Below are 144,179 nucleotides of genomic sequence, written 5' to 3' on the forward strand. Positions count from 1 at the left end.
ATATATATATATATATATATATATATATCCACAGAAATGGCTCCAACACTCGCAGTCGTGATCAAGCAACAGTGGGTTGCGAAACGCGTTGGTGTTGTGCGATGTATGCTGCTATCTTGCAATAAATCGTGAACTTTGGGAAAACTACACCCTTGTTGAGTGCTGACTTTCGCTATCGGCTGATAGCTTTGGATGAATATATATATATATATATATATTCACTGAAAAAACCATAGGTTTCACACCAGTTATAGTTAGCAGGAAGTTTTACTCGCATAAGACCATTGAAATTCCCACGTTATAGTTAGTTGGACTCACTATAACTTTCGCGTGCAATGCACTGCTGATGACGTCACATATTACATCACTCATGACATGGTCAGTGACATCACTCCTGCTAACTATAACTAGTGTGAAACCTATGGTTTTTTCAGTGAATTTAATAAGTTTTTTAAATGCTAATTCCTAACTATAACTGGTGTGAAACCTATGGTTTTTTCAGTGAATTTCATATGTTTTTTAAATGCTAATTCCTAACTATAACTGATGTGAAACCTATGGTTTTTTCAGTGAATTTCAAAGGTTTTTTATTAGCAAATTTCTATACCTATGTAATGTAATATTTTTAAAATGAGTCCTATAATATATATTTATGTAATACTCTTTTTTTATGTATATATATATATTTTTTCTTTTTGCCCTGGAGTGCTCCCGGTGCGCCTACCAGTGAGCGCACCAGAGAGCGCAGTATTCCGGCGCGCCCCGGTGCGCGTACCGGAGTGGGTCCCGTTAGCGCACCAAAAAAAAAATTATGAAGAAGTGAGCATAAAGGAAGGGGACAGAAAGAGTGGTGTAAAGAGAAAGAGAGCTAGAGGGAGGAACACAAAGGGACTGTGTAATAGATAGTAAGACAGAGAAAAGGTGTTAGAGGAAGTAACTGAGAAAAGGAAAGACATGTTGAGTGACAGAGAGAAAGGACAGAGAGAGAAAAGAAAGGAGTGACAGAAAGGGACTGAGTGAACCAGAAAAGAAAGGAAAGTGAGGGAGTGTTGGTGAGCAGGAGGACTGAAAGAAGTTGAATGTGGTAGGAAAGTAAGGAAAAGAGAAGTAAACATGGAGGATAAGAATAAGTGAGGGATGCAGAATAAGGAAATAGGGGTGAGGTGGGGTGAGAGAAAAGTAGTGATGTTAAAGCAAAGGATGATGAAAAACTACATTTTTTTGTCATACTTACCATATAAATAATGTCAACTTAATTACATATTTTGTGTACACTATGTTTCTGTCAAAGAGAGAAGAAAAAAAATTATAATTAGTAAAATATATATATTAAAATAAAAGAGACAGGTGAAGAGGTTATAAATCATAAAAGTCTACTAAGAAATAAAGCAAGAGTGAAGGATACAGAAAGGGAAATAAAGTAATGTAGAAGGACAAAAAGAGGGAAAAAGAAATAGAAGAAGAGCAAATTACTAAGAGTAAGTCAGATAAATTCAGTGACAGAGAGGAAGACAAGATGAGAGAAATGAAGTGAAGATAAGTAAGAGACTAAAAGAATGTGAGTTAGCAAAACTAAATCAAGAAAGAAGAGTAAGTAAAAGGGGAACGAGTGAGAGGGAAAGGAGTCTGATTGAGGATTCATTTACAGGAAAGAGGAATGGAAGATGACTGAGAGTGAGTGAAGGGGAGTCACAGAAGGAAGGGATGAAGGGAGTGACGATAATATAGAAGGATTGATAGAAAAGGAGTGAGGAAGTAAGTACACAGAGGGACTAAGGGAAGGAGTGAGTCAAGTGGAATGCAATGAGTAAGGAAAGGAAAATGAGTAAGGGAGCAAAACAAGGAAAGAGAGGGGAAGAGGACTAAATCAATGGTACTGAGAGAATGGGATTCGGTAATGAAACTAAAGAGAAGGATACGGAAAGATAGGAACTGCGGGGTAGTAACGGAACCGGAGTAAAAGAACTGGGGTGAAGAATGATGAGAGAGGAACAGTGAAGTTGTTGTAAGAGAAAAGATAGAAGGTAGATAAACACAAATGAGCATAACACAAGGAGAGTAAGAGACTGAGGACATAGAGGTAGTAAACGAAAAAAGATGATAAAAGTAAAAAGCAAAGAAAGATAAGTGAGAGAGAATGGGTAAGTTATAGTGACAGAGTACGAAAAAAGAGATGAGTGAGTAAAGAGGAATTAGTAAAAGAGCAAATGAAGAAAAGACGGAAAAGGGAAGTAAAGCAGAGAGACTGAAAGCTGAAAAGTGGTGCAAAGGACAGAGGGGATGCAGACTGTTGAAATAGGATTGAGGGGTTGTGAAAGAAGTGGAGTAAAGGAACGGTATGAAACAGAGTGAGAGAAAGGCAGTGTGAGTGAGTAAAGAGAGCTGAAAAAGGGTGGAAAAAGGAAAGTGAGTGTGAGACAATGGGAATACAATATAAATTACATAAAACAAACTATAAAATACCTTCTACAACATGTTACATAGTTTATTTTTGCTGTTCTCAGAATATATTGAATTTCACTAAAAACAGTGAGTTCAAACTATTCATCATATGACAGCAGGGAAAAAAACACAATCTAAAAGATTGTGTTTAAAAAAAAACATATAAATTTACAAATCACATATTTACACTAATCTTTGATTCACTTACTTTTCCTTGAGGCCAAATAGCAGCTCGTGAAGGTCCTTTTCGTAGGAAAATACTCTGCTGTTCTCTAAAACTTCCATTTCATCGACTTTCTATAAAAACATCTGAAATATGTCTCCATTTTTTCATTTCCTCCTTGTGTTAACTTATGACTCTTTGCTCATTCCAACACTATTCCTTACGGCCAAATAGTGTCAGATTTATCAGTCTATTTTCAAACTCTGAAATTACCCTTTACCCAATGTTTTCAAAGAAAAGCTCATACAACATTTTCACAATGTTTAACTATTCATATTCCCATCTCTGGATCACTCATGTTCAACATTTCCTATAATACTGATATCACTTACTATGAGATCCACTAACAGTACCTATATGAGAACTAGATTTTTTATATTATGTTCATCACTTTTACTCACAATATATTCTAAATAGCAGAGTAACTTTTATTAACTGCTCCCGTCTTCATAGGCCAATTACCTTTAGTTAAATTTTGGTTATAAAAACACTAGGTAAGAATTTTTCAAGTCAAAAGGCAAACGTTGTTTGAAAGTCAAATGAGTATCATTACAGAAAGACCAACCTTTTCGACATTTTAAATAAGCTGTATAATGTCCTGATGTTTGTAAGGACCGTCATGATAAATAATAGCTACAGTTACAAAGGTTCTTCCTGAAATTGATAACTGAGAAGCCACAAAATTTTTAATAGAAGTTGTCAATTTTGTTCCATCAGGTCTACATCGTTGAAACATTAAAATGACATACTGTCCATAAGTGTGTATAAAGAATGTGGACAGCATTGGACACTTACATTGGGTACACACCATATTATGATCAGCTTTCTCTAGATTATTAAAAGACACTGATTTGCAGTCTGGTAAAGTCAAATATATAAATCTTTCAGTGTCTATTCTAGTACTACTTGATAAACTACAATTGTCGCAGTCATGCTGCCTTTGATAAGAAAGGCTAAAAAGATTTTCTACATCTACACCTTCATCTTTCAATACACCAAACATATACATTAAAAATACCTGACAATCCTGCTGAATATTTTGTGAACATTTTTTTTTACCTGAACATATGTCTAAAAGATTTCTCATTTCTGAAACACTTTCTGTTTTTGCTCTATCACTGCTACATTTCTGAAACACAGAATTCAATAAACCGCAGAATCTTTGATCTCGATTTTCAACAATCTGTTCTTGTAAAGTTTTGAGAAAAAAAACAACATTAACCACTACATTAGCATAGCAGTTGACACCAGAACTGTTTTCAAACTGAAATCCAACAACATCTTCAACAGAATCCTTTTTCTTTCTGCGTACAATTACAGTTTCATCTACTTTTTGTCTTTTTGCTACTACCTCACAGCAATTATTCTCATTTCTTCTTTTTCGGCCTACCACACGTTTTTCAAACAGAGGATATTGAGGCAAATGTGGAGCATGCTCTCTTCTTACCCTATTGTATTCTTTAACACAATCTAAATCTGCACAAATCTTTGTTTCATCACACTCAATCAAGTACAATCCTGATAAAGTTCTGACTTGTGATAATGCTATATATGCCATACCCTCTTTAAACACAGAACTTCCAATGTTCACCAAAGCACTATCTACACTTAAACCTTGAGATTTATGAATTGTCACCGCATATGCCAAACAAACAGGAAACTGTTTTCGGCGAACATGTAAGTCTTTTACAAGCAAAAATCTAGCAGAACAACAACTGATTTGTTGTACTTGCTCAATGCCATCAAATTTAATTTTTACAAATTCAAATCCATCTCTATTTCTGCAATTCACAAAATCAACAACATGACCCATAGCTCCATTTACCAGACCTCTTTCAACATTTAAATTTCTTCTCAAAATGATACGACAATTTAAACACACATTCAGAGTCTTTTCAAAACCAGCTGTTTTAGATATACTCTTCTCTAATGAATCCAATTTTGTTTTTAAATTTTCTTACAAAATAATTGTTGCTCCCATATGCTCTATTTTATCTATTGCTTCCAGTTTCACAATCTCTTCATTTTCTAACTTTAACATTTTGTTGTTGAAGATGTAACATTCTTGTAGAGTTGGCATCAAACATATCCCAGATTTCTTCTCAGTAATTTTCTTAAAAATATTCTCTGGTAGAATGTTTTCATTTGGATACAAATTTGAAATTAATCGAGCATGTAAAGCTCCTTTCCCATGCTCACTTACTATTCTGATTCTTACATCTTGTAGAATATTTTTATAATCGTCATCCTTTGCCTGTCGCATATTTTTAAGCAGTTCTGCATATTTGAAATTTAACCATATATTACCGTTTCCAATGCTTCCAAGGGACTTCCTGGTATCTTCATGCGTGAGCATTTTAAACATTGGTTGTCCTTTTGCTGGAGTCAACTGCAGTAGATCTCCAAAAACAATAATGTGTTTTCCTCCAAATAACACATCATACTCTGTTCTAAGAATTTCTTGCATTCTCAAATGCACAAAAGCAAGCATTAGATTTGAGACCATGCTTACTTCATCAGTAATAAGAAGTTTCATTTTCTTCAGGATTCTGGAAACTTCAGAACACGCATCTCCAGATAGCTTGTTATAATGCAATTTATTATCATGCTCAACTGGCAGCATCAGTAAACGATGTAGAGTAATCCCTTTAATGTTATGTGCTGCCAGTCCAGTTGGAGCGGTTACAACACAAGACAGCGGTGATTCAGTCCTTTTCTGCAGATAAGTTGAAATGGCTTTAATCAGAAAACGTTTTCCTGTTCCCGCTTCTCCACTTACGTACAGTTGGACAGGCTTAAATGATGTACATGAGCACTCTTTTTTCTCATGTCTGAATCCATGTTCAATCTGTTCTGTGACTTCGTCATATATCTTTTTCTGCTCAACGTTTAGTTGCTTTACCAAATCTTTTAAGTTAACTACATCCTCTTGAGTTTGTTCCATAGCTCTTTCCACCTCATCCATGGCAGTGGCAGCTTCATTTTGGATAATTGGTCCTCCTAGTGGATCCTGACTCAATGAAGTAGAACTCTGACTGTCTTGAGAACTGTCTCTTGCAATCTCTTCAGCAATTGTGGCTTCTTGCTCTATTTCTTCGTTCAACATTTGCAGATAATTTGGAAAAACAGGACATTCTATGGTATCCTTGGTTGCATTAAAAGGGTCTTCGTAACAGAGAAAATCTCCAAGTAGTTCCTCTTCTGTACGCCATGGCTTAAAGAGTTGCAAAAGAGCTAAATAGTAAAATTCTCTTTTGTCTGGAGATTCGCCACTCAATTTTTTTTTTTCAATTTTTTGAAAACCTTTATTGTCAAAAAGGGCAAAACAAATACGGGCCTACAACCTTCCGGCCGGCCTCGAGAACATTTAATGCAATTTTGCAGATAGACGGATCCCAGCAATATCACAGTACAAGGTAGCAAACAGTTCAAGGTACTCTGTACCCAAGGGGACTGCCGGGAAACAGGAGGTATGAAGGTTTATTTTAAAAGGTTTTTTCTATGAAGAATAGTGCCTAAGGAGGATCAGGGACCAGATGACCATCAAGAAACAGGAGCGGGCAACGCTATCAGCAGTAATAAGCAGGCAAAAACATAGGCAATATAGCGGCACGAAACAATCCAAAAGTACAAGCAACCAGTAAACATGCCACGTGCCGATTGTCACCCCCCCCCTCCACCTCGCCACCCCACCGATCCAAAGAAAAAGGAAAGTAAAAGCAAGAACATAGGAGAAGATGAAAAATAAGGCCCATAGAACCAAGATCAGCAAAAGCTCCCCCCCATCCCCCCACCCAACACACATGCAGAGGCTACGGCCTACCCCCCCCCCCCTTGCAGTGTGTCTGTCGCCCACAAAAGAGTACCCGAAATGCAGCTAGAAAGAAAGGTGGAAAAGAAAAAGAAATTCACGAAAGAACTGAGAGGAGGGCCAGTTCTAAATGCTCCCGGTCCGCCCAACCACCCATACATCCCCACCACAACTATCACCAGCAAAGCAGCAAATAGCAATTACAAGTACAGATGGGGAGAATCAAGTCTCGTTGTGCGTGTGGTTCATACAGTCCATATACGTAGCAGTCCCAACCCAATCCCCGCCAGTCAAGAAATCAGTACCACAGAGAAAACCGCCTAACCCTGGCCCGATCTCGGATGCCCCTCTGAACACACCCCTCGATGAATGCCAACCCCCTCTGAAACAAAGAGACAAGATGGACACCAAAAAGGAGGGGGAGACTCATAGAAACAAAATGGACGGTGCCAAATACCCAAAAGTTCGTTGATCTCAGCAAAAGGAGCCTCCGAGTTGTTCTGGTAGTACAAGCTCAACAGAGGAAAAAACGGAGGCCTCAATGAAAGAGCCTTCAAGGGGGCCAGAAGTCGCTTAGCCGGCAGTCTTGTCGTTGATAGTGGTAGCAAGTACAAAGAAGCAGTCCCCGGATGGGGAAACAAAGTATCACAGGCAGAGCTGGTAAACGGCCGTCTACAGGCGCCAATCCAATCGTCATCGGTCTTACCACCGCTGGAAGCACTTGGAAACACAGTAGCAAACTCAGGCACCAACAAGGGAGTGTGCAAGTGTTGCTGGGAACAGTCCCTCCGCTCCCGCCCCAAATCGAAAGCTATATCATCGAGCTTCTCGCCTAGCCTGCGGGAGCCATGATACAGCGCCGATCGCAGATCACAAAGGGCAGTCAGGATATCACCACAGGACAGGGCAGGCTGCGGTCCCCCTGTATCTGGATCACAAGAGGGTATATTCAATGCGGTCCCCAGCCTGGATATGGTGCCGCAGTCCCAGGGCGAGGGTGGGCGATCTTCTCCATTCCGCGATTCAGCGGGTATATCCATTATGCCGATAATCCGACGGCAAAAGCATGGGCGGGTGCGGCATGAATCAGCAACTGCCCTATCCTCCGTTGCCGCCAGCTGCAGTCCAGCGTCGTCAGCGAGGAGCCTCCATCGGCTAAGACAGGTAGTCAGGGCGAATGGGCGATCCACCGATTCCGGGCAAGCCCCGCAATGGAGTCCAAACAGCACTCACCCAGCACTGAACAAAGGAGCCGTTCGTGCAGTGCGATCTACCCTCCAAGCGCGAGGTAGTTTCGGTACGCGGCAATCCACGGCAACCAGTGCACTACGGTCCATGATCCAGAAAGAAAGCAACTCTTCCCAGGCTCCAGGTGTCATGCAGGCAGGCCGGCCATCACCGCTCCGGCGAGGTCCGGCAGCGAGCGGCGGTTTACACTGGGGTCCAAAGTATCGGGACGGTTACCAGGCTATCTCCGAGCTCCGGACGAGCAGAGATTCCGGAGGAACATGGTCCAAGTCAGCACACATTCCCGGTCTGACAGCCGAGAAAATAGAGCAGGATTCCAGGCAGGATAGCAATGCGGGGCTCAAGGGCTGGCGGAGCCGGGAGCTGGGAGCCTACATGTCCGCTCCGGTCGCCATCTTGGCTCCTCCCCCCCGCAACTCAATTTTTGATGATTAATCAAATGGCCTTTTCTCTGCTTCACTAGACATCCTTCATACCCAATGAAAGCATATTTTCCATTATTGATATCTTTTGTGATGTTCCTCTTATAACTATAGTTTTGCAGAACTTCATACAAACAAGTGTTCTCAAGGTGAAAACTTCTATTTGGATAGTATGTATCCAACATGTTTGTCTTCAAAATATCTGTACTGTTTGGTTCTTTCTACGCCAAATACTCAATTTCTTGTACAGATTTCAATACTCGGTTTTGTGTTGCAGCAAGACCTAGACTCACCCAAATGATTGATCTAGATTTGGCATAGAGATTTGCTGATGATAACCGATCTGAACATTCATATGCTCCAATTTCTCGATGCAACAACATCTTCAGACTGAAATTGTATAATTTTTTACTTATACTCTTTTCATGTGAAATGTCCTCCCACATTTCCTTCAGTTCTGTCTTTTCTTTTTTTGTGATGTAAGACGTCACATATTGAGCCACAGCAATAGAGTTGTCAGCAACGAAATGAATATCCATGTTAGCATTCCACATGGACAAAATTACTGGGTTGTAGTCGTTAATATACTTGGACTCTTCGTTTCTTTTTAAATTGTATGTATTTTTGGGTGATTTCCTCGCCACAGTATGTCGCAGAGAAGACATCAAATTATTTACTCTTCTTTTAGAAATCACTGGTCATGGAAACACAAAACGACATTTTGTGTAGAACTTATCCTTGTTTCTAAATTTTCGACGACAGTACTTTCCACAACGATGGGATTGAAAGTGTAAAACTTGTTGCCTTAAACTAGTTTCTTCAGTAGTTTTCGGAAGAGCACATGTTGAATACTCTTCAATGAAACTCATCACTGTGTCATCCGAATCAGTTCTAAATTTGGGTGCATCTTTAATCCATAACAACATCTGTATGTGAGGAACACCTCTCGCTCGATACTCCTTCCTCCAAAAGAAATCCAAAACCTCTCCAAGGGGAGGATTTTTTTGTTGGTAATAAAAGACATCATAGCTTCAAATCTATGATTAAAATATCTGCATACATTCACTGGATCCAAAGAACACAGTTCTCCAGGTGTTTTGAATTCTATATTTTCTATGTTTCCATTTGCCTCTCGTAGAAATTGAAGTAAGTCATCCCATGCATACTCAGCACAGCTAAGAGTGAGGAACCATGTAGAAGTTTCTAGGTTTCTTAGCATACATTTCAATTCCCCATGACGACGGAACAAATACTCGTTTGTTCCACGCTGACATGCCATGAGATTGATTAGCTGAGATTCCAAAATACTGTCTTTCAGATTGACTTTCTCCATAAAGTCCCTCGCCGAAACATTTTGCAGATTAGCTCCACTTTTCAGTATATGATAAACTGCATAAGAAAGCACAGACAAGTCACTTTCATACAGTAGATGAAACAAATACGGAATGCATTGACGAAACCTTTGATCTTCAGAATATAATCTTAAAGTCCGGTATTCAGCTGCAGGAATTTGAACTGGTCGATCGTCATATCTTCCACCTCGACCTGTTGGAAATAACTGTGAAAAACAACGAGCTTCCAAACTTTCTTCCCATACACTAATAGGACTTCCTTTTGCTGCTTTCATTTTAAACAAGTCAATTGTATTCCCCATTACTTCTTTGGAATGCAAAGGATGAACAGTATAATGTTCATATATTTCTTCACTTCTAGACACATCAAATTTTTCAATTTGGCCGGCTGAACAATCACTGTCTTCTTCTGTAGCTGTTTCCTCTACTCCAACACATACATGTTTGTAGTACTCATTGTTTTTGACCAAATACAACATTGCGTTTTTGACTTTCCTAACATCCACTAAATTTTGCCAGATTTTCTTACTCTTTGTCAGAACCCCATTAACTAGAATAACCAGAGGTTCCTCTTCTACTCTTTCTACCCCAATTGTATCAATATTTTCTTGACATCTAGAGGCAAATAAACAACTCTTCCCTTTAATCCTCTCTGTAAATCTGTAGGAGGCAATTTCCCTATCTTAGGCTCCATGCGAACAATAGCCTGAAAAGGATGGACACATTGAATCAAAATAGATTCATAAGTATTTAAATCCATCAATTCAGAAGGAATATCTATCAACTGAAGATTATTATGAACAGCTCTAGCAGGCATTCTGTTTTCATTTAATTTTTTTAAACAATAATTACAAATACGCTGATCAAAACTCAAATCAAAAGAATTCTCCACCAACAAATAAGTTACAAAATCCTTCCATTCACTATTGTTTTCCATTTCACTTTTGCATATAAATCAACTAACCTAGTCTGAATCTTATAATGAGTCCGTCGACAACAAACACAAGTTAAATTAGGCCTTTCACTTGATTTCACCGTAAACTTGGTAATTTCCTCGTCAAACTTTTCTATACTTGAAATCTGTACATTGTCTTCCAAATTACCATCTATTACTATATTCATTTCTACACTGTCCTCTTTGTCCCCAAAATAACAAAACTCAATTTCTTCACAAATCCTCTTCACATCTAATTCAGATCCATGCAAAAGAGCAATGTTTAACTGTTTAAGCTTAAGTGCTGGACTTTTTGCATAATACAACCTTCTCACTAATTTCCCCACTTTATTATGATGCACTGCTAACATCCTAAAATGATGAAAAACACTCTGACATACTTTTCTAGAAAGACAAGCCAGTGAATGCCCATGCAAACCTGTGTTTTCTCTCACTCTGCAAGGATCTAACTCCTGCAAAATCTTCATTTTCTGCTTTACACTTTTCTAACTATATGTACGTAAGAAATTACTAAGCAAATCGATTGAATCCTGTCGCACACTACAAATACTACTACACTTCCATGTGTATACTGCACCCTTAGTACGTCTCCCTAAAACTTCATCAGCTTACACCTCTTCTACATCTCTAGACACAAGTTTCTCTTTTTCCATCGGACAACCGTCTTTCACCTCATATGCTCGACCACTGGTGTCAACTGCATGCACCAAATCATTTTCCTGGAAGTAACTCTCCTCATTAAAAAATGGCTCAGAACTTGAACTATGCATCCATTCTCCAGAAAATACTTCACAAAAATTAGTTCGATTAATTATTCTTTTCCATCTACTGTTCGATTTGAAAACATCAATTGCCTTGTTAAGTATCCTAATTCTATTGATTACTAAAATAAATAATTTTTTCTTAACTTCAAAAGCCTGATCAACAATCTTCTCTACACGTTTCTTTTTTTTGTAAAAAGCAGCTCTCTGTTTACCTTTCTTAACATTTTTTAACAAATTTAAAACCACCCTATTGCGAAATATTCGTCTACGAATGTCCCAAAATTGATTTAGCCTTCTATTGCTATCCATACTCTTCTCTCCTGCTCCAGTACTAAAATTTTTGAGGGGCCTCTCCTTCCTTTTCAAATTTGCTCTTTCCTTCGGTATATTTACATTCTCTTTAACATTTTTTTCCTCTACATATGTTCTGAAAAAAAGACTTAGTTGTCTTACCAGGAGCTTTTTTTGAGTTTTTTGAAGTACTTGTTGTAGGTGAGTCCTTTAATTCCGTTGCAGTTTTTGTTTTTTTACGTATAGCAGCTTTCCTTCTCCTTTGCCTTGACGGCATATTTGCTTACTTTTGAAATGTTGATTTGAATCTGTGGGAAAGAAAAAAATAACACATTATAGACCACTATTAGCAAACAACAAAGGAATGACAATAGGCAAACGATATAAACACTAATTTACAACATATCTAAGTTTATTCCACAGCAACTATATAACTAGGAGTAAGACAGAGAAAAACAGCTAGAAGGAGTAACACAAAGACACAGAGAGACTCAGACAAAGAACCAGGTAGATGAAGTAAAACATAGAGAAGGACTAAGACAGAGAGAGTGCATAATATGTTGTAAGACAGAAAAAGGATGTAATAGGGAGAGGGAGTGAGTCAAAAAAAGGGAGTAAGTCCGAAAAAGGATGTAACAGGGTGTAAAACAGAGAGAGGATGAAAGAGGATGTAAGACATAGAGAGGGTGTTAGAAGGGAAAAGGTTGTAAAACAGACTAAAACAGAGAGAGCTTGTAAAAGGAGAGACAGGGAGTAAGTTTGAGAGAGGGTGTAAGAGGAACTAAATCAGAGAGAGGATGTTACAAGAAGTAGGTCACACAGAGGGTGTAACAGGAAGAGAGAAAAAAGTCAGAAAGAGGGAGAGAAGGTGTAAAACAAACAAGAGGTGTAATAGGGAGTAACTCAAAAAGAGAATATTACAAAGAAAAAGGTTGATTAGATAGCATCTGCATGATTCAAAAAATATAGCACATTTCACAATCATGTCACCTGTGTTTCCTCAGATTAGTAAACAGAATGAGCAGATGAGGTGAGACCTATCCAGGGGTGCAAAGGAGGTGAGGCCTGTGTCCAATAGTGCAATAGACAAGACTCACCTCCACTGACCCTTGGGCAAGCATAACCTCCTATGTGCCCCCTTTGACAGACCTCAATGTATTGGGTATAATTAATGGTGACAGGGTGCAGATGTGGTGAGAAGGAATTATTAGTGTTTGCCTCATGTAATAAAATGTATTTGAAACTATTACAATGATGTCACCTGTATTACCTCAGATTAGGATGCAGATTGAGCTTCTTTCTTGTTGGTTTGTGCCATGTTTTTGTTTTTGTTATTGTTTTATTAAAAGTGAGGTTTCAGTTGTGCAATGAAATGCTTCTAGATATGACCTGTGCTCTCTTTTTAAAATGTTATGTAAAAAATGTTTTACAGCACATGAATTGGTTTTACATTATTCACAAGGTTTAAATACTGTGTACATGAATGCACGTTTCACCTGTGTTTCCTCAGATTAGGAAGCAGATTGTGCACGTGAGGTGAGGCCTGTCCAAAAGCACAAATGAGGTGAGGCCTGTCCAGGGGAGCAGAGGTGGTGAGGCCTGTGTCTAAGAATGCAGTGGACTGGACTTCATGAAGCCTCTCCCCCACTGCATTCTTAGACTCTGACCTCACCTCCTTTGCACCTCTAGACACACTTCTCTCCCAATACACTTTTGAACACAGGCCTCACCTCCTCTGCACCCCTGTACAAGCCTCACCTCATCTACAACCCTGAACAGGCTTTACCTCTCTGCACCCCTGAACAGGCCTCACCTCATCTACACCCCTGGACAGGCCTCACCTCATCTACACTATTTATTCCTTCTCAAAAAAGTAAAAACAATTCATTTGCCCCAAAATCATTTTTCGCATCACATTTAAGAAACACAGCACAGGTCCTATGTACAAGCATACAATTTCACTCCTGAAACCTCACTATTTCACAAAAGACAATTCCTCTATCTTGCATATGTTGATATCAAGCATTATCCAAAAACATGACACAAACCAACCAGAAAGAAGCTCAGTCTGCATCCTAATCTGAGGTAATGCAGGTGACATCATTGTAAAAGGTTCAAATATATTTATTGAATGAGTCAAACACTAATAATTCCTTCTCAAAAATATAAAAGGCATTCATTTTCCCCAAAATCGTTTTTTAAATAACGTTTTAGAAACACAGCACAGGTCCTATGTACAAGCATTCCATTTCACTAGGGAAACTTCTCAATTTTACATAATGCAATTTCCCCTATGCTGCCAAACCTATTTACCAAGCATTATCCAAAAACATGACACAAACCAACCAGAAAGAAGCTCAATCTGCATCCTAATCTGGGGTAATGCAGGTGACATCATTGTAAATGGTTCAAATATATTTATTTAATGAGGCACACACTAGCAATTCCTTCTAAAAAATATAAAAGGCATTCATTTACCCAAAAATCGTTTTTTGAATAACATTTTAGAAACACAGCACAGGTCCTATGTACAAGCATTCCATGTCAGTAGAGAAACTTCTCAATTTTACATAATGCAACTCCCCTATACTGCAAAACCTATTTACCAAGCATTATCCAAAAACATAACACAAACCAAACAGAAAGAAGCTCAATCTGCATCCTAATCTGAGGTAATGCAGGTGACATCATTGTAAAAGGTTCAAATAAATGTATTTAATGAGGCAGACACTAATAATTCCTTCTCAAAATTATAAAAGGCATTCATTTACCCCAACATCGTTTTTCAAATAACATTTTGGAAACACAGCACAGGTCCTATGTACACGCATTCCATGTCACTAGAGAAACTTCTCAATTTTACATAATGCAACTCCCCTATACTGCAAAACCTATTTACCAAGCATTATCCAAAAACATAGCACAAACCAACCAGAAAGAAGCTCAATCTGCATCCTAATCTGAGGTAATGCAGGTGAAATCATTGTAAAAGGTTCAAATATATTTATTTAATGAGGCAAACACTAATAATTCCTTCTCAGAAATATAAAAGGCATTCATTTACCCCAAAATCGTTTTTTAAATAACATTTTAGGAACACAGCACAGGTCCTATGTACAAGCATTCCATGTCACTAGAGAAACTTCTCAATTTTACATAATGCAATTCCTCTATGCTGCAAACCATATTTACCAAGCATTATCCAAAAACATGACACAAACCTACCAGAAAGAAACTCAATCTGCATCCTAATCTGAGGTAATGCAGGTGACATCATTTTAAAAGGTTCAAATATATTTATTTAACCTCATCCTTGCTATAGTACATTCCCGTGCTGTGCTGCAATTTTAAAAAATCCCTTGTTATGTGACAAGGTCAACTCGTCATAAGCACAGCGCAGGTAACACCCATGACGAGTTGACCTTGTCACATGCATCGAAGGGGTTAATGAGGCAAACACTAATAATTCCTTCTCAAAAATTTAAAACCCATTCATTTACCCCAAAATCGTTTTTTTAAGAAACACTTTAGAAACACAAAACAGGTCCTATGTACAAGCATTCAATTTAACAACTGAAACTTCACTATTTCACAAAATACAATTCATCTATGCAGTAAAATGTTTTAACCAAGCATCATCTAAAAACGTGACACAAAACAACATTTAAAAAAAACTATCTGCTTCCAAATCTTCTCCAAAGAGCATACAAGTCTCTATCTAAATTAAATGAATCATTTCTTACCTTTACAAATGCTTTGGGAGATAGAGAACAATGTCAGATACACACACCAATTTTTCTTTAGCAGAGCAAAAGGTATGCACTCCACACACTGCAACCATGACTGGCACAGAAAACTTCTAATTCTACACAGATATGCCTCATTTCAACCAATCAAAACTCTTCCCTCACTACTTTCAAACCAACACCCTTCCCCCCTCAGCCCTTTCTATCTGTTACCATAGCAACTCCCTCCTTACTGAACTCTCAGGTTCAAAAGTTTATTCTACAATGTTGCAAATGAACTAAGCAAGGATGTTTGACCTCTCAATACACCAGCTTATCTGATGAAATGTTTCTTTAATTGACTTTTTCTGAACCATCCAAATTGCTTCTTTCACAAAACACAACCATGCACCCTAAGATTTAGTTTTCAACTATCTGAATCAACCAATCATTGCTTGTGATTCAAGAGCAGTGAAACTCCACAATTATTTTTTTCTAAACTCCTACTGTTCCAACTGCCATTTCATTCCCACATTTCATCTGACTGCACCAGAACCTTCTCTCACCATGAATTCAGTCTGGATTATTGGACATAGCTGCATCCACTGGGCTCACAGGTATGCAGCTAGCAGAAATTTTCACAACCTTTATTTACCAAATGTGGACATCAAATGGATTGGCCAGAGAGGATTGAGATGTCACCAATTGATACCATTGGTGAAAACCTTTTTGCATCTGCCAAACCCTGACCTCTTATTAGTGCACTGTGGAGGAAATGACTTGGGCATTTTGACTGGGGGAGGTCTGGAAATGCTTTTAAAGGACACCTTTGATCAATTGATGGCACTTTTTCCACAAACTGCCTTGGTATATTCCAATATATGTCAAAGACAGAAATAGAACTGGTCCAACCAATTTTGTCCACAATTTGATAAAGCACGGAAACATGTGAATAAATCTGTTTCTGCTTACATGAGAGACTTTGGAATGGGTTCAATATACAACAATAACTTGCGTTTCAACATGCAAGATATCTACAGAGGAGATGGTGTGCACTTCTCAGATGAGGGGAATAGAATATTCCTCCTGAATGTAAGACTGTGCATTGGAACCTACTTTAGGTACCTAAATCAGCCACAGAACCCAAAAGCTCTTTTCAGAGCTACCCTACCTCTGATCACTCAAAATGTTTATCTTTCTCTAACTTTTTTCACTATTTTTCACAAAAGTACGCTCCCCAGTACGCTCCCCAGTGCGCGTACCGGGCTCTACCCCGCGAAATTAAAAAAATTATATATTTTTTGGGCCTATATGGGCCTCCTAAACTCCCCTCAGAAAACCTAGAGGGTCAGGGGCTGTCTACCGTGCCCCCTTCTACCCATTCCCAATGTTGTTTGTCCTCCATCTTGTGTTTCAATTGTACCGAAAAACAAGATGGCGGATTCCCGTAGCGCTCCCGGTGCGCGTACCGGAGCGCGCACAGGTAAGCGCTCCCCGAAAAAATGTGGGAAGTTAATTTACATAAAAACCACTGGAGACACTTACACCAAATATAGAATAGGCCCTACTACATAGCAGTCCCTACCATTTTCCCAAATTTGGTGGTATTCCATTGAGCCATTAAGGCTGTAGCCCTGTCTAAATATCCTGAGGTAAATTACATGACAAAAACACATATGAAGTGTTACAATTTACAACCAATTAAAATGTTACTTTAATTTTCTACTTTTTTTCCTGACATTTGCTTGGTTATGTACATGAATATAAATGAAAAATGAGACGTAAACACGGCCATTTTGACTACAACTACCTGAGATACATCTTTAAAGGATTTTCTCATTTATCTTCATCACCTTTCTATAAGGTAAGTTATAAATTTGTAAGGGACACTTTAAGTTCATTTGTAAAAACGTTTTCTGACAGTTATTTACTGTCCCTCTAGTTATAGTTACAGATTGAGATAGGCTTCTCTGTTATAATTATGGATTGACTTAGGCTTCTCTGGTATAATTATGAATTTTCTTAGGCTTCTTCACATACACTTTTTTATATTTCTACTTCCTGCCTCATACCATACACTGCCCAAAGATAACTTCACTGTTAAAAACTCACAAGTACCTGTCTGAACTTAAACCCCAGTGCCCTATCTCTACTGATATCTTTATTTTTTATGCAATTTACAGCAAGAAAATGGACGGAGAACAAAACAAATGTAATATTTCATTCGAAATTGATCTGGAGAACAATCCTAAGCAAGAGATTGATGATTTAGACTTTTTGGATCAGTCTCTGGACCAAGAATTACTTAATTGTGTGGAAGAAATGGAATCATCGAATCCAAATGAGGACATACCTGACGATATAATGTTGGAAATTCTTTCAAATTTTGAAAAATCACAGAAATACATTTTTATTTAATAACTAAAAATTGTTCGAGACATTATTCTTTTTTATATGTAAATCATGAAATAGTACCAAAATGAATATAATATAAAGTGAGACTTATATTATACTGTGCAACTTTTTTGTGCTACATAGTAATTTTGCTCATAGTTACTTCCTTTCTCCCACTATATTATCTCCAATGTGTTTTTTACATCTCTTTTTCATCTCCTGCCTCCATGTTGTTTGTGCTTTCCTGACAGACTATAGTATAGATTCCATATACCACAATAACTTCTGTAACAACATGCAAATTATCTATAGAGGAGACAGTCTACATTGAATTAAAGACTCTGCATTGGTACCTACATGCTGGTACTTATATCACCCACACAACACAACAACTCTATTCAGAGCTACCCTACCTCTAAACACTTTAAATTATTATTTTACTATTTCCCTGGGTTTTCCCCTAGTACGCTCCCCGGTACGCTCCCCGGTGCACGTACCGGGCGCTCCCTCCGCGCAAATCGAAAGGGGAGGTCTACTCTGCCCCCTTATGGTCATTTCCCCCTTTGTTATAGCCAGTAGGTATATATAGTTAGGACCTAGCTACCATAGGAAATCCGCAACATTCTATTGGGAATAACTTTGGCGCCGGTTGAGGAATTTGCGTGTAATTTTCCAAAATTTAGGCCATCCGATCCCCTCCTTCCCTGGAAGTTTTGGGGGGATTCGTCAAGCGGGGGCTGAGGAAAAAGGGGGTCCGAAAGCGTGTTTTCCCCATGTTAATTTCTATAAGACGAATAGACAAGGCTACAGCCCGAACCGCTGAACGGAATTGCACCAAACTTTGCAGAATTGTAGGGACTGGTACACAGAAGTGCCTTTTCTATATTTCGTGAAAATTGATCCAGTGGTTTTTACGAAAAATTAGGTTAAAAAACACATATATCTATATGCGCGCTTCCAGCACTTACCGGTATGCGTACCAGGGAGCGCACCCGGCGCGACACGGAAGTGCGCGAGCGGAAAGCTGATTGGCTCTCGGGTGTCTGTGAACATTCCAAATGGTCCGGAGAGTCCGCCATCTTGTGTCTCGGTAGAGCCGAGACACAAGAGGTGAAAAACAAAAGGGGAAAACTATAAAAGGGGGCAGGGTAGAGACCCCCTGACCCCCTAGGTTTTATCAGGGGGGCCTAGGAGGACTCCGAATGTCAAAAAAGTATATTTTTTTTAAATTTCTCTGAGTACGCGCTGGGTGCGATGCCATGTACGCGTACCCTGGGTGTACCATGGGGAAAAACCAAAAGAAAATATTTTTGGGCCCCCTGAGCAGGCCTAGGGGGTCAGGGTGCTTCTACCCTGCCCCCTTTGCGTGTTTTGCAACTTTGTTTTACTGCTTTTTTGTGCCATGGTTCTACCGAGGCACAAGGTGGCTGCCAACACTTCCTGGTTTGGAGTGTTGACAGACAGTGGCAGCCAATCAGCATGCCTTTCAACACTTCTAACCAGGAAGTGTTGGCATTCATCTTGTGCTTGGTAGACCGAGGCACAAAAGAATCAGAAAAACAAACATGTAGAATGCAAAAAGGGGGCAGGGTAGAAACAACCTGACCCCCTAGGGCTGCTCAGGTGGTTCCACAAGGATATTAACATATTTAAACATTATCCGCTAATAGAATTAGCATTTTTAAAAAACTTGCGAATTCACGAAAAAAAACATAGGTTTCAGGCCCTATATAGTTAGGAAAAAGCATTAAAAAAACCTTGCAAATTCATTGAAAAAACCATAGGTTTCAGGCCTTATATAGTTAGGAATTAGCATTTAAAAAACCTTTGAAATTCACTGAAAAAACCATAGGTTTCAGGCCTTATATAGTTAGTAATTAGCTTTTAAAAAACTTTTGAAATTCACTCAACAAACTATAAGCTTTAGGGGTGTTATAGTTAGCTGGGCATTTCACTCATACAAAACCATTGAAATTGCTCCTATATAGTTAGTTGTACTAACTATATTTCGCGCACCCGCAATGCACTGCTGATGATGCCACATATTAGATCATTCATGACATGGTCAGTGACATCACTGATTTATTATTTTTTTTTTTTAACATCATTTTTATTGCATCACCAATATAAATGTACAGACAATACAATTATCAGTTATAATACAGCATGTACAGACTCAGTACGACCCAATCGATCTCCATCCGGGGGGTCACCTCAGCTGTGGTGCGGGTGACCTCATCCCCGCTCATTTCTCATAGCTCCTTACAGTGTCCGATCGCTTTCTTAGGCAAATAACCCTGGGTTGCTTTTGTGGTTTTCACCCCTCCCCCTCCCCAAATTTCGGTACCCCAACATCCCTCCAAAACAGCCTCCTACCCACCCTCCCCCGTGGTCGCTCTGCGCTGGACTAACAGTGTAAAAGTGTCCGGTGTGATGCAGGAGGAAGTAATCTTTCACTAAGGTGTGTTCTCCTGTGTAGTGACGGGGTCCGCCCCGCCCAGTTCGCTCTCGCCATCCTGCCCCTCATCGTCCACATCCCGGAACGCCTGCACCATCACTTCCCATGCAGTCGCCCTTTCCAGAGCTTTCTCGTCATTCAACCTCCAGGCCATCTGGTACCGTAAGGTACTTTCACACGCGGCCCATCTCAGGCATTCCCCATACCATCTTTTATACGTGGGCCCCACTTTGGACTTCCAGTTCCTTGTGATCTCCCGCTTGGCCAGAATGAGCCCCAAGTCTATAAATGTACTAGTCATCTTGTTCCTAGGCGTGTGCGGGAACCAATGAAGAACACCAACCGCTTTGGTAAACTGGATATCCCTATCCGTCGCGACGTTAAGGGCCCGCCCAACTTCCTGCCAATAGTCTCCCAGAGAGGGGCAATCCCACAGCATATGGCACAAATCCGCCCCAATTGCATTACATCTGGGGCAAGCAGCGTCGGTCGCCCCAAAATACTGTTGGATTTTCCCGGGGTGAGGTACGCCCTGTGGACGATATAGAAATGAATCAATTGAAACCTGGCGTTTCTCGAGCTCTTCCGTGCCCGCCTTAGCAACTGGCCCCAGGTCGTGTCTGGAATCTCCACCTGAAGGTCCATCTCCCACTTGGCCTTCAGGGCTGCCAAAGGCTGCAAGGCCTCCCGCTGCATCCTAGCGTACAGGCACGTGACAGCCTTAAAGGTTCCCGCCGCCATCATGGTGTACTGGCAGGCCATCGAGGTGCCCGGTTCCTGCAGCCCTTCCCCCCAGTGAGCTTGCATGGCGCCTGTGACTGCTGCGTGCAGCAAGTAGTCGCCCCTCGGAAGGTCAAATCGCTCCTGCAGGCCCTGGAACGGCAGCAACACCCCATCTTCGTAAAGGTCACCCAGCATTTGTATTCCCGCCTCCTCCCATCCTATTAAGCGCGACCAGTCGCCTCCATGTGGAAGGGCAGTGACCATCCCCAGCGGAATTTCGGGGGCATACATAAAGCGGACCCCCGCCCGCTTACGGGCCCGGTCCCAGCAAAGCCGGAACGTCTGCTCCTCGACCGTCAGGTCTCCCACCCGGAGCCTCTGGTGCAGCGTAATATACGCCAGAACATGTCGCGGGGTACCTTCCACTCTCGCGTCTTCGGGGCCTCTATACACCCTCGCCACCTCCTGAGTAAAGGTTTGCAGTTGTGCGGCTAAGTAGTATCCTTCAAAATCCGGCACCGCCATCCCTCCATCATCTTTGGGGCGCAACAGGGTGTCGAGCGCTATGCGCCTCCTTCCCGTGCCCCACAAAAAGGCTATGACCAATGACCTTAGGCGTCTGAAAACAGAGCTCGGGACCCATACCGGGAGCGTCCTAAAATAGTACAACAGCCTGGGCAGGGCTATCATCTTAAGCAGGGAGATTCTACCCGCCAGGGACAACGGCAGAGTTGCCCAGAAGTCCATGGACCCCCGCAGAGCGTTGATGCAGCGAGTAATATTGCCATCCAGTAGGTCGGACGGGGTGTGGTATACATAGACCCCTAAATAATGCAGGCAGCGCGGTTCCCACCGGAGTTCCTGAGCAGTGAGTGGGCACGGTTCACCCGGCCTCAGGGGGAACAGACAGGACTTAGGCCAGTTGACCCTCAGGCCTGACAACCGGCCGAACTGCCCCAGTAGCTGCCGCGCTCCCTGAAGTTCGGGGCCCGCATCGGCCAAAAACATCAGCAGGTCATCCGCGTACAGGGATATGAATTGCGGTCTCCCCCTAAAAGATAAGCCTGCGTAGTGGCGGCCCAGTCTGGCTTCCGCCGCGAAGGGTTCCATCGCCAACGCGAATAGGAGCGGGGATAGGGAACAACCCTGTCTAGTGCCACGTTTAATCGGGTATTGTCCCGAGATCAGTGCGCCCACCCGAACCCTCGCTACCGCCTCGGTGTACAGGACCTTGGTCCATTTTATATATCCGTCCCCCAGCCCGAAGCGACGCATCACCTCAAACAAGTATCCCCATTCAAGGCTGTCAAATGCCTTCTCAATATCAATGGAGAGGACAAATGGGGAGACGGCGTCAGGCCAGTCCGCTCCCATCAGTCTCGTGAGCCTACGAATGTTATGGGTGGTGTTGCGTGTCGGTATGAAACCACACTGGTCACCGTGAACCAGGCTTGTCATGTGTACCAGCAGTCTGTTGGCCAGAATTTTACTGAGGATCTTGTAGTCCGTCGTCAACATAGACAACGGACGATACGAGGACAGAGCCGCACTCTCTCTGCCCGGTTTCAGGAGCGGGATCATGAGGGCCTCGCACATGGAGCCCGGGAGTCGGCCCTTCGCCTGTGCCTCGTTGTATACCTCGCGCAGCCGTGGGGCAAGGTGCTCTAGGTATTTACCATAAAATTCAATAGGCAGTCCGTCGAGTCCCGGGGTCTTATTTCTAGCCATCTGCTTTACAGCACAACCTATTTCCCCAAGAGAGATGGGCCGACCTAGCTCTTCCGCCTCCGAGTCCTCCACTCGCGGCAACTGTAACCCGTCCAGGAACTCCTCAAGCTCGTCCGCCCCTCCCGTTCCACCACTCTCATAGAGCCCCTCATAATAAGCACGAAACTTATTCAGGATCCCGGGTTGAGTGTGGCAGTGCTCCTCCCCTGGCTCCTGGATCCCCATGATCGGCACACCCCTCCGGATGGGGTTAGCAAGCCAAGCCAGCATCGACCCCGCCTTATCACCTTCCGCATGCGCCCTTGCCATGTACTCCTTATGATCAAAGCTGCGCAGCCGCTCTAGTTCTACCGCCAGCCCCTCCCGTGCCCCGCTAAGCCCCTCCTGCAGCTCAGGGTGATTCGGGCGCCTCTTCTCTAAGTCCCTCAGCCGCGTCTCAGCCTTATCTAAGTCATCCAGCAGTGTTTTCCGAGCCCCTGCCGTGTGGCCAATGCAGTGTCCCCGCACTACCACCTTAAACGCATCCCATTCGACCGCCCTAGTGGAGGCCGAGCCACTGTTCTCCTCAAAATATCTCTCAAAGCGCTCACCCAGGGCCTCCCTGAACAACAAGTCATCCAGGGTGTCAGGTTGCAGGTGCCATGTTGGCACGCAGTTAACAGTCACCATCCATTCCAGAGACATCAACAAAGGGTTGTGGTCCGATAGCGTCCTGGCCAAGTATTCCGCCCCTCCCACCGCGGGGAGCACACACGCCGAACAAAGAAACGCATCCAGCCTCACATGCAGGTCATGTAGGTGCGAGTGAAAGGAATAGTCCCTAGTGGTGGGGTGCAACGCCCTCCATGCATCCGTGAGGGCCCAGCTTTCCTGCCATTCCAACCTACGCTTAGCGACCCTATGCACTGGGGACGCGCGCAGCGGGTGATGGGACCTATCTAGTAACACATCCTCAACCGAGTTGAAGTCCCCCCCCAAGAGGACCGGCCCTGCCAAATAACCCGCCAATTTGCCCGAGATAGTAGACAAGAAGGCGGGGAGGTCTACATTAGGAGCATACACATTACAGAGAGATATCACCCTGCCTCTCAGCCTCCCCTCCACCGCCACATATCTGCCCTCCGGGTCCACCACTGACTTCGAGACCTGGAAGGGGACCCCCGCCCGTATCCAAATCAGTGCCCCCCTTGCAAAAGCTGAAAATGTCGTGTAGAATAACTGCCCCCTCCAGCGCCTCTGCAGAGCAGCCCCCTCCTGCTTGTTAAGATGCGTCTCCTGCAGGAACGCTATATGAACCCCCCTACGCTTGAGGTACGCCTGGACTTTATGTCTGCGCGTCATGGACTGCATACCCCTCACATTCCAGGTCACACATTTCAGCGCCCCGGTACTAGCCATCCCCCCCTACACAACCGGACCAAAGAGCAAAGAACATTGTCCGCAAAAGTCCCGCGACCACGGGTCCACCCACCCACCCACTCCAAACAGGAAGCCGAACCCCTCCAACAACAACTACCCCCCGAGCAACCCCAACTGCTCGCTTCTCCCACCCCCCCAGGACAGGACCCCCCGCAACTGGAAGTACCCCCATCCAAACCAACACTCCCAACCACCCCTCAAGGAAAGGCGGTAACAGTCGCAGTCCCCACTGCGGTGACCTTAGGGGCCAGTAAGGCGTGGCTCAATGCAATGTAACCTCAAAACAAGTCAGCCCCGTGCACTCCATCCCACAATCCCCACCTTACAGCTCCCCAAAACCTCAATCAATAACGTTCCATTGCTGCGGGCCCAGTGCCCCGGTGTCCAAACAACGAGTTCACTCCACCAGTTCAGTTCAACACGCCTCCAATATCTCCCCCGAAGTCTGCGGCGTCACGATAGGTCCCCGGGCTCCACCAAATTCCGACTGTCCCGTCTCTGAGCCCGTGCCCGGGTCCTCCGATTCCGTGCCCTTCCCGGACCGACTCCTGGCGGTCCTAGATAAGTCCACTACCGCCTGCAGTGCCGCCTGCCTCTCCGCCTCCGTCTGCGACACCGATGGTTTTCCAGTCCTCTTGCGGTTCCTCCTGATCCGTTCGGGATTGCCTGATCGGTTGCGCCACCTTAGCCTCCTCCTCCCTGGCCTTAGCACCATCCGTGCCCGCTTTATAAGTGTCCCACCAGTCCCAAGCGTCTGCGGAGGTCGTGAAGAATAATGTTTTCTCATCCACCACCACTCTTAGCTTGGCAGGGAACAACAGGGAGTACTTGATGCCTTCCTGGCGGAGCTCCCGTTTGAGGGACAGAAAGTTTGCCCGGAGTCGCTGCGTCTCAAATGTATAGTCCGGGAACATGGTGACTCTATTGTTATCCACTTGAAATGGCCCCGCTTCTCTCGCCCTCTGTAGGAGCCAGTCTCTGTCCCGGTAGTGGAGCAACTTAAACACCACTGGGCGAGGAGGAAGGCCCAAGGCTGGCGGGCGCGCTGGAACTCTATGTGCCCGCTCCAGGGAGAAGAAGGGGGACAATCCTTCCGGTGCCACCTCCGTCCGCAACCAATTATCAAGGTAGCCCACCATGTCGTCGCCTTCGATTTTTTCCGGCAGGCCCACTAGGCGAACGTTGTTGCGCCTGTTTCGGTTTTCCGCATCTTCGGCCCTCCTTTCTAACACCTTCAGACGGTCCATCACGTCCGCCATCTGGGCCTTCATTGTGGCTTGGCCCGGGGCTAATTCTTTAACCGTGGTCTCCACGGACTTCACCCTGTCCTTAAGCTTGTCATGGTCGGCCTTCAGGAGGCCCAAACCCGTCGCCACCTGAGCTATATCCTGCTGCAGGGCGTCCTTTGTGGTGGCGATGGCCTCCAGGATACGATCCTGCATCCGCTGCAATGTCGCTTGGTCTCGCTCCGCTCCCTCCGCGGCCTCAGTATCGGTCGCGCCATCTCCCTTCCCTTTCGTCTTCCCCATCTGGGCCGGCTCGTTCGGTGGCCTCCGGGTACTTTCCTGGCCGTCCTCCGTGTGCCGTTGGGTATCGCCCTCCGGCAGGGCTCCCGGGCCCGAAGTTATCTCCAAAAAGCAGGAAACACTGAATGACCGCAGCCCGGCCGGCGCCAGTCGTGCCAGGGGCCCAGGGTTCTCGTTGCTGGGTCACTATCGCACTGTCGTCGCCCCTACCAGGGGGGGTCCCCAGTCTCCGCCCGATGGCGCGCCCAAGGTCCACTCGGCACCTGGGGGGAGAGGCGCGATGCAGCCGTCAACACCCCGTGTCGCCAGGGAGCAGTCCTTTTCAGGTCTCCAGGCAGATGTCTCCGTCGCTTCATGCCCTCGCCGCCATTTTGGGGATCCGCGACTTCTCGCCTGGGTCCAACTTTCAAAGCCGAAATATCGCTGCTGAATGGCTCGGTGTCGTCTTCCGTGGGCCCCGGGCCCTCCGCAGTGCCTTCCTGTACCGGATGATACTGGTTACACCGGGGTCCGATCAGATATTCAGGATATTTTCCGGGATCGGGCACGGAGCTCCGAGCTCACGCTGCCTACCTCCTCGGCATCCAAGCCACGCCGTCAGTGACATCACTGATGACATCTCAAATGACATCACTGATGACATCACTGATGACATCATCCACGTGACAATCACATACACCTTTTCATACACTAGTAAAATCTTTCATCACTCTTTGTAAAATACAGAGTATCATATTTCAATCCATTGTCACAGGAATACAAGTATCTAAAAACCTACTCAGTGATTCATAGATGTATACACACATCTAATCACTTACCTGTAGATTCACTCATACATGCTGTCAATGAACAATAGAACACTATCAAAAATACTTATACACCTATATCGACATTAAACAACAGCACACATCCTATTCACATATGAAGTCATCCTACTCACTTATGCAAACAATGGATCATACTTACATATTTACTTAACTACACACTTATACAAACTTCACTTCATTTATTCATTTAGATAGTAAGTCATACTTAGAGAATTATAAAATCATTATTACAAGTATATAGTTATCCATACAGTCACTCACACAATCATTGAGTCTTATGTATACTTATTTATATACAACAACTGACACATATGCTGCCTTTTATTTTTCTAGTTTGTTGGACATGTACCATTGAGAAATATATTTGCTCATCACCACACCCATAAAGAGATTTACTCACCCAAACTGTTAGAACATGTACTTTTAACTTCATATATCTACTGAATCAACTATTCACACATCTTTGGACAGTCTCACACCCCCCACCGAACCACACACACTTTCACTCTCCCATACAAATACTCAGTTATATAATCAATAACTAATATAGACTTTCAATAGCTAGTAACCAACTGTAGAACCAGTTTCCACAACAACTGACAAAGTGATACAGATATTCACACAGTTTAGTCCCTATCCACTATATTTAGTAAGACACTATAAATTGGTCAAGTAAACAGTCAATTACACTGCTACTAAATCCTCCATCCAAATATTTATATATATATTTCCACTCATTCTTCAATGCAAATTGCTATATATATAATGCATATTTAAATAACGAAGCAAACCACATTCACTGGATGATGTCATCCATGATGTCATCAGTGATGTCATTTGAGATGTTATTAGTGATGTCACTGACCATGTCATGAATGATCTAATATGTGACATCATCAGCAGTGCATTGCGGGTGCGCAAAATATAGTTAGTACAACTAACTATATAGGAGCAATTTCAATGGTTTTGTATGAGTGAAATGTCTAGCTAACTATAACACCCCTAAACCTTATAGTTTTTTCAGTGAATATATATAATATATATATATAATATATATATATCTATATATATATATATATATATATATATATATATATATATATATATATATATATATATGTGTGTGTGTGTGTATATATGTGCATATATGTAAAAAAATAAATATATATATATATATATTATATATATATATATATATATATATATATATATATATATATATATATATATATATATATATATATATACTTACACGATCTTCAAACCTCCACACGCAGCGGCGAAAGAAGAGGCAGACCCCACGTTATCCGGGCAAGATGTTATTTATTTCAAAATGCCTTTCAAAAATGCAACGTTTCGAGTACTGACGTACTCTTGTTCACACACCACATTTGAGTTCGGAAACTTCTTTTATCTTTGCAGTTCTGACCCACCCTATAGGGCCACACCTACCACACGTGAGTCACATGGTTCTGCCTGCTGCTAGGTTCAAGCAATTTAAAGTTACAGTACATATATTAGCTATGTCTTTGATCTGTTATTGCATCAAAAATACCAAACAAATTGTTAAGAAATGCTTAATGTCGATTTTGTCACAATCACTAACAATCCATGTCAATTACTGTATAAATACTCAAAAAATGCGTGTGAATGTCATATAACTGCATGAATGCAATGATGTTGCTGTGCATTAACACATGGCTAGAGTAATATGCATGAATGCATAATAACAACTCTAAATTAATTGAAAAAACAGCACTGGACTGTTCATACCAACAAATGTTTTGATATTACAAATAATAGCAGTACCGTTGTAAATTGCTACACAACTTGGCAGGACCTTATGAAAAGACAAAAATATATCACCCAAAAAAAAGCACCTCTGTGTACAAACCACTGTTTCGAGCTACAGTCCTGTATACTTATTTAAAATTTATACATTGAAAATTTTATATGACATAAATATTGAGGACTATTTACAAAAAAGGTTATATATATCAAAAAAAGTGCTTAAGTAAATTCACAGTGCAACAAATCCACCTAAAGAAATTATTTCCCAATAATTATTTAAAAGACTGCACTGCCCAGAAACCTGAACAGATGGCTTAGATTCAGAAATAGGACTACAGAATCCATAAAACAGGTGCTTAGATGTGAAATTCATATGTGTACAAGACATGTGTGATTCATCATTTTAGCTTAGATAGTCTAATGACAGAACCAAAATTGTAGTGTGTATATACTGAATACAGAATGTGTAAACTGGATCAAAATTCCTACAGAAAATTGTGCATGTCCTCTGTTGCGTTTAACCCATTGGGTTGTTTGCTGTTGAGCTTAATGATATACTGCGTTTCTAATCGGCGTAATAGTTTGTCACGGTCACCGCCACGCCTTAACGGAGCAACAGCATCGATGACATAGTAAGTAAGACACGACAGATCCCTGTTGTGCCAGCTGTTGAAATGGCATGCCACCGGGTACGCCCCGTCATGATTAACAATGGCACGAAGGTGCTGCAGTATTCTAACATGCACCTGTGCCCCGGTGCTGCCCACATAGCGTAGACCGCAGGTGCATGTTAGGATGTAAACCGCGAACTCCGTGCGGCAGTTGTAGTTGCCGCGAATCGGATATTCAGCTGCAGAAAACGGAGTGCGTTAATGGGTGGTGTTCAGTCCAAATTTGCATGCTCGACACGAGGAGCATTTGTGAAAGCTTTTACCTCCAAAACATTGAGTGACTATGGGTAATTCAGGGCTAGATTTTACTAGCTTACTGCGCATACTGAATGCACGCCTGAATGTGATCACGGGTCTGTCGGGAGTCATATCTCGTAAGACACCATCAATTTTTAAGACTGCCCAGTGTTTGTTGATTATGGATTTGATCTTGCGGTGCTGTCTACTGTACGTAGTTATTAGCCTGGTAGTGTCCGACATGGCCTCATTGTCAGGGGGTTTAGGTGACAATAAAGAGTCTCTAGATCTTTCTTTACTCTTTTGCAGTGCGTTGGCTAGACAGGTTTTGCTGTATCCTCTTGCCTGTAATCTGTCCAGCATTGCACTTGCCCCCTCGTCAAACTTCTCCTGAGTGTTGCAGATTCTCTTTAAGCGCAACAATTCGCCAAGCGGAATACTCATGATGACGTGTTTGGGATGGCCACTGCTGGCATGTAATATACTATTGCCAGCAGTGGATTTCCTGTGTAGGGAAGTAACAATTTTAATACCGTTTATATTGATGGAAACATCAAGAAACTCAGCCAATGTGGTACTAATGTTGGAAGTAAAAAATAAATTGAACTGGTTCGTGTTGAGTGTGTTTACAAAGGTTTGAGCACTCATAACATCCCCCTCCCACACACAGAAAATATCGTCAATAAAACGCATCCAGTACTTGATGCGTTCAAAACCAGAAATGCCTGGCAAATCCTGCTCCTCCCACAGCCCGACGTGCAAGCACGCGTAGCTGGGGGAGAAGCAGGATCCCATGGCTATATATATATTACTATTATAAAGAGAGAACTGTGTCCTTTGAGCCAGGTAAACTCGAAAAGTACACCACCAATCGCAACACCCAATAGAGCGTTGGAAAGGGGAGGTCCAGTAGATGGACATAGGCTATATAAAAAATATATATATACGGTATTTAAAAAATGTACAATAAAAAACAAGTAGTCCCTTCGAAGTAGCGCCGGGCGTGTGCACTAACCACATACGTGCTGGCATCATCATCGGAGGACGGGAGCGCGAGGAGGAGCGGCGGACAGGACCGCGGGGAGGAGCGACGGACAACAGCGCGTGGAGGAGCGGAGAACTTAGCCACACTGGAGCGGCCTGAGGTGCGTGAACCGCAGGGAGGAGCGGTGAGGTAGGGAGGACTGGACTGCAGCGGCGGCGGACAACAGCGCGGGGAGGAGCGGAGAACTTAGCCACACTGGAGCGGCCTGAGGTACGTGAAACGCAGGAAGGAGCGGTGAAGTAAGGCGGACTGGAGCGGGATGACAGGTAAACTTTAGCGCTGCAGCGGGGCGTGTATACATGCTTTGTTCATTTGCAGCGTCGGATGCGTGGCCACAGTGTTAGGGAGCAGGGCGTGTGCGGATGATTGGGGGCACTGAATGTGGCGGTGCACTTGGGCTGAGAAGGTGGTTGGGGGCCTGGGTTTCGGCAACTGGGAGCAAGCCTGATTGCCCCCGGACAACGTGGAAATGGAAGTGAGCCTGGGGTTAAGCAGAGTTAAGAATGGAAAGGGGCGACCACTCGGTCCCCCCGCACGTATGGCAGAGTACCACGATCCCCCCGGGAAGCCATTTTGGGGCGGGAGGCGTGTCTCGGCTGGTATGCCCGAAGCGGCGTAGCCGGGGCGCGCTTTTTCCCGCCCGAGAGTGGGCTGGCCTAGACACTGACGCGGCTGGCCACGCCCTCGGGGCAGGCAGGGGCGGGTTTACGCCCACCCTGAAGACGGATAAAAGGGGACGCAAGACCGGAAGACATCCTCTTGTTCCTGTGCTCTGAAGCTGCACCTCCTCGCTGCACGTGAGCTCGAGACGGAACGAAGAGCCAATTTTGAGCGTTGTAATCTTTCTTTTGTCTTACAGATACTCTGTCGGAGAAATGCCCAAGAAAGGCGGGAAGAGAATGACGACCGAACAGATGGTTCGGGTCCTCATGAAGGAGATGACCGAGCTGAAGAAGCGGGTGGCGGAGAGAGACGGGGAAGGGGGGCCGGAGCGTCCGTCGGCTGGAGCAGCTCCAGGAGGGAGAGCCAAGAGGCCAAGGAGGGGACCAGCTGGGGGAGACGTCCCGGTTCCCTGTACCCCGCTCGAAGCGCCAACCCCAGTACCGGCGGAGGGGAATCCGATTCCCGTGGTGGTCACCCCGGTGTCCAATGAAGATATGCCGCCCGAGCTGGCAGCACAACTTGCAGCTTGGTTGGGCGAAAGTAGTGAGGGCGCCACGGCTGCCGAGGCGCAGGCGCTGATGAAGCAATTGCGCGAAAAACGGGAAGCAGCCAAGGTGTCCGCGCCGGTTGCAGTAGTTGACAAGCCGCAAGGGACGATTGCGACCGCAGAGGCAGCGTCCGGTGCAGCTAAGCGGCCATTGCCGATTGCGAGGGATGAGTCAGCACCCTCTCGTAGAGAAAGGTTGGGTCAACATGTGCCTTTGGCAATTAAGGAGAAGATTTGGGCGGGGGAATATGTGAACATCTTCTCGTTACTTGTTGATCATTATGAAGTGGAGCATGTTAAGGGTCAGAAAGATCTCATGCATCCGAGTGTTTGGCGCGCAAAAATGGCCGCCTTTAAAGTGAATGAAAATATTGGCAATTGGGGCAATGCATGGGGAATCTTTACGTCGATATTGGGGGAACGTAGGCCCGAGTTGCTTTCCGAGTTGCCGACCTATCAGTCGCGAATCATGGGGTACTCGACATCATACCAGGGTAACCATTGGTTCTGCTACGATAATCTTTTTAGAAAGGCTAAAGAGCATAATAAAAGCTTAACCTGGGATTGTTATGATTCTTTGACATGGGATAAAATGAAGGAGACAGGTATGTTGAAAATGCCATTGGTAGGAAGTAATGTTGGCGAATCCTCCCGCCAATATGGGGGGACGCCCTTTCGTTCAGGTACGGGTACCGACGATCACTCGAGACCTGCCGGCAATACAGGAAAAAGGGGGTTGTGCTTTAATTTCAACAGAGGTAAATGTACTAGGCCCCAGGGATCGTGTAAATTTAAACATGAATGTAGTGGGTGCGGGTCGCCCCATCCTGAGTCCACGTGCAGAGCCAAAACGGGTGATAACGGGGGGAAGAGGAGGCGCCAAACAGGTCTAACATAGTCCGAGGGGCGCCTTTACCTACCCCGATTGATACCTTGGCGATGATTCCCTGGCTCAGTGAATACCCGGATCGTACTTCTGCTGGGGTGCTGCGGAACGGATTTTCGTATGGTTTCCGCATCCCGGTAGGGGACTTTCAGGGTGTGGAGAAGTGTAAAAATCAACTTTCGGTCCTGCAGCATACGACCGTGGTACAGGATAAGATCCGAAAAGAGGTTACTCGAGGTCGGGTCGCCGGCCCGTTTAGTGTACCCCCGGTGCAGGATTTTGTTTGTTCTCCTTTAGGGGTGGTCCCCAAGAAGGACCCGGGTGAGTTCCGATTGATTCATAATTTATCAGCTCCACGTGGTCTTTCTGTTAACGATGCAATAGATCCGGAAGTATGTTCGGTGCGGTACGCATCCTTCGATGAGGCCGTAGCCATTTTGAATCGCCTGGGGCCCGGGGCGCTGATGGCGAAGTCAGATATCGAGTCAGCGTTCCGTTTGCTCCCGGTACACCCAGACGACCAGCGTCTCCTGGGATTCATGTTTCAGGGTTGTTATTACATGGATAAGTGTATGCCGATGGGGTGCTCTATATCTTGTGCCTATTTCGAGAAATTCAGTAGTTTTCTACAATGGGTCTTCACAAAGAAGACGGGTTTCCACCATGTAATGCATTACCTTGATGATTTTCTGTTCCTTGGGGCAGCCGGGGATCTCGAATGTGGCCGGGCCTTGGCCGAATTTTGTATGTTAATGAAGCAGTTTGGTGTGCCATTGGCACCAGGTAAGACGGTGGGTCCTGCGACTTGCTTCGAGTTTCTGGGGATCGAGTTAGACTCCAGTGAGGGTTGTTTTCGTTTGCCAGCTGACAAAGTGTTGAAGTTCAGGGCAGCCCTGCGAGTGTGTATAAATGGATCTAAAGTTACGCTGCATCAATTACAGCAGTTGGTGGGACAGTTGAATTTTGCCCTGAGGGTTATACCAATGGCCCGCCCCTTCTCCCGTTCAATTGCCCAAGCTATGGTCGGCCTAAAGGAGGGCCATCATCGCACGAGACTATCGGCTGAGGTCCGCCAGGACATGCGCATTTGGTTAGCATTCCTGGCGGACTTTAATGGTCGAGTCGTCTGGAACAAACCAGCCGTGTCCTCGGAAGAGCTGGGGCTATGGACAGATTCAGCAGGTAGCATAGGTTTTGGTGCCATCTTCGGCACAAAATGGTCGGCACAAAGGTGGCCGACATGGTGGCATGACAATGGTCTGACAAGTAATATTGCTTTCCTTGAACTTTTCCCCATTTTGGTGGCCCTGAGAACCTGGCCCGAAGGGTTCAAAGATCACTCTGTGATATTTTGGTCTGACAATATGACCGTGGTCGAGTGCATCAATAGCCAGGCTGCACGATGTAAACTGATTTTAAGACTGCTCAAAGAAATTGTTTTACTGTGTATGCAACTGAATGTGCTATTCAGAGCAAAACATGTCCCGGGGGTAATGAATCAGGCGGCTGATGCACTGTCTCGTTTTCATATGTAGGCTTTCTCGGGTTTCCTTCCCACAGCGGACCCAGAGCCGGCACCCTTTCCCGAAGCTCTCTGGTCTCTCGGTGCCCCGAACTTCGTCACCTCGTGGGAGAGAGTCTAGCACCAAGGACGAGGAAGGCATATGAAGGGGCGTTTCGGTCCTATTTAGCCTTTTTGGGGCCCGATAGAGAGGGGCTTTGGGGCCACGAGGAATGGGTAGTGAATTTTCTGATGTCCTTACGTAGGGCTGGGAAATCGGTGGCTACGGCCCAGAGGCATCGTGCTGCCATTTCCTTTGTTGCCAGGGCTCATAGTATCCAGGACCCGACAGCGTCTTTCGTTGTACAGAAAGCGCTGCGTGGGTGGCAACGCCTTGAAGGTCGCAGAGTAGATGAGAGGCGCCCGATAGGTTTGGATAGGCTGGCCCAGTTGTTGGCCACACTCCCTTCCACATGTTCATCTCAGTTTGAGACAGTGTTGTTCCGAGCCGCTTTTACGCTGGCATTTCATGGGGCGATGCGGGTAAGCGAACTGGTGGCAAGGAACAAACAGGATGTGACAGGGGGTTTGTGCCAAGAACACGTTCAGATCAGAGGAGAGGCAATGACTGTCTCCTTTGTCAGGTCCAAGACCGATCAAGGTGGGATGGGTGACTGCATAATCATACGCAGGATTCCCGGGTCCTCCATGTGTCCAGTAAAGTGTTTAGAAGACTACCTAGCACGAAGGGTGGCATCATGGGGGGGGACCTTGTTGAGACACGCGGACACCACCCCACTGACGAAATTTCAGTTTCAGCGGGTGCTTGCGATGTCAATTGCCGCTGCGGGCTTGAACCCGGGCGAGTTTGGGACCCATTCCTTTCGGATAGGGGCTGCTACAGAAGCTACAGCTAGGGGTCTTAATGTTGAACAAGTGAAACGAGTGGGGCGTTGGTCCTCCAATTGTTATAAGAGGTATGTGCGGTTGCACATGTTGTGAAGTTGTAATGATGTACTCACGCCTCTTGTTTTTGTTTGGTTTTCAGTTGCGCAAGCCTACGAGGCGGGGCGGACTATGCAGGCGACCCAACACCAGGCCAGCGGTCAGGCATCACCGGCTGTGAAAAAGGAGGTGTGGGTCGTGGGCCACTCACACGTGAGGCGTGCCGCGGACGTATTCAAAGCAGGTGACATGATTCACGTAGCTGGGGAATACGGGTACAGGGTGTCCTTCTACGGAAGAGGCGGTCTCTGTATTGACCAGTTTCAAACATTTTTTGAGGGTTTGTTAGGGCGGACGAGGTCACCGCCGTCTATATTCATAGTACATCTAGGGGGCAATGATTTAGTCACCACCGGTAGACGACTTCTCCTGGAGGCAATGCTTTCCACTGTAAGTTGGTTGGCGAGGAGAGTTCCGGGGTGCGTAATTGCGTGGTCCCATATGATCCCACGAAAGGTGTGGCGAGGGGCTATTTCTATTCCTGCTTTGAATCATTCTGTTAGAAAGCTTAATAACAAAGTGAGTAGGTTGTTCCGTTCCAGGACATTGCATTCTATTTCGCATGGCTGTATTAATGATGACAATATGTATTTGGGGGATGGTGTGCATTTGTCTCGGGTGGGGAATGAGTTACTCATAGGAGACTTCTTAGCATGGTTAAAAACGTTAAAACATGACCTTTAGGTAGGAGCTTTGTGGGGGGTCCGGATAGCCGGTCAACTATCCGGCCTGTGGCGGTAAGGTCATGATCGGTGAGCACTAATTGGAAGATCCCTATGAGTGGGCGTCACCCAACACGGATGGGAGCGCTCGGGAGAGGTGGCCATTGGCCCCTTAACGGGGAGGCGGTCCCTTCTAAGGATGGGTCGCCGAAAGAAAAGGAAAGGCGGTCAAGGCCCCTTCCTGTGTAGGAGGGGTTACAGCCCCCTCCTGGGGAATTTCCCGGGGCCAGTGACGTCTGCGACGGCAGATGTGGTAAGTTGTGTGGGGTTTGGGGGGAGGTCTACGCTACCTTCTAGATACCTCACACGAGTCCTCGAACGACCTTTAAATGGCGTCGAGTTTATTGGTGCCCCCGTCAAGTCAAGGGAAATTGGTAGTTGCACTTGAGGTACGCCTCAGTCCTGTCGCCCCTCCCAAGTGGGGGGGGTATTTCTGGTTAGGGATCTTGACACCGGTTGCGACCTTGCCGTTGGCCCTTAAACGTTAGGATGTACAATTTCAAAATTTCAAGTCAATGTTTTGTAGGATGTTAGTTCGGCTAGGAGAACCTCTGTATTAGAGAATCTGTTAAGGTTAGCCAAACATCGCAATGTGGTAATGAAATTGTACATTAATATAATGTTTTAATTTTTGTTTTAATAAATACGGCCGGGAGGGTCACTCCCTCCCTCTTCCAAAAAACTTCAAGAACTGTTTCCGGTTTCCCTCCTTTGGGGATTGTGTTGAGAGGGGGTGGCGGGTATCTCAGCCATATGGAAAGGGGCGACCACTCGGTCCCCCCGCACGTATGGCAGAGTACCACGATCCCCTCGGGAAGCCATTTTGGGGCGGGAGGCGTGTCTCGGCTGGTATGCCCGAAGCGGCGTAGCCGGGGCGCGCTTTTTCCCGCCCGAGAGTGGGCTGGCCTAGACACTGACGCGGCTGGCCACGCCCTCGGGGCAGGCAGGGGCGGGTTTACGCCCACCCTGAAGACGGATAAAAGGGGACGCAAGACCGGAAGACATCCTCTTGTTCCTGTGCTCTGAAGCTGCACCTCCTCGCTGCACGTGAGCTCGAGACGGAACGAAGAGCCAATTTTGACCCACCCACCAGCCCCTGACGACAGCAAGTGGTTTTAATAATGTCTGAATAAAAGTTTGATGGATAACTCTGATTTTCGTTACAGGTTATGGTGACTATCGTGATGACTTTGAGTATGCAATAAAGTCTGGTCAATGTGTGTTATGTTTTGCAAATAAAGTATTTCTGCTTTAGTGTTTATCAGTAAGCATGCTTTTAATAAAGTGGTTGTTGCTACTGTCTTTTCATAGTTAGTCATTTCGTAATTTAGTTAGCATTGTCGTATTTATTTTGGTCGGGCGGTAAGGTCATGATCGGTGAGCACTAATTGGAAGATCCCTATGAGTGGGCGTCACCCAACACGGATGGGAGCGCTCGGGAGAGGTGGCCATTGGCCCCTCAACGGGGAGGCGGTCCCTTCTAAGGATGGGTCGCCGAAAGAAAAGGAAAGGCGGTCAAGGCCCCTTCCTGTGTAGGAGGGGTTACAGCCCCCTCCTGGGGAATTTCCCGGGGCCAGTGACGTCTGCGACGGCAGATGTGGTAAGTTGTGTGGGGTTTGGGGGGAGGTCTACGCTACCTTCTAGATACCTCACACGAGTCCTCGAACGACCTTTAAATGGCGTCGAGTTTATTGGTGCCCCCGTCAAGTCAAGGGAAATTGGTAGTTGCACTTGAGGTACGCCTCAGTCCTGTCGCCCCTCCCAAGTGGGGGGGGTATTTCTGGTTAGGGATCTTGACACCGGTTGCGACCTTGCCGTTGGCCCTTAAACGTTAGGATGTACAATTTCAAAATTTCAAGTCAATGTTTTGTAGGATGTTAGTTCGGCTAGGAGAACCTCTGTATTAGAGAATCTGTTAAGGTTAGCCAAACATCGCAATGTGGTAATGAAATTGTACATTAATATAATGTTTTAATTTTTGTTTTAATAAATACGGCCGGGAGGGTCACTCCCTCCCTCTTCCAAAAAACTTCAAGAACTGTTTCCGGTTTCCCTCCTTTGGGGATTGTGTTGAGAGGGGGTGGCGGGTATCTCAGCCATATAAGTACCAGTGCCCAAAACTCTGCTTAAAAATACGGGACCAAGTGCAATTACATGTCGGCGGGTGGAATACCAGCAAGCTTGATTGCCCCCGGACAACGTCTGGCGGGCTGCTAGTATATATACATATATATATATATATATATATATATATATATATATATATATACAAAAGGCGGCGTGTTACTGCCACTTTCTTCGGCGGGCTCTCGACTGGGTCGCCGACCCACAAGTATTCAGTCACCTCCTGGATATATTTTTCTTCATAGAAAACCAGAGTTGAAGCCCCAATAGTGCGCAAAAAAGGGTTTATTAGGCACAAGGAAAATTACCCTACGCGTTTCGAAGTCAGCCAACTTCTTGCTCACAAGAAGTCGGCTGACTTCGAAACGCGTAGGGTAATTTTCCTTGTGCCTAACAAACCCTTTTTTGCGCACTATTGGGGCTTCGACTCTGGTTTTCTATGAAGAGAAATATATCCAGGAGGTGACTGAATATATGTAAATATATATATATATATATATTGGACCAGGGTTCAATTCCCCGCCTCGGCGGGTCTTGGGCTCAAAAAATTCCACGGACTCGATAATTCTCGCTCCGGTGCCTTCTCAACTCACGGGTTCACACTCTGCGACTCTGGGCAATAGCTTGCTTAATCTCCACAACGGCCCCTCGCGGCGGGATGCCTGGCTTTCACCTTGTGGATACCCTGCTGGGGTTATCTAACAGGGGAATACCAGGACGGGTTCCCTAAGCAAGCGCCGGGAAACCCTTGGTGGGTAGCTGTGCGCTATATAAGCTCAAATACATTTACATATATATATATGTATATGTATATATATATATATATATATATATATATATATATATATATATATATATATATATATATATATATCCTCAAAATGTTCTCCCAGCTGGGAAAAACGGGTCGCACAGCCAACTTTGGATTTTAAACAGCAATCCTTTTTATTTTGCTCATTTCCTCCGGATTCTTAAAAATTCACCGTAAGGGATGCTGTTTAGTAATGACTTTTGGTGGAAACTGGTAGCTTCTAACGTTCATTATTAATCTGAGGACCCTGCACCCCAATGGGTTGAATCAGTCGGGGGAGTTGTATGTGCACCTTTGAACAGACAATAATCAAATGTGCAAAGACATGTCTTAAAAACAAGTATGAGTCAGCCTATTGGAAGGCAAATCAAACATTGATAATCAAAGCCTATTGGAAGGCACATGACGTAATGCATTTAATTTTGTTTAGTTATAATTAATTTATAATTTGGATGCACTGGTTGTATAGATTGGTTTTGTCAAAAATTCGTAAAAACTACAAGGACCACAATCCCTAGCACACCATGTGACAGGAAACACAGTTTTTTGAAAAAATGAAAAAAATTGTTGTGGTTAAATGTTTGTGGGTGGGGCACACCCAGTGATCGTGAGCAAGGTGGAGTGACACCGAAAAGCGTAGATCTCTGTGCCTGTTGCCCTTGGAAATGAGCAAAATAAAAAGGATTGCTGTTTAAAATCCAAAATTGGCTGTGCGACCCGTTTTTCCCAGCTGGGAGAAAATTTTGAGGATAATAGCGGCTTGGTTCTGCCGCAGGATACCGCACATGCGTGAGCGCTGCATAATCTCCCGCAAAGGAACTGCTTTGGAGTTATATATATATATATATATATATATATATATATATATATATATATATATTCACAATATTGTGGATAGTTGATATTTTGGCAAACATTTTTGTAGCACAATATTTTCTTTTTTCATGTTCTGATATACAACTCATCAAGACATTAGGACTCCCCCCACCCCAACTGACCCATCCCACTTAATGAATCCTCAAATGTGCCATGAAAGTATTGAATACTGGTGTGAGAGCAGGATGCCTTCTAGCAGCTCTTTATGTTGCTTTTGTTGTGAGCATAGAGTACATTCCACCGTTATTGGTTCCTGTCTCCTGCTAATACTGTTATAAGTGTCTATAAAGGTTAGTAACAATATTTCAGCATGCAAGAAGCATGCAGGCATGCCAATCTGGTGCAGGTCTCCCTCGTCTATGTAAAGGGATATGTTGATCTTCAAGGTCTGGCCCACGGTAAATACAATAAAATGCAAAATACATCCTGCTGCATATTGAATAGTTCGTTTAAACTTGCTGACACCAGTATATAAATTGTGGCATAATTAATAATAACCAATTGCCTGAACTCTAAATTTGCTTAAGGATCCATGAGAAGTGCATAAACTCAATGCTTGCTCAAATTATGCTGTATATTGTTTAGGATGTGTCCTTTCTCAGGCAAGGAGCTGAGGTAATTTCTCGGTATTCCACCACTTGCATTGCACAAATATTTTGCAGGCTCCCTTTACTGTTCAAATCAGATAAATGTCTAAAATGTTTTTGCAGTATAGATTGTATCTCGCTTGCTCTAGAGACAGCACATATATCTAGATAATTCAGATCAGATTGCACAAACCACATAGATGTTTAGATAATGTCACTCGCAACTTGAGATTCACAGATGTGTATGCTGAGGTTAAATGTACATATTATAGATATGGATATGTAATACATAGGGCAATGGATCCGTTAGTTTTATTTAGAGTTTGGTTTTAGGTCAGCCATTAGCCAAGATTTTTTTTATTTTACTTAATTTATAGGTATAATATACTTTCTCAAATGGGCTTTCAGCCATCTCTCTTTGTCCATGGGTCTGTTGTGTTATTTACATTTTTCGTCAGCCCACTTCAGCATACAGCTTGAGGCAGTGGTTGAGCCCACTTCAGCTACTGGCTAACTTTTACTTTGAGTGACTGCATGTTGCACTTTCAAAAGCAGCACATACACACCCAAGATGATTCTCTTCAGTGACAGTGTTTTTGTTTAAAATGTATTATTAATTTAGTGTTGTAGTTGTGTTTAGAGCCTGGCGTGAGAGCAGGATGCCTTCTAGCAGCTCTTTATCTATCTATCTATCTATCTATCTATCTATCTATCTATCTATCTATCTATCTATCTATCTATCTATCTATCTATATTCATGTATGCATCTTTCTCTTTCTAGTTATCTAAGTATGCACCCATCTCATTCTATACAGCTTGCAATCCCTATGCATGCTATAGTCTACCTAGATATCTAGCTATCTTCATATCTTGCTATACAACACTGTCTATCAAAACAAGCCTCTCTATCTGTCTTTGCAAGCCACTATATTTTATTTCAATTTGTAATATTGATTTGCAAAAAAATTACAAAAACGCATTAGCAAAAGCAAGAGGCTGACAACCAATGGCAGACCACTTACTTTTATTGGCCTGGTGTTATCCAAGATGTTATTATTTCATTAAAAGTATATGTATAGCGTAGTTTCTTACAGAGGTTTCAACCATACTTCATCTATTAGTTTATTGTTGTGTCATTCATGTCTGTTTCAAACCACTTTTACATGCATTTTGGGGGAGTACATCAGCCTACTTCAGCCAATGGTTGACTTTACTGTGAGATAAAGAATGCTGCCCTTTCGCAAAGGAGCAGCGCAACAGGGTTTGATAATGTACAAGAGACGCTAAGACGTATAAAGGGTCTAAGGGAATGTTTTAAGACCTGACATGGATATACTCCCCTGTCACCAGCTAGATACAAAACACGGTATCCACGGGTCTATTCATAAAGACATGCTAAATTCCTATGTGTTAAAGCCACATGAGACCTAAAGAAACTGTAACCTCTAACCTATTCACCTCTTGCAGGCTACAAAGAGAAATCCTTAAAAAGACGGATTCCCATCACTCACCATTGTTGACATGCTTCATCATCTGGGTCTCCTCCTAGTGACACACTAGTGTTACAAAGGGCTACAACCCTTTCAGAAGGAAAGGGGAGCTCGCGGATGCTTTTATGCTATTCAGATGGTAGCGATAAAACACGCTATGAATCGACCCGTGGATACCGTGTTTTGGTCCAGTACAGCCTGTCAGTGGGGAGGGATCAATCTGAAAACACAATAATACTCAAAGCCCCCACTTGTCTAGTAATCAACATTCAAATGAATCTCATGTTCTTAAGTATTTATCTCAAATGCTTTTCACACTTATTTGTCATTTTCTTCATATCAATCAAGTCTATCTGGTACAATCAGAATATAAAAAATCAAGTAACATAATCAATACAGGTCACAACACAAACTGACATAAAGCCATAGGAATTCAAAGAAGACTTTTGCGCTGAACACCAGTGAGTTGTTGCCGGTACGCCCAAAATAACTCACTCTAACAAATTGTCCTACCCCTTAAATAGAAATGGGGTTATATATCTAATTATGTGTTCCCACGCTCAATGGCATCCAAAAAGTGAAACTTTTTTTGGTTCTTTTTCAAATTGAAAGATTCTTTTCAGAATATAGCCAGTAGTTGTATGATTGAGGTGGTACTAATGATGGTCCCGCATTAGAACATGCCCACGTGTTTCGACCTCATGTAGTGCAGGGGTATGTAACAACTCTTGTTTGGAGGCCATCATCAGGGCTAAAGAGAAAACTGATTCACTCAGAGCTAAACGGTATAGGACCATACATTGAGAAACCGGCCATCTCATAGTCGTCTCGACCTCCACATTAGACCGGGGAAAGTGTTTATTTGCCCTCTAAAGTGTGTAGGAAGTGGACCCAAACCTGCTTTCGTCAAAGGCACTCCGTAGCTCTATGAATGAACAAGTTTTCCTTTAGCCCTGATGATGACCTCCTAAAAAGAGTTATTTCAGAATGAGTCAGCCCCAGTTCCCTACACGGTCAGGAAGGGAGCGCACACTTTCACGCTGTATTTAGAGTGAGAAAGTGTCCAGAGTCCAGAGATCACACAAGAGAATCAGCGAAATCTAGGGAAACTCCATCTCATGTGTTCCTATCTGGAGGGCACCTAACCTGGCAGTTTGGGATGACCGTTCTTCCAAGAAAAACATTCATTAACATGTGGCGATTCTCCTAGAGAGACACAGTAGACAAAATGTGACTGATATGAATTCAAGCATTTCACCAATCATCTTTTTGTTTTCCTTCTTGGCAATTTAGTATGATGAAACTTTGCCATTTTTCCACACTGCTAAAATGCCTGCTTTGGCAAAATGTAGCGGCTACTCCATTGCCGTGGCTGGCCCCTCCCAGCAACGGGAACCGTTCCCCACTGCCAGAAAGAGGTGCTGATGTTGCAACTCTCTTCTTAGCAAAACTATGAGAAATTCACTTTACAACGCTTTCAGAGTTTAGAAATGTTCTGTCACTTAGGGATGCAGGTTTTAGAAGGTTTGGTGGTGGTAAAATCTTCCCTAATCAATTACACTACATTTGAGGAAAATGAGAGAAAATGATGTACAGGTTCATAGAAAGTTTTATCTCAGTATCTTTCATGACTGCAGGATACTGTTTCAAGCTGAAAATGTCTCTCATATAGGTTCAAACAATTAAATCAGTTAAATTGTCACTTTGTGTTAAATGGCGCTAATTTCAAATATTTTCCACAATATAGAAGTCGGAAATAATGCCATCTTACAAATATGCAAAAAAACTATGCCCTGTATAAATCCCAAATGTTCCAGCACATACAACAGCGGTCCTAGGATACTGGTCTTTCTCCATTTCTGGAACTTGCAACAGATATTAACCACTGAAATAGTTAGGGGCATATTTACAATGACTGGTGCATCTCTGCAAATCAGCAGGGATGTGCCAGAAGAGATGCGATACGCAATTTCTCCCTTGCGCCACTACCGATGCGTCGCATTTACAATGCGGCGCACTATGGGGCAAGGATGGGCAGATGCGTGACGCATTTTGTGGCGTAAGGGCGGTGCATTGCTAGATTCGCGACGCAACTCCAGTAATGCACAGGGGCCGTCCATACTTTATGTGGTGCGTCACTTCTTACGCCTGCTTCAAGCAGGCTTAAGGGTTTGATGCAGTGGCGTCGTAAAACTGACTCAGGGAAATCTTGTAGGTTTCAGTGCGTCAGTTTTACAGGGCTTTCCTGCGATGGCACGCGCACCCTTGCGATGGAACGCCCACATGAAACCTGATGCAGGTTTCATGTGGTGCAGTGCTTTACAACGTGATGCATCTGCCTAGATGCATCACATTGTAAATAAGTCACAATGTGGTGCATGATTTACACCGCCGCTGCTTCAGAAAAGTGACGCAACGGCGGCGCAAATGTGTCGCAAGGGGCTTGTAAATCTGCCCCTCTAATTTCTGTACGACAGTCATACCAATTTTTTTGATGCTGTGTCATTTCTCAATAAACTGAAGCAAATATGTGCTAATGAGTCAATCAACCCATACACATATCTACTAAGTTCCATGTAAAAACTCAAATTTGCAAAACTTATTTTGCAAAAGTTACTTTCCAAAATTATATTTTACAAGAACTTCCTTTTTCACGAAGCATTTTATTTTGACCGAAACTTCCTAGCAAAAATGTCTACCTTCCTTTAATGTCTTTTCAGTTTGTTATAAAATCAGTTTCTACCAGCATATATTTCTCTTTGTGCACACACACACATACACACATACACATGCCCACTCTCTTACACACACACACCCAGCCATCCACCATCTGTCTTTCTGTGTTTCTGCCTACGTCTCAATTTAGCTATTTCCTGCTTAATACGACCATAGTTATCACACACTGCCAGGTTTTTCCAGCAAAATGAAGTGTCAGCCAATTTTAGCTGAATGAATGAATGAATTAGCGATGTGTGTGAGCGCAACTTAACCCGGAGGCATCAAGGCGCAGAAGATGGAAAAAACAACTGAGTGGTCGGAGGCATCAGAAGGAGGCAGCACTTAAGGATATGATTGAGCGAATAGCCAGGTTTTGAGATTTTTCCGGAAAAGGGCAAGTGATGGCTGAGTTTTAAGGTTGTTTGGAAGCGAGTTCCATAGCTTGGGGGGGAGGGAGAAAAAAGTTCTCCCGCCCCATCTGGCCTTGGCGATCCGGGGGGTCGCAAGAAGATTTTTGTGAGCAGATCTCAGGGCTCTGCCCGGGGTATAGAAGGACACGAGACACCCAATGTCCTCGGCACCCAAGCCATGAAGGGCCTGATAGGTCAGAACCAGAACCTTAAAGTTAATCCTTGCCTGAACAGGTAGCCAGTGGAGTTTTTTTTCTGATTTCTGTGAAAAAAACACGTCTTGGGGCATTCACCACAACCCTGGCTGCAGCATTCTGAATAGTCTGTAGGCGGTGGATGAGTTTTTTGCAGATACCAAGATAGAGGGCGTTGCAATAGTCCAGGAGGGGTGAGATAAGTGCAATAACCACCTGTTTCCGGGCATCAGGGGAGAGATAGTGTACTAGCTTTCTGAGGATCCTCAGGACCCCACAACAAGTTGACACGGTTTTGCTGACTTGTTTATCAAATGCCAGTGTGGTGTCAAAGGTGACCCCCAGGCTTCTGGCAGCTAATGACAGCAGGGGGCAGGTTCCAAGGGAAGGTGGCCACCAATCTGCGGACCAGAGATCTTGTTTGCCACCAAAGATGAGGATTTGGGTTTTTTCATCGTTTAGCTTAAGGAAGTTCGTGGACATCCAGCCTGCCACGGCTTCCATGCAGTTCTTAAAGTTGAGGGCCGTGGACTCCACAGAATGGGATAGGGAGACCATTATCTGGGTGTCGTCGGCGTACGATAAGACTTCCAGTCCGAAAGATCAAACAAGCTTTGCAAGAGGAGCCACATATATGTTGAACAACGTAGGGCTCAAAGATGAGCCCTGCGGAACCCCACAGTGCAAAGGCTTGGCAGAGGAGAGGAAGTCACCCAGTTTGACTCTTTGGGAACGATGATTAAGGAAAGAAGTCAGAAGACTAAGGGCAGGTCCTTCCACTCCCATTTCACTGAGCCGCCTAGACAAGATGGTTGGAGACAGGGTGTCAAAGGCGGCTGTAAGGTCGGGCAGGATCAGGATGGTAGGATGACCTCTGTCGACCTTAGCGCGGATGTTGTTGACTACCACTGTAAGGGCTGACTCTGTGCTGTGCACCTTTCGAAAGCCATGCTGTGAAGAGTCAAGCAGGCTAGCTTTGTCCAGAAAGGCGCTGAGATGGTGGTTGAGTTGTGCCTCAAGCATTTTGGCAAGGGCAGGCAAAAGGGAAATGGGACAAAAGTTTTTAAGAGTGCCAGGGTCTAAAGTAGGCTTCTTCAATAAGGGCTTTACGATAGCCAGCTTCCAAGATTCAGGGAAGCTTATCTAGAAGAGTATTTAAGCCTTCATGGGAGAGGGGAGGAAAGTTGGACAGGCGTTCTGGAGATGCTAGAGGCAAAGTGGGGTTAGGCATAGGGTCTGGGGGTGGGACGTGAACTTGAGTGGAATTAAGGGATTCTAGAGCGAGAGTGAATATCAACTATTTTGTTGCGAAAAAAACTTGGAAATCTGGTCACAGAGTTCTTGTGTCAGGACAGAGGGATCCGGTGACGGGGTGAGAGAGAGGGAGTCCACAATTTTGAAAAGATGTCTAGGAGAACTGAGGGATGTGGTCAGATCGGTGAATTAAGATTGTTTGGCCGCTAGAATTGCGGCCTTATAACTTATGATGAGATTTTTATGTTTGGTCTTTTCCTCAGGCTCAAGATGAGTTCTCCAGAGTCTTTCCTGTCTCCTGCATTCCTGCCTACGTAATCTGAGGGAGTCAGAGAACCAGGGGGCCGAAGGGCGTTTCCTGGCGCAGTAGTGGGGTTTCATGGGGGCTAAAGTATTGACTGCTTCAGAGATGGTGTTAGTTAGCTCCAGAGCGGCTGCATCAGTGTCGGGTTTGGAGGAGGAGATGAAATTAGCGATGAAGGGGGTGAAGGCTACTTTATTGATGCCTCTAAAATTCCTTTTAAGACTCCAGACACTATTTTCCTTGAGAGGCGGATCCCGTGGACCGGGGTCAAAGTCAAAGGGAACTGCCTTATGGTCGGACCACCAGAGGGAGATGGGAGGGCCCACTTCCAATCTGGTGTCATGGGAAAAGATCCCATCTAAAATGTGGCCTGCAGAGTGGGTGGGGCAGTTTACCTTTTGTAAAAGGCCACAGGAGGCCAGGGAATCGACAAGCGAACCGGTGTCAGATGAGTTGGGGTTTTCCAGATGGAAATTGAAGTCTCCAAGGATGGTGAAATTGGGGACATCAATGAAAGGTTCAAGGATTTTCAAGAGGCTGGTGGGGAAGCCCGACCTTGGACCAGGGGGTCTGTAGATTAGAACGCCCGTGAATGATAAAGTAGGGGAGGGGTTGAGAGTAAAATGGGCGGCCTGGAAGGGGTTTTGGAGGGAGGGAAGTCAATCAATGCGAGATGAAGTTTTATGCAGTATGCCTATACCACCGCCTTTCCGGACGACTCTGTCCTGTCTTACGAGGGCGTAGCCTTCAGGAATGGCATCAACCAAATCAGGACCAGCAGAGTCTGAGCCCCATGTTTCTGTGATAAAAACCCAAGAGGGTTTCCTGTCAGAAACAAAATCATTAAAAGCAAAATTATTTTTCACTAGAGAGCGGGAATTGATAAGAAAGCCAGTCTCGTTGGATTGGAGAGAGGGGGTATGTGTCTCGGTGATAGTGGTCGCGGGTAAGTGAGGGGGAATTTGCTGCTGGTCATTATTAAAACACAGACAGTTACATCGTTTCAGTAGTTCCTCTTGCCGGAGTTTATGGTGACATGGTAACTAAGCATGAGCGAATTTTGCGAATCTGGTGTTCGCGAATTTTGCGAATTTGCGAACTCGCAATCCGCAAAATCCGCGAATTCTCGCGAATTTGCAGATTTTTTTTGTGTTCGCAAGGATTTCTGCCAGTTCGCGAGGGTTTTGTACCAGTTCGCAATTGCAAACTTACATGTCGGCTCGCAACGGTCGCGATTATGTTCTTTCTACGTCTGGTTCATCATCACAGGTTCCCAGCACCCTCTGTTTCACCCCTGCCACCCTCTGTTTCACCCATGCCACCCTCTGGTACATCAATGCCACCCTCTGGTTCATCATCACTGTAGATTATGGGGGGGGAAAAGCAAGCACACCTGCCCTGCTTCAACTGACATGAATTAATTTGGGGTTGATTTATTAATGTGTCACTGTTTTAAAATTCCAGTCTGGCACCTGCTTCCTTATCTGTAATTTGCTTTCTGCTGCAGTGCAATTTATTTTTCCAGGACCGTTGTGGCCTACTTGTAGCTATTCTATGAGCCTGCTGTGAGGGTCAGAGCAGGGTCATACAATTGTTGCAACTAGCAACTAAACTCTGGAGGGGCCACAGTCAGGAAGCACTACAGGGAATGGTTACTAATGATGAGTTTTAACTTTTAAACCTGCTGAATGCTTTCACTTTTGCAAAACTCGTTTTTCTGCAGAACAGCATTACAGCAACTGTAATGCCCCAAACAAGCTTACTTGTGAAACTTGATTTCTAATCCAAAAGTGATCCAAAGAAAGTCAAAAGGCCTCAAATCCAAAAAAGTGCAGGCAAATGTCAACCTGAGGAGTTATTCTGATAAAAATCATCATTTTCAGAAGGTCTATGCTGCTTGCTAGTGGATTTCTTGTGCAGAATTGCAATTTTTGTAATTTCGCGAGTGCGAGATTGTTGCTGCCCGCCGCACCTACATGTTCGCAATTGCGAACTTACACCGCACGCCGCAAAATTGTATCACCAAGAAAAAAAAATCCGCTGAGTGCGAATGTGCGGATTTTCGGTAAATTCGCGAGCGTTCGCGGATTGCAAATTTACCGAAAATCCGCAAAATTCGCGAGCGGAACGGATTGTCCGCCCATGCTTAATGGTAACCTAGTTGGTTGGAGAGCTTTCATGGTGCTGAAGGAGTATGCGGTGTGTGGAATGGGAGAGGGAGTGATGGCAACAGCATGACTGGCCCCTGGCGCTTCCTTGGCGCGGACGGCGCAGACGGGCAGGACTCTGGCATGACTCCGGCACGAGTCCGGCACTGCCGCTGCTCGCGTCCGCTGCGCGGAGTCATGACTGTCCCCTTTTAAAGTAAACTAGAGCGCGTCACAGCGCTAATACTATTCCAAGATGGCCGCTAGATTCACAACGCCCTGCCGAGAGCGATCAGCCTGTTAATCGGCTGAGGCGTGGGTCGGGCAGCGAGGCGAGGGGGAAAGGTAAGGTCAGGTTACAGCTTTGTAATCAAGCTAGTGACAAGAAATACATTTTAAAAACGAGCAATAAGTAAATTTTTAAAATCCGCAAAGTGCAGAACAGACCTCCCGGCTTCCGCCTTAGGAGGGTAACGAGCACACAGTGAGACACGCGCTGCGTGCAAAGGGACCCCTCTTAAAGTAAACTAGAGCGCGTCACAGCGCTAATACTATCCCAAGATGGCCGCTAGATTCACAACGCCCTGCCGAGAGCGATCAGCCTGTTAATCAGCTGAGGCGTTGGTCGGGCAGGGAGGCGAGGCGAGGGGGAAAGGTAAGGTCAGGTTACAGCTTTGTAATCAAGCTAGTGACAAGAAATACATTTTAAAAACGAGCAATAAGTAAATTTTTAAAATCCGCAAAGTGCAGAACAGACCTCCCGGCTTCCGCCTTAGGAGGGTAACGAGCACACAGTGAGACACGCGCTGCGTGCAAAGGGACCCCTCTTAAAGTAAACTAGAGCGCGTCACAGCGCTAATACTATCCCAAGATGGCCGCTAGATTCACAACGCCCTGCCGAGAGCGATCAGCCTGTTAATCAGCTGAGGCGTTGGTCGGGCAGGGAGGCGAGGCGAGGGGGAAAGGTAAGGTCAGGTTACAGCTTTGTAATCAAGCTAGTGACAAGAAATACATTTTAAAAACGAGCAATAAGTAAATTTTTAAAATCAGCAAGTGCAGAACAGACCTCCCGGCTTCCGCCTCAGGAGGGTAACGAGCACACAGTGAGAATAGCTGAGGTTGGTGAGCCCTTTCCCCACCTTGAGAAAATATAAGTTCACATGCAAAGAAGTGGTTTACAAGCTTTTGACACCAGTACAGAATTGCTCACCAACTAGGGCAATGGACTTTCCTTTGCAGATGATGCCGACATATGAGCGAATTGTTCTTTGACCTGCTAGCAGTTATTTGCATAGTAGTCCATTGCCTAATGCTATTGGCCAATCATCATTACAAGTTCAGTTCGGGGAAAAAACACATAAAGCCACCCTCTGTCCCCTATGAAAATTCTTTAGTGATCACCCCACTCTGCTTCCCATTCAAAATATACAGCCCACCTCATTTAAAAAAGATCTTAAACTGTGAATGCAAATTTTCTAATGTGTGTAACTTTTACCTTGTAGTGATAAATAGTGACCTATACATATTTCAAGAGAAGCCTGGTCTGGTGGATTAGTGGACTAATGTGTCCACTGTAGGGCCCTGTGTTTAATCTCATGGGGCCAGATGTATCAAGGCTTTTGCGACTCGCAAGCGGCCTTTTAGCATGATTTGCTATGTATCAAATAATCGCAATTTAAGGAATCGCAAAAAATTGCGATTCCTTAAATGATTTGTATGTAACTTTTTGGAATTGCGAATTTGTGTTAAGAAATCGCAAATTACCACCAACTTGTAGTTGGTGGTACTTTGCAATTTCTTTAAAAAATGCCCTTTTTGGCATTTGTGAGGGTGGCATGTGACACACATACATGCCCATAGGGCATGTATGTGTGCCACATGCACACACATGTACATTTCAGGGGTGCAGCAGGGTGTCTTTGAGACACCCCTGCACCCTTAAAATAATTCTCAAATTGCGATTAACAAATTGCGAATTCGCAATTTGAGAATTATTGCACTATCATTCCTATGGTCCTCCTGGCCCATAGGAATGCATTGGAAATTATTCTTTATTTGCGAATTTGAAAAATGCGAATTCGCAAATAAAGAATAATAAGGAATCGCTAAAAAATAGAGATTTTGTGCATACATTCCATTTGCGAATTCTAAATAGCGATTCGCAAAAAATCGCTATTTAGAATTCGCAAATCGGAATCTTGATACATCTGCCCCATGGTCACAGGTTCAAATTTCGGTTGGGGCCACTCAGCGTTTCATCTTTCTGAGTACCATTGAGTTGGGTAACAATAAACATCTTTTATTCAGAGCCAAGATACCTTTCTGGGTGGAAATGCGCTTTATAAATACTTATGTTATCAAGAGTTTATGAAGGAACATCTTCTAAAAGGTAGATGTTTCTGTTTCAGAATTTCTGAGGTCCTGCATCCTACACCCAAACTCCTGCTTCTTTCTGCATTTCATACAGGTCATCTGGAAGGAATCCACACAACTTTAAATAAAGGTGCACCTGGATGGTTGAACTGGAATCCCTGCACATAAGCAGAAAAAAAGGGTTTCTCAGACCTCACTTTGAGGAGGAAAACATGATCACAGCCAGATCAACTAACACGCCTGAAAGAACGCAGTTACACCTAATTGGACTTTGAGCTTCTTCTAACTGTCAACTTAGTTAATATAAGTTTGGACTTCACTGCAGCTTAGTAGCCTTGCCTTGACTTGCAAGGACTCCTTAATGCAAAATGGTGTCCAGAGTGTGTAGCTGATGTGCTGCTAATCAGCTGATTTGTGAGATTGAGCCAAGGCCATGCTCAATCTCTGCTTGCTTGTTCAATTACTACTGCTGCCCCTACCCAGCACTGAAGATCGCAGCCAACCCAAGGAGTCTACATCTTCAGAGAGCCTGCTAATAGCCAGACCCTGTTGTACACGTCACTGCTAGACAGGGGCAGGTAGGCCAGAATTCAGTCTATCAGACATTGAATTTTGTGAATATTTGCTGAGTTCCTTGTATCCCGCAGCAATGACAGAGACAGGCTTCCTGAGAAATCGACCTTGAGGTGTTTCCCCTAAATATCGATTCAAAATATCATTTGACAATAACAATGTGGTCAAAAGTTATTAACTGCTGAACTATTGTGGACAAACATTTTGAAGCCAATTATATCATATTTTAGTTTCCACCAATAAGATCATAATATCGTTTAATATAATATGGCTTTTAAGTGTTCCCTGTCAGCCAAATTGCAGATGCCAGCAGGGAAAAGCCTCATGTGGACCATGCCAAAAGTTGACAGAGGGCTTACCATTGTCACGCTCATTTGCTTACTTCTTTTAGAGGCTTTTCTTTTTATTCTTCCAAATATCCCTCTTCTGGAGCATAGCTTCCTTATGATCCTTTTCATTCGATCACCTGTATCCATCCACTGCTCACATTGAGAGATCTACTTTCTCTCTTTCACATTCTACAATCCATGAGTGTATATGTTTTTTCTAGATACCCCCTGTGCTACTTCCCCCTTCTAACCCTTCCTGTGCTCTCAGTGCTGCTTCCCACCCGTCAGCCTGCCTGTAAAAGCACAGAATAAGTTTAATTTTGAGAGTGCATCACTAAAGAGCAGGATTTAAGGGTTGTTTTTGTTTTATCTCCTGCATTTCATATATAAGATAAATACAAAGGCCTTGGCACAAAGGCTTTTAGGGCGTTGGGGGAAGAACTGATTGCTGCACTCACTCAGCTAGTGTTTGAGGCAGAAGGTGTACACATCATGACATATAATTAAGTTGTCCCTTCTCCTGGAGGCCATGAATCTGTTCCAAGACTACCATATGTTTCAGTTCTAGGTTATGTGAAAAGTAAATTAGGCAATAGCAAGTGCTTGCTTTAGATTCTGGCTCTTGTTTTTGAGTAAATTATGATCAGAGTTTCCGGATTGCAAGTATTTGAAAAATAGCAAGCTATTTAGAAAGATTGAAATGATAGAGTTTAAAGGAAATACCTCTAGATTTGTTTCCACTTTTCCTACAGTATTAAAAATTTTTTTTTTTACTTTTTTAAACAATACTTTATACAGAAGCACTGCCAAAGCGAATAGGTTGGCATTCTCCTTAAAAAGGTAAGACCTACTCGGTTCCTCAATGCTTGTTTATTGTGTTTTTTTATTTCATTGTGCTATGTTGGTATTTCATTATTTATGTCGTGAAATTCATTTTTATTTTTTGGGGATAAAATTCTGGCGATGTATATTTTTTCTGTTTGTTGGGATGATTGGCTGTGTTTATTGAGTGGGTAGTGTTTATTAATTAAATAGTAGTTCATTTTGATTGCTTGAGTCAATAATAATTGTTGCATATTTGTGTACAAAATGTTGAATTGTTTATTACATTTTAATGTTGGGATGTGGGTTTCTTGGTGGCTTGCTTGGGTAAGGATTGTATATATTTTGTTAATTAATGATCATTTATTTTATTTAAGTAGTTATTTATTTTGTTAAATGATTAAAACAGTTTAAAATTACTCAATAACTCTTGATTTCAGTTTGTGGAGTCTTAGAGGAAATGGGTGGTGGGTATTTAAGTAAAATGTGTTAACATTGAAAATTAACTAATATACTAATATGAACATTTTTTAAATGTGTGAATATCTGTTTTGTAAACTGTTATTTTGTGCATTTATTTTTTTGTAGAAATAAGATGGTAGTCAATCAGTAAGTCAATCCGTAGATTTACAGAGTGCTTCTTCTCACCCATGAGGCTATCCAGGCACTGGTAGGTTCCATTTAATTAGCCGAATAGCCAAGTTTTCAGGGACGTTCGGACCTCTGGATGAGATGGGGAGGTCCATAGATAAAAATGTAGCTTGTTCCATGTCTTTGCTTCTAGGAGAAGGAGCAACCTCTGCCTCTGCTTCTGTCAGATGGGGGGGTGAGGGTTAGAGAAAGGGAAGTGGAGCAAAGATGTCTGTTGGGCTGATGGAAGTTCAGACGGTGGTTTAAGTGGGTGGGTCCGCAGTTGTGTAGGGCTCTGTATGCATATGTCAGGACCTTGAACTGGCATCTTTTCTCTACAGGGAGCCAGTGGAATACCCTGAGGTAGGGGATGATGTGGGTTATCTAGGAAAATATAGGACAAGTCTGACTGCAGTGTTCTGTATGGTCTGTAGTAGTCGGAGGAGGTGAGCTCCGATCTCTGCAGAGACAACGCCACTGTAGCTCAGTTGGCTGGAGATGAGGGCCTGGGTAATGGTGCGTCTTGAACTTTGAGGCTACCATTTGAATATCTTTTGAAGGATGCGGAGGATGAAGAAGAGAGAGGAGGAGGAGATGGAGTTTACCTGAGTCATCATGGTTAGCTTGTTTTCTAGAATGATGCCTAGATTCCTAGCATGATTATTGGGGGAAGGACTAGTTCTGAGTTCTGAGGGCCACCAGGATATGTCTCATGGGGAGATTTTGTTTCTGAAAACCAGTACCTCTGTTTTATCCATGTTTAGCTTCAGGCACTTGTCTTTCATCCAGTTGGCTATGTCTGTCATGCAGTTGTGGAAGTTGGCTTTCTTGTTGGTGGTGTTGTCGGAGAGGGAGAGGATGAGTTGTGTGTCATCGGCATAGGATATGATTTTGAGTCTGTGGGTTTTAATGATGCTGGCCAGAGATGTCATAAAAGTGTTGAAGAGGGTTGGACTGAGTGAGGATCCTTGGAGTACTCCACAGATGATCTCTTTGGGTTCGGAGATAAAGTGGGAAAGGCAGACATTTTTCATTCTTCCTGTAAGGAAAGAGGCAATCCATCTGAGAGCAGCTCCTTGGATGCCTATATTGTGCAGTTTTGTGATGAGTGTGCGGTGAGACACCCTATCAAAGGCTGCCAAGAGTCTAGGAAGATTAGAGCAGCAATCTCACCTTGGTTGAGTAGGGCTCAGGTGTTGTTGGTAGCCACGATTAGGGCTGTCTCTTGCTGTGGTTTCTGCAGAATCTGGATTGGGAGGAGTTGAATAGGAAGTTCCATTCCAAATGTGAGGAGAGTTGTCGGTTGAGGGCTTTTTCTAATACATTGACCAACTAACAAGGAGCAGGGAGATTAGTCTGTATTTGTTGAGTTCTCTGGGGGTCTGCCAATGGTTTCTTTAGCAGGGCATTGACTTCTGTGTGTTTCCAGTTCTCAGGGAAGGTGGCCATGGCAATTGAGGTGTTGAATAAAGTGGTGAATATGTGGCTGATTCTGGCTTCACCTAGGTTAAATATGTGATGAGGGCATAGTTTGGTTGTGGCCTCTGAGTGGACCGAGTTCATGATAGATGCAGTATCCTATGGGGAGAGCTGGCTCCATTCGGTGATTCAGATGTCTATGGTGGTACAGGGGGCGTTGTGTTGCTTGAAGAAGCCGGTGACCTTGGGCTGGGGTTTGAATTTTCTGTAAATGTTGGCGATCTTGCCATGAAAGAAGTTTGTATGGTTGTCGCAGAGTTCCTTGTGTGGAAGTAATGATGTTTGTTGCAGCTGAAGGGTTGGAGAATTCTTTGAGAAAGCTGAAGAGTTCTTTGCTGTTATTGGAGCTTGCCTGGTGCCTGCCACCTTGTGAATGCCAATGAAGGGGGGTACCAGAGGTCCCCCTAAGTGCAGCCCCCCACTCCCATGGGGGCCCATAACGGGACCCCAAAGCATTTTCCACCTGCCTTTGGAAAGTCCTTCTCAATAGTACATGATAGGCACCACTACCATATTATCTGCCATTTCCGTCACAGGGACATTTGACGGGCGGATCGCCACCACCGGCCCTACGGTGGCGATCCGCCAGAGATCATAATAGGCCCCTTTGCTTGGGAAGAATATTACTTGTGCCGGAGTAATTGCGGTAATTTTGCTTTACTCTTGTGAAGCAAAATGACCAAAAATAATGCGTTTATACCTGCTCACATAATTTAGAATAATTTGGAGAGAAAGTGCCTACCACAAGAGCACAGAAACAGCACGAGCAGAAGCTGGCTGCAGCTGTTCATGTTCTGTTGCATTTAGCACAAATTTCTTAATACAAATTGCACCCTCTGGGCCATTTTGCGCCAAGAAATAACAATAATGTTGTGTTATGTTGTTCGTGTAATTTTGCACAATCATGCATAAACCTGCTGTAATTTTGTATAATTACATTATAACAAATTACGCATCTTACGCCCACCCTCATTGAGAAACTCATGCTAGTTCAACAAAATGATATGGTTCAGTCTTGCAAATTTTGAATGAGGGTCAGAATAATGGTCCTTCCACATATGCCGGACAAAGTCAATATGTCAGAATTGCTGCCTAGAGTTGTTAAGCCTTTCACAACATACTCCTTTGGGTCAGTTAGGTGTCTTCAATGACACCAGAGATCTTCAGCACATTAGCTAGCAATGTGAAATTAGATGCTCTGAAATCTTTCTTCTGGCTGCCTGTCTGTACTTTGCTTCTTTGTACAATGCACATATGCCTTAGCTATATTTTTTCCAAAACTTCCAGAGAAAGCAACAATATGCCTCTCATTGAAATGCAAATTTTAAGTGAACGGTTCTAGCCATGTAATAACCTTAGCATCTCCAACTCACTGTTCTAACCAATTATAGTTTCAAAATATACTTAAAGTGTACAAGGTTTAAATTTCCATCACTATTACTAGTTTTGTGGTATGCTGTAGGAGTCGATAACACTTGCACTGCCACACTATACAAATACCAGTGGCTTAGGAGTGTCCCCCACTGCCTGGCTCATAGCCAGCAGGTGAAAAATAAAACGATGTTCTAGCATCATTTTATTTTTCATTTCAAGGCTCTAAGCCAGCTTGTGCAAGGAAGGGTGGGCCCAATGCATTAGAGGGGGGAGGAGTGCTATGTGCTCTTTTAAGTGCTCATGTGTGTTTGTCCGGCCCTCTCTGGACGGCCAAACACACATGCACACTTAGTTTTCTCCAACCAATCCAGGCTAGAGAAACCACACAGACTCCTTGTCCGGAGAGAAGCGTCTTTTTAGCCTGCTCAGGCCAATCCCAGTGATGCTGTCATAGCATGAGAGCAGCACGGGGATTGCACAGGGAATCTGTCCCAGGGGCTGCTGGGACCAGGAAGCGCACAGGAGGCATGATGCAATGCGAGAGACAGCCAGCAGCTTATGGCGGGTTCTTTAAAAAAAATATTATTATGAACACCCCCATGCTCCCCCGTGCTCCTCCTGCGTTCCCTCCACCCGCCTCACCACCCTTTGTTTGTGGCAGCCACCACTGACAAATACCCAAATCAATTAATGAGCAAGTCACTTACAGGTACATGCATCAAAATCGGCATTTGCGATTCCTTAATTGCGATTTTTAAGGAATCGCAATTATGGAATTGCAAATGCCTATGCATCAAGAAATCGCTAAATAAATTGCGATTTCTTAGAATTCCTTAATTGCGATTAGCATTTTGCGAATCGCAATTAAGGAATCCCTTCCCATTCATTCCTATGGGCCTAGAGGCCCATAGGAATGAATGGGAAGACAATCTCAATTTGCGATTCGCAATTAGCTAATCGCAAATTGAGATTGCGATGTCAAGGGTGCAGGGGTGTCCAATGGACACCCTGTTGCACCCCTGAAATCAAACAATGCACATATGTTGTGTACACACATGCCCTAAGGGCATGTGTGTGCACAACATGAAAGTTAAAAAAATGCAAACAATTGCATTTTTCTAACATTTCGCAAAATTACCATGAGGTCCAACCTCATGGTAATTTTTTCTCTCTAATTGCGAATTCGCAATTTTTTTTAGTTTCATGCATTTCTTTTGAGGAATCGCAAATTTGCGATTCCTTAAAAGCAATCGCACTTGAAAAAATCGCTAAAATAGCGATTTATTCACTTTTAAGTTGATGCATCCCAAATAGTGATTTGGGAATCGCAAACGGCCGAATTTTGCGATTCGCACCGTTTGCGATTCCCAAATCGCTTGATGCATGTGCCTGTTAATTTATCTCTATTATTTCCCATGTCAGAATTATAGCAATATCCTTTTACTTTTTGCAAGATAGGTGATACAATATGATTTCCAGTAGACAGTTTGCGTGCTTTGTTTGTAAAGTCACACTTTGGTTTGAAGTTGGTAGCTTCTCTTTGTTAAGTGCCACTTTTATGTACAGTGACAGTTGTTGTTTACAGCTCTTTGCACACTAAGGAGCTTATTTCAATGTCGACCGGAATTCCTACTGCCCGACACCAACTCGGTCGTGGGACCAACCGGCACCCCATCGCCGGTCCCGGTCTGCCTATTATAATGCGATCAAACACTGTTCAGTCGCATTCAACTTTTCGCAATGGGAACTCGCATTACAGCTGTAAACTGCCCATGACACAAGTTCCCATTGAGAAAAGCAAGGTGCAGTTTATCCCTGCATCCTATGGCAGGCACCTCAAGGTGCCTTCCACAAGATGCAGCGATCAACAGGGAGGCATCATATGAGCTCTCTCTGCCTCCAATCTGAGGCCATGCACCATAGGGGGCCCTGCTAGGGGACCCCAAACACGCTTTCTGACATGGTTTCCATGTCGGACAGGCCGGCATGGAAACAATGTTAATAACTGTGATAGTAATCTCAAGGGCGGAAAGGACCGCCCTTGAGAAAACTTTCCGGTTTATGATTGGCAGACTAGCTCTCCCAGCCTTTTTGAAGGCAGCCTGGAATAACCAGCTGGTTTCCTTTCAAACCGCATCCATCATAATGAGGCGGTTGGAAAGGAAACCGAGCGGCCCATTACGATGTGGCCCTTAAGGCTCCAACCACAGGTCGGAGACTTTATGGGCCTTATCGTAATCGGCCCGTAACTGAATCAATAAGAACAGAACATTCATTGTTTCTAATATTAGATGTAAGTGCTCTTTATTAGACACAATGGACAAAGTGCTTTGTGATTGTCCACATGCCAGTTGAAGACCATAGTACAACCTTACTAATGTTATTTCACTTTTTTTTTCAGATTTGCTTGCTTGTGGCTGGCACCCACAGCATTTAAATACCATACAGTGCTAGTTGAGATATACAGGGGTGTAGCATGCTGAAGGCATATTACTGAAATACACAGCGATAAGACAGAGAAACTGTAAAGGCGGAGGCAGAGAAGTACAGGGAAAAGTAGAGGAATCTGTCACACAAAGGGAAGTAAATAAGAGGAAATAAGGAGGCATAAAAAATGAAGAATAATGAAAGAATAGCGTTGAAAATGGATGAAGATAAATAAAGAAAACAAAAAATGGAAATAGAATAAAGAAATGTAATGTGGCGTAGGTGCAATAAAAAGGTAACTGAGAGGAAAAAAGCAAGAAACAGTACAGTAGAAAGACTGAATGAACTAGAACAAAAAGTGAAATAATATGTAAGCAAACAAAACAACTATCAACTGTGATAGAATAATTGCAGCACAGGTAGAACTGAATGTTTTTAGAGAAAGGCATAGGCGGGGACTTGAGGCTAGGGAGAAAGACACCCTTCAAATCAGTTTGATGCCCTACAGATGATGGATGGAAGAAACATGTCCATGTCAACAGATATTTTCATACTGACCAAAACTGCTGACTTACAGCTTCACCTCGTTAAGAAAATGCAACCCTCCCTTCCTCCTCAAGATTTCAGGATTGCTGTTCAAGCCCTGGTGCTTTCACACCTCAATGGCAAAATTGCCTTGCTGAAAGGCCTCCCTAAGGCCCATTCCTGATTGTTCAAAGAGAGGACATGTTACCCCTATTCCCAAAAAACTAATACTGGCTCGTCTGACTTCAACAACTAGAGCCCTATTACCAACACTGACTCTAGAAAAGCTTTTAGAGAAATAGGTACACATGCAACTTTGCAACCACATTGAATCAATTCTTTGATAATCTTCAATATGGCTTCAGAATGGGTCATAGCACTGAAACTGCTCTAACACACATTGTACATGATGTGCTGAGAATGCGAGACCAAAATGAGCCCTGTCTAATTGATCTCTCCTTGGCTTTCAATACAGTCAAACATGATAGTAGGGTTGACCTTCTTGCAAATATGATGGGGCTATCTGGTCCCGTCCTAAAATGGTTTGCCTTGTTCCTTCATAACAGGACATAGAGAATCAATGTCAATCAAACCCTATCTAACACTTCTCCAGTCACAAATATAGTTCCTTAAGGATTCACATTCTAACCCAACTTATTCAATCTGTTCATGGAACCTCTTATTGATCTTTTGAATCTCTCTTACATTAAACTATCACATGTACGCTGACGAAACACAACTGTATTTGAAAATGTCCTCCCTTGATGAACATCAAAGTGCTCAAGTAGACCCTACAGAAAACCCAACAATGATTGACCCGCAATCACCTCATGCTCAACACCCTCCAAACCCTGCTGATCACACCTCACAATCACTCTTCCCCTATAGAAAAATGGTTCAAGCAACTCACTGCTCTCAACTACTTCCAACACTTAATAGATGTCGCTAGATCACTAGGTATAACATTGGGCAAACACCTGAATATGCAAGATCATATTAGTCCCACTACGAGGGAAGTTACCTATCATCTTAATATACTAGGAAAAATCAATCCTTTCTTGCTAACTTTCCGTTAGCAGTCCAATCCCTTGTTATTTCCCATCTGGATTATAGGAGCACTAGTCTTGCTGGTTTATCCAAAGCACAGCTGGCCCCACTAACATTTACATTGAATTCCGCTGACAGGCTCATCACTGAAGATGCTAACATGTATTTATTTTTTATTTATTTATTTTGTGTTTTATAGAGCGCGAACTTGATCCGATAGGGTATCAGACCGCTTTACATAGTCATAGAGTTGTACAAAAGGCATGGAATCACGAGAGTATACCATTGATTGGGAGTGTGGGGGGGTGCTGAGTACAAGGGGGAAGGAAAGACACAAAGTACAGTTAACATTACAGTTGCTAAGGACTCAAGAGGGATGGAAGGATACAAGGTGCAGTTAACATTACAGTTGCTGAAGACAGGCCCCAGGTTCCTTGGTGGGGCGAAAGGTCGACAGAAGGAGGCAATAGTCTCTGTGGAGGTGGAGGACAGGGTTTTAGACGAGGAATTTACTCATAAGGAAGGATTTGGCCTCCTTTTTGAAACGTGCAATAGAGGGGATTTTTCTGATGGCGGGTGGGAGGGAGTTGCATATTCTTGGCTGAAACCCTTCCTAGACGCTCCCGACCTAAAAATGGCAGTCCAAGCATTAGTCATTTCTAATAAGCTTCCTGAGCACTCTCAGTTTATAAAGTTCAGTATCCAAAATAGTAAAGTTCCACTGGATTCATCCAAAGCAGTCCCAGGTGGGTAATCCAAAATAATATATCAACAAGGTATTTCAAATCATGGATTTTTCTTTTCTTTTCTTCAAATTCAAATCCTCCACAATCCACATACAGAAGTCATTGGATTATTCAGCCAACACGTGTTTCGTCTTGTAAATTATATACACAGCGACTTCATCAGGGCTGAAATCATAATACAAAATAAACATCACTATAATTCATTTGAGCTAACATATAATTGTGACAGTTTTCCAGACTCCCGTGATGAGCAGAGAAGAACCCGGCGAGAAAAATACCAAAAGAACATACACCTGATATGTGCACGTCTCTAGCAAGCCACCACCAAGTCATATACATCAATTTCAAGCATACATTTAAAGAAATGTATATAACATAAAATCCTCCTACTTATAGTGAGAAACGCATATGTCAATTAAAATAATGCCCCACTGGGGATCAATTATCTAATATATCTATATCATAGATGATCGGCCCCATCTCGGGTAATATCCCTAGTCAAAAATTACTAAATCACACGTTCTACAGTTTAAATTTTATAGAGTATTTATAAGCTCTTCGTCACTCCCCAAAGCAAAAGTCAATTGCGGTGACTAAACACTATTTACAAAAATTATTAAAAATTATTGAAAAGGGTTCTTTACCGTAATCCAAATATTTTGAAAAGTTTTCAGTTGAAATAATCAATCTCTTCGTCACTTCAAATTATGAAGTAAAAGACCCTGTAATTTAAACAACCCCAAGGATTTAATTAGAAAATATCTTCCGTTATTTGTGGAACAACCTATATTATAGGTGAATCCATAGTACACTTACCCTACTTCTTTAAATCTTATTCTGCGGTCAGGAGTCTTTACATATCTTCAAAAGTAATCAGTAATTCACGATCTGTAATAATGATCAAGTATAAGATCAAATTGTTCTTTTATAATTACAACTTAGAAACTAGTTATTTCTAACTTACACATTATTGACCCTTCAAGACGCTATTCATACATACCTCAATCTCATTACGTGTTCGTCTATCCACGAACGCGTTTTCCTATCTGGCTTTCTGCACCAGCACCATATTGGAGTTCCTATTTATATCCTCCCAAAACCATGCGCCATCTTGTAGTGGCTCAATGGTTTAGTACGCAAACCGGATTTCTAATAGGCGTCCTATTCGGGCGTCCTATTGAACTCCTAAAGTTCACTCATTTCTGAAGCACCTCCATATAATGGATTCATTTTCATGTTATGACAATCATTATTAAGCATACACTATAGAGTTTATCTTGTAGTTACTAAGTGGGTTATTACGTAAACTTTTATTTCTACTAGGTGTCCTATTCGGGCGCCATATTGGACTCCTGAGAGTTCACTTTTTTGAAACGCTTTCATAAAGTAGGTTATTTCTCACGTTAGATTAATTAAATACTAAGTATTTAAGTCAATCTACGGCAATAATTAAGGTTCTCATCTTGGGTTTGTATTAGTTACACAGTCTCATTCGTTCCACAGTATAGTAGTAGATGGAAATGAGAAAATCGGAGTTTAGGTGAAAACAATAATAGCATCCTCAAGTTTTCACTTCTCTTAATTCATATGAAAAAGTTCATACATTAGTCTTAACCGTAAACAAAGACCTTCATACATTATTCAAATACAAGTAGATTCACGAGATGGAAATTTCTACAATTCAACAAATTGTACATCTAGTCAATTCACATCATGCAATATTCATGATTCATAGTAATTCACCATTTGTAACAGCCTAATTCAGTTAGTAATAATACCATGACAGTTAACGTCTCAGTCATCTCCCAAGTAATACTGGAGCTCATGGTCATTATTTAAACCTAGTTCCACAGCCTTAAGTCTCATCAACCACATAACCTCAGTCCTTCTCAATTTTAGTTGCCTATTTCCTCCTCTTGGGTGTCGGCTAATGTGTTCAATCCCATGATAGCTGAAATTATGTCCTTCCCTGTCATCACAATTTTGAACTGCATGTGCTGCAATGGGATATCGAGTATCACCATTTTTCCACGCCCTTATGTGTTCCATTATCCTGTCTCGTAGCCTCCGGATTGTGCTGCCCACATAGATCTTTCCACATGAGCAGACTATCACATACACTACATACGTAGTGTCACAGTTTATAAAACTCACAATATCATATTTGCCAGAGCCATTGTAATTGAAATTTAGTACCTTCTTCTGTGCCCACCTGCAAGAGCTGCAACGTCCACATTTGTGGAAACCTTTTGTCTTGTTAGTTAACCAATCATCTGGTCTCATATTAGGATAACTCGGACTGACTGAATTGGCCAGGTTTTTTCCCTTTCTGTAGGTGATGCTCGGTCTCTCTCCTATATAGGGCAATAAATCTTTGTCTGTCTTCAGCAAATGCCAATATCGATTAAATATGGCAAACAGTTTGTGACTCTCCATATTGTAATTTGTGATCATTCTTACTTGCTCATTAGGTCCCATACCCTTGACTTTAGGTAGCAGTGTTCCCTTTCTATCCAAGTTTTTGGCTCTCCTTCTCGCTTTCTCTACTTTATCATGCTCATAGCCTCTTGCTTTAAACCTGTTCGAGATATCGATCAGATTTTCTTCAAAATCACTTTCCTCTGAACAGTTTCTCCTTGCTCGTACCATTTCACCGAAAGGTATCTTTGCTATCTGACTCCTGGGGTGACAGCTGCCCGCATGCAAAACTGCATTACAACTGGTTTCCTTCCTGTACAACCGGCTACAGAGTTTATTTTCTTTTATGTACAATTCTATGTCTAGAAATGCCATATTCTCTTGACTATATTGTGTAGTAAAACTCAAATTAACATCATTACTGTTCAGATATTCAAAAAATTCTTTGAGTTTCACTTCAGTTCCAATCCAAATCATTAAACAGTCGTCTATGAAACGACCCCAGTAGTGGATATACAGTATCCATTCTTTCCCTCGATGTCCCCAGATCCACTCCGCCTCGAACCACCCCATGAAGAGGTTGGCAAAAGACGGAGCAAATCTGGAGCCCATCGCGGTACCAAGACGTTGTCTGTACCATTTATTGTCAAACAGAAAAACATTATTTTCTAATACCAATTCTGTCATCTTAAGAATCATAGAAGTATGATCAAAGAGCTCAGCAGACCTCTTATTCAGAAATGACTCTATTGCACGTAACCCAAGTTGGTGATGAATATTTGAATATAAAAATACCACGTCTAGGGTTACCAGGTACATATCTGGTTCCCAAACCAAGTCACTCATGATATTCAACACATGCTTAGTATCTTGGATAAACGATGGCAGGTTGTGTACATATGGCCTCAAAAATGTATCTATAAATTCAGACAGCCTCTCAGTTGGGCCCCCAATCCCGCAAAATAATAGGTCTTCCAGGTGGTCTATCCCTGTTCTTATGTACTTTTGGAAGCGTGTATAAACACGGTGAGCGAGGAGTTCTGAGTACCAGATAGTTATTCTCATCAAAGTCTAGTAAAGTCTGATCATACCACACTTTCAAATATCCATTGATCTTAGTCATCACATCTGTAAGGGGATTTTTACTCAAACATTCATAATATATGTTGTTATTTAATTGTGAGAAAACTTCATCATTGTAAGATTTCGTATCCTGAATAACAACATTTCCTCCTTTGTCCGCCATACGAATAATCACGCTTTTATCATTCATTAGTAACTTGAGTGCCTGTCTTTCCCCCATAGATAAATTATCATTTTTGATATATGGTTTGATCATTTTACTCTTATCAATCAATTTGTCTATTTCTAGATTGCATGATTTATGAAATACATCCAAAACATTTCCTGATGTCAATTGAGGCATTCATTTGGACTTCAACTTTAGACCCGAGCTCTCACTCATATACCTATTGACCTCAAGATCATCCAAAAGTCTGCCCACAGTTATTGGGTCCTCTTCATTTTCAGTAATAGATAATAACAATCTGGTAGCATTGACCCCTTCAATTGTCAAATCACTCAGTATTTTATTTTCACCCAGACATCCAGTCTTATCCGGTACATTAGCAAAGAATTTTTTCAACTTCAGCAGTCTCACAAATTTATACAGATCCACCTTAGTCATGTACCAATCTGGTACCATAGTCGGACAAAAACCCAAGCCCTTTTTCAATAATGACAGCATATCATTAGTTAACTCCATTGATGATAGGTTGATAATTTCAATTTCATTATTCAACACATCTATATTTACGAACACGTAATGAGATTGAGGTATGTATGAATAGCGTCTTGAAGGGTCAATAATGTGTAAGTTAGAAATAACTCGTTTCTAAGTTGTAATTATAAAAGAACAATTTGATCTTATACTTGATCATTATTATAGATCGTGAATTACTGATTACTTTTGAAGATATGTAAAGACTCCTGACCGCAGAATAAGATTTAAAGAAGTAGGGTAAGTGTACTATGGATTCACCTATAATATAGGTTGTTCCACAAATAACGGAAGATATTTTCTAATTAAATCCTTGGGGTTGTTTAAATTACAGGGTCTTTTACTTCATAATTTGAAGTGACGAAGAGATTGATTATTTCAACTGAAAACTTTTCAAAATATTTGGATTACGGTAAAGAACCCTTTTCAATAATTTTTAATAATTTTTGTAAATAGTGTTCAGTCACCGCAATTGACTTTTGCTTTGGGGAGTGACGAAGAGCTTATAAATACTCTATAAAATTTAAATTGTAGAACGTGTGATTTAGTAATTTTTGACTAGGGATATTACCCGAGATGGGGCTGATCATCTATGATATAGATATATTAGATAATTGATCCCCAGTGGGGCATTATTTTAATTGACATATGCGTTTCTCACTATAAGTAGGAGGATTCTATGTTATATACATTTCTTTAAATGTATGCTTGAAATTGATGTATATGACTTGGTGGTGGCTTGCTAGAGACGTGCACATATCGGGTGTATGTTCTTTTGGTATTTTTCTCGCCGGGTTCTTCTCTGCTCATCACGGGAGTCTGGAAAACTGTCACAATTATATGTTAGCTCAAATGAATTATAGTGATGTTTATTTTGTATTATGATTTCAGCCCTGATGAAAGTCGCTGTGTATATAATTTACAAGACGAAACACGTGTTGGCTGAATAATCCAATGACTTCTGTATGTGGATTGTGGAGGATTTGAATTTGAAGAAAAGAAAATAAAAATCCATGATTTGAAGGACCTTGTTGATGTATTATTTTGGATTACCCACCTGGGACTGCTTTGGATGAATCCAGTGGAACTTTACTATTTTGGATACTGAACTTTATAAACTGAGAGTGCTCAGGAAGCTAATTAAAAATGACTAATGCTTGGACTGCCATTTTTAGGTCCGGAGTGTCTAGGAAGGGTTTCAGTTTCCATAGGTAGCTCAGGTGGAATCTGGCAGATTTGGCTATTGAGCTGATGTGGTCTTGCATGTTCAAGTTGCCATCCAAGGTTATTCCCAGTGATTTGGCCGAGTCCACAATGGTCGGTAGATAATGTAAGGCTGTGATGGCCTTCATCCATATCTGAATCTCAGGGTCGGTTTTTGGAGGGAAATTAGAAGAAATTCTGTTTTCTTTGCGTTGAGTTTGAGTTGATTGGAGGAGAGCGATTGGACGGTCTGCTTCAGGGCCTCATTCAGGAAGAGAACCTCCTCGAGAGATGAGATTTTGATGTAGATCTGAGTGTCGTCAGCGTACATATGGTAGGAGACATTTGCGGTGCGCAGAACTTCGGCAAGCGGTTCTAAATAAACGTTGAAGAGGGTGGGGGACAGCGTTGAACCTTGAGGGACTCCAACCATGACCGAAGAGTGAGCGGACAGGTTGCCTTTGATTAGGAATCCCTGAGATAGGTTTTGGAGGAAGGATCTAAATCATTCAGTGTCGGGGCCATCTAGACCCATCCTGAGTCTGAGACGTTTGATTAGCTTCCCATGGTTGACAGTGTTGAAGGCTGAGGATAGATCTAGGAGGATTAGGAGACAGGTTTTGCCTTGCTCAAGGGCTTGGAGGGCATCATCGACATTGTGGAGCATGGTGGTTTCGGTGCTGTGTCCCGGTCTGAATCCAGATTGGAAGTCATCGAGTAGGTGGAAGTTGTTGATGTGACGACTTAGCAGCAGTTGCATACACTTCTCCAATACTGTAGCTAAGAGAGGGATATTGGAAATGGGTCTGAAATTGTCAGGAGAGGCTGGATCCAGAAACAGCTTTTTCAGAATGGGGAGGACTTGGCCCACTTTCAGAGAGTCAGGAATTGATCCCTGCCGGAGGGAGGCGTTAATTATTGCAGTCCAGCTAGGAATAATGGATTGGGCGACTGTAGCTTGGCAGTTAGAGGGGAGCGGGTCATTTAAATGGTTGTTCGGGTTCAAGGTAGATAGGATTTTGGAAACAGAGTCTTCGTCGAAGAGTGTGAAGTCGGTCCAGTGAGCTTGCTTCTTAGGTGAAGCCTGTTGGGGCGGCGTGGTTGGAGGAGGCAGGTCAGCGAGGGTGCTCGACCTCGGACCTGAGAATCTGGGTTCGAGTCTCGGTAACGACGCCAAACATCCTATGATCCTGGGCAAATCACCCGTGCCTAACAAAAATGAATGTGTGTCCTCATGTAACATAACTGGTGCTATGTAAAGCACTCTGATACCCGATTCAGGTCAAGTTCGCGCTATATAAAACTCTGCAAAGAAAAAAAAAATGAGGCGGAACTAAGTTCGTTACCTAAGGTTTTAATTTTGTCTGCAAAAAACAAGGAGAATTCCTCGGATGAAATTAGAGACTTGGGGTTTTCTTTCAATGTTTTGGCCAGTTTCATCATCATCGAAAATGGCTCCACTTTGAAGCAAGAATCCAGTGGAAGATCACTTGCATGACATGCTAGGTCCTTCACCATAATACACCTGTCTACCTGGCCAAAAAACGTTAACATTCCAGAGGTAAGGCCTCCTCAAGGAGCTCTAACTCCCTATTGTGAAGCAACAGAAATTCAAAAAGAAAAAGACGTACAACAGCTACTTCTCTGGTCTGGATCCTAGAATATGGAACTCACTACCACCTGAAATCAGGACAAAACTCTCTTTACCTTCTTCAAAAACTAAGTAAAAATGATTGTGATTAATAGATTCCTTAACTAATCATCCTCAGTAATTCAGCCTCACCTTTTACTTGTAAACTCCTATGGATCATAGATATTCCAAGCTGTTTTTGATATATTGTATCTGTATTTATTTGTGTTTTTTGCTCCCTGCTCTGTCCCTCCTGCATTTTGTCTTTTATATGTGATTTGACTGCCACATGTACAGCACTGTGACACCCTGTAAGGTAATATTTGCGCTATGTAAAGCTTTGCAAATAAAATATACTTGTACAGTGGAGAAATGGTGGGTAACCTTGTAGTGTAGTTCCTATGTCACTGATAGGCTCTGCGCATTGGAATAATATACACTATAGTCTTGACATAGGACGGGGGTCAGTATGTCTCTATCAAGTACTTTCAACTTAATTACTTGTATGTGCCAGCTAACACAGAGGTCACTAGAAACTTCTTGAATGAACAAGAAGGGATTCGTTTCTGACAACCACATAAACATGACAACTTTGTTTCCCTTTAGAATCTGAACAATCTCAGAATTGTGGAAACAATAGATAACAGTTTCACGTAGTCAATCGTGAATGCTTTGTTTCCACAGAGTTGAACAGAAATAGAGAGATGGGCGTTTCAATAAAAGGGTTTATTGAACAGTCTTATTTCTCATGCAAGAGATATGAACTGCTACAATCGTAGGACAGAATGCGAAGTATAATACTTACAGCGTTAGCAGTAAGATAAAATAATTCTGCAATAGCATGGTCTGTAGCTATGACATATATAAAAATACATACAAAAATAACACAGGCTACTCAACTGGCGCTTCAATAATCCTACCCCAGTGTACCTAACCTAAGTGTAGTACAAGGGAAGAAGTAGGTGCTGTTTTAGTCATAGTCTAGTTTAGTTTAAGTTTAGTTTTGCCAAGACTTGATAAAAGTTTCTCTAGGTTCTAGTATGCTCCATGCCTTAGAATGAGAGAGGTTGGAATCTCTTTTCCGGGATGCGACCTCTAACACCCCGCAAGGGGAGTCAGAAACACTGGAGCTGGATTCTCGGCGAGGAGGATGACAGCGTCTGGTCAGTGCGTCAGTTGGGGACTTGACTTCCTTTCAAACTTGCTGTGGCGAGCCGTGTCGTGCAAGTAGGTAGCCGAACCGCACCATGGTTTGCCATGGCAAGTGAAGTTATATTTATACCTTGAAGGTGTTTAGGAATGCCAGTGTTGATGTACAAGTCGGGCATATGAACATCATGAATAAACCCCTAAGGAATAGATGTCAATGCATAATAAATGAGTTCTTGGAGAAATCAATATCCAGGCAAGTCCTAAAGGCTTAAGAGTCTGGTTGTCCAAGAACTCGTTGTGACAAAGATGAACAGATGTAGTTGACCATGCCTGTATTTGGTTAGCATGATCAATGCCGAAATAAGGGCTGGATTTCTATGCCTAAATAAGGGCAATGCGAATTGTACCTATATAACGGCATGAATCGATAAATCTCTATACGTATCTAAATCGACACACAACAACCTCATACAGCCATGACCATGTGCTTCCATGATGCCCTCTGAATCAATGTTGAGTAGGCTTTTCATCACTGTCTGAAGATAATCTGTCTCATCATTGACCCACCTAACATATTTAGTTAGTAAATAGAGACAATTAGAAACAAGAAAATAAAAATAGGAGCCTGTGTCCACCAAGTCACCCATTACAAGATGCTACCAATACTACAGCCATTAGTATTTCTGGGGTTTGAGGTAGGACATGCTGGAGGTAGTGTTTTCATGCAGATTCCAGGTTGTTTTCCAAGAATGACATTTAATTTGCTTTCACTGGGTAAAGTGTTGTGGTGAAATTATGGACCCACAGCATTGAGGTGAAACTTGCATACTGATCGGACCAAAATGCCCATTACCATCCCCAAAGGGATTAGTGGGGTGCAAAAAATGACTTACATAGCTTCCTGCTAGAAGGGAAATGCTGTCAGTGTGTATTGACAAGACACCTACTTCTAGTCAGGTCCTGTTCTATTTGTGAATATCAACGAGGCACTTATTAACTCATGTGTACAGAGGTGAAAAAGAACTATGAAATTGTAACAAACCCTAATTTTACCAACAGCACAGTGGTGCTGTCATGTACTTGATCGAAAAAACTGGTAATGTTGCAATCTTAAAGGTTCCTCTTTATAAAAATCAATTTTGATTAAATTCTTGCATGTTGGACTTAAGTGGTTTTCTGTTATGGAGTACTTCTTTCCTCAGCTTCTTCCATTATATGAGAGAAGGGCAGGCACCTAATCAGCCGTTATAAGGCTACGTAACTAGTATTTCCATTTTACTGTGGGGAAAATTCTTGGCAATCTGAGAGGCTTGGTCATCTGCAGCACACAAAATGGTGAACCCCTGTGGGGCATCTGCTCTAGTAGTGTGAAAAATGTGCTTTATTGTAATAATACAAAATTTCATAACATTTACATGAAATTATGTGAAAAAGCTAAATCACAATTTAATGTCATACATTAGAATTAAATGAATCCCTGCATCCATGATGGTTAAGAGGACACATTGGCTTCAGTTCCCGCTGCAGCACAGAGACAGCTAACCTGTCACATCATAGGAAATGCTCTCCTGACCACAGATAAAGATTACCCCTGCCTTCTGCTGTTGCTGGACCTCTCAACTCCATTCAACACAGTTGTTGAGCCAGCCTCATAGACACTCTGGAGTCTGAAATGGGATTCACTGTCAATCTCCTTCACTGGTTCTCCTCCTACCTTTCCACTGTTCAAGGTCACCTCCAGGTTTCAAAAGATCCTTATTACCTGTGGAGTCCCCCTCGGTTCCATACTGTGCCTAGTCATTTTTAACCTCTAAATGGAGCCCCACAGCCAACAGCATCAAAATTCACCTATATACCAATGACACAGAACTCAGAAAGTTTCCATCTCCTCAAACACTGCCAGGACAACATTCAGACTTAGATATCCAGTTCAACCTAATGAAGAAACAACTCCAGTTACATGCCAAGTACAATAAGCAATAAACAGCAGAAACCTGGCTCACTGACATGAAACTTGAGGGCTACAAACCCCAACTTTCACTGACTTCCAAGATTCACCGTGGACGCAAATCCCATACTTAAGGACGAAATTGCCAAAATAACGCAAAGACGTCCTGGTACCAGCTTTCCCTTCTAACTAAAGTGAAACTCTTTCTTCCAGAAAGTGACTTTAGAGCTGCTGTTCAAGTCATCGTATTCTTCAGTCTGAAAAGTGGTAATGCCCTACTTGATAGCCTCTAATGCTCCATACCTACACTCCTAAAGGGTGTTCAATACTCCACAGCACATCTCATCCAGTGCCTGAAGAAATATGATCACATCACCCCTATCCTGATAGAACTCCATTGGCTTCACTATTATCAATCCAGCAGCATCATTTACAAAGCCATTGCGACTGGCACCCTCACCTATCTTGTAGACATGCTCGCCATCTTGTGTGGTGCATTTGCAGTCATGAGATCATCAGACAGCAGACTATGAAGTGTTACAATGGTTTTAAAAACATAAGGCAGCAGGCCGTTTCCCTGTATGTGCCCAGGATCGGGAACAACAACCCAATATCCATGAGGAGCACCCCAACACTGCTCCAGTTTAGAAAAGAAATGAAGGCACAGCCCTTTGAAGAAGACTACTTCACAACACTTTAACAGTCAAAAAACCAGCTACATCTCCGATCATTCATTGACATTATGCTTGTCAATGACCATCTATAGAACTCTGTTGCCTTTTTTCTGCAGAAATGCCACATACATATATAGATATACAGAAGGTATTTAACATCTTGCTCTCTCTTGTCAGGGTTAAATCAACAGGTAATCAGGGATTGCCAGATCAGTCAATATATGTCACTTCTGAACAGAGCATTTTATGTAAATGTGACACTAAATATAAATAAAGTATTTATTTATTTATTTATTTATTCAGCTTATAAAGTGCACTATCACCTTGCAGGCATCCTGGGACTAGGCGGCTCAAAAAGGCAGGAGGATGTGTCAAGGACATGGTCAGGCATCTAGGTCTTAGGGAACAGCCAGGTTTTTACACTTTTTCTGAATGGAAGGAGCTCCCTAATTTGTCTGATCTCCCAGGGGAGTCTGTTCCACAGTTTGGCCGCTGCCACCTCAAAAGATCTACCCCCTGACCTAGCTTTCCTAAACCTTGGTACCTTCACCAGTCTCGCCGATGAGGAGTGGAGCAATCTTGTTAGGGCGTACCAGTCAAATTTGTTCCGCATCAGCACAGGCCCTATCCCATGAAGGGTTTTAAAAACAAGGCAGAGAGATTTGAATTGCACTCTCTGTCTCAAAGGAAGCCAGTGAAGTTCTGCCAGAGCCGCAGACGCAGAGGATCTTCTGGGCAGCCCTAAGACTAACTTGGCTGCTGCTGACTGAATCCTTTGTAGTCTGTCCAGCAGGAAATTAGGAGAGTCAAGCAGAAGGGCGTTACAGTAGTCAAGCCTACTGAGAATCGTACACCTTGCCACTTGTGCACGCGCCTGAGAAGGTAATAACGGAATTTTTTTTTTAAGAGACCTAATGATCGCAAAACAGCATACTGTCATTTTTGTGATCTGAGCTTCCATGGTAAGCTTGTTGTCAAGCATAATGCCCAGATTACGAACAGTTTTTAATGGCCGAATTGTGGTCGAAATTCCTGGGGGCCAGAAATTGCAGGGAAGGGGATGAGGGATCCTATTCGCTGCACAGAAGAACACCTCTGTCTTTCCTGCATTAAATTGTAGGGAGTTGTTCTGCAACCATCGGGCCGTGTCCCACAAACAGTTATGAAACACCTCCACTGATGTCGAATCCTCTCCCTCAAAGGAGTGGATCAGCTATGTGTCATCCGCATAATTTATGATGTTGATATTGTGTGTTTTGATGACCGCAATCAGAGGTTTTAAGTAAACCTTGAATAAAATAGGGCTAATTGCCGAGCCCTGAGGAACACCATGCAACAAGCTGGAGAAGGCAGATTGGAAGGGGGGAGGGACACCGCCTGCTGTCTATCCTGCAGAAAAGATTGAAACCATCGTAAGGCACAGCCTTTCACCCCAGCCTCACTCAATCTTCTCAGCAGGATTTCATGATTGACCATATCAAAGGCGGCAGACAGGTCTAGCAGGATCAGTGCTGCTGCCTGGGCCCTGTCTGCCCGCCTCTGAAGCTCATCCATAATGGTCACCAGGGCCATCTCGGTCCCCTGAGCCAACCGAAATCCAAACTGTACCTCCTCCAACGAATTATGTGGTTCCAGGTGCGTAGAAAGAGTGATGCTAACCACACATTCCACAATTTTAGCTGGGAACGGCAGCAAGGAAATAGGCCTATAGTTTTTTGAACACTCAGGATCAAGGGATGGCTTTTTCAACTGGGGCATGGCCTGTAATTAAAAGTAACTTTTAAGTCATTGCAGTTAAATTCCCAGAAACCTTTGTACCTTACACTGGACTTTTCATTCATAGATTTGGCCTCAAAAGTGACACTTACAAAGGTTTCTTGAGGTCAAACATTTAATAGAGGTTTCAAGGGAAAATTATGTAGCATTGCTATGCAGGGGAAATGTAAACAACCGCTGCCTCTATTGTAGGCAATATCAAGCACTTGCAAAGCTTTTAGCCTGGCCTTGATTGTCTGACTTACAAAAGGGGGTGGTGGTGATGAACAGAGTGTCTGAATTGAGCAGACCACGCTTACCCAGTCCAAAGATCAGGGCTTGATCCATCACCGTTATTTATCTCACTGCCCCAACCCAGCTCAGAACCTGGCTATATGCAAATCAGTCTGTCCCTGGCCCAGTGCATCATGGGAACAGGGCAGACTAAACTACCAAGCCAATTCTTTACCAGAAAGGAGACAAGCTACCGGGGACCGGTTTCTGGCATTTCAGCCTCTTCGGCCCGGCTTGCTTGAATCCTGATGGAGCAGTGAGAAAGGGACTCATGTCTGAGTATACCCTGCCACACCTATAGTGGCCAAAATCGATTTACAAAAGGGGGTGGTGGTGATGAACAGAGTGTCTGAATTGAGCAGACCACTCTTACCCAGTCCAAAGATCAGGGCTTGATCCATCACCGTTATTTATCTCACTGCCCCAACCCAGCTCAGAACCTGGCTATATGCAAATCAGTCTGTCCCTGGCCCAGTGCATCATGGGAACAGGGCAGACTAAACTACCAAGCCAATTCTTTACCAGAAAGGAGACAAGCTACCGGGGACCGGTTTCTGGCATTTCAGCCTCTTCGGCCCGGCTTGCTTGAATCCTGATGGAGCAGTGAGAAAGGGACTCATGTCTGAGTATACCCTGCCACACCTATAGTGGCCAAAATCGATTTACAAAAGGGGGTGGTGGTGATGAACAGAGTGTCTGAATTGAGCAGACCACTCTTACCCAGTCCAAAGATCAGGGCTTGATCCATCACCGTTATTTATCTCACTGCCCCAACCCAGCTCAGAACCTGGCTATATGCAAATCAGTCTGTCCCTGGCCCAGTGCATCATGGGAACAGGGCAGACTAAACTACCAAGCCAATTCTTTACCAGAAAGGAGACAAGCTACCGGGGACCGGTTTCTGGCATTTCAGCCTCTTCGGCCCGGCTTGCTTGAATCCTGATGGAGCAGTGAGAAAGGGACTCATGTCTGAGTATACCCTGCCACACCTATAGTGGCCAAAATCGATTTACAAAAGGGGGTGGTGGTGATGAACAGAGTGTCTGAATTGAGCAGACCACTCTTACCCAGTCCAAAGATCAGGGCTTGATCCATCACCGTTATTTATCTCACTGCCCCAACCCAGCTCAGAACCTGGCTATATGCAAATCAGTCTGTCCCTGGCCCAGTGCATCATGGGAACAGGGCAGACTAAACTACCAAGCCAATTCTTTACCAGAAAGGAGACAAGCTACCGGGGACCGGTTTCTGGCATTTCAGCCTCTTCGGCCCGGCTTGCTTGAATCCTGATGGAGCAGTGAGAAAGGGACTCATGTCTGAGTATACCCTGCCACACCTATAGTGGCCAAAATCGATTTACAAAAGGGGGTGGTGGTGATGAACAGAGTGTCTGAATTGAGCAGACCACTCTTACCCAGTCCAAAGATCAGGGCTTGATCCATCACCGTTATTTATCTCACTGCCCCAACCCAGCTCAGAACCTGGCTATATGCAAATCAGTCTGTCCCTGGCCCAGTGCATCATGGGAACAGGGCAGACTAAACTACCAAGCCAATTCTTTACCAGAAAGGAGACAAGCTACCGGGGACCGGTTTCTGGCATTTCAGCCTCTTCGGCCCGGCTTGCTTGAATCCTGATGGAGCAGTGAGAAAGGGACTCATGTCTGAGTATACCCTGCCACACCTATAGTGGCCAAAATCGATTTACAAAAGGGGGTGGTGGTGATGAACAGAGTGTCTGAATTGAGCAGACCACTCTTACCCAGTCCAAAAATCAGGGCTTGATCCATCACCGTTATTTATCTCACTGCCCCAACCCAGCTCAGAACCTGGCTATATGCAAATCAGTCTGTCCCTGGCCCAGTGCATCATGGGAACAGGGCAGACTAAACTACCAAGCCAATTCTTTACCAGAAAGGAGACAAGCTACCGGGGACCGGTTTCTGGCATTTCAGCCTCTTCGGCCCGGCTTGCTTGAATCCTGATGGAGCAGTGAGAAAGGGACTCATGTCTGAGTATACCCTGCCACACCTATAGTGGCCAAAATCGATTTACAAAAGGGGGTGGTGGTGATGAACAGAGTGTCTGAATTGAGCAGACCACTCTTACCCAGTCCAAAGATCAGGGCTTGATCCATCACCGTTATTTATCTCACTGCCCCAACCCAGCTCAGAACCTGGCTATATGCAAATCAGTCTGTCCCTGGCCCAGTGCATCATGGGAACAGGGCAGACTAAACTACCAAGCCAATTCTTTACCAGAAAGGAGACAAGCTACCGGGGACCGGTTTCTGGCATTTCAGCCTCTTCGGCCCGGCTTGCTTGAATCCTGATGGAGCAGTGAGAAAGGGACTCATGTCTGAGTATACCCTGCCACACCTATAGTGGCCAAAATCGATTTACAAAAGGGGGTGGTGGTGATGAACAGAGGGTCTGAATTGAGCAGACCACTCTTACCCAGTCCAAAGATCAGGGCTTGATCCATCACCGTTATTTATCTCACTGCCCCAACCCAGCTCAGAACCTGGCTATATGCAAATCAGTCTGTCCCTGGCCCAGTGCATCATGGGAACAGGGCAGACTAAACTACCAAGCCAATTCTTTACCAGAAAGGAGACAAGCTACCGGGGACCGGTTTCTGGCATTTCAGCCTCTTCGGCCCGGCTTGCTTGAATCCTGATGGAGCAGTGAGAAAGGGACTCATGTCTGAGTATACCCTGCCACACCTATAGTGGCCAAAATCGATTTACAAAAGGGGGTGGTGGTGATGAACAGAGTGTCTGAATTGAGCAGACCACTCTTACCCAGTCCAAAGATCAGGGCTTGATCCATCACCGTTATTTATCTCACTGCCCCAACCCAGCTCAGAACCTGGCTATATGCAAATCAGTCTGTCCCTGGCCCAGTGCATCATGGGAACAGGGCAGACTAAACTACCAAGCCAATTCTTTACCAGAAAGGAGACAAGCTACCGGGGACCGGTTTCTGGCATTTCAGCCTCTTCGGCCCGGCTTGCTTGAATCCTGATGGAGCAGTGAGAAAGGGACTCATGTCTGAGTATACCCTGCCACACCTATAGTGGCCAAAATCGATTTACAAAAGGGGGTGGTGGTGATGAACAGAGTGTCTGAATTGAGCAGACCACTCTTACCCAGTCCAAAGATCAGGGCTTGATCCATCACCGTTATTTATCTCACTGCCCCAACCCAGCTCAGAACCTGGCTATATGCAAATCAGTCTGTCCCTGGCCCAGGGCATCATGGGAACAGGGCAGACTAAACTACCAAGCCAATTCTTTACCAGAAAGGAGACAAGCTACCGGGGACCGGTTTCTGGCATTTCAGCCTCTTCGGCCCGGCTTGCTTGAATCCTGATGGAGCAGTGAGAAAGGGACTCATGTCTGAGTATACCCTGCCACACCTATAGTGGCCAAAATCGATTTACAAAAGGGGGTGGTGGTGATGAACAGAGTGTCTGAATTGAGCAGACCACTCTTACCCAGTCCAAAGATCAGGGCTTGATCCATCACCGTTATTTATCTCACTGCCCCAACCCAGCTCAGAACCTGGCTATATGCAAATCAGTCTGTCCCTGGCCCAGTGCATCATGGGAACAGGGCAGACTAAACTACCAAGCCAATTCTTTACCAGAAAGGAGACAAGCTACCGGGGACCGGTTTCTGGCATTTCAGCCTCTTCGGCCCAGCTTGCTTGAATCCTGATGGAGCAGTGAGAAAGGGACTCATGTCTGAGTATACCCTGCCACACCTATAGTGGCCAAAATCGATTTACAAAAGGGGGTGGTGGTGATGAACAGAGTGTCTGAATTGAGCAGACCACTCTTACCCAGTCCAAAGATCAGGGCTTGATCCATCACCGTTATTTATCTCACTGCCCCAACCCAGCTCAGAACCTGGCTATATGCAAATCAGTCTGTCCCTGGCCCAGTGCATCATGGGAACAGGGCAGACTAAACTACCAAGCCAATTCTTTACCAGAAAGGAGACAAGCTACCGGGGACCGGTTTCTGGCATTTCAGCCTCTTCGGCCCGGCTTGCTTGAATCCTGATCCTTGATTGTCTGACAGCCTTTTGACTTTGTCAGTACTAGTTTTGTCATGGTTTTTATTAGACTTTTTTGTTGGTGAAGGTGTTGTGCCCTTGCAGGTATAAAAGAAGAAAAGAAATAGCAAAAAACAAAATGTGCTTTGGTCTCAAAATGCACACATTTCTATAGTAGTTCCTCGCACTGAATGGAGATATTTGTGTGTGGGTGTGCTCTTTATGAAAGAGCAAAATGCCATTCCTCACAGTGCAGTTAACCAATGATTGAAGTGGGCTGACCACTTGTCCCATGCTGTGCCCTGCAGCAGGTGATTAAAAAACGGAATGACACAAACAGCAGACCAATGGATGATGAGGGCTAGCTGAGAGCAACTATATGTAAGTAGATAATATATTTAATTTTAGATTCTTGGCTAACACCAGACCTAATAAAAAAGAACCAATGTTCTTGGCTAATACCAGACGTGATAAAAAAAAACACTTTGCATGTCCCACCACTCAGAGTATCCATTGTGCGCTCACAGGTTGTTTTTTTCCTTTGAGTGCCCCCTAAGAAAGTGGATACTTCCAGTCCTTCTCGAATGCTGCTGTGCTCCCAATTTTGCAAACCCAAAGCTGAGGAAGAGATCAGCAGAGCTAAGGCAACAGCACCACAAGCCTACATGCCTGCTGGAGTGCCAGCATGTCCCTTGAGTTACCCAGTCCCTCTGGCCCTAGTTGCCCTTTGCTTGGGTGAGAAGACCTGACCGTGGCGAGAGAAGTCACCCCTGCCTCCTTGTGCTCATTCGTGAGTCTTCAAGGGCCTTCAGGGTGATTAGTGATGAGCCCCAGGATGTCGTCAAACTGCATAAACAGAAGTATAGGAAACTGTGATCCTGAATGTTTGGGTGCACAAATTATTCTGTAATTATTTTGTTAGCCTTTGACTTACTGGTAATTGTTTATAAAATATAATGCACACAACTCAAATCAAAACAAAATGCTTCTGTGGAAAATTCATTTTTTTTCATAGGAAAGCTTGGTTGGTAAATGAGATCAATTCAGATACCTGTTGGTGAACTGGACAGTCACTGATCTGACCTGGAAAAAAGTAACGTGCATTTATATTGCCAAGAGGTCCAAACATGTGACAGAAAGTGCAGTGAATTAAATATGTCATTAGTTTAAAACATGTATTACACACAGCATGAGATAGGTTGCCCGCAGTCTGTCTTAAAATGTGCAAAGATATTTTGTGTAAATGTTTGCATAGCTTTCAAAAGTTATGTTTTAAGTAATGCAATGATTGTGCCTAGTGCAAACGTTTTCATACATTTCTTTTAAGCAGACAAAGTCCAGATTCCAGCAATCACTTAAAACTTACACTGGCTCCAAAAAACAGACTTCACCTTTGCTGATTAAGCCTTTCACACTTTTACATTTCTTTCAAGAGGTGCGACCCTGGAGAGAAGGTCTGCTTCTTTAGCTGCCTCTTCCTTCTTTCACTTCACAGTAGAGGAGGCCCTTCTTCTCCCCTTTCAACCTCGCGGCAATTCAACCGTCCAGGGACGGTTGTGTTTACTAATTAAAAAATATGAGAACTTGTAGGGAGTTGAAGTATTATGTGGTGATGATGGTTAGGCTTCACCATGCACCCCAAAGATGGTCCTTGGATTCACAATAATATATCCTTAGCTCAGTCCTGGTAGAGGGGCAAAGAGCAGTCAGGCTTTACTAGAGGAAAATGTGTTAAGCATTTCAGAGTACCAGCATGAATTAATAAAAGTAAAGCAGATTTGTATATGATTTTCGACGCCAAAACAAAGTCAACCATTTAAGAATAACCAGAGTTATGGATTTTAGAAGTAAGATTAAGTCAGTGCAAATCAGTACTGCAAAACGTTATCATTTGGGTCCATGATGCAAGAAGCAAAGTGACAATCTGTAACTTGCAGGTCGAGTTGCGTGGCACCCAAGGACGACAAAGGTGATGTGGGTCCCAGGACCAAGTCACAACAGTCAGTTCGAATTACATGGCTCTTGATGAAGAGTTGCCAGGCTGTCCTTGGTGCTGAAGCAGAATCCGTTGGAGAGCTGGTTTTACCACTTAAACAATGCTGGTGGGGAACTGGGTGCAAAAGGTTAACTACGAAGCCACTACTGATGTAGGATGAAATTTTTGCGGAGTTCAGTCAAGGTGCAGCATTGAGTAAAGGTGGTGATTGCCGGACAGGCAACCAACAAGCCTTGTCATCGGTAAGATCAGTAGAAAAATATTTCTAGTTCCGGAGGGACAACCGTAGCCGCCTCAAACTTGGTGAAGGTCAGGACTACATTTCCCCAAATGCACTGGACCATCTGCATTTGGGCGATCCCTCGGAGGGGCCAATGGCCATTGATTCTTTCGTTCCGGTATGTTTTTTTTACCTGTGGTGTGCAGGGCACTTATGCCACTAGTCCACGGGGCATTGAGTCGCCTTTGGTTCTCAAGGGAGTCCCTCTGTCTGGGGGAAATGGAGCTTTGGTCCATGACGAGTCGCAGTCACGCAGTTCCAGGAAGGTTGCCACAGGTGCAGAGTATCACTCTTTTGCTAAGTACAGATCCTGGTGTCACAGACACGGATCTCCCCATTGTCCTTTGCTGGAAGTCAGATCAGAAATGAGGTCGTGGTTTAAGGGGTAGCCCTTAAAGTCTAGATTTAGGGGTGTTAGGGTTGTGGGTGCAAGTGACCATTGGGCTACTAGACCAATCACATAATCTGGCCCTGAGGTGACCTTTTCTACATAGAACCCTCTATCCTACCACTTTTTTAAATCACAGAAGTCTCCCTCAGTTGTACAGACACAGCAACCCGTCCTAGAGGCATGGCTAGACTTCTGGAGGTGCACACCTGCTAAATACCAAATTTTCCTGCCTGCCCATTTGCAAACATGCCTGGGGCAGGGGAAGGCTGTTTCCTCCTTTGGGAGGCAGCGTGGTTGCATATCACAGGTGATAAAGTCTTTGAAGCTCACCACCTTGAAGTGCAACTTCACTAGCCATCCTTCCCATCATGGGCTTTTTTTGTGACTCGTGGGAGAGTTCATACCTCCTGACAGCGGGTCAGATTTAAATCTTGGTGGCAGCAGCTGCCGACTGCCAGCCAGAGCACAGGAAAGTCTGGGGCATATAGGTGGGCTACATGTAAGGTAGCCACCTAGGTGCATGCCACATCGTCCTCAACACAATATTCATGTCAGGGATGATACCAGACATGACATATTTCGGTGGTATCATAATAGAGCTGGCAACCTCAGGTTTGCCCGGATGCCAGCCCATGTTACCCTATCGACTGCCTATCACTTATATTAGCCTTTAGTGATAAAGGCTACTCCACTAGAGAGACATATAAGCTTGAACTTAGATGCCCACACCTTTAATATTTCTGCTGTCAGTAGTTTACTTGGGTCACTTAGGGTGGTAGAAACAGTGCTTCAGGGCCTGGTGACTCCTCTAACACTGATGCTTCTGGACTTATAAGGGGGTTAAAGTCCTTTCCAATTGGGGTTACCAATTCAACTATGTCAGTTATAGGGAGAGAGCACTAGCAGTGAGGCTTGGACGGCAGGCGCCATTGCACTTCTAGAGCCATAATCATTAGCAATAGAGCAAAAAGTGTGTGAGGGGGTGACCATACAAAAATTTCACTTTCCTACATTACTGTTTTGATAAAATTGGCAACGCTTGTGAATGTCCTTCCCTCATCCTGCGGCCCACTTCGACCTCTAGCCTCAGGTGATAGTGTGCAGGCCAGAGTGGGGTGACTTTTGAGTGGAGCATTGGGATATGCAAGCATGGTTTTACAAGTCAGCAAGATCTATTGCTAGATGGGTGTGCCCACCCACAATTAGAGTGTAGTGTAATGGAACGTTAATTTTTGTTTTTTCCAGCAATCAAAGACATGGCAATGACCACCATCCCTGGCAGAAACTGTTTATAAAGTGTGGGCAGGTTCTTTTGTGTTCAGTGCCTCAGTCAGCCAAGAATGCTTTGGGGGTTGTGGCCAATGTGACTCTCTGTGGGACTGTGGTTCCTGCTTCTTCCACCAGAGAGAGGTCTTTGGTCCCATGCAGGTCACCGTCATCCCAGCATTTGCAATTAAGCAGAATAAGTCACATAACAATCACACGCCAATAAAGCTGCTTATTTGTGATTCACCATATGCAGCCCTTGTGTCGAGTCCCATGTCAGTGCATCTGGTTTTTGACAGGTCAGAGGCAGTGACGGCACACTACACTTGGCACTGTGCACCTCTAATCTTTCTAGGTTTGTCCCCATATCATTCATGATGTACTTTGGCGACATCCTCATCGTCATCAATGAAGTGATTTGAGATGGAATGTAATTATAAAGTTGCAATGTATGTAAATATATATTTGTGTATAATGTTTATCTTTCTAATCAACATGTGTGAGCTTTTATTTTTGTAGTTTTTGTTTTTAGATTATACTTTTCCACATGAAGCTCATACATGTGACATAGTCCTGGAAGTACCTTCCCTAAGAAACAGACATGTGTCACCTTACCATGCATTTTGAAAACTCATAGGAATATTTCTCTTACCACAATGGCGCTCAGGCTTCTCGACAAGTTCTGTGTAATGCAAAGATGAACTTGAAGGGTAAGCTCAACATTCCAATGTAACATCACAAAGATACAAGACTGTTGCATACTGATTAAAGATGAGTCCTTTCCATGCCACATTGGTCAGAAAATTGCTGTGCGCATGCATGTGCTGTGGAACATTAAGAGTCCAGCTATGATTTACTCTGTCGTCATATGTGACTTTTGCCTTCCACGACTGTGAAAGTGGATGTGTATGACTGGTACCAAACATGCAGGTAACAGCACTTCTTTATTGAAATATTACATGCAACACAATGATCTGTGTCAACATACATACTGCTACTGAGGAGGCACAGTGTAGTTCCCCAACATAATATGCACCATCAACATGCAACAAAACTTGCAACACAATGTGCACCATCAACATGCATACTGCAGCTAACAAGGCACAGAGAAACTCCCAACGTGATATATAACATCAACATGCAACAAAACATGCAACATGATGTGCAGCGCCAACATGCACACTGCAGCTAAGAAGGCACAGAGAAACTCCCAACGTAATACACCATCAGCATACAAAAAACATGCAACATAAAGTGCACCATCAACATGCATACTGCAGCTAACAAGGCACATAGAAACTCCCAACGTGATTTACAACATCAACATGCAACAAAACATGCAACATGATGTGCAGCACCAACATTCAAACTGCAGCTAAGAAGGCACAGTGAAACTCCCAACGTAATACACCATCAACATACAAAAAACATGCAACATGATGTGCAGTGTCAGCATTCATACTGCAGTTAACAAGGCACAGAGAAACTCCCAACGTGATTTACAACATCAACATGCAACAAAGCATGCTACATGATGTGCAGCACCAACATGCACAGCACACTGCAGCTAACAAGGCACAGTGAAAGTCCCAACGTGATATACATCAACATGCAACGAAACATGCAACATGATGTGCAGCGTCAGCATGCATACTGCAGCCAACAAGGCACAGAGAAACTCACAATATAATATACACCATCAACATACAAAAATCATGCAACATGATGTGCAGAGCCAACATGCATACTGTAGCCAACAAGGCACAGAGAAACGCCCAACGTAATATACACCATTAACATGCAGCAAAACATGCAACAATAAACACATTCTGAAATAAAATATTAAACATGTAAACACAAGAAGCATAACTTGAATCAAAAAGCGTAAAATAGCAAATCAAACAGAGAAAAATGCAAAAAAGCATATACCATCAGCATGTAACAGAACACGAGAGTAGATACAAATCATGCAACAAAATATGTAAAAAGAAACATCAATTGCAGCAATCCTGACACAAAATGCAATAAAGCAAGTACCTAAAAAGAGAGTTCTCTGATATATGCACAGCATCATCGAATGACCAGGCCTGTGTCAGGCTCAATGACACAGGTAACAGACATACGAGTGTAGGAATGTAACCTGCTTTGCATTTAGTACAAAATAAATGTAACATAGTCACCATGCACAGTATATGTTGGTGATGTGTTGAGCACACACTCAGCCCTTAGGCAACGCTGGTTCATCATTCTTCCTTTGCACACGCAGACAGATTTTGTGTGTGTAATTCACAACTCGTGATGTACTAAAGGCGCATTACGCGCTATGATGACAACGGCAGGGCATATTTTTTGTTGCCTGCAACCACTGGTTCACACCACACAGGTGGCAGCAAATCCTTTAGTGTTCACAGAGGACCATTTTCGACTACGCTTCTTTCCAAACAAAACATGCTTGTGTAGGAGAAGAAGCCAGCAGGCTCCCCAGACCGCTCCTGGCCTCCTGATATCAGCTTAGACAGTGTTTGAATCAGAGCTGCTGGTATTGGAAAAGACTTCTTAAAACCCCAACATCTGAGATAACTAGACTGATGCTGAAGGGTACTACCATAAGCATTTTTAATTCTTCTGTGTATTATTCCATGTTATGTTAAGGACTGGAACTGATGGGGATGTGTTGGGGTGTCAAACTAACAGGACAGAAATCAACTCTTCCTCTTGGGGGGGACTGAGCGGGCTATAAAGAAGTAGAAATCCGAATTAGGTGTTAGGTGGAAGCCAGAATGCCTCAAATACCTGGGGATTTAAGTGCCTGCTGATAGCGGACGAACAGTTTATGCACAGCATGTGCAGTTGTCCAGGACTTAAGAATTCTGTGATCTTTTGGAATTCATTGCAGTTATCAGTAATGAGTTGGGTATTGCTGGCCAAAATTGTGTTTCTTACAAGGTGTCTCTATCCATTACAGGAGCAATGAATTCAATGCTACTTAGTTGCTTAAAGAACTAGGGGGCATATTACCAAGGGGGGCGATAGGCAATTTTTGCCGATTTAGCTGCTGTTTTCGGCCGCTAAGCGGCGATAATTCTATCGCTATATTAGCAAGCTGTCGCTAACTGATGTTAGCAACAGCTTTTAGGCGATAGCGAGCGGTTTGGGGCCCGCTTTGCATGTCAGCGATATTCATCACTAATGACATGCAAAGTAGGCGTACCCAACCTGTTAGCGACTGAAAGCAGTCGCTAACGACGCTATCGCCTATTAGCAAGGCGGGCGTAGCGATGGAAATATTCCCGCTATCGCCAAAAACTAACGCCTGCTCAGACATCCGGTGATGCTTAGCGATAAAAAAAATCGTTGCTAAGCCTAGTTAGCGATAAATATCGCTACTGGTTGGTAATATGCCTTATGGAGCCTGATTATGATGATGGCGGTCCGTATGCCCGATTCCGATCTGTGCAATGGCACCGCCACACGACCACCACCCCGCCGATACTTCTCCTTCCAGGGCACTAAAAATATAGAAAAGAGGGCAGAGTAGGAATACCCTGACCACCTAGATGTGGTGGTGGGACCCCACAGGGTTGCGGCTGGGGGTTAAAAAAATGTTTTCCAATTTTGCCGTAAAATTTCAGGTGGAGCCGCAAATTTGTGGCAGAATTTTTTTTAAAAACAAGCGCAGTCTCCTGCACAGTGCAGGGGACAAACAACTCAATCTGGGATTTTCATAGTGCGCAAACTGTGTTCTTCAAATGACAAGCATCATATGAATGAATTGGCAATATCTAAATAAGAGTGAATGACAGTCCATGTAACAAAAAGTTTCAATAAAATGAAGCAGTTATTAGAATGTAGTGCATCCTATGATTGGAAAACACTTGGACAGGAGAGCAGCTCATAGGCCCCGCACATATGAACAACGCACACATAATGCCCGAGCAATGGGCCCTTCATTCTGCCATTGTCATCAGTGTCTTGATTGATACATCAGTGGCACCACCTGCCAGACTCAAAGCACAGCATGCATGCAACAGGGACTCTTTTCAAAGTTTTCCCACTCATCTGTCTTTATCAAAATGTGCCGATGCAATACCAGCCCAACTCCACGTGCCCCCATCCCTCGGTGAGTAAAATATGAGATGTATGCATGGTCTACTGCTCGGCTCCCAGAGGCACTAATGGGATTTACAATATGTAATCTTGAATAATGCACACCAACACAGCCTCATAATTAAATAACTGTAGTTTTTTTTATACAGCACAAACCCGACCCAAAGGTAGCAGAGCGCTTTACATGAACACCAGTTGCACGACAAACACATCAGACACTTTCATTTTTGAGGCATGGAGAGGGTAAGTGATTTGCCCAGAATCACAGGATATTGAGCCTTCCGCCAAGACTTGAAAGTGGTTAGCCAGCTTCAAAGTTGGCTGCTCTAGGCATTACGCCAAATACTCTCCCGAATCAACCAGTTGAATGTGGTTTACAGGGAAGGAGCACCTATGTGTCGTAAAATGTACATATGATTCCTTTGGACGTATTCCGCTCCTCCTGGTCCTTAAGCTTGTCTATAGGTGCACTGTGTGAATCAGCAACCAATGGCATAAAACACTCATCCACCCCACTGCCCCACTTCTAAGAATAGCGTTTGCAAGAGTCACAAAGGAGGTTGGATCAAAGGCACAAACACGTGTGCACAGGGGAGGCTAGACTTCACGTGAAAGGAGCTCTATTTACCCACTCTTAAATACCGAATCGGTATGATTCGGTATTTAAGAGTAGGTAAATAGGAATTACCTACATCGGGCCCCAAATGCCTTCCCTATAAACAAATAGGGGAAGACTGGGAGCATACAAACAAAATATAACAGAACTCTAAACAAGGGTATGTGTTTGAGGGCAGGGGTATACGATTGAATTAAAAACTGTGTAGCCTGCAAAGCAGACTTGGATTCAAGAATGGAAAAATCACAAAGTGATGGAAAAATAAACCAGCATATAGTACCTGATAAAAACGATTCCTGATAGTCTGGTACATGGATGGAACGTCCTCACTGCACCAGCCTCAAGAATCCAGAAATATTTCTCGCATGTCACTGGTGCAGGGCATGAATGACGTTAACATTTGATGGCACATATGGCTGAAATTGAGGGGGTTCTACGTCTGCTTCACTGTATTTACATCAGCCTGTCTTAGATGGGGGTTTCCCTCAGGGCACCCTTGCACAAGTTTAAAGTGGCTGTAGCCCAGACAGTGGGTGCGCTTAAGTTCTCCAAAAAAACCCTGACTCCTTTTTTACCTTAACCCTCCAGGCAGCATGGATCTCACATGGGGCCTCAACATTTTCAGCCATGCCTGGAATGACCTCTTAGGGCAAGGCAAAGAAATCCCTTTCTTTTCCCCTCAAAGGTCTTCTGCGGAGTAGCGTCCAGTGTGCTCGCGAGTGGGGTGGAGGGTGGGGGAGGGGCAGGGGCAATGGGTCATTGGAGGTAGGATTTGCGGAGGTGTCACGGGGGAATCACAGGGGTGTCGCAGGAAAAAAAAAAGAAAAAAAATTAAGCTTACCTTTCCACTGGATTCCGATTCTTCTCTGCTTCTGCTCTCCTGCCTCAAACAGGAACAGGAAGCAGGCAGCCAGGCTCCTGTCCCTAAGCCAATCACATGCTGGAATGCAGCTCTTTGATTGGCAGCACGGCGCCCAGCCAGTGGCTAGCAGGGTGGGCATGCTCTCCATACAGGCTGCAATGCAGCCTGCATTGAGAAGGGCAGAGTGCGCATTACTGGTTTCGACCAAACAGTCTTTGCACACTCAGGAGTGGGCAAACACTCCTCCCCTGCCCTCCGAGCAGAGCAGAGCAGCCCTGTGCAAATGCCCAAAGCAAACACACAATTGTAATAACTAAAAGTTATTACCATTTTATGTTTTGGCTTTCTTGCACTGTGAGAAAGCAGTGGGACAACAGTTCTACGCCCTAGTGTAGGAGCCACCCCTGTTTCTACGCCCCAACTCCCTCCACTGTTTATTTTCTTGCCAACTCTGTGGTGAGCTAGGACAGCTACTGGAAGCGGCTGATCCTTTGCAGATTGCCAGGGTTGTGAAACTGAGGTCCCCTTTCCTCTCTGTCCTGAGAACTGACGAGCCAGTCAGGTTGGTGAACGAGAGGCATTGAAAAGGTGGTTGGAGGCATAGACTGCCCATTCTCCATCTTTCAAGTCATTCATGAAAAAGGGAAGGGTGCATGCAAAGGAAAAGCAATAATTACTCATTCCAGTTTGGTGAACTGAAGATGAGTAGGTGGTTCTGGTGTACAATAAAAAATATCCCAAATATTGTCATGCAAATACATATCACTTGTCTGTAAACACCACCAGTGCCATTTTGAAAAACATGTCCTTAGCTGACTTTAACATTCTAAGGTATGCATATGTGTATGTTTGCAGTGAAAATACTGGCAGCGATCAATATTGTCACTGCTGCAGTGAGAAAGTTGCCTATTATGCGGCATGGTAGGTGCCGTGGGGCACCCTGGATGTGCGATGTTAATGAGGTGCCTGCTACATGAGCCCTAAACCTTTCTGCCATTGAACTGGTCATCTCAACACAATCGTGGAGGTGACTGATGATGGTTAATCTGTCCCTCGTGAGTATCATCAACTGACTGCGGGGCTCATAATGACCTTTATTTTACCAGGGTACCTGGGTTATGTATACTGTAAAACAAAGCTTGGTGTACAGCATGGGGTTATTACATTTTCAATCCCAGATGAAATTAAATTCCTGATGAAATGGCTGTACCTCGACAGTGTGGAAAGGGAAATGGAAATATGAAATTCCATCCAGAGAAAGACAGAAAGAAGTTTGCATGAGAAAACTGGCATCATAACCACAGGTATCAGACCAAATGCACTTCAGGGATACATCAGATTGCTCTTTCACAAACAAGTGAAATTCAGCAGTTATAGTTACCTGAGCTAACTATAACTCACACCCCTGCAATGCACTGCTCATGACCTCACATCTGTGATATCACCTTCCACTCATGATGACATGGTAGGTGACATCACAGATGACATCTAAAATGACACCACTTATGACATCACTGATGGCATCATCAACAGTACTATTCACACCCCCACAGCCTCTCATACACCCACTCCCACAACCGCTCACAGACCAGACCCATTTACCGACCCATAAAAGACCTCCACAGTCACCATAGAGTAACTCACACACTCACTCACTCACTCACTGATACAGAAACCCATACAACCAGTCATCACTCACCCATACAGCCACTCACACAGCCACACACTCACACATACAGCTGCTCACACCCACTTATTCACATACACATTCACCTACACAGCCACTCACACACCAACTCACTCACCCATACAGCCTCTGAATACAGCCACTCAGCCATCCATACAACCACTCACACAGACACTTACTCTCCAATACAGTTACTCACACACCAACTCACTTAGACAAACAACCACTCAAATAGCCGATCACTCACCCATACAGCCACTTACACAGCCAGTCATTCACTGAAATAGCCATTCAGACACCCACACACTCGCCCGTATGCTCACTCTCTCACCCAGCCATACAGGCACTCAAATAGCCACTCATTTGTCCATATAGCCATTAACACACCACAGTCATTCACCAATATAGCCACTCACACAGCCAATCACTCACTCACCCAAACAGCTATCCACACACCCACTCACCCACCCATCCATGTACTCAGGCACACACTCACCCACGGATACACACACTCCCACATCCAATCACATATTCTATGTTAAAAAATGGAATCACTCATTAGTAGTACAGAAAGTATACTAATGTAACTTTTGTGGTACCTTAGTATATATATATATATATATATATATATATATGTTTAACACTCATAGACTTTTAGACAACATTCACAGTCACTGGAAAATGTCATGAGTGGTGTAATATGTGAGGTCATAAGCAGTGCATTGTGGTGCACAAGTTACAGTTAGCTCAGGTAATTATAGCAGTTCAATTTCACTGATTTGGTATGAGCAAAATCTGAGCCTAATGATAACGTCCCAGTAACCTTTGTTTTTTTTTGTGAAAATAAATATATACATATAAATAAATATATATATATATATATATATATATATATATATATATATATATATATATATATACATATATATATATATATATTACCTACTGGCGGTCGCCAGTAGGTATATATAGTTAGGACCTAGTTTCCATAGGAAATCCGCAACATTCTATTGGGAATAACTTTGGCGCCGGTTGATCAATCTATGTGAATTTCTCAAAGAAGATGGCGCGTTACGCTCCGCTCCTTCCCTGAAAGGTTCAGGATGATTCGTGAAGCGGGGGCCGAGAAAAAAGCGGGGTCCCAAAACGTGTTTTCCCCATGCAATTTTCCATAAGACCTTTAGACCAACGGCTGAACGGAATTACAAGAAATTTGGCAAAATGGTAGAGTCTGATTCGCAGATCACGCTTTTGCTTAAATGGTGTAAATCCCTCCAGTAGTTGCTGAGAAAATTCAAGTTGAAATCAATTATATATCTATAAGCGCGCACGGTGCGAGCACCCCGCGATTTTTCCCAAAAAAAATAATAATTTTTAGGGGCCTTGGGGGTCCTTGTGGGACCCCCTGAGCAGGCCTAGAGGGTCAAGGTGCTTCTACCCTGCCCCCTTTTTGAGTTCTACACATTTGTTTTCCTGCTTTCCTGTGCCTTAGTCTACTGAGGCACAAGATGGCTGCCAACTGTTTCTGTTTTGGAGCGTTGATAGACAGTAGCAGCCAATCAGCATGCCTTCCAGAGAAAGTTGCATGCTCATTGGCTGTCAACACTACAAACCAGGAAGTGTTGGCATCCATCTTGTGCTAGGTAGACCGAGGCACAAAAGAAGCAGAGCTCACAGTCCACACAGCTCTCACAGCCCACACAGCTCTCACAGCCCACACAGCTCTCACAGCCCACACAGTTCTCACAGCCCACACAGCCCTCACAGCCCACACAGCCCACACAGCCCTCACAGCCCACACAGCTCTCACAGCCAACACAGCCCATACAGTTCTCACAGCCCACACAGCTCTCACAGCCCACACAGCTCTCACAGCCCACATGGCTCACACTCTCACAGCCCAAACAGCTCTCACATCCCACACAGCTCTCACAGCCCACACAGCTCTCACAGCCCGCCTAGGTAGACCGAGGCACAAAAGAAGCAGAGCTCACAGCCCACACAGCTCTCACAGCCCACACAGCTCTCACAGCCCACTCAGCTCTCACAGCCCACACAGCCCTCACAGCCCACACAGCCCACACAGCCCTCACAGCCCTCACAGCACACACAGCTCTCACAGCCAACACAGTTCTCACAGCCCCACAGGTCTCACAGCCCACACAGCTCTCACAGGCCTCACAGCCCACACAGCCCTCACAGCCCACACAGCTCTCACAGCCCACACAGCTCTCACAGCCTTCACAGCCCACGCAGCCCACACTGTCACAGCCCAAACAGCCAACACAGTTCTCACAGCCCCACAGGTCTCACAGCCCACACAGCTCTCACAGGCCTCACAGCCCACACAGCCCTCACAGCCCACACAGCTCTCACAGCCCACACAGCTCTCACAGCCTTCACAGCCCACACAGCCCACACTCTCACAGCCCAAACAGCTCTCATAGCCCACACGGCTCTCACAGCCCAAACAGCTCTCACAGCCCACACAGCTCTCACAGCCCACACAGCTCCCACAGCCCAACCAGCTCTGGCAAAGATGATACCAGCAGAGAACAAGCACTGACAAAGACAATATTGGCAGCAAACAAACACTGCCAAAGACAATAACGGCAGAAAAAAAAGGCAAAGACAATAACGGCAGCAAAAAAAAACACGGACAAAGGCAATACCAGCAGCGAACCAACACTGACAAAGATAATACAATCAGGGGGGCAGGGGCACAAAAAACGGCACAATCAGGGGACAGAAGGCCCGACAAACGGCACAATCAGTGGGCAGAAGGCAAGAAAAAACGGCACAATTAGTGGACAGAAGGCAACAAATACGGCACAATCAGGGAGCAGAAGGCAAAAAATACAGCACAATTAGGGTGCACAAGGCAAGAAATATGGCACAATCAGGGTGCATGAGGCAGGAAATACGGCATAATCAGGGGGGCAGAAGCCAAGAAATACGGCACAATCAGGGGGGCTGAAGGCAAGAAATACGGCCCAATCAGAGAGCATCTTGCTCCGGTCCAAAAATCGGATCCCTAGGGCTGCTCAGGTGGTCCCACAAGGATATTAACATATTTAAACGTTATCCGCTAATAGAATTTGCATTTTCAAAACCTTGCAAATTCACTGAAAAAACCATAGGTTTCAGGCCTTATTCAGGTAGGAATTGGCATTTAAAACACCTTTGAAATTCAGTGAAAAAACCATAGGTTTTAGGCCTTATATAGTTAGGAATTAACATATAAAAAACCATTGAAATTCACTGAAAAAACCATAGGTTTTAGGCCTTATATAGTTAGGAATTAGCATTTAAAAAACCTTGAAAATTCACTGAAAAAACCATCGGTTTCAGGCCCTATATAGTTAGGAATTAACATATAAAAAACCACTGAAATTGCTCCTATATAGTTAGTTGAACTAACTATATATTTCGCGCATTCGCAATCCACTGCTGATGATGTCACATATTACATCATTCATGACATGGTCAGTGACATCACTGATGACATAACTGATGACATCTCAAATGACATCACTGATGACATCACTGATGACATCATCCAGTGTCTGTGTGTTTTTTTAAAGTTTAAATATGTTTTACATATTGAAGAATGAGTGGATGTATAAGAGTATGGATGAAGGATTTGATTGTATAAGTGAGTAAGTATGTGTTAGTATATCTGTGAAAATGTAAGCTGTTCTGTGTTTAACTGTATAGATGAAGAAATCAAAGTGTGATTGATTCTTTACAGGACTGACTAGGTGTGTGAGTAACTCCATGGATGAGTGGCAGTGTGTGAGTGTCTGCATAGGTGTATGAGTGCATATGATAGTGTAATAATGAGTGACTGTATGTACGAGTGATTGTATGGCTGAATGAGTGAATGTGTGTGTAGACGTAGGAATCAGTGAGTGCGTATGTAGTAACTGGTATTCGTGTGTCAATGGTTTCAAAAATGATACTCTGTATTTACCACTAGGTGTAACAGAGGTTATATTAGAGTGTAAGGAGGAGCATTGTATTATCACATGAAGTTTATCATCAGTGGTGTGATCATTGATGTCAAATTAGATGTCATCAGTGATGTCATCAGTGATGTCATTTGAGGTGTCATCAGTGATGTCATCAGTGATGTCACTGACCCTGTCATGAATGATGTAATATGTGACATCATCAGCAGTGGATTGCGAATGCGCGAAATATATAGTTAGTTCAACTAACTATGTAGGAGCAATTTCAGTGGTTTTTTATATGTTAATTCCTAACTATATAGGGCCTGAAACCTATGTTTTTTCAGCGAATTTTCAAGGTTTTTTAAATGCTAATTCCTAACTATATAAGGCCTAAAACCTATGGTTTTTTCAGTGAATATATATATATATATATATATATATATATATATATATATATATATATATATATATATATATATATATATATATATATATATTACCTACTGGCTATCGCCAGTAGGTATATATAGTTAGAATTTTTTCTCTATGGGACTTTTGAAAATTCTATGTCTAATAACTTTGGCGTTTGTGGACGGAATCGGCTGCAATTTTCAGGAAAATGGCACATTTTGATTCTGAGCAGCCCCTGAAAATTTGGGGGGGTTTCGTCAAGGGGGGGCCGAGAAAAAAGGGGGGTCCCAAAACGCGTTTTTCCCATTCATTTTTCCATAGGGCGGTTGGACTCACTTTTAGCTCGAACGGCTGAATGGATTTGCACGAAACTTGGCAAAATTGTAGGGACTGTTAGCCCGATGTGCCTTTGCTAGGTCTCAATATATGTGCTCCAGTAGTTTTTGAGAAATTAACGTTCAAACCAAGATATATATCTGTAACAGCGCTCTGGGCAGCGATCCGGTCCGCTTACTTTTCGCTTATCGGAACTTTGCGCGCAGAAAGCTGATTGGCTCTCCGGTGTCTGTCAACATTCTAAACAGTCCGGTGCGGCCGCCATCTTGTCTCTCGGTAGGATCGAGAGAGAAGAAAAGGTGAAAAACTAAGGGGGAATTTAATGAAAGGGGGCAAGGTATCCCCCTCTTCACCCCCTAGGAATGTTGTTGGGGTTATTAAAGGGTCCCGTGGGGAAAATAAAAAAAAAAATGATTTTTCACGGTAGAAGCGCTTCACGGGCCGCGAACTGGGCCGCAAACTGGTAGCGAAACGGGAATTCGCCATTTTGTGCTTCGTTAATTAAATTACTAGTTATAAGGGGGTGCGGGAGACGTATCCTAATCCCCTATGTTTCCTGAGGGTGGCTGAGGAGGCTGATATATGTTGATACATCTCTTCCAGCGGCTGTGCGTGAGCTTTTATTTTTTTTTTGCTGCGTGACAGTCCGGAGCGGCCGCCATCTTGTCTCTCGGTAGGATCGAGAGAGAAGAAAAGGTGAAAAACTAAGGGGGAATTTAATGAAAGGGGGCAAGGTATCCCCCTCTTCACCCCCTAGGAATGTTGTTGGGGTTATTAAAGGGTCCCGTGGGGAAAATAAAAAAAAAAATGATTTTTCACGGTAGAAGCGCTTCACGGGCCGCGAACTGGGCCGCAAACTGGTAGCGAAACGGGAATTCGCCATTTTGTGCTTCGTTAATTAAATTACTAGGTATAAGGGGGTGCGGGAGACGTATCCTAATCCCCTATGTTTCCTGAGGGTGGCTGAGGAGGCTGATATATGTTGATACATCTCTTCCAGCGGCTGCGCCATCTGGCCTTTTTTTCGAATGCCACAATTTTGTCGTGCACGGCAGCCATTTTAGATGCCAGGCTGGTCCCAGGCTATCACCTAACCCTGCGGATGTAGTTTATGGCCCCAGCTGTAGAGAATTCAGACATGCCAACCCTCCTGATTCAGGCGTGTGACTACTGATTTCAGTGCTAGTCTCCCGCCTCCCGATTTCTGCAAGCAAAAACCCGGGGGCATATTACGAACAACTAGCGATAATTTTTGTCTCTAACTTGTTTAGAGACAAAAATTATCGCCGCACATCGGCGATTTTTATCGCAGATAAACCTTGCTATTATCGCAGAAAAGTCAGCGATATTCATGTATTATTGACCTAATGCTCTTAGCCATGTTATCCACCTCCCATTGGATAACATGGCTAAGAACTGCTCAGGGCAGGTGTTAGATTTGGGAGATATTTGCGCTTAGCGCGAATATCTCCAAAAGTTGGTAATAGAAGGTAGCGATGTTAGGGACTGTTTCCAGTCGCTAACATCTTGGCACGCCACTTTGCATGTCATTAGTGATAAATATCACTGACATGCAAAGCGGGGCCCAAGATGGTCGCTATCTCCTTTTAGCTGTCACTAACTGGTGTTAGCGACAGCTTGGTAATAGGGAGATAATTTTATCTCCGCTTTCATGGCTTTTAAAGCCAAAAAAGCGGAGATAAACCCCCTTGATAATATGCCCCACGATTCCTTGGGGGTTTCAGCTGACAGGGCTTGGTATTGTGTTACATGGTTATTTTTCCATGAAACGTCAGAGGGTCGATGCAGGGGTTCTAGAAGAGGTGATAAACCATTTAAGCCTCATGAACAAGCGCATGGTTTTTTAAAGATTTGTGAAGTACTCGGGGCGGCGGTGTGTGTGTGCCGTCTTTCAGGAGCGGGCGGGGGGGCACTGCCAGCAACTTGCCAGGTCAGGTAGTGTTCAACACGTGCATCACCCTTTCTCTGTCTGCTATTGCGCTCCATGCTTCGGAAAGGTAAGAAAAAGAACGTGCATTTGAGTTTGAAATGTCCGATCCTGCAGCAGCACACTTCCAAAGCCCACACATGACAATAACCCGATTCAAGGCCCCATTCACCCGTTTTTCAAAAAATAGATAACACTCCAACAAATTAAGGTTATAAAACTTTATTAACTTTTAACGATAATGAACAGAACAAAAACTAAAAACATTTAAACATTTATTAACACAAAAAGCAACAATGGTTAGAAGCTGTCTTTTGTGCGAATAGTCCCAAGGCAGCACAACGTGCAGAGTTCTGGACGGCACCCAGGTGATGTCGCCTGGGTGCCGCACTGGTTTGGGGATCCTACAATGCTGCTCCGAAAATTGGCGTGGGGCGTCCCGGGTGGGGCGGGGGGAGGCCTCGTCAGTAGCGGTCTGTTGTGCGAATAGTCCCAAGGCAGCACAACGTGCAGAGTTCTGGACGGCACCCAGGTGATGTCGCCTGGGTGCCGCACTGGTTTAGGGATCCTACAATGCAGCACAGAAAAACAGCGTGGGGCGTCCCGGGTGGTGCGGGGGGAGGCCTCGTCAGTAGCGGTCTGTGTCCAGTGTCACATGGCTGACACAACATGTACGACAGGCACCCAGGTGATGTCCAGTAAACTGCCGCACTGGTTTTGGTATCCTACAATGCTGCTCCGAAAATTGGCGTGCGGCGGCCCGGGGGGGGGGGGGGGGGGAGGCGGCGTGAACGGGCCTCCCCAGGTGGCGGCCATCTAGCTGAGTTGCGCTCGCTCTTGCGGCCACAGCGTCTCGCTCACCATGTTGTGGAGTTGCTCCCACTCTTGCAGTGCAGCGATAGGCGGCTGCCACATGGCTGTCAAAATGGCGGACGGCTCTTCGGTTTTGGGCCTGGTCCACTGAAATGGCCCTGGGACACCTTGGAAGTCGGACGCTTGCCTGCTAGGGCTTGGGCTCCATTCTCGAAAAGCGTCCCCTCAGCCGTGAAGATTGTATAAAAGTCTTGGGGGCCCCCGACTCCCGCAGGCTTCCGGTGGGGAGCGGCTGCCATGATTGCTCGCGGAATGACCACGACGGAGCCACGAGATGGTGGTGCTCTCATGCTGACGCCAGCTTCAGTCTGAATGATCCAGAAACAAGGTGGGGCTTTCATCGTTTGGGAAAAAAAATGTTCTAAACCAATGAAAAGTGTTATTTTTAGGTCATATGACCAAGCCTTCCATCTTTAGGAAACCAAAAGTAAAATGAACCAATAAAAAGTTTTATAAACAAGTCACATGACCTGTTCTGCGGCATAGGGCTACAAAAAGCGTAGAAAATCCGTTGGCACGTGAGGCGGCGTCAGTAGCGGACCGATGTGCGAATAGGCCGAAGGCAGCACAACGCGTCGAGATCCGGACGGCACCGAGGTGGTGTCCAGCAAATTGCCGCACTGGTGTGGCCATCCTACAATGCTGCGCCGAAAGACGGCGTGTCCAGCTGAGTTGCGGTCACTGTCAGTAGCGGACCGATGTGCGAATAGGCCGAAGGCAGCACAACGCGTCGAGATGCGGATGGCACCGATGTGGTGTCCAGCAAATTGCCGCACTGGTGTGGCCATCCTACAATGCTGCGCCGAAAGACGGCGTGTCCAGCTGAGTTGCGGTCACTGTCAGTAGCGGACCGATGTGCGAATAGGCCGAAGGCAGCACAACGCGTCGAGATCCGGATGGCACCGAGGTGGTGTCCAGCAAATTGCCGCACTGGTGTGGCCATCCTACAATGCTGCGCCGAAAGACGGCGTGTCCAGCTGAGTTGCGGTCACTGTTGCGGTACAGTGACTCGAACGCACCGAGATCCGGATGGCACCGAGGTGGTGTCCAGCAAATTGCCGCACTGGTGTGGCCATCCTACAATGCTGCGCCGAAAGACGGCGTGTCCAGCTGAATTGCGGTCACTGTTGCGGTACAGTGACTCGAACGCGCCGAGATCCGGATGGCACCGAGGTGGTGTCTAGCAAATTGCCGCACTGGTGTGGCCATCCTACAATGCTGCGCCGAAAGACGGCGTGTCCAGCTGAGTTGCGGTCACTGTTGCGGTACAGTGAGTCGAACGCGCCGAGATCTGGATGGCCAAGTTTCAAGTTTCATCTGGCAGTTTTTCTCCATCCCTCCTGGATCAAAGAAGGTGAATGCTAAATATGCCACCTGCCTCATCTGAACATATGAAGTTAACTTGTATACACTGTGGTGCTATGCTGTCCTATGGCAACATGAGCATCAACCTGATGAATACGGCATTCGAAAATCATAAATGCCCTAATGCACCCAAGAAGTAATTTTTTTTTTTGCTCCAGTTGAGCCGTTTTCAATGCCTGTTTTTTGTTGTTTCCCCTCCATCAAGAACAAAACAAAAATACAAGGCGCTAAGATCCGAATGGCAAGTCCTGGATGTTGAGTGCCTCAGTTGAGAGTTCTGAGCAGTGCTTGTAAGACTGTCTGAAGCTTATTTGCACCTGCTGCAGCTTCACTAGGTCCGGCGGAACTTTTTTCCTTTTCCTTTCTGCTTCTTTTCCTACAATGCGTTTCATCTGAAGACACGACCAGGTCCCTGAATGTGTGCAGGGGGACGCTATTGATTGAATGAAAATGGCGGCTTGACACAAAGCTGACTCAAGCGTTACTGTTGGTGCTATACAGACAAAAATTGGTTTTCAGTTTGTACATTCTTCAGGTTTTTTTTTTCCATCCAAGTCTGATTGAGAGTTTGTAGAAAAATGGCTTCAGATTTTCCACATACTACTCTTCAACATTCTTCCTAAATGTAACAATGTGAAACTCACTAGGAGAACGGCTGTTTCTGTTTCCTTTCAAAATGCTGCCACCAATATTTTCTGAATGGAAGACACCATCTTGTAGCATAAAGGGCTGAAAGGGGTTCTGGTCTGGCCGATGGTTGGTGGAGACATTTTGACTATATCTTGGACCTGCCCGGCCTCGCCCAAAATGGCGCCGGTATAAATGGGACTCGTAACTCTTTGCCCGCAAATGTATATCTAGAAAATGTTATTGTAAGTGGCCCTGTCGTATTTTAATTACAAAATGTACGTCCACCGATTCCGCAACTGTTAGACACCTTTGTTCTTGTCACCTAATGGCCTGCTCGTTACGTTCTTCTACAGTGTAAATGTCTCCTCATCATATACGATTTCAGTTTGCTCCGTGGCCGGCCCACGTGGTTATAGGCCCGTATTTGTATACTGACATTTTCACAATAAAGGTTTTTAAAACAAAACACGGTAGTAGTATTTTCATTTGTAAAGTTTTTACTTTTAGTGACTGTTTTCGAATCAGTAAAAGGCAAGTGAAATAAAGCAGTCCAATTACATGACGGATAAAAGGTATAATATGTAGGAAGGCAGTAAAGATAAATGGTCAAGGGCAGTTGTGTTTTTCATGTCTGCAACATAAAGTGATCGATAAGAATCTGATAATCAGGCGTATCGGCGACTAAGACAGCAGGCCGAATCTCTTTTACTCAACGGCTCCGTCATGGAAGGAAGAAACGCCCTTTTTCTCGAAAAAGGAATATATTTTACTTGCAAGACAGTTGTAAATTTTCCGGGAAAGTACATTAGCCTGGAATATTATAACATATGTTTGAAAAAAAAATATTGTTCGAAAATAATAAAAAGCGTAATTTTTAGGTCATATGACCAAGCTTTTCATCATTAAATTAACAAAAGTAAAATGAACCAATGAAAAGTTTTATTAACAAGTCACATGACCTGTTATGCTTACGTTACGCGCTGCGCGCCGCGCCTCGGATCACTTCCGGGTGCGCTAACGCGGCGTGTCATAAAACGCATTACGCGACAACGTAGGTCAAGAATATAGTCTAAATGTCTCCACCAACCAGCGTTCAGAACACAACCCCTTTCAGCAGTCCAAAAAGTTCTGTTAAATGACAACAGAGGGGACAGGCAACAAGAACCATCAGTCAAAGAGGGGAGGGCAAGTTCTTCTCTTCCGGGTCATGTTGGGGCGCTACCGGAACTGATCGAATTGGTAGTCTACAGTGTTTCTGGATGTTTCAGACTAAAGCTGGCGTCAGCATGAGACCACTACCATCTCGTAGCTCCGTCGTGGCCATTCCACGAGCAATCATGGCAGCCGCTCCCCACCAGAAGCCTGCGGGAGTCGGAGGCCCCCAAGACTTTTGTAGAATCTTCACGGCTGAGGGGACGCTTTTCGAGAATGGGACCCAAGCCCTAGCAGACAAGCGTCCGAGTTCCAAGGTGTCCCAGGGCCATTTTAGTGGACCAGGCCCAAAACCGAAGAGCCGGCCGCCATTTTGAGAGTCCTGTGGCAGCCGCCTATCGCTGCACCGCAAGAGCGGGCGCATCTCAACTACATGGTGAGCGAGACGCTGTAGTCGCAAGAGCGGGCGGAAAACAGCTGAATGGCGGAAGAGGCACAGTGTAGCAAAAGCGGGCGGAATGGCAACTAAAACGATAAAGGGGCGCCCCACTACAGCTTGTCTTCAGGTCAAACGGATTGTGGGACAAGGTCCAGAATTGAAGAGTCATCAAAAGGCAAAAAGTTCCGCCGGACCCCGGGAGCCGGCCGCCTATGTCGGGGGCGATCTCAGGCTACACCAGTGCTATAAGACTTGGGGAGGGTGTCGGAGCCAAGCGTCTTCTCCGAGTCCATGGCCATCACACCGCCCCTCAGGGGCCTCCGTCAAGCTGTTTAGGAAGGTAACATATCACATTGTTTTCTAATGCAGTCAGGTCCACAAACGACACTCACTTACTTTGAGAATAGTGAAGCTGCAGTAGGTGGAAATAAGCTTCAGACAGTGTTACAAGCGCTGCTCAGAACTCTTAACTATGGCACCCAACATCCAGAACTTATGCTATTTGAGAATGGTAGTGACATCGAAGCATCTCAGGGACCAAAACCATTAACGTACTTTCACGTATGAAAATCTTACTTGGGGAGGGGGCAGGAGCGAAGCGCCCCCTCCCAGTCAGCGCCACCACACCGTATGTTGAAAATCTGAAGCCATCGTTCTACAAAGTCAACCAAACTTGGATTGAAAAATCTAGAAAAATGTACAAACTGAAAACCAGTTTTGGTCTGCATAGCATCAGTAACAACGCTTGAGTCAGCTTTGTGTCAAGCCGCCATTTTGATTCAACAAAGCACAGGCATTGAAAAAGGCTGAAATTCAGAACTCTAAACTATGGCACCCAACATCCAGGAGCTTGCTATCCGGATCTTGGAGCCTTGTGCTGTTTTCGATCTATTCACACATCGGTCCACTACTGACATCATCTTATAAACCAACGTTATGTAAATAGTTTTTTAATAAAATGTTTTACCCTGTTTCTTTGCTGGTGTGTTGTCTATATTTTTAATATTTGCATAGGGTTTGTCGTTATTTTGTGCGGGATGGGTGATGGAGCCGAGCTGTCTTGCAGCCCTCATGGTGTGGAGCTCAGTTCATCTCACTATTTTCGTATTTCTCAAGAAGGGTTGTTCCTAATATTTCTATTTTAGCGAGGTCAAAAAGAGATCCAATTAGTGGCCTACTGATTTTGCTCGATTACTTTTATTTTTTTACACGATTTTTCACTATCTGCAAAGACTAAACAGAGTATTGCGACTTTGTGCTTGTTTGTAAATAGAGAATGATCCAAAGAGAACCAATTCTAAAACAGTAAATGCTTGGACAACAATCAATCAAATGGAGAGACAAGGAGGCACGACGGATTACAACGGGGGTAAAGGCCTGCGTTAACTACCCTTCAGTATCTGCAAAGAGAGAGTACTACTAAGGCAAAAGAGGGGGGGGGGGGGGGCAGCGTTCAAAGCACATCAGCGTGCATAAATACGAAAATGTTTTTATCTATCACGTACTTGACATTTTAAAGCTTTTCATATTTGCTATTAAAAAACCAATGAAATTCACAGAAAAAACCATAGGTTATAGTGGATATATAGTTAGGAATTTGCATTTACAAAACCTTGAAAATTCAATGAAAAAACCATAGGTTATAGGCCATATATAGTTAGGAATTAGCATTTACAAAACCTTATTTTACTCGCATAAAACCATTGAAATTCCATATATAGTTAGCTAACTATAAGCGCTAACTATATATCGCGCACACGCAATCCACTGCTGATGATGTCACATATTACATCATTCATGACATGGTCAGTGACATCACTGATGACATCACTGATGACATCTCAAATGACATCACTGATGACAACTCAAATGATATCAATGATGACATCTCAAATGACATCACTGATGACAACTCAAATGACATCACTGATGACATCTCATTTGTCATCACTGATCACATCACTCATGTGATAATACAATGAACCTCTTCAGACTCTAATATAACCTTACATACACTCAGTATAAACAGACACTCACAGACTGTCACTCATCCATGGAGTTACTCACACACCTAGTCAGTCATGCAAAGAATCAATCACACCTCCATTTCCTCAACTATACAGTTATACACATCTTACTTATTCAAACATATAATAACACATATTTACTCTCTTATATAATCCCTGATACAAGCTCACAGTGATCGATACAGCCACTCACACATTCACTGGCTCTTATGTTCAGTTATTTATATATCTCAACTCTCACATGTATTGTGTTTTACATACGTACTTACTTGCACATGTAGCAATGAGAAATCCATTCACTCACCAACACACCCATGCACAGTCAACCGCCCATATAGCTGTTTCCACATGCACTCTTGAACTCATACTCCTAGTGAATCAACTGCTTACACATCTATGCACAGAGTCACGCACCTCCCAGCCACCCACACACACACTCAGCCTCCCATTCAAATATTTGGGCAACCAATCAATAACCCATATGGCCACTCTTATAGCTACTGATCAACACATGCAGCAGCTTACACAACATCAAACATACTGATGCACGAATTAAGACAGTTTAGTCACTAACCCATGTACTCAGTGAGACACATTTAATCACTCACTCATACAGTCAGTCATGCACCTACTAAATTCTTCATCCAGACACTTATACATCCACTCATTCTTCAATATGTGAAACATATTTAAACTTTACAGACACATACAATCACTGGATGTTGTGATCAGTGATGTCATCAGTGATGTCACTGACCATGTCATGAATGATGTAATATGTGACATCATCAGCAGTGGATTGCGTGTGCGCGATATATAGTTAGCGCTTATAGTTAGCTAACTATATATGGAATTTCAATGGTTTTATGCGAGTAAAATAAGGTTTTGTAAATGCTAATTCCTAACTATATATGGCCTATAACCTATGGTTTTTTCATTGAATTTTCAAGGTTTTGTAAATGCAAATTCCTAACTATATATCCACTATAACCTATGGTTTTTTCTGTGAATATATATATATATATATATATATATATATATATATATATATATATATATATATATATATATATATATATATATATATATTTGCCCCCAGGAGCATGACCTCCTGGGGAGTATCTCCACACAAGACCTGCAGCCAGGTAAGTGTCAAGCATTTTAATTAAAAGTACAGGCTTTACGCGGTCCGAACTAAGAGTTCTTGATCACAAGTCATTACACACAGCATAACTGCCAACCAATGTAGAACTCTTGCGTGATTTAAATGTCCAAGTTCCCACCTCAATGGGCCGGGCTTCCCGCCCATGTGGACCGCTAAGCATTGTGTTATCCACTGTTCTACACAAAAGGATAAACCCCAAGTGGGTGTCATAGTATCTTGTGCGTTAAAGTTCATAAAAAAACACTGTGGGCTGATAAAAAAATTCTGGAAACTGAACTGCTGCCCAATTAGTCCATCGTTTATGAGCTCTCTGTTCCATTCCGGCGCCTGTGTTTCAAGCGTCGCAGATCTGCTGTGAAGCGGCGGGTCCATGCTCACGGCTGAGCAAAGCCACTAATTAATCCACACAAAAAGGTTGCCCCCATGAGCACGACCTCCCGGGGAGTATCCCCTTGTAAACATGAGGATTGCAGCCAGGTCAGTGTCAAGCATTTTAATCAAAAGTACAGGCTTTACGCGTTTCGAACGAAGAGTTCTTGATCACAAGCCATTACACACAGGATAACTGCCAACTAATGTAGAACTCTTGCGTGATTTAAATGTCCCAGTTCCCGCCTCAATGGGCCGGCTTCCCGCCCATGTGGGCTGCTAAGCATGACCCTGTCTGTGAGAGCAATCATTTTGTATTTTTCCCTGCCTGCTTGAAAGCACACAGGGAAACAGACGAAACCTCTGCTTCCAGAAAGCAAGAGCATTATGTCAGCTCCTGCTTGCTAAAAGTGAAGCGTTTGCTCTAACTTGCAGGCAGCTGTGAAAGCTCTCACCAAGTCACAGCAAACAGCTATGTCCTGGGGGTGGGCACCCAGCGACATAGCATGAGCCAGACCTGGAGGATGGTGGTCCACAGGGCTATTATTGGCTCCAGAAGGGCAGCCGTATGGCCCCCTTCTTTCCCTTTCACAGGCCTGCCCCAGGAGGTGGTGGTCCCTGGGGGCAAAAACAGCAGAGAGGAGGGCTGCTCACCCCCCTCCTTCTTTAAAAAAAAGAAAGTCCTGGGGAGGTGGTGGCCCCTGGGGCATGCCGGGTTGTTCTGCGCAGCCCCTCTGCTCCATTTTTAAGTTAGCCCTGCGGAGGTGGTGGTCCCCGGACCTCAGGGCGTCCCGAGGCCCGCAAGCATTTAATATGCAGCACTGGGGAGGCTGTGGTCTCTGGGGCCCACAGTGACTCTAAAAAGACCAAGGCTTTGGGGTCAGGATATTACTACCCTGCCCCCTTTTCTTTTTTCCCCATTAGCTTTTTTGTGGGACTCGGCTAAAGCTGAGTCAAAAGATGGCTGCCTCCCCCCACACACACTTGACAGAACACCCCGAATGTTTACATGTGCAACAAGAATTTTAGATCAACAAAAAGAGAGGTAGGGAGAGTAGAAAACACTCTTAGTCCCCAAGGTTACTAGAAAACAACAACAAAAGAGTGTTCCTATATTAGTTAGGTACAGATATCAACGGAGCAAAAGAAACCAACAAAGCCCATTAGGTTTGTTATGAAAGCCCTCACTCACCGACCTGGTCGGTGACTTGCTTCATCATCGGGCCCCACTGGGTGTGACCGAATGTCACCCCAGTGTGCTGCAACGCCAGATTTGCTGCGGAGCTGGTAATGTGAAGAGGTGAGGGATATGTGGTGAGTTATGTGAACAGAGTGAGGTGGTGAGTTAAAATTGCCTTGTATGTATCAAAAATTGTTTTAATATATGATCATCAAGGGCAAGGTTAAAAATGTGTTGGTCAGCAAGGCCAACTAATTGGATGGTCTGCTTCCAATAACATTAGGTGAAGAAGTGATTGGTCAACATGTTTCAGCCGGTATGGTGTAATTAACCTGGCATTAGTCAGGACCTAGAGTGAATAAACCCCGGCGGTATGGGCACGCTAGGAACCACCCTACCAAAGGACTTGAAAATAAAAAGGTGTCTGTGAAGTGCAAAAAAACGAGGGGGCTTCACCAACCAAAAAAGGCGGGACGCACACAGCCTCTTGGTCTCTGATTAACAGACAAAAATTAAAAGCACCTGTGAAGGTAAAAGGTACAGACAAACATAAAGAGACAAAAAAACAATTAGAATGTGTCAATAGGCTAACAGATTAAAGCCGGTGACTTGTGCTTGAGGTGCCAACAAGTGCACAACTCATACCTAGTAGCAGAGGTGCGTGGCTCTGCCTGTGGCTTGGACTAATTAGATTATTGTATAGCTTTTAAAAATGTGGAGTCAATCTCACGTGTCGTACTTGGTGGTTGCACACAAGTACAATGGCCCCCAGTGCGCGTGCGCTAAGAGGAAGATAAGTGAAAAGAAGGGGAATGGCGATGGTGTGGACATTCGCTCACAACTTAACCACTAGGCGATCAATGGGCCAAAGGTCTGTGACCACTCGTCCCAACCGAGAATAGTGAGATAGACAGGTTCTCATTTCACAAGGGATGAACTTTCACCCCATAGACCGCGGGAGGGAGGGGACGGCGTATTTGGCACATCCTGCAAGGGGGAGGAAAGATGGAACAAAACAAGGGACAAACTAGATAAAGAAGCTTCAAAGGTACTTAGCTCATATGGTCGAGTGCAGCTAGAGTGTTACTCACACCCACGACGCCAGTCTCCCGAAAGTACACCTGATCAGCCCTCAGAACCGGGTCTCGCCGATCCGGGCTTGGGATGCAAAGCCGGTTTAAATACCCAGGCTGAGTAAGCAGCGTACGCACTTCCGGGGTGGACGTTGTGTCTTGTGCGCATGTGTGAGAACTGGCCAATGGGGTCTGGGGTAAACAAACCCGGGAGAAGACTAAGAAAGTCTAGCGATTTCATAAGTAGGTAATAGAGCCTCATATAATTCAGACACAGGGTACTGAATTAACAGGTAGGTGGAAAGACTGATCATTTTTAGTGGGCTTCGGACATCAGTTTATACAACAGTTATCATTAGCAAATGGTGGAAGTAACAGAACTTGTACGGGTAGCATTATGGAACAGATTACTTGAGGACAGATCCCCATGGGATATCATCATTCAGGCCATTTACAAGGGTGCCCAGACGGTACACCCAACGTAGCTCCTTCTCGAACAGTCTGTCAGCAATGTTGGGGCCCCCAGTGATCTGCTCGATGACAGTCCATCTCAAGTCATTAGTGGTATGGTTAGTTTGCAGGAAGTGGTCACTCATTTTCGTCGTGGATTTTTTGCACCTGATATTGCTCCTATGCTCGCATATCCTCTGTTTGACTTTTCTTGTCGTCATACCCACGTACCGGAGTAGACAGGGGCATGTGACAAGGTAGACAACATTGGTGGAGTTGCAGTTGGTGTGTTCCTTTTGCCACCATGTTTTGCCAGGTTCCAGGGTCAATGATTTTGTGGAAGTCGTCAGGTGACATACGGAACAGTTAGCACATGGAAAGTGACCAGTGACTTTAGGTAGATTCCATGCGTCAGTGACACTCCTTATTGGAATTGCTGTTAGTTCTTTAGGTCTCGTATGGACCAGTGCATCTTTCAGGCTACGTCCTTTCTTAAAAGAGAACAAGGGTTTCTGCCAGTCCTTCTTAGTGCTGGAGATGATTTTCCAATTTTTATTTATGGATTTTTTCATCAGGTTGGATAAAGCACTATAGGTAGTGACACAAGTCAGAGGGGGTTCCACCGTGGTTTTTATGACAGGTTCCAGTAGGACTTCTCGTGGTTGGTTCCGTGCCCGTTTGAATCCCTTGTTGAGAATGTGGTTGGGGTAGCCTCTTTGTTGCAGCTTTGCAGTTAGGTCAGTTGATTGCTGTTTAAAATCATCTGTGCTACTACAGTTCCGTCGGATTCGTAGATATTGTCCATAAGGTAGGTTTTCCCTTAATGGACGTGGGTGAAAGCTGGAAAACTGCAGCAGGTTATTTTTAGCCGTGGCCTTGTAGTGGGTTTTGGTAGTAAGAGTCCTCCCACTGTTCGTTATTACCACATCCAGAAACACCACCTCCGTGGTGCTTACTGTATGGGTAAATCTTAGATATCTGTTGATGGTATTGATCCAGCCCAGGAATTCCATCAGACGTTCCATACTTCCTTTCCATATTAGCAGCACATCATCTATGTACCGTTTCCAAAAGAAAATATTCCTAGCAAAGGGGTTGTTAATAGACTGGATGTTTTTAGCCTCAAAGTCTGATACGTACAGCCCCGCCACGCTAGGCGCAAAAGTACTGCCCATCGTGGTCCCGGAGCATTGAAGGAACAACTGTCCTTTGTAGGCAAAGACATTTTCTTTGAGTGGGATGGTGGCACACTCTATTATGAATTCTTTAGGTGTGTTGTAGTCCCAGGGGACGGAATTCAGAGCTGTACCTAGTACTTTGATTGTCTCATCTTGAGGGATACTAGTATACAAGCTCTCAATGTCTAGAGTTGCAAGAATGATGGAGTTTGACTCAAAGGAGATGGCCTGTAGTTGGTGAAGTAGACTCTTGGTGTCCTTTAGGTACGTAGGTGTATTTTGGATGATAGGTTTCAAGAACTGGTCACAAAATGTGGACAAGGGTTCTAGTAAGGACCCGATACCTGACACTATTGGGCGGCCAGGGGGTGGTAATTTGTTTTTGTGGGTCTTTGGGAGTGTGTAAAAATAGGGGACGATATTTTTACTAGTGGAAAGAAAATCTGCTTCGTTTTTCGACAGATGGCTCCTTTCTTCGGCTTCCTTGACCAAGTTGGTAATACGATTTTGGAGATCGACAGAGGGATCTATGGTGAGTGGGGTGTAGTTGTTAGTATCATTCAACAACTCTTCACAAACTCTTTCATAATCAGTGGTGTTTTGAATCACGATCCCTCCGCCCTTATCGGCAGATTTTATCGTAATCACATTGTTGTTCTTCAGTGTTTTCAGTGCCCGATACTCTTCGGTACTGAAATTCCCATATGTCTCTGGTTCAGGGCTTGTTTCGAGATCTAGGAACACTGCTTGTTCAAAAGCTGTGATTGCAGCAGGTACAGTGTGCGGTGGAGGTAAGAATGTCGATTTTAATCTCAGACCAGTATCACCTTTGCGCAAGTCTGCATTAGGGTCTTCTTTGCCTTCAAAAAATGCCTTCAGTTTTAATTTCCGAAAGAAATTGGTTAATTCACAGTGTAACCTGAATTTGTCTGGGTGGGCTGTGGGTACGAAGCCAAGCCCTTTCTCTAGGACTTTTTGTTCGATGGCTGTTAGTTGAAGATCCGACAGGTTCGTGATTAGACTTGTTGGTTGCTTGTCCCCGGTTGTGGTGTCTTGCTCCTGGTGTGGTTCCCGACTGCGTCGTCTGTTTGCCAGGAGACTTGGTTGGGAGTTCTTCTGCTTTTGCCTCTGCCTCTCCGGCCCCTCTCTAAAAAAGGCTGTTGGTATTGGTTTTGCAGAGGTGGTTAGTGCCAACCTGAATTCCATCCCATCATCGGGAATTGTGGGTGTGGGAAGGTGAATGGTGGAGGTCCATACCCAGCATGCGGTGCCATTGGCCAGTTGGGTGCATGGTTATGGTTCTGGTATCTCTGGTTTCCTCTGTTACCCCTGTTTCCTTGTCTCCGTCCTTGTTTGTATGAACCTGTAATGGATCCGCTACTATTTGAGGAGTTGTCATCTGTCAGGTCTGAGTCATTAGTACTCTTTGCTGTCACCGTATAGTTGGGATCAGCGTAAGGGTAGATTTTGTTAAATTCGAACTTTTTTAAGTCCTTCTGGAATTTTGTTAATTTCGCCTGTAATAGATTCTCCTTGTATTCATTCATTTCGCGGTTGATCTCATCCAATTTCTTCTTGTAACCGGTCACAGTAGTTTTGAATTGTGATTCGGTCTCCTGAATTTCTATGAGTAAGGCGTCTGAGAGACGCAAGACAGTTTTGATTATGAAAACGAGCCAATCTCGCGTGCAATGCCATGCGATCATGGCCCATTCTTTACGAAATTGCGCATCATTCAAAAAGATGCATGGAGCGTTCGTCACCAAGAGGCCTCTTGGTGCAGAGTTGGAAGATAAATACTGTTTCATGATCGTCCCATGTAAAATAGTTCGAATACGATCCCGTTTTTGTTCTGTTAACTTCTCCCAATCCGAGGTATGTGCTATAGCCTGTGAAATAGCCGGGTGTGCGAAAAGGTTGGAATCTGCCATAATTGCATCAATTTCCGCTTCAGAGAAAGTAAGTCCCAAGTAAGCCATTATGCAGGATGTATGAAGGTGTGTAGTGTGTAACACTCACACCTCTGAGTTAGGTGGAAACGGTAAGTCAGGAACAAGTCCTGAGACTTAGGTTTCGAGGAACTCTCACAGCTGTGCGCTGCTAATTACAGATCAACGAAAAGAGAGGTAGGGAGAGTAGAAAACACTCTTAGTCCCCAAGGTTACTAGAAAACAACAACAAAAGCGTGTTCCTATATTAGTTAGGTACAGATATCAATGGAGCACAAGAAACCAACAAAGCCCATTAGGTTTGTTATGAAAGCCCTCACTCACCGACCTGGTCGGTGACTTGCTTCATCATCGGGCCCCACTGGGTGTGACCGAATGTCACCCCAGTGTGCTGCAATGCCAGATTTGCTGCGGAGCTGGTAATGTGAAGAGGTGAGGGCTATGTGGTGAGTTATGTGAACAGAGTGAGGTGGTGAGTTAAAATTTTCTTGTATGTATCAAAAATTGTTTTAATATATGATCATCAAGGGCAAGGTTAAAAATGTGTTGGTAAGCAAGGCCAACTAATTGGATGGTCTGCTTCCAATAACATTAGGTGAAGAAGTGATTGGTCAACATGTTTCAGCCGGTATGGTGTAATTAGAATTTTAGGCACACTTTTTGGGAAAAAGTTCATGAAGATTCGTCAAACTGCACCAAAGATATAGGTGAATCATAAAACTCTTTTCTATGGAACATGGTCCTAACTATAACACCCTACTGGTGACCATTAGGTAAATACGTCAGTGACAACATTGAAGTTTTTAACTGAAGAAAACATTAATTCATCAGTTTACTCCTGCTGTAGAATAAAAACATACATTTAAAAAAACTTAAACTCTTTCCAGTTCACTACCCTCTCATATCCTATGCCTCTTTCAATATATCCTCTACCTCCACTCTCTAACTTTAAACAATAACCCTTTCTAGACTCTTCCCTCTTCTATTGCTCCTTTGACTCATCCCCAATCAAATTTTCCTACAATGACCTCCCAAATAACACTTTCCAGACTCTTTCCTTCCCTATCCCACCTTTGACTCATCCCAAACATTATTTTACTACTGTGACCTCTCAAATAACACTTCCTAGGCTCTTCCCTACTCTAGCCCTCCTTTATTCTGCTCAATCCAACTAACAAACTCCCATGTACACCGCTCGAATTATTAGCTTCGATATCCACCACTATTGTACTTTGGGTTCCGGGGTAGCATGCTACTTGCTGAAAAACGCTTCAGTGCCTCGTTAGGGGTAGTAATTGCTATATAAATATAATTGCAATACAATACAGTACAATGTATGGTTAGTGACCCAAAACAGTAAAGCTTTCCTCTTTGCTTCCCCGCCAACTTGTTTTGATTCCCTACTCCTCGGACCACTGTGCGCCACTCTGGTATACCTCTTCCCAGACTTCCAACCATGTTATGCCCTGCTCCTGCCACCTGGTCTCCTTATTGACATGTCCAGAACAACATTATGAAAGAGTGAGAAGCTATGGTAAGACCCTGAGTCTCCAAAAATGTCTGAAATATCTATACTGTGAAGGGTTAACCTATCTTCCTTGAATCGTGTTTGTTTAGTGAGATAGTTGTGTGGCCATAGTATATCTCCCAACATGATGAGATCTACACCCTGGCAAATCAATGTGATCAGCCCGTCTCAAGCATATTTTTGGGGGGCTTACCCACAGGTCCCACCTGTGGCTTGCTTCATCATTGGACCCACACCCTCCTCAGCTAGAATGAGTGGGATTTGCTTAACGAATTTGTAAGCAGAGCACTTAAGCTACAGCCTAGGGATTGAAAGTGAATTAAAATTGCCTGCTGGATCCTAGTTTGTATTTATTCAAAATGTTCTTAAGCCAGGTTAAAAACAGTAGGATGTCATAAGGTTATGATGGCCCCTGACATCTAAGGTCAACGTGTCTCAGCCACTCAGTCTTTTTAATGTGTATATATACGTACAAACACTATGAAATGCATTGAGGGATTCTTACACGTGTGTGCATGTTTCTGAGCACATAAAAGGGATACTGTGACATTTAAAATTGCAGTGTCCAATTATATTCATTTTCTCTTCTAGCTCAGACCATATCAAGGAAAGAGTCCTAACAATGGTTTGTATACTTCTTTGCATGCTTTAATGAATTGTGTATGAGTGCATGTAAGATTGGTTGGAATTAGCAACCACACCACGTAGGGATTAAAAATATGCTATACTAGTCCTGAAGAAAGCTGATTAACCCACTGGGCATTTAAAGGCTGAAACAAGTTGACCATAGATGTCAAGGGCCATCATACCCTTATGACATTCCACGGTTTTAACCGTGCCAATGGACCTTTTGAATAAATACAAACTAGGATCCAGCAGGCAATTTTAATTCACTTTCAATTGCTAGGCAATAGCTTAAGCGCTCTGCTTACAATTGCGTTGAACCCACCCACTCACACTAGGAGAGGAGGGTGTGGGTCGGATGATCAAGCAGTCCACAGGTAGGTCCTGTGGGTGAGGACCCAACACTAATATCCTTGAGTTGTCCTGATCACACAGTTTTACCAGGGTGTAGCTCTCAAATTCTCATAAGATATACCATAAGCCATGCAACTATCTTGCAAAACAAATTGGATTCAAGGAAGATGGGTTAACCTTCCATAGTGTAGGTATCATTGACATGTCCACCCATGGGGTACCTGTAGCATCAGGTGCAACTTCAGTCATTGGCTCTTGAGAGGATGTGGGGTAGGACAGCAACAGCAGGGTCATGCATAGTAACTAGTGTCAGAGTTTTTTTGAGTTTTGGGCTGGCAGTGGAGATCACCCAGTTAAATGCGACTTACTAAGATAATGAAGTGATCTGCAGTTGAGGAGTTCAAATGTCAGCAAAGGCCTACCCAGAATTTTAACCAATCATGATCCGTAATGAGATGGAAGGTTTTCTAACAGGAGTAGTAGTTCAAAATGTTGTTCACAGTACTTTAAGCAAATAAATATATTTTATTTTTTCACTTAGAGGTTTCAAGCACCGCTTCAAGTGCCCTCATGCATCCCACTCTGTCTAGCTGGGAGCAATTTGGAGTGAGCGTCTCCTGCCCCTAATTTGTTTCTCTGCGGTTTGTCTTCAATTTCTGTCAGCCTCTGCATCAGTTAAATAAAACCTCGTGGTCTTTCTCTATCTTTCTCTTTACACCCCTTGTCACTAGGGTATCACCCTGGCATTACTCAATTCAATTTTCAATTCAAATTCTTTATTCGGCACTTCAAAAGATACCATAAAAGTACATAAAAGCATTGAAAAAAGAAAAAACTGATTAAAAGGTTAAAAAGATAAAAAACATTACATTCTTATCAATAGTGTCCATATATCCAGTGTCTCTATATACAGGGTGTTACAATCCACTCATATGTCTCGAGTTCCTTAACCTCATTGCCATCTTGATGAAACTCGTGATACAGGACAATGTATAAGCATCAGTAGCCTTCTGCAAAAACAATAGAGCTACCTATCTAAATTTAACTCGTTTCAGGATTTCCACAAGGAACTTACGCCTAGGTAATGAATAAAATGAGCATAACAATACAAAGTGAAGGGTATCCTGCTGAGACCTATTGTCGCAGCCGCAGGTACCCTTCTGCTCAACCGTTAAGGTAAAACCAAGAGGATCAGACAGTAGGTAATGCAACATATTAAACCTAAAACGGTTAATATAAAATCTGTCCTGTGCGTTAGGAGTCACTGAAAGGTAAGGTTCCCTTCCGCTTTCCGTTTTCAATAGTCTATAGGACACAACCGTAGATTTACGCTCCTCTGTGGCTGCCCTGTTCATGGTTGTCCATTCACTGAACAGTTTCTTAACAATCGTCTTAGTCTGGGCAGTAAGGGGTTCAGGCGCGGTATAGAAGTTCTTACAACCTATAGCCTCTAGAGTGTATTTTACATATTTTATCCAGGGGATGGAACACCCTTTGTCTCGATTCAGGCAGTCTGTGATGATTTGCCTACTCATGCCAGCCTCGGGGTTAGACCAGATTTTGACCCAGGCCAGAAGCGGCCTGTTCTTGATTAGGTCTTCAATATACGGTTCTCCCAGTTCCTCGTGTATGATGTAGGCAGAGATACTATGTGGTACTTTCAGGATACTTCTGAAGAACTTATTTTCTTCTGCCTGGACCTTGTATGTATTCGCGAAGCCCCAGACTTCTGCCCCATATGCTGCTTTAGCACAGCATATTGATCTATATAAATGTATCACTTGCTCAGGGGACCATCTGCCCAGCCTTCTCCCATAACCCATTATCGCCCCTGTAGAGGCCACCAATTGTGCAGCCTGTTTGTCCACCAGTGGTTTAAACTTTAGAAGCCCATCAAATAATACACCTAGGTAGGAAAAAGACTGAACCAAACCGATTTTGTAAGTTCCTATCTTATAAGAAAAATTTTGTCTGGCCTTCCCCCCGCTAACATAACATATGACTTGTCCAGGTTTGCTGACAAATCAAGTGTGGCCATAAAGTTTACAAATCCATCGATCAGCCTCTTCAGCCCCCGCGGTGTCCGGGCTAACAACACCGCGTTGTCCGCATAAAGCAGGACGGGGACTGGGGGGGAACCTATTTGGGGGGAATCCACTCCAAGCTTTCGTAGTTCCCTGTCCAAGTTGTTAATGTACTGTGAGAACAGAAATGGAGCTAGAATGCAGCCTTGCCGCACTCCACTAGTGCATGGAAATGATGAGGTCTTACTACCATCTTGATTAAAACTGACAGACGCAGTTGTGTTCCAGTACAGGGCCTTGAGGGTGTTAACTAGATCTTCATCTGCCCCTAGGCCTATCATCAAGGCCCATATCTTCTCCCTGTTCACATGGTCAAATGCCGCAGAGAGGTCCTTGAACTCCAGATAGACCGCCAACTTGCTGGCTATAGTATAATTGGTGATCAACAGGTACAAGTTCAGGAATTGGTCCGTGGTTGACCTTCCCTCCTGTAACGACCGGGTTCTCGAACCAGATGGGATCAGCTCCTTGGAGCACCTCCAACCCAGCCGGAACGTAACCACCTCCCTCCTCAGGAACCATCTATCCAGGCACCTGGGTACCTACCTGAGGATGGGGAACTCGCAATATACAAACTCATATCATCAGAAACACCACTAAATCTATAGGGATTACTAGGAATACTCACTGATTACTAAGGACATCCATGCCCTACACCACACTCATACCTCATAGTCTCGCGACCACATGGGTCCAGACTAGTCTACCCTGGGGCAGTTCTGATTATTTACCATTACACACTGATCACCCTCAGTGCTCACTCGACACGCAATCCGGCGTGCCATACACACTGATCACCCTCAGTGCTCACTCGACAGGCAATCCGGCGTGCCATACACACTGATCACCCTCAGTGCTCACTCGATACGCAATCCGGCATGTCTACACACTAGGCTGCAGCCCTAGTGCTCTCTTCCTTCCAATCCGGTCCACAATCCGGCCGACCTAGGCACCAGTCTCCCACCTGATGCTCGCTTACTTACAACCCGATCCACAATCCGGCGGATCTACACATCAGGCTTCCGCCTGATGCTCTCATTAACGCTGCTTACCATCGACGACCACTTTCCTATGAATACCTTCAGCTCTCTCCCTCTCTATGTTGGGAAGTCTCTCTCACTATTCACTAAGGGTTCGCTACTACAATAATAATATGGGATGGCCGAATCACTTAGTGTCAATAATTCCCTAGCTCAAGGGCTTCTCTCTCTCCCTAATTATTCAGTGGCTACTTACCGGATCAGGGGCAGCATCTGTTCTGGCTGTAACACCTGACTAGAAGGAAAGGTTACCTGTGCTTTAAGAACAATAGACACACACTGTATGCAAGAGTTATTTAAACGCTCTCTATCATAAGAACAACACATGCACACTAGTTCACTAAGAACTGGGGTATCTTTATTACAATAACAATAGAATACACATACACAAATCTGCGGGGTCTCTATAACTAACCAGAACTGTAACACACCGCTGAAAGAAAAGGATTAGACATACAATATAAGGACAAGGTTAATATTTATAAAGTAAGGAACAATGTCACCTTGGGAGTATGAAGTCTTGCTCTAGTGGTCATCTGGGCTTCTCTCTCGTCTGTGCCTTAGCTCGTCTTAGATTCTCTCCTGCACTCTTGGACACACATCTGCGCTGATCACTTTGCACTGGACTCCTCTCCCCCACGGACTCTCTCCACCTTCCAACTTCAGTCTAATGGTTTCTGCCGCTCTGATAATCGTTCGTTCCACTAGCTTTTTCACTCTGTTTGAATATTTCCATGCCAATGTCCAATTAACTCCAGCTGCTCCCACAGATTAATCCACGATATAACTTCAGTCTCTTCTAAAAGGCATTACTTCAGACTCCAGCTATTCACAACTCCTCCTGATAAGTAACTGCTTCTGTCTCTTCTCCTCCTGCAACTCCACTCCTCTCCTCTGCTCCAATTCAACATAAACTCTTTCTGATTCTCCACTCCTTCTGCAACTCCACTCCTCTCCTCTGCTTCAATCCAACTCAACTGCTTTCAGCTCAAACTCTTTCCGCTCCTCCAACTCAACTAACTCTCTCCGCTCCTCCAACTCAACTCAACTCTCTGACTCAGCCTCTGCACTTCACTATTATGGAATGCTGTTTCCTCATGGAAAGTTCCAGCCATCAGCCCGCCGCCCATCAGATCCCTGCACCACTCCGCGTCAAGGACACACACACAGCCGGCCGGCCTTTTGTTGTGTCTTCCACACAGAGAATAATACAGCCTACCGATAAGGGCTGGCCCAGACCGGTTCTCTCCAAGTGGACAACAGCTTTAACTATGAACATTACCTTTCCCCTTCAAGCATCTCATCTCTGCAGGGATAGGAAGCAAAATGGAGTCTCTCTAGTTCTGGGCCTTGTAGGCCTGAGAAGGATGAAATAACCCATAGCTCTGTCAGAGTACCTACACAAACCATACCAATGTGTAATATAAAGTCAGGACCACAGGATCCACCCTCTACTATAGGCAGGATAATGAAAGGCAAAGCCAATAGGCAATAGATGGATTAGAGTCCAGAATAAGGGATCTATCATCATATAAAGCAGCTATCCTCTTCTAGGTCTGGAAAAAGGGCTTAAAAGGGCCAACACAAGGTAAGAATACAGCCTATAGGTGTGAGCAAGTTTAAAGTCTTCATCACTCCGAAATAGAGCCAAAAAACCGGTCAAGACACCTCCCTAAACCCATATTGGATATCTGTTATTAACTGGTGGTCGTCAACCCATTCAGACAGGCGGTTTAAGATGACAAGGCCCAGCACCTTTGCCGTGACATCAATCAAGGATATCGGGCGGTACCATTGAGGGTCATCCCAATTCCCTTTTTTATATATTGGAACTATAGTTGCCGAGGACCAAGAGCGCGGCAGACCCGCCTCGACAGCTGCGTTCAAGCTCCTTGTAAGGATGGGTGCCCACAATTCTACATTACTAAGGTAAAGGGCGGGGGAATGCCATCTGGACCAGGCGCTTTGTTTTTAGTTAGCCCCAGGATTGCCCCTTCCACTTCTGCCAGGGTAATCTCTAGCTGTGCCCTCAATTTTAGCCTCTGCCCCTCATCATTGTTAATTTTACCTGTATGATTATATAAATTCTTGAAATGGGCATACCACTGCTCTGGTAAAATGGTATTCAGAATTTGTGGAGCGTTTGAGTCCTGGAAACATGGTTTATTTATAATTTTCCAGAACTCAGTCAGGTCTCTTCTGTCCTCCGCCTCCCTTAAGTCCTCCCAGGCCTGCCTTTGGAGGCTAGTTTTGTGGATTTTTAGGGCCTTCTTATATGTCAACCTGCATTGGGCTATGCAAGTTTTATTCCTGGGACGCATTTTTTGGCAGTATTTAAGATTTTTATGTGCCTTTGAGCATTCTTTATCAAACCATTGAGGTGTAGTGGCTATTGCCCTAGTTGTGGTGGTCTTTAGAAGTCCCTCAATGAGGTTGGCGAGCTCTTCGAATGCAGATACTACCGGCACTCCCTTGTTATTTAGGTCGAGGCATACGTTTATTGCATCTGACCCTGTGGTTATTAAGCTTTTATAAAACCTATCCCCATCTATTGTGGACCATCTAAACCTCCTCCCTTGGTCTGATATTGTCTCTATCGTTCCTACTCTAGGTGGTGCGTTTTTAATTTTTAGTCCTTTTAGCTCCAACACCAATGGGTTATGGTCGCTAAATATACTGGTTTCAATATCCGCCCTGCTAACCCATGTTTTAAGTATACGAGAGACCATGATATAGTCTATATTAGAATGACATCCTCTACCCTTAAAGGTTGGCATAAGCTCCCCACCACTACCCATTTCAACCATGTCCATAGTATGGACCAGATTATGGCTTTTCATCACCTTATCTATCTCCCACCCCTCTGGAGAATGCAGAAAATGTGGTCCTTTCTCCACTGTGCACCGTGACCAGTCCCAGTTGAGTGGTTTTAGGTTCCCACAAAGATGGCAAAAAAAATCACCTACAAGAACCACCGATGGGGCAACTGCTGCCTTTGCCACCGATAGCTGGGCACTTAAGCAGGAGTCCAGTTCTTTTGTTGTGTTTCCCTTGCTATTTGCTCCCACCGTGTTGTACCAATTAACCATGGTGATGTTTACCCCTTTTGAGCGGAGACCTATCGCCTGCATATTATGCGACGTCCAGTTTAAATTGGACCAGACCCCTTCTATGCGAAGGTCAACATATGTGATTAACCCTCCCACCACTCTCCCTGAGAATGACCTTTGAGCAGGGACTGGAAAGCACTTAAAACCCTCCATGGAGAAGTGATTGGAGTCGATCATCCAAGTCTCCTGAAGGCATATAACATGAAACCTAGTTACGTATTGCCTCCATTCGTGGTCCTCAAATTTAGCAGCAAGTCCTGCTACATTCCAGGAAACATTTTTTAGTGTGTCCTGCCCAACTAAGGTACTTGCCCCATCCCCGACGGGGTAGGTGGTCATATTTCCCTCTGTAATCGTTATTTTATTTGGGGCTGTTTCATTATTTAAGTTTATCTCTTCCCTTTTGACTGGGCTGGGTAAACACCAGGTATCTTTACTAGGTGCCTCATGGGCTGTGATCTGAGTCCCCCGTTGGTGCTCCAGTTCGCCCTTCTCTCTACTTCCCTCCCTCGTGCTTACTGCAAGGGTGGATGTTGGAATAATTCCCTTCAATACAGGCCCTTTCGTTAACTCTTCACTAACAGTTTGTAGTAGAGGATTCCCATCCTGTAGTAGTCAGTCTACCTCCTCCAGCACACTGAACCTGTTCCAATGGGTTTGTAGTGGGTATGTGGGGTTGTGTGGAAATGTACCCTCCCCAGACAAATGCCACTGTTGCCTCCTATTTGGTGGAACATAAAGACCCCTACTGCGATGAGCCCTGTTTAGGTAAATTGATCTCAGGTGGGGGGTAGGGTAGAAATATGACAGGTGTAATGGATGAATTTGGGTGTTTGGTCTACCAGGCGGGGCATTACAGATATGGTCCACAACAGAGGTGTCCCTAAAGTTAATTACTATAGTATCTCCTGCCACTGTCTACGGTCCCCTCCCAATCCAATCTACTCTTCTGACAGCAAGAATTTCCCCTGAGGCATTTGGGGGTAATGGTCTATTTGCATCTAGCCACTGGATGCACTTGTTTTTTAGGTCAAAGTGGTTTTCTCTTTTCCCCTCCCCTAAAGGCGGGACTCCTGTAAGTGCTACAACAAAGGGTAGAGCTTCTGGGGGTAAATTAATGGTCGGCAGTTGGGCTGGGGCAGCTTTATATGGTACATTCCTGCTCATTGATGAGTTATTTTTACTCTCATTTTTACCCCCCTTGGCCATGGACCTGATTTCATCCGTTTTGGAATTAGATTTTCCAACTCCCTGATGGGTCTGATATGTATGGTGGAGGTAGGACCGGTGGGAGGGATAGCGCGAACCTGTTCTGTGATAGTTGGTGGTGTTCTTATGGTTTTGTTCTGTGTTGAGGCGTTTATTGGTGGTACTACCCTATAACTTGGTATATTATTTGACGTTAATATTAACAAAAAGTTGAAGTTGGCCCTTGGCACTCCAGTTAATCAATGTTTTCTGCGTAAATCAATTTGAATGGGAGTTTAGTCCTCCTCTGGCGCGCTGATCGGTAACTGAGGGCTGCCTGTCCCTGAGATTATAGAAATTATTTAGAAGAAGTGGTGCGTGATAAAGATATCACGACCCTACCGAACGCACAGCGTAATTTTAAATATTTCCTCCTTTTCTGATTATTTAAATAACTTTATGTTGCACACTAATAGTATGTTTTTCTTGATTTTTACATTTATTCAAATAATTGTTTTGACTTCCAATAAACAGTACATATTCGCTTTTACATGTGCATGTATCTCATTTTTACATTTCAATTAAATCTGAAAATACATTTGTTGTATTAGAATTCAAACAAACAATATCTCAAAATTCGACGATAGTTGAATTGATTGGCCCGATGCAGTTCGGGACCCACGTCCCTTCTTCAGGGGCCTCTGCAAAAGATCATATACAAAAATCAATTTAAAGCTTTCTATGTTCTCCACATATGTATATTTCATGTGTGCCACTACTAAGTCCTGAGTGCACCACCATTATATCATGTATAAAATTCCAAACTGCCATGTTAACTAAAATAACACTTCAACTGACTGAAAAAGTATCTGTCAAGTTATTCAAAAATACCAAACTGCCATGTTAACTAAAATTACACTTCAACTGACTAAAAAAGTATCCGTCAGGTTATTCAATTAGTCCTATGTATCACACAAACGAGTCTAACTACTGTTACTATTGCATCATGGTGGTACAAATACAAGTAACTAGAAAAATGCTGATTAACTTTGCTCGAGGACTTATTGTTACATGGCATAAACTTATGAGAAACATGGAACACTCACGAAGTTTGCTGAAATTTGAATGTATGCACTTCTACATGTAAAGCTTGTCCAAGTGAATACACTAATGAAAGATAAGGAAAATGAAATGAGAAACCGCTATTGTGTGTTAGCAGTTTGAACGGTAACTGATCTTGCTGAAATGAGATAAACGCGCTTTAGCTGTACTGCGTGTTCCACTGCGGCGTGTCTGTAAAAAACGGTAGACAAAGCTAATATTAAAAACGGTGCTTAGGGGATTAGCAAAAAACGTGTGAGGACAGTCTAACGCTTTCCTGAAGAAAGCTTACCTTTGAGAGTTCTCGCGAATAGTTATCCAGTACGTAAAAAATTCCCGGCTGGTTTCCACATTTCCGGTTTGTTGAAACCGTTTCCGCGAGTGTAATATATATTGGCGTTCTGGATGAGCCTGACTAAAACATCAGACATAGAAAGAGGCTTTAAGCTACGTCGGCCATGTTAGAATGCCGCATCGTCATATGTTTAAATTTTAAATGAAATCGCTGAACTGATTATGTGGTGAAATATAAAAAAATATAAATATCTCAACACATTACGCAAAAAAAGTTTACAGAAAAATAGAAGTGCTCAAATAGTCGAAGGCAGGTCATACTGCATGTTGACTAGTAATAAATGAAAGTGACCCAAATAAATTGTTCTGGAAATATATAAAAAATGTTAGACATCTCCTTCTCAAGGGCTATATATTTCCAACACAACGCGTGGTTGCTATATTGAATCTGCTACCCTAATTCCTGACCGCCTTCGGATGAACGATAAAGATCGGATCGGTGTAAACATGACTCCTTGTGTGTACTGTGCGCAAATGTGAAGATAAAGTGAATAATAGTGAATGTTCAATGTAACTATCATTAAACTTTTTAAAGGTCCATGTTATAAATTCAACATAAACAGTGTGCAATTGCCATTTCACATTTCTTATGATACAATGTTGAATCTAGAATCATTTCATAGAAAACATCCTAAATCCAATTTATCATTTAGACCCATAGGTTCCATTGTTTGAAATTTTTTGATTAACATTACTTCCCTTTGGGATAAGATTTTGCGACTGTCTGACCCTTCTCTCATTTTAATCTTTTCTACAACCATGAAGCGAACTTGGGAAATGTTATGTTTTTGGGTTATCCAGTGAGCTGCCAGATTAGATTTAATGTTTTGGTTGCGTATCATACTCTTATGCTCACCTATTCTTATTTTGAGTTTCCTTTCGGTTTTCCCTATGTACATTAACCCACAAGGGCATTTTATGCAATAAATTACATAGTTGGTCTTACAATCAGCTGTAAACTTCAAACTTATTTTCTCTCCAGTTCTCGGATGGGTTACAAAGTCTTGTTGAATGACGTTGTTACAATGTACACAGTTATTGCATTTGCTCATTCCTTTGTGGTTGATGTTTCTAGGTCCTGTGGTATTTTTGTGTTGTTCTTGTAAGTTCCGGCTTCTAGTATACTCAAAAATGGGTTTTAGCTGAAAGATATTATTGAAGTCTTCATCGTTTTGAAGTAATTCCCATCTTTTTGTGATGATTTTTCTGATATTAACAGCTTTAGTGGAAAACTTTGATACAAATACACTGCGAGTGGTAGTTGCGGGTTTATTTTTGCTTTTTAGCAGTGTTTCTCGGTTGATGATTTTGACTCGTGTTTCTGCTTTTTCTATACACTTCGAGGGATATCCTCGTTCCTTGAACTTCTTTTTAGGTCTTTGTAGATCCTCTTCATGGGCTTCAGGTATAGAACAAATTCTTTTGCTTCGTAACATCCGTGAATAAGGAAGATTTTCAATCAATTTTGGTGAATGAAAACTTTGGAATAGTAGAGTATTATTTCGATCAGTTGGTTTTACGAATGTTTGGGTTGATAACTCAAATGACCTCTTAGTTATCTTTACGTCCAGAAACGATATCTCCTTCTCGCTGATCGAGTGTGTAAATTTAATTCTCGGGTTTCTTTCATTCAGTTCTTGTATGTTTTGTTCCAAAGCTTGTTGTGAACCGTTCCAGATTAAAAAGATATCATCAATGAATCTTTTGTACAGTATAAGATGTTCTTGCCATTTGATATCAGACAAAATGTATAGTTCCTCGAATTGAGCCATAAAGATGTTAGCATAAGTTGGGGCTCCCCCGAACCCCATGCTAGTTCCACTAATTTGTAGATAGAAATCTTCTTTGAATCTGAAATAGCTATGTTGAAGACAAAATGTTCGAAGTTCGAGTATCAAAATCTTGTTAGCACCTAGGTCTTCTAGTTGTAATAGAGCCCATTCCGTTGCTTCAATGCCTTCTTTTAAAGGGATTGACGTATACAAAGCGGTAACATCGATTGTGCACATCATCCATTGTTGACTTTGTGAAAGATCAAGGTTGTTCAGATGGCTCAAAAAGTCTGTGGTATTTTTTATGTTAGTTTTCCAATGTAGGACACATTTTTGAAGAAAAAAGTCTATGTATTTACCGAGTGGTTCAAAGAGAGATCCTACTCCTGAGACGATAGGTCTGAAGGGAGGATCATACAGATTTTTATGTACTTTGGGTAACATGTACATGTGTGGCCTCTTCGGATTTTGTTTGGTTAAGAATTGTTCTGTTTTACTTGATATCCAATCCATGTCTCGTGAACGTTGTAAACATTTTTCAAGGGTTTTGGTAATTTCCTGTGTTGGATCTTTGTCCAGATGTAAATAAGTAGTTTCATCAGCCAGATATTCCTTGACTTTAGTGTTGTAATGTTCTGTGTCCATTATGATGAGAGCTCCCCCTTTGTCTGCTCGCTGAAACGTTAATTCTTCTTTGTTGGCTAATTGTTGTAGTGTTCTTTTTTCTTGCTTGGAGAAATTGGGTATCTTTTTTGACGAAAAATCCCGTTTATGAATGTCTAGTAGAACATGTTTTTCGAATAAATCAATGGTTTTATGTGATACAGGAGCAATAAATGTGCTTTTGGGTTTAAATTCAATGTATTCTTTTGGTGCCGGTTGTTCGTGGTCAGTGATGACATTGGAGAAAAAATGTCTTAGTCGAATGTTTCTCAGGAATTTGTACAATGCAATTTCGGTTTCTGCTAAATTGGATTGATATGTTGGGACGAATGACGTTCCTTTGTTGAGAACTTTCATTTGTTGGTTGGTGAGCTGTGTTGATGAGATATTGATTACTATATTCTCCCACTCCGTAGGTTGGGTTTGGTTTTTTCTTTTTCTTTTTCCTCTCCTGATTTTAGTTGGTTTCCACTTTGTTTGGTTGTTGGATCTGGTGGTTTTGTGGGTTGTTGACCCTGTCCTAAAAAAACCTTGGTTGATGTTGTGGCTTGTTGCATTGTAGATGTAGTAGCTGGATCACCGGATGTGCCGGTTGTTTCTTTTCTTTGAATAGGTACCCTTGAAGTTGAAATATCTCCGTCCGAGACTACGCTGTCATCCGATGAAGTGAATTGTTTTTTTGGTGTGGGACGGCGTTGCGCGTACATTTCTGCCCATGTGTATACTTCATTCAGACGATAGTCTATGGTATCGCGTTTAAATTTTCTAAGTTTTCTCTCTTGTAAATCTTTTTCATAGATTTCCAGTTTGTTGTTCCAACTCATTTGCCCACTCTTCTGCCTCTATTCGTTTAGACAAATCTCTCTGTAAGTTAAAGATTTCTTCTTCTAGTTCTTTAATTGTTTTTGACAATTATTCTACAATGAGTAAAATGAGGTCTAGAGAACATTTATTTATTACCGCATACCATTTGTCCATAAAGATTTTATTGTGTTGTAATCGAAACAGAAGGGGTTTGATCGCAAGTCTTAGGCCTCTGGGAATGCGTTGGTGCTTGTGATATTGAATAAGCGTTGACGAGTGTAATCTTTGGTTCAATTCACGGCGCATGGTAAATTCCAAATGTTTTAACTGTTGAATGGTGGAGCCTTGGTGGGACTCAAAAGATTTCGTGGCTTTTATTAGAGCATAGTTTTCTGTTGCTTATTCTGATGTATACGTTTTTGTATCAGCGCGATTTTCAGTAGTGCCTGCTATACTGTCAAATGATGCCATTATTTTTGTTGGTGGGTGCTCTGGCCTATGTAGGCAGTGACTGAGGTTAATATTAACAAAAAGTTGAAGTTGGCCCTTGGCACTCCAGTTAATCAATGTTTTCTGCGTAAATCAATTTGAATGGGAGTTTAGTCCTCCTCTGGCATGCTGATCGGTAACTGAGGGCTGCCTGTCCCTGAGATTATAGAAATTATTTAGAAGAAGCGGTGCGTGATAAAGATATCACAACCCTACCGAACGCACATGTATCTCATTTTTACATTTCAATTAAATCTGAAAATACATTTGTTGTATTAGAATTCATACAAACAATATCTCAAAATTCGACGATAGTTGAATTGATTGGCCCGATGCATTTCGGGACCCACGTCCCTTCTTCAGGGGCCTCAGCAAAAGATCATATACAAAAATCAATTTAAAGCTTTCTATGTTCTCCATATATGTATATTTCGTGTGTGCCACTACTAAGTCCTGAGTGCACCACCCTTATATCATGTATAAAATACCAAACTATCATGTTAACTAAAATAACACTTCAACTGACTGAAAAAATATCCGTCAAGTTATACATATATGGAGAACATAGAAAGCTTTAAATTGATTTTTGTATATGATCTTTTGCAGAGGCCCCTGAATGCATCGGGCCAATCAATTCAACTATCGTCGAATTTTGAGATATTGTTTGTATGAATTCTAATACAACAAATGTATTTTCAGATTTAATTGAAATGTAAAAATGAGATACATGCACATGTAAAAGCGAATATTTACTGTTTATTGGAAGTCAAAACAATGATTTGAATAAATGTAAAAATCAAGAAAAACATACTATTAGAGTGCAACATAAAGTTATTTAAATAATCAGAAAAGGAGGAAATATTTGAAATTACGCTGTGCGTTCGGTAGGGTTGTGATATCTTTATCACGCACCACTTCTTCTAAATATTATTTGACGTACCACCCTGCTCAAACGGAACAGGGTTTCCTAAGGGATTTGTGAGCTTTGCAGTCCCTGCCCCCCTGTTATTTAGAATAGAGACTAGTCTGTCAATCTTTGATGCTAAGGGTTTTATATAGTCTGCTCCAAGCATACCTGTAGGTCAGCCATCATATTAGTAACCCAGCACGGTATACCTGGAGTCAGTTGCGAAGTATTGGCTGTTGGTGTCACCAAGTTGTGGTTAGCCAGATTTCTTTTACCCATTTTTTTTGGTAAGCTTTCTTTTTTCTTTCTAGGTCCTGGTTTGCTTACTATAGGGGTTTCCAGGGGGGGGGGGAGAGTTCAAAACTATAGGGGGATCCTCCACATCTATAGGGGTCTCTGTGGACGCCTGAGCGCAGGGAAGCTCAACATAGGACGATGTTAAGTATGAGCTTAAATCAGGAACATCGATTACAGTATCTGAGCAATCGCCTCCTTGGTCTTGGGGGAATACAGTGGGCATAATTGATAACCTTCTCTCTGTATTTTCAATTGCTGTGGCCACAACCCCTATCGTCTTTTGTAACATCTTATCTATAGCTGTTAAACTAGGTAAAGGCTGTGGCATAGCCGTCTGCAACCTGGTGTTTGGCCGTGGTGCAGCAATTTTCGATCTTTTACCCGCATTACTCATTCTTTGGAGATAAGTAGGGGTGGGCGGCCAGCTACGCTCCGTCTGCGGAGTGTGCGTAGTGCCGCCCACTCCGCATTTTGCGGAGCTGGCGGAGCCAGGCGGCACTCCGCAGACGGAGCGTAGCTGGCCGCCACCCGCCTCCCTCCCGCCCTCCCTAAATACTTTGAAATAAAGAAATGAAATAATTTAAAAAGCACTTACCTTGCCGCCGCTGCCCGCCGCGTCCCCGGGGCTCACTTACTTCCGTCTTCCGTCTTCCGTACTAATGCGCATGCGCGGGCGGCCGCGCATGCGCATTTTCACGAGAAAATGCGCATGCGCGGCCGCCCGAGCATGTGCATTAGTACGGAAGACGGAAGATCGTGAGCCCCGGGGACGCGGCGGGCAGCGGCGGCAAGGTAAGTGCTTTTAAATTATTTTATTCTTTTATTTCAAAGTATTTAGGGAGGGCGGGAGGGAGGCGGGTGGCGGGGCTGGCGGCCAGTGGTGTTTGCGGAGTGGGGCTACGCGGAGTGCGGAGGTGGGCGTAGTTTCTCGCCCACTTCGCGTAGCTCCGCGAAGCCCCACTCCGCGAACTCCGCCCAGGGTTAGAGATAAGTAGTGGTTCGGCAATAGTTGGGAGAAGGATCCCTGCCCAGACAAAATATACTCCCTACAAGCTACAAACAAAACCTGCGCTCCCAAGGTTTTGTGGCCAAGTGATTTAGGTCCAATTCACAGTACCTATGGTGATTTTTTGGTCTTCGTAGGTGTCTGCAACAGACGAAAGGGGGGTGGCCCAGCCCGGCCTCCTCCGGCCTAGGAGGGCTGCAGAGGGCCCGCCCTTTTCCCGGGCTTAGCCCGCGCCGCCCGCGCGTGTCCCGCGACGGGGGGGGGCTCTTGCTGATCTAAGTGCACCTCCAGGGGTGGGACAAGGCATGCGCGACTTCCTGTCATGAGGGGCCGCTGGGGGATGTAGTCCCCATTCCTCCACGCCGCGATGTCCAGCGGCTGATGCAGCAGGCGTCAGGAACGCTGAGAGGCTGGCTAAGACAGCGGGAAATGGCGCGGGAAGGCTGCGATGTTCCTCTGCTTCCCCCTGCAACGCCCAGGTTAGTGGCTGTGTGTCCCCTGCTGCCCTGGGGCTCTTGCTGGTCCAAGAGCACCTCCGGGGGCGGGACAGGGCATGCGCGACTTCCTGTCGCGAGGGGCCACTGGGGGATGTAGTCCCCGTTCCTCTGCACCGCGATGTCCAGCGGCTGAGGCAGCAGGCGTCAGGAACACTGAGAGGCTGGCTAAGACAGCGGGAAATGGCGCGGGAAGGCTGCGATGTTCCTCTGCTTCCCCCTGCAATGCCCAGGTCAGTGGCTGTGTGTCCTCCGCTCCCCCGGGGCTCTCGCTAGTCTAACAGCACCTCTGGGGGCGGGACAGGGCATGCGCGACTTCATGTCACGAAGGGTCGCTGGGGGACGTAGTCCCCGTTCCTCCGCGCCGCGATATCCAGCGGCTGATGCAGCAGGCATCAGGAACGCTGAGAGGCTGGCTAAGACAGTGGGAAATGGTGCGGGAAGGCGGCAATGTTCCTCTGCTTCCCCCTGCAACGCCCAGGTCAGTGGCTGTGTGTCCCCCTGGCATTACTCACTTCTGCCACCTTTGCTGATCTCCCTATGCTCCTTTCTACTGTGCTGTCTTATCCCCCCCATGCTCTCTGCCATGTCTGCAGTGGTTTTTCTGCTCTATCTGCTCAGATGTTTCTGACCCTGCGATATATTTGTCCTTTCATGCATGTTCTCTCTGCCTCTATTCTGTGCTCTATCAGCCTCTGCTCTGCTCACAGCTCTCCCTACTGTTATTTAAAGTCAGGTCTGTGGTGACTTAAATCCCTTCTGCTCCATTATGTCTGCCCCATATTCTGTGCTGCCTGAGCCACCCCATCAGCTCCCAACTCTCCCAGCTGTGCTCTCTGTCCTCTGTGCTGTGCTTCCTCTATCTCTTTTGTAATGCTCTCTGCCTCCTGTTTTTGCAGCATCCATGGGGGCGAGGGGGCGAGGGTGCCCTTAGTTGCTACACGGGTCGGATCAACCCCCTCGTAGCGCCAGAAGTAATCGTAGTGGGGGCCCATTGTTTTGTTCATCTGCTTGCTAGAATTTGTGATACGCGGGCTTCATCTGCATTGGCAGCTGCCAGAGTGGGTGAGTCTCCGGTATGACCGCAGAATATGGTGGGACCCTAAGCAGCCCCTGGGAGTGGGTGAGTCTCCTGGGCACCGGTACCACCTAGAAGTGGTTCATTTTGTTCGGCGAGCAGTGTTGGGTGGGGCACTAGGTAACTCTGTCAACGATTATGTAATGCCCACACCCCAAGTGAGAGAGCATGTCGCTCACGGGCCACCGTTTCAAGCTCATCATTGGGGGTGGCTAGCTGCTTCACTTGGTGTTATTTAAAAAAAATTGATTAAATGCATGAGCAAATAACACCATCTCCCCTGCCCTCATAATATAAACAGACGTACAGGGTAGGTGGCAGGTGCCCTAGACCTCCGTTGTTCGAACCGGGAATGTCCGCGGATGAGTGGAGTCGAGAAATAGGATGGGGGAATTGGCAGAGGATGTGTGTAATGGTATAATGGAGCCAAAACAGATGTATGCGTCTTTTGGATGCAGTCTGTTTAGTAGCTTCTGGTTGCTTATGTACCATGTGCATTCGCGCCTCTAGTTTTTTTAAAGTCAGAAATGTTCAATACAAACAGTTCAAAGAATTAAGGGGCATATTATCAAGGGGGTTTATCTCTGCTTTTTTGGCTTTAAAAGCCAAGAAAGCGGAGATAAAATTATCTCCCTATTACCTAGCTGTCGCTAACACCAGTTAGCGACAGCTATTAGGAGATAGCGACCATCTTGGGCCCCACTTTGCATGTCAGTGATATTTATCACTAATGACATGCAAAGTGGGCGTGCCAAGATGTTAGCGACTGCAAACAGTCGCTAAGCGCGAATATCTCCAAAGGCTAACACCTGCCCCATAGCAGTTCTTAGCCATGTTATCCAATGGTAGGTGGATAACATGGCTAAGAGCATTAGCTCGGTAATGCATGAATATCGCTGACTTTTCAGCGATATTCATGCATTTCGGCCGATTTTTATCGCTTAGGAGATATACCTTGATAATAGCAAGGTTCATAAGCGATAAAAATCGCTGCAGCTCGGCGATAAAAATATCGCCGCTAAACCAACATAGCGATAATTATCGCTGTTTATTGGTAATATGCCCCTAAATTCCTATAAAAGATAATAAATACTATATTTGTAGCAAAATATGATCTGGAGCTTGGAGATCACAAAAGCCAACAAATGTATATCAACAATTAACAATCATCCAAAAAAACCAAAATCAATTGCATCATTCCACATGATAGGCTAATAAAAAAAAAGTTCATTATAAATCCCAACCAAGACCTACACAGATTTTATCAAATTTCCTCAGTAAAGAAGGGCCTCTACCTTTAGTCACAGCCATCTCAGACTCGTAGACATGTCTCAGAAGAGTACACTTTTCAAATGCCTTCAGGAGGGATGACAAAAATCCCTGCCCGGGCTATAAATAACTGAGCACAAACAATCATTATTATCAATAAGCACTTGATACCCTCATTGTACTCAAACTTGACACCCTGCAGTATCTCTTTAAGGTAAAGGGAAACTTGGAAACCTAGACCAGAGGACATTAACTTAGTTACCCAGTCTCAAAAATCCTGCAAGACTGGGCATGTAGCAAACATATGCACAATATCAGCAGCCAAAAAAGTACATTTGGGGCATCTGATTTTATTCCTAGATATATTTGCACCCCTTTTGGAAATTCTCTCGGAGTAGTATAAAATGCAAATGGTTTTAAACTGTTGTAGTTTAAACATAATAGGGTGTACCTAGCAATCATCAACCTCCAATGCTCTCGAAATTTCAGAAGCAAGGATATCGTAAGATAGAAGCCAACTCCATTTTGTTGCAAATACCTCACTATCATCAGTAACATACTGACAGAAGACCTGATATTTTGTAATTATGAATGGTTTCTTATCTAATTTATATAGACTTAACATTAGCTCTGTACCTTCAAGATCCACCAGGTGCATGCACCCTGGCAGAAGGTAAACCCTCACTTGTCGATACAGCAAATGAGCAGAAGCAATTCAGATCATACAATTGCTCAATAGTCTGAACCCCAAGTCGTGCCTAGGCCCTATCTATGGAATCCTGAAACACTGATAGGAAGGCAGGATTATCCGATAGCAGTGTTTCTTTATTTTAAAAAGTGGTTGAGAATTTATTACAAATATCCTGCCAACTATGAATGGCATCCTTCACAATCTTAAACTGGACCCTCTTTAAATAATTAGGGTCCTCCGCCCAGCAGAAGAAAAGCCTAAACTCAGACCCAAGAGCTAGCTGATAGCAAAAAGCTGCTGTATCTGGGTCAGCAGGGATTAATAAACTACACCGGCTCCCTGTAAATGCCACCCAAAAATATAACTTCAAATCGGGGAGTTGAAGCCCCTCTGGCTAATAGGAAGCTTCATAAGTTGAATTGCTAGTCTTGCCTGCTCATACCCCCAAATAAAACTTCCAATTGCTCCTTCCAACTGTCTAAAAACAGGAATCGGGGACCAGTAATGGGATCGCCCCACTCAAATAAAGAATATTAATCCTAACGATATTCCATCATCGAATAAGACTGAGTGGAAGTTTATTCCATGATTTCATCCTAGTAGTAACTGATAATATTAAAGGCTCAAAATTAAATGTAATTATGTCCCTGACCTCCGAGCATAGTTTTACCCCAAGATATTCAGCAGTCACGGTTACCCCAGAGATTGGGGCAGCCGACTTATAATTTATTAAAACCTGTTTTTAAGATCTTGAGTTTGTACCCTAAAAGTCTCCAAAAATCAGAAGCCTCGTTAGTAACCTTTCCTAGTGCTACTTCCGGATTTAATGCAAATACTATGGCATCGTCAATATATGCAGAAAATTTAAGTACATGCCCCCAAACACCAGAGGCTGGATACCCATATTCAGATGCAAGGATCATAAATATGGCTCCATATACAAACAGACAAGATGGGAGACAGTGGACACCCCTGACATTTCCTGCAATATATCTGAAATGCACTTGAATAACTCCCTGAATACGCTGAGAAGGCGAGCAGCTTTGGAGGAGCACCACCCTTGGAGTAAGTGTGACTAGAGGGGGTCTCTCCTTGCCCGCCGCCAGTTCTAACTCGAAATAGGGGTAAACCCGTAATTCCACTACTTGCTAGAGGAAATTCCTCGATACGGAAGAACTGGTTTTTAAGACACACTCTTATCTTAACTGGAGATGAGAGTATCAATACACTGGGACAGGTAGGGTCCTGAGGAAGGCCGGCGTGACCCTACATGTGTGGCACACACACACGGCCGAAACATGTCGACCACCTGGCAGTGAAGGAGGGGTGTTAGGAGCACATAGCATCTCCCAATCACCACCAACCTTCATGTTTTTAACCCTGGTTGGAGGGTCCAGGAATAAAGTATTATGCACAGCGAAACTTCTGAGCTAGTTTTAACTCACACAACACTGCACTTTCACTACCATTGTTCCCAGCCACTGTGAATTTCTCTCTGTGTTGTTTTGTCTTCCTTCACCCTACTGCTCCACTTCGTGCGTGGCTACGCCAGGGTGTATTGTAAGCAGCCCTATGATGATGCATGTCACACATTTGTGTGAGTGAGGGCAGTATTAGCACACACAGCATGCGCCATCATGAGATATAAACATTTTTTTACTCCCTACTCCTTCTGGTGTAGTAAGGGTTCATGTGAAACGTGTTTCGTTTAACCAAGACCTATGATATCAGCCCCAAGTCTTGAATATATCTGGGTTTATTAAGTATGTTCAGCGGTGCAGTCTGCCCCTTTTGGGGGAAGACAAGGCCAGGGTGCTACAGGACGAGTTCTCCTTTGGAAAATGGAGACTGCCTTGGTGTCTCTCCCTTCAGGTAAAGTCGAGGACAAGGACACTATTCCTTTGGAGTTTTATAAAGGTTTTGAAGACCTAATAACCAGTGAGTTTCTAGGGCTGATTCAATAAATTTATGAGGGGGGAGTGTTCTAAATTCCTAGAATCTGATAAACAATATGGTATTCCTGAAAAAAGGCAAGCCCTCTGAGGATATACGGTCTTATCGATCCATCTCTCTGATAAACTTGGACAACAAGTGGTTTGCCAGGATATTAGCTATGCGACTTGCCCCTGTACCTTCAGCAATTGTTTCCAAAACCTGTGCTGCCCAGTGGCTTCTGGCTTTGTTCTGGGTGGCGATTGAGCCACCAAGCACCTTCAACTGAAGGAAACACGCTGAATGCTAGTGGCTCAGGAAGTTCTACCCTACAAACAAGTGTCAACAGAATACAGGGTAGCTGTGAGGTTGCTGGCAAATGTTGTTGTTAGACCTGACATCATTGGCTTGAGTCTCTCCTCCATTTTTTCTGTTTGCCTCTACTGTGTTACGATGTTTTGCTGGTATATGCTTTGGGCGCCGTGTCACTGCTGATCAGTGCCATAGCGCAAGTGCTCCCTCTGTTAAAATGATGTATCTATTGTATCCATGTTTGGCTTATTTGGTTTACTGTCAGTCCCTAGTCTAGTGCACCAGGAGTGCCGGGGCTTGTAAATACAAATGCCGCTCGTGGGCTTGCAGCACGTGTTGTGCCACCCACAGGAGCGGCCTTGTAAACGAATGTCTACGGGTCGGTCATTGCGAGACCCACGTGCAGTCTTGCACTGTCACGTCGGCTGCGCAGGTATACCTACTTGCCAGCCCCTCCAACCTTCCCTTAACTTCATGTTAGTCACCCCTATGGTAGGCCCATGGGCAGGGTGCATTGTAAGTGTAAGGTAGGACAAGCCTGACCAAGTTGGCATGTCCTGATAGTGAAGTGCCGCCATCTTAGGGCTTCACTATTGCGAGGTAGCCTGCTCTCCGTTGAGTAGAATGGGCCGCCGGGATTATTAACGCTATAATCCTAGCTGGCTCGGGGAGCATGGTGCAATGTCGAGTTTGGTATCCCTGAACTCGGGGTTTAATTACGCATCCGTTGGTGTGGATGGTTTTTTGACTCTGGGTTCGAAAATAGCACTTTTAGAAAGTGTCTATTTTCTTGTCTAACCATATCTGGTCTCTGCTGGTCTTGCGTGTGTGTGACAGGAGCTGGGTGGCTCCAAGAGGTCTGGATGAGTCAGTGTGGGATGAGTGGGACATTACGTTGAGAGTAGGGGGAGAGTAGTTGTTGATAGCCTGCCTTGCCTGATACAATGCTGGCTCCACCTCCTGCCGAGCGACGGATGGCTCTGTACCTGCCATGGACGATCCTGGCCCCACCTCCTGCCAGGAGGGCGATAGCTCTGCTCCTGCCAGTGTCAATGCTGGCTCCACCTCCTGCGGGGCGTCTGAGGACCCGGCCCGGCTCAATGAATAGGCCAGGTGCTACTGCCTAGCTCCACCCACCACAGACCCAGGGTGTTGGGAAACCCCCGGCATAGACAAAGGGATCAAAGACGAAAAGGGGTATAAGAGAAGGACCCCTGAACTAGGAAATCAGATCACTTCTGACAAGGAACCCTGTAACCAAGGACAAGAAGCCTGCTGATCTAAAGGACTGCCTACCCCTTCTGCCGGTGTGCTGTTGTTGGGGGAATCCTGCGGTGCTTCTTTATTTTTGCCAAGGAACCAGGCGAGAGGAACTGTGTGTGTACTCTCACGCTTGCTAAGAAAATCTCCAAGGACTGGAAGAGTGCCAGTCTCCTGCCGAAGTCACAGGGCCAAAAGACTTCACCTGCTAAAAAGTGCTCTCCGCTGGAAGTTTGAATCCAGCACCTCTAAAAAGAACAGCATCACGACGACCGGACGCTGGGCCCAACCGACGCCAGCAGCAACGCCAGTGAGTAGGAGTACGGCTCTAACTCCAGAGGACCTCGTGTCTGCCCCGCTGCTGATCGCATCAACCGTGTGCCCTTCGACGCCGTGAGCGCTGCTCACTCTGTGCAACTGCATCATCGACAACGCCTGCTGTGGCCTGATCGACACCGAAGACGCGACGCCGGATTGCTCGACACCGCTGATCATCGTGTGCTTCATTTTCCTAAGGTACTGTGTTGTTGGGGGTCCGTGTGACTCCAGGCCCGACGCAGCGCTCCTCGCGGTCGACGCCGAACCTGTGGATTACCTTTGCCCCAGCGTTGTGTAGCTCCCGTGTGAGTTACCCTGTTGCTAAGAACTGTGTTTCCAAGAAGAAGAATTGCTTGATACTAAAGACTTTTGTGCTAAAGAAACTACCTGTGAACTATCCTTTTTTCCTTCCCGAACGTATTTATTCCGATTGTGTACAGTTTTGCCGTTATTTTGGTCTTGTGCTAAGCCTTATATAAAAATACTTATTTTTATAATACTACGGTGTTGTGTCCATTTGTAGTGTATTCACTGTATTACTGTATGTGGTCATAATTGCTTAACGCACAGCCTCTGCGATAAGCCTGTACTGCTCTGCCAAGCTACCAAAGGGGTGAGCAGGGTTATCGAAGGGTGTGATCCCCTTGCCCTGACTAGAAAAGGAGTGTCCCTATTTGTCAGAAGTGTATACCTCTGCCAACTAGAGACAGCCGGTTCTAACAGTTGTCCATTCAGAGCATATTTTCAAATGCTTAAAGTATATAAGTTGAAAAAAAAGAAAAAAGTATAAATTATGCTTTAAGGTCCGGTCCATTTGGAGTCACAGTCCTCCCTCCTGTAAGGTTCAGGGAGGGGAGGTGCTACCATTTATTTCCTAATACTGTGAAGGATAAGTGTTCAATTTCTGGTGTTTCAAAAAAAAATAGAAAGAGAGAAATAATGCAACCAGTTTAATTATGGTTCGCTCAGCTCATGCTAGGGTATTGTGTTCTATGTTCTTATAACCTAAGGGTAAGGCTGTATCAAATCTCTTGTTAGTTGTGCATGGCGATGTATATTAACATGCTGTTTCTCTTTCACATAGTGCTCTCAGGTACAGAGTCTAATTCTGTGCTTTTTCTCATTACACGGATGCCCGGTTCCGATCATGGCTCCAAAGCGTGCCAGGGTTTCCAAGAATGCCCCAGCCACCAGGAAGAATGTTGGTCACTTTGCGGTCTCTGGAAGGTGGCAAAGACACATGACATAAAGTGGGCCTGCAGAAGTTATCCCAAGGGCCTAAGAAGGAGCCACAACTGGCTGCTCACGTCCTAATGGCATAAAAAGGTCCTGATGTGTGACAGAGAGGTCCTCCCACCCCAGCAAGCCAGGGTAGGCGTTCAATCACAGTTAGTTCCAGCAGGTGAGGGGGAGTCAGTGGGTCAGCTCCCTGCGGCTCCTTGCAAGACACAGGTCCCCAATGAGCCTGTTTATGTAGTATCAATCAGCTGGGTCCTAGATGACTGCACTACCAGGGCGTAGTCACTGATTTGGTAAAGTATATTGACCACCTCAAATGGCCTGCTGCAAATAGACCACAAAAAATATCATAAGCTAGTTGTATGAGAGGCAACATATACAAAGCAAAACAATGTGTAAGACATTCAACAAGACGATAGAATCAAGTGCAGTTATTCGTCTTTTATTTTGAGCTGTTCAGAGCATGCAGATGTTGAAACCAGCCATGCTTTGTATATGTTGCCTCTCATACAACTAGCTAATCCCCATTGAGCCTGATCTGAGCATGGGTGGGGAGTTGTCAGGCAAAGCAGTGTAGTCCTTTCTCCCACAGAGCGAGGGTGCCTTTCAGTCAGGGGCAGCACCGTCAGTGACACAACCGCTGGGGGGGACTCCCATGCAAAACATCTTGCCCCCATCTCTAAGCTCTGCCAGGCCTACCCCCGTGACCCTGGTGGCACAAATTGAGGGGCAGCGATGTCACAATCTAGTGGTGAGGCTCATCTAGCCCCCAAAGCACAGCTTGGTATGAATTCAAGCAAGGGTAGTACCCCATCAATTCCAGCAGGCACCTCCACGTCACAGGCACTTTTCACAGGCAGTACAACTCCCTTAGGTTCAATGCCAAATCCACTCCACCTTTAACAACTCCTGCTGCTCAGGCCCCACTTAATTTTAGTCCCATGCTCTTCGGTACTACATCTCTGGTGTTGGCCCCACCTTTGGCGATTGCTTGGCATGAACCAGCGGCGGATCACTGAAATAATATCGAGGGACAAAATATCGACTTGCAAAAATATCGTTGACAAAATATCGACAGGCAGAATATCGAGTTTGTATCTACAAACAGGTAAGTACAAAAATATCGAGTACAAAATATCGTTTACAAAAAGATAGTTTTAAAAAAAATCGACTTTATTAAAAACAGTGTTAAATTAAATTAATATTAAAATTTAATTACTAAAATATACTTAAAAATACTTAAATTAACTTATAATAATTAAATAATAAATGAAATTCATAAAAATAAATTTTTACAATCATATTTGTTAAAACATATATATATAGTACCATACTATAATTAAATAAGATACTATTATATTACCGTACAATAGCAGAAGTGTAAAAATTGCCATTCCCACTCCAAAGAGTGCAAGCGTAGGGAAAGCATTGGATAGCGTAGGGGTTAAAATTACTATTCCCACTCCAGTGGGTGCAACAGTAGGGAAAGCGTTGGACAGCGTAGGGGTTAAAATTACTATTCCCACTCCAGTGAGTGCAACAGTAGGGAAAGGGTTGGATAGCGTAGGGGTTTAAATTACTATTCCCACTCCAGTGGGTGCAACAGTAGGGAAAGCGTTGGATAGCGTAGGGGTTAAAATTACTATTCCCACTCCACAGAGTGCAACAGTAGGGAAAGCGTTGGATAGCGTAGGGGTAAAAATTACTATTCCCACTCCAGTGGGTGCAACAGTAGGGAAAGCGTTGGATAGCGTAGGGGTTAAAATGACTATTCCCACTCCAGAGAATACAACATTAGGGAAAGTAAATACTTCATAAATAATTAAAAAATGTATAAATGAATATCTATTAATAATTAATTAAAAATAAATAACATTTGTATACAATATAATAATTAATATATTAAAATTACTAATTAACAATAATCATTTCAATTGATCACCTATTAATACTAATTAATAAAAATATTTACAATTAATTATTTAATAATGAAAAAGTATTTAACAATTATTTGAAATTAAATAAATATAAATAAATGTAATTAATTAATTAATTATAATTTAATCACTTCCCACCCAATTCCCCTATAAACTCACAACCCGCTACAAAAATAATTTAGTAAAATTTACATAATTACCAATTAATCAATTAATTAAAATTAATTACCAATTAAAATTTAATTAATTAACTATTATAAATTAATTAACAATTAATTTAAATTTACTATCAATAAATAAATTTAAATATTTAATTAATTATAATTAAAATACTTCCCACCCTATTCCCCTATAAACCCACAACCCGCTACAGAATTAAATTACGCAATAATTATAAAAACAAAAATCATTAATAAAAATTAATTATAACATAAATACACACTTTTCACACATATTATACCATAAACATACACTATAAAAAAATACATATTATTAAAAAATCGATATTTTTTACTATCTATATTATATACTTCGATATTTTAACTTTCTATATTTTTAACAGTCGATATTATATCACTTACCTTAAAAACAATATTTTGGTCATCTATATTCTGTCCTGTCGATATTTTGTCCAGTCTATATTTAAAACTCGATATTATGTCCAGTCGATATTTTGGAGTCGATATTATGTCTGTGCACCACCAGCGGCAACAAAGGAGATGATCCTTAAGAGTGAATACATTGATGTCTTTGATCTGATTCACACTGACGTTGTCCCAGGAAAGAGCAGAGTGGGCAAAGAAGGTGATCAAAAAACAAAGAAGGTATGGGTGGAGTGGTCCCTCAAGAAGTGGGTGACAAGGTTTTCTGTTTACACAGTTATCCTGACTGAGAAGTTCCCCCCAGTGGCCCCCCCAGTTGTTCAGTTATCTGTCAATAATCCATAGTGCTGTTTCTGGCTTTCCAGGCTCAGCCTAGCTTCAACGTGATATGAAGTTTAGGCAAATGAAGTTGGTCCGGCCAGCGATGGCGTCGGATCAAAGAGAGATAAACATCTGGGGCCTTATTTATGAAGGACTTGCGCCGCCGATGCGTCACTTTTTCCCATGTTAAAAGTGACGCACCGGCGGCGCAAGTCCTTCATAAATAAGGCCCCTGGCATTCAGAGTTCTACATGGTACCGGCAGTCATAAAACCTCACAGCCCTTCCGGTTTCTGTACAAAAAACTGTGCTGCTGGCAATATAACACAAAACAATATAACAGAGAGTCTGCATGCAAATTTAAACACTGATGCTCCTTTTGTGGGACCCAGGGCCATACGGAGAGCAAATGCTTCTAGAAGCAGGGAAGACCAAGAGAGCAGCATCCCCCCAAAATCCATTAGCTTCATCCAGCCCAGCAATTTGCCCTCACCCATTCATTTGCATGTGCTCTCTCACCTTCCTGGCAGGTAGAAATCTCTGCAAGATGTTCATCTGTTATATCATGGCTTCCTGTATGGATTCTGCATCCCGTCCAGGACTTCCCCAACCCTGGAACCCCCCCTCATCCGAAACAACCAGCTGTCAGTGCCTCAACTTCCTGAGATTGCTAGAAAAAATCATGAAAGAGGTATGGGTGGGAAGGGTCATGGGCCCATTTGTGTCTGCCCCATGGAAGGACTTGGTTTGGTCTCCATTGTGTCTGGTCTCTAAGAAGGAGCGGGGAAATTTTCACCTGGTTCCTAACCTGTCTTTCCCATCGGGGTCCTCAGTTATTGATAGTTTGGACACAGGGCCCTGCGCCATGCAGTACACAAACTTTTGCGAGGCAATCTGCAAGCGGCATAGGTTGGGAAGGAGAGCTTTGATGGCCAAATGCAACATATATGCTGTTTCCATCTCTTGCCAGCGCACCCAGAAGATACGCGCTTGCTGGGTTTTTACCTTTGAAGGGGACTTCTTTGTCAATCTCTGCTTGTCAATGGGGTGCTCTATTGTTTGTTTTGTGTTTGAGACATTCAGCAGATTCTTGGAATTGACTGTGAAGGACCTAGTGGCACCCCAGGATGTGGTTCACTACCTAGATGATTTTCTGTTATCGGGCCCCCCGGGCTCACCAATGTGTGGGAAGGCCCTGGTGGACTTCCAACGGGTGGTACAGAGTCCCTAGGGGGTTCCAATTGTAGAGGATGATACTGAGAGCCCCAATAATAGTATGGCTTTCCTGAACATTGATTTGGTAGCAGGGATGTGTAGGCTCGCGCAGGACAAAGTCTTGGCATTCAGGGCATCAATTGCAACCTGCTTGGCAGCCAGAAAGGTCATTTTGCATTAATTACAATTCCTGGTGGGGCAGCTAAACTTCACCCTCAGGGTGGTACCTATGAGGATGGCTTTCTCAAGGAACATCGCCAGGAAGGGGTTCTTAGGCAGTTTCAATGGCTCCCTGTTGTGGCAACACCCGATTCAATCTAATGCAGAGTCGGCACTTTACGCAGATGCAGCAGGTAGCAAAGGGTTTGGTGCAGTGTTTGGCAGAAGTTGGTGTATTAAACAGTCGTCGGTGTAGTGGATGTCCTCCGGGCTCACATGCAATGTGACTTTCTTAGAACTATTTCCTTTCATAGTAGCCCTCCGCATTTGTGGCTCCACATTGACTAACAGGAGAATCGTTTTCTGGTCGGACAGCATGTCAGCAATGATTGCAATTAACGGTTAGAGCTCCAGATGTCTCCTAGTGCATCATTTACTTGATGCCCTTATCCACAAATTTCATTGCTAAGCATGTTCCTGGGGTGGATAATGCAGTAGCTGATGCTCTGTCTCGTTCTAAATCGGCAGAGTTCAGAGAACTGTGGCCATAGGCGAGGATGTTAAGTCAAGTCAAGTCAAGTCAAAAGATTTGTATAGCGCGCTACATACCCAGAGGGTCTCAAGGCGCTTGAAGAAAGGTGGGGTGTTACTTGTCGAATATCCACGTTTTGAATTGCTTTCTAAATGCTAGATGGTTCTGAGTAAGGCGAAGGTGAGTGGGAAGTAAGTTCCAGGTTTTAGCTGCTAGGTAGGAGAAGGATCTACCTCCCATGGTGGTTTTGTTGATGCGAGGTACAATGGCAAGGGCTTGGTTGGAGGATCGTAGTTGGCGGGAGGGGGTGTAGAAGGATAGTCGTGTGTTGAGGCATTCGGGTCCGATTTCGTAGAGTGCTTTGTGTACATGGGTTAGGAGGCGGAAAGTGATCCTCTTATTGACGGGGAGCCAGTGGAGGTTTTTCAGGTGATCAGAGATGTGTTCTTTACGCGGGATGTCTAATATGAGCCTGGCTGAGGCGTTCTGGATGCGTTGTAGTTTTTTCTGGAGTTTTGCGGTGGTGCCGGCGTAGAGGGTGTTTCCGTAGTCCAGTCGGCTCGTGACCAGGGCGTGGGTGACTGTTTTTCTAGTTTCGGTAGGGATCCAGCGAAATGTTTTTTTGAGCATGCGAAGAATGTTGAAGCAAGATGAAGAAACGGCGTTGACTTGTCTGTTCATCGAGAGTGAGGAATCCAGGATGACGCCCAGGTTCCGTGCGTGGTCCGTCGGGATGGGTGCTTTTCCAAGGGCCTCTGGCCACCAAGAGTCGTCCCAGGCGGAGGGGGAGGTACCTAAGATGAGGACTTCTGTTTTGTCTGAGTTCAGTTTCAGACGGCTGTGCTTCATCCATTCGGCTACTTCTTTCATTCCTTCGTGAAGGTTGGTTTTGGCCGTGTTAGGGTCTCTGGTGAGTGATAGGATCAGTTGAGTGTCGTCGGCGTTGGAGATGATGTTGAGGTTATGTTGGCGTGCGATGGCCGCGAGGGGGCTCATGTAAACATTGAAGAGGGTGGGACTGAGTGAGGACCCTTGAGGTACGCCGCAGATGACTTCAGTAGCCTCTGACTTGAATGGTGGGAGGCGAACTCTCTGGGTTCTTCCGGAGAGGAACGAGGTGATCCATTTCAGTGCTTTTCCTTGGATTCCGATGTTTTTGAGGCGCTGTAGAAGGGTGCTATGGCAGACTGTGTCGAAGGCTGCGGAGAGGTTGAGGAGGATGAGGGCGACTGTGTCTCCATTGTCCAGTAGAGTACGAATGTCGTCTGTTGCTGCGATGAGTGCGGTCTCAGTGCTGTGTTTGGCTCGGAAGCCAGACTGTGAGGAGTCGAGGGATTTGTTGGTTTCGAGGAATGCGGCGAGCTGGTTTTTGACAGCTTTCTCGATGACTTTGGCCGGGAATGGAAGGAGTGAGATAGGGTGATAGTTTTTGAGTTCGGTGGGGTCAGCTGTGGGTTTCTTCAGGAGGGCGCTGAGTTCGGCATGTTTCCAGCTTTCCGGGAAGGTTGCGGAGTTGAGGGAGCAGTTGATGACGTCTCGGAGGTGCGGTGCAATAATGGAGTCTGCTTTGTTAAAGATGTGGTGAGGGCAAGGGTCTGAGGGGGATCCTGAGTGGATAGAGTTCATCAGACGGATGGTGTCCTCAGTGGAGATTGGCTTCCAGTCATTGAGGATGTTCAGGGGGGGTGGGGGTCCTGCAGGGGATTGGGTGGGTTGGTCTCCGGGTTGGTTGTTGAAGCTGTTGTGGATGTCTGCAATTTTGCTGTGGAAGAATGAGGCTAGGGAGTCGCAGAGGGCTTGAGAGGGGGTGATGTCGTTGGAGTTGGCTGAGGGGTTGGTAAATTCCTTGACGATGTTGAATAATTCCTTGCTGTTGTGTGCGTTGTTATCTAGACGGTCCTTTAAGGCTGCTTTCTTGGCATTTCGGATTAGTTGGTGGTGTATGCGGGTGGCGTTTTTGAAGGCGTCCTTGGTGCTGGTGGTTGGGTCTTTTTTCCAGGCCTTCTCGAGGGAGCGACAGAGTTTCTTGGATTTCTTAAGGTCATCGTTGAAGCAGGAGGCCTTCTTGCTGCCTGGTTTAATATGTCGTTTTTTCAGTGGTGCTAGGATGTCGGCGCTGTTGGATAACCATTGGGTGAGGTTGGTGGCTGCTTGGTCTGGGTTTGAGGAGTGGGCGGGGGGCTTTTGAAGAAGCGATGAGGAGATCTGGTCGATGGTGATTTTGTTCCAGTTTCTTTGCAGAGTGGGTTGGGGGTGGTTGTTGGATGTGGGCTTGTTGTAGGTGAAGTGAACGCAGCTGTGGTCAGTCCAGAGGAGGGCTGTGGTGTGGCTGAAGGAAACATGCTTGCTGGAGGTGAAGATAGGGTCGAGTGTGTGACCTGCGATGTGGGTGGGGGTAGTGATAAGTTGTTTAAGTCTGAGGTTTGCGAGGTTGTCCAAAAGGGTGGTGGTGTTGCGGTCGTTGTTCTTTTCAAGGTGAAAGTTGAGGTCTCCCAAAAGGATGTAGTCCTCGGAGGGGTGCGCGTGTGGAGTGATGAAGTCCGTGATGTCTTCACTAAATTGTGCGCGGGGTCCTGGTGGTCTGTAAAGGAGGGTGCCTCTGAGTGTGGTCTTGGGGTCGATGTGGATCTGGAAGTGAAGGTGTTCAGAGTTGGCGAGATTGACGTCAGAGCTGGTAGAGATGCGGATGGATTTCTTATGGACGATAGCGATGCCTCCTCCTGTGTGGCCGGTGCGGTCCTTGCGAATGATCTTATATCCTTCCGGGATGGCAATGGTGATGTCTGGGGCTGAAGAGGCATTTATCCATGTTTCTGTTAGGAAAGCGACGTCCGGAGAGATGGTGTCGAGTAGATTCCAGAGGTCAATGGCGTGTCTGTGGACCGAGCGGGTGTTGAGCAGGATGCATTGTAGGTGGTTGGTTTCGGATGTCTGTTGTGTGTTCGTAGATGAGGAGTTGTTCTTGGTGCCGTCGAACTTGCAGGAGTTGCAAGAGAAGGGTCCATGGGTGTGTCCGGGAGCGGCTTGGACGCAGATGGGGGAGCGGCCAGGGTTAAGGGCTAGGAGGGTGGTGGCATCATAGGTAATGCGGGAGGGGTGGGCATTACGAGGACCAGGAGTTCTGGCGCTGGGCGCGGTCCAGGCGCGGACGGGTGTATACGGGCTTACCTTTGGCACACCTTCGGCACGACTGGGGCGCGATCGCTGCGCGTGACCGCTGCGCGCGATTGTGACGGTCATATATGGATAGTGGGAAGGGGGTGGGGCGAGGGCGGCTCAGCTGGGAGGCGGGGCGGGCTCAAGTGACCGCAAACGGAGCACAACAACAACAGCAACAAAATGGAGGGGGGAGCAGAGCAGGGCGCCGGGGGATATCGCGCAATGAACTACAGGTCACAAATAAACAAAGTTAATCACAGTGCAGCGAGCGCTATGAACTACAAGTCACAAATAAATAAACAAAGTTAATCACAATGCAGCGAGCGCTATGAACAGCAGGACACAAATAATCAAGTTAATCACTATGCGGCGAGCTCGCTATGTAGCAACCAAGCGAGGTAAATGCAATACAGTTACAGGCGGAAATAATCCGAGTTAAGCACAATGCAGCGCAGTGTACGATACCGTGTCTCGGCAGAGAGACAGGGGAGCGACCACTCAGGGCAGGAGCGATGAGGGATCACAGCGCTTCTAGGTCCGGGAGCGCTGTAGATAGATAGTGGGAGGGCGGCTCAGCTGGGAGGCGGGGCGGGCTCAAGTGACCGCAAACGGAGCACAACAACAACAGCAACAAAATGGAGGGGGGAGCAGAGCAGGGCGCCGGGGGATATCGCGCAATGAACTACAGGTCACAAATAAACAAAGTTAATCACAGTGCAGCGAGCGCTATGAACTACAAGTCACAAATAAATAAACAAAGTTAATCACAATGCAGCGAGCGCTATGAACAGCAGGACACAAATAATCAAGTTAATCACTATGCGGCGAGCTCGCTATGTTGCAACCAAGCGAGGTAAATGCAATACAGTTACAGGCGGAAATAATCCGAGTTAAGCACAATGCAGCGCAGTGTACGATACCGTGTCTCGGCAGAGAGACAGGGGAGTGACCACTCAGGGCAGGAGCGATGAGGGATCACAGCGCTTCTAGGTCCGGGAGCGCTGTAGATAGATAGTGGGAGGGCGGCTCAGCTGGGAGGCGGGGCGGGCTCAAGTGACCGCAAACGGAGCACAACAACAACAGCAACAAAATGGAGGGGGGAGCAGAGCA

The sequence above is a fragment of the Lissotriton vulgaris genome, chromosome 11 (assembly GCF_964263255.1).
Source record: "Lissotriton vulgaris chromosome 11, aLisVul1.2, whole genome shotgun sequence".
Taxonomy (NCBI): Eukaryota; Metazoa; Chordata; class Amphibia; order Caudata; family Salamandridae; genus Lissotriton; species Lissotriton vulgaris.